Source organism: Euprymna scolopes, chromosome 24 (assembly GCF_053919585.1).
Source record: "Euprymna scolopes isolate OS-2025 chromosome 24, ASM5391958v1, whole genome shotgun sequence".
NCBI lineage: Eukaryota > Metazoa > Mollusca > Cephalopoda > Sepiida > Sepiolidae > Euprymna > Euprymna scolopes.
Window position 1 is genome coordinate 39,182,509 of NC_136505.1, and position 144,179 is coordinate 39,326,687.

The window sequence follows — 144,179 nt, forward strand, 5'->3', positions numbered from 1 at the left end:
TACATGTTGTAGTGGGTCGGTGTGTGTCGGGGTATCGATGAGACCAGTTCTGTAACATGATGAACAAAGTTTGTGTGGGTACCGCATGCGGAAATAAGTGAGAGTTTGAAGGTCACCATGTTGGCTTGTTATATTCACGTTAGCCTAGAGCTAAAGGCCGAGGCGAATATCTGCTACCATCGAAAGTCAGGGAGAAAGAGAGTGAAGAATTGCCGATTTTGCTTTTTATGTCACATGATTGGTCACATGATTGGTCACATGATTGAGAGCTGGCTTGTGATTGGACAAGCCATGGAGAAAATGAATTTTAAATCTCGAACCGTGAGAATTAACTCCTGCTACTGTGCTTGTTGCAAGTTTGTCTGCTACACCTCTTTCTCTCTTTGATTTTTATTTATTCCTACAAGCACACACAAAAAAAATAGATTCTTATTCTATGTTCACTGTTGACACTTTGGGAGCAAAGGGTAAAATTTGACAAATAAAATACAACCAATTTTTATTTAATTTTCCAAATTTCAATATGAATGAAAAAATATATTCAAGAAATACTGTTCATAGAACAGTGTTCGCTGTTCTGCTAAGTATATTTGGGTTATTTAAGGCTTGTGCTAAATCTTTTTTTTTTCTTTAATTAGTAGGGTATTTTTTTGTTGCGATGGTAAAATATTGAATTTTTAGAAAAAAATTTAATCTTTGCATAAGACCCAATACCCAAATCAAGATGTGATGCAGGATACTCCCTCTTAATCAAACTCTTTTAAACAAGAGACTTCATTGATTCAGCCATGCTGCATGTCACAACCAAAGAGAGTTCATCTGCAAAACAATAGCTCCATAACCGCACAAAGATTGGTGAAAATGCCTAGGAGGTCAGCTAAAGAAGTAGTTACCCACCATCAAACCTAATGTCGAACTTTGCTCCGGTCCACAGGTCTATGGTATTTGCCACCTGTACCAGAACTGGTTGCCCATCACTTTTTGACCACTACAGACCGTTGTGTGTGATTTGCATTTGTTAGGGACCCTTTGTGTTCAACGGAAGTAGCTTGTTCAACCACTCCTGAATAAATGTCACATTAAGTTAAGTGTTTACATAGAAAAATAAGTACACATCAACACTCTGAAAAAAATTTTTTGAAAAATTTTTTTTAGACATTTCCAGAGTGTTGACATGTAATAAGAAAGGTAATTACATTCGCATAATTACTTTTCCATCCATAATCTTACACAAAGGTTAAAAATTTTCTTAAAATATTTAAAATAAAATGATCATCTAATTCTTGGCCACATTGCGTATAACACAACGAGTAACTATTTTTTCCTATTAAAAAGATAGTCGTCATTTATAAATTAATTTGGGTTTTACAGCAGCCTTTTAGTTCCCTTATTTTCTCCTTTATAGTACTCACATTCCATGAACGATGTTTCTGACAAAGGGGGAAGAATTGCCATTTCTGGTTTGGAATCTATCTAAAACTTATTGTTGGATACTTTTTGGTCTTGAAGTAGTATTATTTTTTAGGCCCTTACTTTAAGCGGCTTCATGCCTTGACTGGAATGATTTCCATCAACTAATATATTTTAAATATTTTTTTCTCATATTATTATTATTTGTTCTACTTTCACCACCAACATTAAACTACATTGGATACACTTTAGCAGGATGTTCACCTCTATCATTTCTTCATATAGTTTATTTAACCCTATATTTATCCTTTTTTTTCTACCTTACTTATGTGGTCAAAACGTCACTCATGTCGAATAGAACATTTATTCTACTTTTCGAAAATTGAAATTAATACCGACTGAACCTTTGACTCTTCCGAAACTTTTTTTTTTTTTTAAATCATTTATTACACTGTTTAAATCTTATTTCTTTCTCCTTTTTTCAATTTTATTATTACTATTATGATTATTAATTAATTAATTAACACGTTCTTTCTTTTATTAATCATTCTTTCAATAGACCCCACAAGCAAAGATTCCACCTCACCATTCTGCGAAAAAAAAAAAAAAATACATGTCAAAGAACAAGAAAATTCTGCCAATACCGTTTGACAACACATCAATTACATAAAAATAATAAATTAAAAAATACAAAAATATCCTATAAGCAATCACAAAGTCCCATCTCACTAACAACAAAATTTTGTCCACGTCAGCAACTAGGTCGGCTGCATAGTGCATCATCTTTTACCATTCCACAGAATTCAAAATTAAAAAAAAATCACAGTCGTTTACAAAAAAAATACCTAGACATTTACAATTAAAATACAGTCGTTTCTAAAATAAAATAAAACGACTCACTTATAAAGTCTCAGACAATCCTTGAGGGGTACCAAATTGAGCTTTCGTTACATTTGAATATGTTATATAGAGTTCTTCATTTAGGGGCACTTTTTAAATCATTGAGGGGCACTTTTTACGTTTGAATGTATACACTGTATAACATCAAAGATTTCGTGTGATTGTCTCTAATATAAATGGTTGTGTGTTTGATTATCATAAAGGGAATCGTGTGTGTGACATGTAATTTCTGAACCTACCTCTGCTTTTTCTCGCTGTTGAACCATCTGGATATTTCTCATTCTGGAGGGAGACTTGATACCTGTTTGACGAAGATTTATCACTCCAAGACGATGAAATGGTTTTATAGTTTTTTATTTCACTTTCCCCAGAGGTTCTGCAGAAGTGGAAGTGAAATCGCTTGTGTGGGCTCTTCTTCACACACGTCAGCGTTAGTCTCCCCCCTCCCCAGTTAAGAGGGGGAGACCATGGAAAAACGTCCGTCTTCTTCAAAGCTCAAATCAAATCTCACAGATCTAGCCAACCACGTCACACATACGTAATTTGGTCAGCTGACCTTTGGTTCTGGTAAACGTGTCTACCTCCACGTTTACTCACCTCTCTCTCTCTCTCTCTCTCTCTCTCTCTCCTTCTCTATTCTCTTATAGAGACACAGAGAGAGAAAACAGAAAGAGTAAGAAAGCCAGAGAGAGGGGGGAGAGATGCTCGTTAACATTATCCCACCACTAAGGAACCCATCTTTCCCATCCCTTTCTATCTTTTTCTATCTACCCTATTTCACAACTCCATAAACTACTCAAGCCTCTTACCCCCACCAAACCGTCTCATAAAACTTGGTTCAAATGGCTTTGCAAGCCAAGAATTAGTACCAATTCTGTAATTGCACCAACCGACAGATTAAATCCAGAAATTCAAATTGCTAATCCAGATTAGAGTTAGTGTTGGGGTTAATCATAGAAACATTTGTTTTGTTTTTTTTACATGGGAGTCACCACTTTTCAAGGGCCGGAGGCCACTCGAGGATAAGGATTATTGAGTGTACAGCAATCAATGGGATAATATCGTAGTAATCATTAGTAATGGAAATTTGGTAGATTGGATTACTTAAGGGGGCAGTTCATCAAGAATTTGTTTATGTTGGACTTGAAGACAACCAAGTTGTAGTCAGGTGAGAAACAGATAAATGAAAGAGAGTTCCACTGGCGTGCAGTTCTAAGAAAGAAGCTTTGTTCATGGAATCTGTTTGGACCTAGGCACAGTCAAAGAGTGGGAAAAATTATTGACAGTGTGTTCAGCTGGATGGGTGTTTTTCGTGAAAGATTGGCGAGAGGAGACCAGAGATTGGAGTTCAGACGAGCACTTGTCAAATGCAGAAGTGCTCCAAGGGTCGATCCTTGGACCTTTTTTATTCCTGATATTCATAAACACACTCCCTAATAAAATTGTGTCTGAGATGGGTATATTTGCTGACGATATAACACTTTATAATTGGCATAAGTGAAAAACGTTTGAATGGTAAGCCCTCATTTTCACAGCTTTCGCCAATCAATGACTTCTTTGTGTGTGTGTGTGTTTTTTTTTTAGGGGAGTTAGGATAGTTCATCTGCCAGTAGTATTTCCTTGCCTTATTTGATGATCATATCATATTCCTGGAGACTTAATAGCATTTATTGAAGTTGTGGAGGTGCTGTGGTTAGATTCTTAAGGTAGATTATTCCCAATAGTTTGTGATCACTTTCAAACTCGAATGAGCAGCTGTAAATGTATGTTTATCATTTGCATCTGAATAAGAGCTCTCACTTGATATTGGCGTAGCATTGTTCTGCTTGGGTTAGGGATTTTGAAACAAAGGCTACGGGTTTGCCATCTTGCATTAAAGCTACTTCCAAGCCTTTAGATGATGCATTGATTTGTATTATGGATTTTTAGATGGATCATAATAACAGAATAGCATTTGCTTGTATACCAAATCCTTTATTCTTTGCAGTGACTTCTGGTAACTATGTTGTGTGTCAATAACACAGTTAATGCATGACTAGCTTGAACCAACTTGCTTGTGTTCAAGTTAAGTGCAGAGGGGTCGAAAGGTTTAAAATGACAGGCTTCAAATTCGTTGACTTCATTTGACCTGTTGCACCTGCATGCTAGCAGGGATCATAAGGCAGGTAGGTTCATGTTGAGTGCAAGCTGTGTTGACTAAATTTGCCACCCAACACCACACCTCAAAATAACAGGAAGAGACACATGTGAGTTTTTAGTTAGACTAGAATCAGAGCCAGTCAGAACGAGAGAGTCTTGCAGTCAAGATGACGAAACGGAAAAGAAGAAAGAGATCTGAATTGATTCAGCGATGCATAGGCCCTCCCAGAAATGAGCAAGATCCTGAATAAAGGCTGTCTACAAATAATAATATACAAGTCGTGTTTTAGGAGCATGCATGATTTGATTTCCAGATTGAAGGCAACCGTCGTGAGGGGCACCGACCGAAGAAAGGAGAAAAGATACATGTCTTAAGATTTCCTTATAGTCTGTATGTATGTCACACACACACACACACACACACACACACACACACACACACACATGACTATATACACACACAAAGACAGTCGATCAATGGCCATGTTATAGTTATAGACACACCATACCAATTATATAGACCGGTACGTAACAACTATTACTCTAATAGTCAGCCTCCTTCTTCAGGAACTCCCTGAGGTTTGCCATGAGGTCTGAAAGCCTAGGTATAAAAGTTGCCATGTAGGTAATGATTCCTAGTACCTTTTGTAGCTCTGTTACATATCAGGTGATTATTTGATCGAAGAACGATTTGATATTCTCCTGTGAAGTTATTAAACCAATCAAATTGATCTTGAGATATGCTTCCATTAAGTCTTTTATGGAGTTAATTGGGGTATTGATTTAAAGAGCAACTGGAGCACCCACTGCATAATTGACTGGGGCACACTTTGTTCTTTGGATAAAGCAGTGTAGAGTAACTAGCTTCCAGTCCTGAGAACTTAATGTACTTCCATTCGTGCTTGTATGTGCATTGAATTCGTACGGATCCATGTTGTGGATCTATGTTGTGGATCCATGTTGTGGGATATTGGATCTGTTGTACATCATGAGAACTGCAGTTTCTTTCTGCCACACTTCTGGAGATTGTTGTCCATTTTGGTCTACACATCCTGAAAACATTTGTTAGAATGTGGGGAAGGGGAGTGTATTTCCTTCCACAAATGTGTCCACCTTTATTTTCAATTCATGCACCTCTTCCCTGTTTGGTAGTATTACATCCAATGCTAAATAAAAGGACATTTTCTCAAAGTCGTCGTTTATCTTGTCCTGAACATTAATAGATTCTTTCTTCTTAATAGACCTGTTCATCTATGGCTGACTGCCAGGGTTCCTTTTCACTTTTTTACTGTGGCACAATTTGGCCCAGTGATTCTTTCGACCAGAGGATGAACAAGTGCTGCCTTGAGTCCGAGAGGTTCAGTTTTGATGGATATGTCCACATTTACCACATTATGATTTGTGCTTTATTGCATTTATTTGGCTGTTACGTTTCCCTTGTAGTTTGCCCATCTGTCTCATATAATTCATTAAGGCCTCGAAACTCCTACATAAATTGAGAACTTCTGGTATAAACATTGCCTTGATTTTGCTAAATAGCTGCTTTTGTAATTCTGGTTATTTTGTTCCAGAAATGATCTGCTCGATTATTTGGTCTTTCATCTTACGCTTGTCTCTGGACGTGTATTTTTGTGCCTGCAGCTTGCATCTACAGGGTGGTCAAAAAGTCAGGTGACATTTTAAAGAAAAACGATATTAGCAATACACGTATATTTAAGTACCATACATTGAAATATAAAATGAAACAAACATGAAATATGTTTATTTTGTTAATTGTCGTCCATTTATCTCTATCAATCGCTGGAAGCGATTAACCACTGATTGTGTAACACGTGTAATAATGTCAGCTGATATCCGCGCAATCTCCTCTTCAATAAATAACTTTAAAGACGCTATTGTATCAGGCTTCTTGCCATAAACGCTATCCTTTACATAGCCCCAAAGCCAAATATTTAAACAAATAATATTAAACGAATAGAGATTATAATGGATCATATTGTTTTTTCTACCTTTAACATGTTACCTGACTTTTTGACCACCCTGTAGTTAAAAAATCATCAATGTTCTTGGTTTCTTTCTGTGCATAATTTTGCAAGTAGAAGCGTGCAATTCGAAAGTTCATTTGGAAGTCTATTTGTTCTTGAAACTTCTCCAAAATTGTCGCTGGATTGCACCTATCAACTTGCCTTAAACCCCCTTTTCCGAATAATAGAAGGATATGGTCGACTTGCCTGTCTTCAGGGATGTGTTTCACGGAAAGGTACAATTCACACTGTTATTAGAAAAATTCAAGGGATTTCACCAAATTTGTCATTTCCCAGTACATGAGTGATTCACTTGTGTAGTTCGACATCGTCGTTATTATTGTTTTGGACAATACAAAGTTTTGAAAAGAAAGAATAGGTTACTTACGGTTTTATTCACTGAGTTTTTAATATGATGTCCTTTATTTTTATAAATGCACATGGGCTTCACGCTTTGCAATGGCCAGTAACAAAAATACCGCTAGAGTTCAAAGCAACTTCACTGTTATCTGTTCATATCTACTGTGTAGGGGACTAGGATATATAAATCCTAATCCCGTTACACAAGAAATAATGAAACGAATGAAATGAAGGAAACAAAGACTCAATTGATGGATAAGATAAACGTGTCGTTTATTTACTGTTGAAAGAATGAATGTTTTAGATATAACATGTGTTCAAGTCCGTGCGGGTGTAACCATCGTTTGTTGCGGGACTGGTGTTGTAGAAAGAAAAGGAAATCTGTGTTCATCTCACTATCGTTTGTTCACGTGTGAGAAGAGAAGTGAGTAGTAGAAATGAGAATGATAGTCCAGCGTGTAGACAAAGACAAAGAATAGAAGGTTGACATCTGTAGGGGACTAGGATATATAAATACCCCAATTCCGTTACAAAAGAATAATGGAACGAATGGGAATTGAAGGAAACAAAGACTCAATTAATGGAGAAGGTAAACGTCATTTATTTGCTGTTGAAAGAAATGAACGTTTTAGTTATAACATGTCCGCGCGTATATAACCAATGTTCGTTGCAGGACTGGTGTTGTAGCAAGAAAAAGAAATGTGTTTTCATCTCAAGTTCGGGTCACTATTGTTTGTTCGTGCGTGGGAAGAGAAATAAATGTTGTAGGAAAATTGAGAATGGTAGTCCAGCGTGTGTATGCATTGATAAGGAATGAACTTTTGTAGGTTTGTATAATTAAACAAAGAGTGAATGCTCGTAAGCGTACTTATCTTTTCAGACGACAGGGATGGTAAGTGGGTGGCCAGTCGTGCTACTTCGGTGATATGTGTCCAGGCTTTTAACTTGAAAGCGGCGACTACTTTCATCAACGACTAGCAGCGCGGCGTCTTCGCCTCCTGTGTTTTTCTCCTTTTTCTTCTTTGGTTTGTGTGAAATAGGCATTGTTAGAATTGAAGGCGTCTTGGCCCATAACGTGAGAGCGGAGTTGGCTTCAGTTCACTGGTGCCTTATTTCTTCTTCTTCTTCCTCTTCCTCTTCATCTCTTTAGGTCGGGTGGGAGAATCTCCCCGTGCGTTCACTGACGCAGCTGGGCGAATCTCTTTTTTCTTTTCTTTTTCTTCTTCATTTCTTTAGGTCGGGTGGAAGAATGTCTGTGTGTTCACTGATGCAGCTGGGCGAATCTCTCTTTTCTTTTCTTTCTGGTCCCCTCATTTTATAGTCGTAAACCGGCTCCCAGTGGCTGTGATATTTTAGGCCTTTATTTTCGGCGCGGAGCTCTGCCATTGGTTGATAATTCTTTTATGGTTATCTTATTTTTCTTTTTCCAAACGGAAGCGATGCGTGGAGCCATGTGCAAATGACGATTTTTCATTTTGTCTCTTATGCTGGAGACGTTAGCATTCGGTTGGCATGTTCCCACATATCAGTTAAACTGTGCGCCATGTTAGCTGTCAGCTACGCGGTGGTGTTCTCTGGCACAAGTAGTAGATAGAGAGAGAAAGAGTGAGAGTCAACCCAGTTTGGAGATAGAAAGCGTATAAAGTGTATGTACGGTCTGTTAGCATTTTGTCCCACATAGTAGCAAGTGGTGTGAGGCATGCGATCGGTCCGAAAGCTGATCCTAAAAAGGAAAGGTTGGAAACAGCTTGTCTCTTCCTTTTATAGGTGTTTCCGGTGTGTCTTTTGCGCATGTGTGGATTTCCTTTGAAAGGGGAAGTGACGTTGTCCATGCGTGCATGTATGTGAGTACATGTGTGTATGTTAGCGTGTGTGTATATACACGTGAATGTGAGTGTATGTACGCGAACGTGAATATATGTATGTGTGTGGACGTGGGGGCGTATGTTTGTGTGCGCGTATGTATATGACAAGTAATATAGCTTGAAATGTGAACGTGTGTTTTTGTGTGAGACTAGAAAAGGCTCGCACAACTGTAACGTTACAGGTTCATTTTTTATTATTATTATTTTAATGCTGCCACAATGTTAAAGTCTGGGTTAGTAATGTACTGAGAGACAACACAAAGGCATCCGAAAAACATGCAAACGCGCTTTATTCTAGGGTAAATAACTCCTGTCCAAGGAATGGTAATTCATCTTATGGCACCCGCGCTGACGTACACACCTCAGACAAACCCGCTAAGCAATAAAATCCCACTCCCTTTCCTTTAGAGGTCCGTAGATGCTGAAAAGTGTTCTTCTCAATAGCTTCTTTCCTCGGATTGCTAGACTTTGGAATTCCCTCTTTGCTCCTTGCTCCTTGCTTCCCTGACTGTACTGACATGCAGAAGTTTAAATGTAATATAACCGAAATCTTGCTCATTTCCTTACATAGTCCGCTATAAACATGATACAAACATAGTAGTCACGTATGTCCAAGTGGCAATATGCCTTGTTTGGGGTGATCAAAAGTTTAAAAAATAGGAAAATAGAAAAACATTCTTGTTTTGATCTTTACTGCAAAATATAAGAAAGGTGAGGCGGTCTACTAACACCGCTTTTTTATTTATTTATTTATTTTTTTAACGTTTGAATATCTGTTATCAAATTTTTAAAGAAGTAATAAAAATGATAGAAAATAATTTAAGGATATATATTTTAAATTATATAAAAAAAAAAAAAAAAAAAAAAAAAAAGAAGGGTTTTGAACGCGTCAATTGGTTGGTCATCTTAATCGACCAATCAGAATCGTCCATTGCGAAGCGCGCATCTGCTTTCTTTTTTCTTCTTCAGTCAAGAGATTTTTTTTTTTTTTTTTCATGTCCACGCGCTCACGTAGCAATTTTACTGACCATCATGTCCAGGAGAAGACCACGAAGTGATTCGTTTAGTGACGATGAAGACAGTAAGCACAGTTTTCTAATATCACAATCGTTAGGACAAAAGACCAGCCATTAAAAATTTTTATTTAAATACATCTTATTTATACAGCATGTTTTTAAATTGTGATCTTTACCCTTTTTGCTCGCCCTTTTACCGGTTAAAAGCCTATAATGCAATTTCTCTATTGTTTCTTTTTTGATAATTAATTTTTATTTATAAGCAAGGAAGAAAAAAAAAAGCACTAATATTATTTTATTTTTTATTATTTACATCTTATAATATATTTTTTATCTATTGTGTTTTAAATAAATCACGACTACTATTACGATAAACGTGTGCGAATTTCATATTTAACTTCTTGCTACATTTTTTTTTCAAATGAATTATTCTGAAAGTTTTAATTATTGTTTTCATTTCTTAGTTCTATTGTTATACTCTGTTTCGATTAAATAAAGCCATTAATTTAAATCAAAAGTTTTTTTTTTGTTTAAAAATATTGCTAATGTAGAGAATTAATTGCTTGCCGTATTAAAAACAAAATAATTTATGAATCGTTTTAAAGTCGAATATTAAAAACAAAAGATACGTATGCAGAAAGCGTGCTATTTTATTTTAGGTTTTCGAGTTAAATTTAATTTTTACGGTATCTTTTGTTTATTAAATAGTTAAATGAAAATGCAGAATAGTTACAAAACGCCCTTCCCTCATGTTAAGAATGGATTTCTAAATAATAACGTAATTATTTCAGCACGATCCGTATTTTGCATAAAGTACTAAAACAAATTTTCGCTTTGCTTCTAATATTTATTATAAATTAACTATTTTAACATGAGTTCGATAATATCGACCCTTGTTTTTTAAATTTAGAAACAAGGGAAAACTTTGGAAGGAATATTGAACATGTTTTTAGTGCCATATTGCTGTACATTCTACTTTCACTTCATTGCAACGGCCACATTTTCGATTATAAAATGTTTATTGGTTTACATGAGATTATTGGTTCCGTAATTGCGTCGACATTATATGGACAATAGGGTACAAGTTTTATTGTTTGCAGAAAGATGCAAACATGGTTCACGTTGTTTTTGTCTTCAATTACTGAACAGCCAGTAAATTCATAATTTAAGTCTCGTAATAAAATCATTAAAAATTTTTTTTTTAAAAAAATGACCATTTGAAAGAGTAACATTAATTTCTCAATGAATTATAATTGAAGCCATTTTGTGGAAGTATTGTTGCAATATTTCATTTATTTACTTATTTATTTTGCGTATTATTGTAAAGCTAACACCGCCAGCTTCTCTCTCTCTCTCTCTCTCACACTCACAAAGGGATTCTTTTTTTTTTTTTTTTTTTTTAAATATTACACGTGAATAGTAACACATAAAAAACTTGGTGAAAAAAAATTTTTTTTTTGGGAAATTCCAATGAAGGATCAGTTTCGTAGACATAAAATGATCTCCCATTTTCGTGAGGTTCCAGCATTTTAGAGCAGTTAACCATTGGTTAACTACTCAAGAACGTTAATAACCAATGTTCTTTCTCTTTTATCTATGGAGATAAATTCTGTGCGTTATGTTTTGGAAGTGGGGGCGATTACATGTGGTTTTACGACCTTGCCAGTCGAACTTAGGGTTAGTGTAAAAAAAATGCCTTAAAGTTAGAATGGCTAGTAGATAAGGAATCTTTTATTTATTTAGTTTTTTTTTTTTACACGGTATATTTATGTACTAAACTGATCCCTCACTATTTTTTCCACAAAGTTTTTCAAGTTTACAAGTAATCGCTAGGTGTATCAGAATTTTTGGGGAATATTTGACACCCCTAACAGAAAACTGCGAATAAAATATAGAAAACTCGTAATTTCTCTTTCTAAAGTGAGTTATTTATTTTCTTTATAGAATATACTTCCAAAATAAACTATTTAAGTTGTTTAAAAAATAATAGAAATATTATTTTTCATTTTTTAAAAAACGGTGTGTTAAAAAAATTAGCGATCAATTTGTGTGTGTGTGTATATATATATATATATATATATATTAGTTCGATGTAATAATTAATGTTTTATTCATTGCTTTCAAATAATTAAATAATGTTTAAAACAAGATCCCTTCCCTACTCCATGAGGCAGGTTTGTTTAATTGTGGGCTTTGTTATTGTTGGAGTCTCGGTTACCAAAATTGATCAATTTCGTCTTTCTCCACGTGTCTCCTTATGTAGTTGGAGAGGTAATGTTTTTTTAGGGTCTGTGTTTTACATTTTATTTCTAAAAATCCATGAATACAACGAATGATAGAGAAACCTAAGAATAATACAATTTCTTTAAAGTGGCTTTTACTCCCAAGGGGCGCAATTGTATTATTGAAACGGAAGTAACTCTTCCTATGAAGAAAAACAATTTCAGTTTAAGTCGCCATGTTATTCTTGTTTATTTTTTAATTATTTAAAATATATATCCGCACTTGAAATTCCGCCTTTTTTTTTTTTTTTTAATTTATTTTTTTTATTCCTAGTGTTATTTTCAGTATTAACTTTGAGAGTTTAGTAACGACCTCCATTTTATATATATATAAAAAAATAAAACAAGAATAATTATTTTAGTCACTTAAATTATTTCGAATGAAGTAGATTTCGGTATTCCCTAACAATTATTTTTCATATATACCGCGGTTTAGCAGAAAAAAAAATGCGTCGACTGTGAATTATAATTAACAATAAAAGGCGGTGAAAAATAATAGAACAAATAACTATTACCAAATTCTAGAAAATTTACTCTTTTTATTTATAATTTCACGTGTGTTTACTGAGTGTAAGATTTATGCATGTTATTGTTAATGTTATTATTGTCACCTAGTCAGCGTGCTTTCCACCATGGCCAAGAAGTTTGCCGGGTCTTGGTTGCGAATTAAGATATTAAAAAAAGAAAAAGGGTTAGCCTAATTTGGAGGGTGGTTGCCGTTTTTTTTTTTTTTTTTTTTTTTTAACAAAGGAGTCACCACTTATCAAAGTCCGGAGGCCACTCGAGGATAAGGATTAATGAGTTGTTATGGGACTAGTGGATATTATTATATATATCCCCCCAGTCGTACAAAATAGGAAAAATGGGAAAAATGAATTGTCTTGAGGAAGAAACAAACAACGTGTTAAATTGATTTAAATGAACTAGGATTTATTTTGTGAAGAAACAAATGAAAGAAAAGGGTACAGCACGTGTTTAGTTTGGCGTGCGTCTCTCGCTGTTAACTGGTGAGAGGGAAAGTCTATTGTTGTAGAGAGAGAAAGAAAGTCAATCCAGTTTGGCGTGCGTCTCTTGCTGTTAGCTGGTGAGAGGGAAAGTCTATTGTTGTAGGGAAAGAGAAAAATGTCAATCCAGTTCCTGGAGATAGAAAGCGTGTAAGGTGTACATACTGTCTGTTGACTCTTGGCCCCACACATAGTAACAGGTGATGTGAGGCGCGCCCGCCCCGTAAAGGAAGCCGTTTGGTCCGTCAACCGCTTAAGTCGGAAGCCGACTCGAAAAAGGGAGAAACGGGTCAGCTCTTTTGCTTTTATAGGTGTTTCCGGTGGTCTTTTGCGCATGTGTGGATTTCCTTTAAAGGGAAAGTGACGTTGCCCATCTGTGCGTACATGTGTGTACGTTAGCGTGTATGTATGCACTTGAATGTGAGTGTATGTACGTGAACGTGAATATATGTACTTGAATGTGAGTGTATGTACGTGAACGTGAATATATGTACGTGTGTGTACATGCACGCGTATGTTTGTGTGCGCATATGTGTATGACAAGAAAAATGGCTTGAGATGTGAACGCGTGTTTTTGTGCGGGACTAGAAAGGCTCGTACAGTGTACAGTAATCAAAGGGAACATTTAGTCATCGTTAGGAGAGGAAATTTGGTAAATTGGATTACTTAAGGGGATGACTCAAGAATTTGTTCACATTGGACTTGAAGACATCAGTCAGTTGGTAAGCAGGATAACGGAACAGTTCTACAGGCGTGCCGTTCTAAGAAAGAAGCTTTGTTCATGGAATTTAGGTTTAGGCACAGATAAAGAGTGGTGGAAATTATTGATAGTGGTTTCAGCTAGACAAATACTTTTAGTGAAAGTCAGGGCAGGGTGGAGGCCATAGATTGGAGCTCACACAAGCGCTTGTCATGAAAATAACGATAAAGCAGAGATGGGTTCGCAACGCCTTTTTTGTGGGAAACAGGATGTAGGGAAGAGAAACAGGTATCCTCCACTAGGCTACGAAGTCTATTTTGAACTTTGTCAAGGCAGGATAAGCTGCTTCTAGCAGCTCCTGCCCAGATGTGGCAACAGTACTCCATCCTTGGACATAACTTGGCTCTTATACAGGTAGCGAATTGCATCAACTGTGAAATATCTATTGGAACAGAACGATTCCACCAGCTTTGGCAACAGATTTGATGTACATATTCCATCTCAGATCAGGAGTAAAGGTCAGACCTAGAAGTTTGTCAAAACATGGAGCTTCCCGAAGACGAGAGCTATTCATTTTGATTGATGCTAGATGGGGATCAGAGCATTGATGATAGAAAGATAGAAGCTTGGGTTTAGATGCATTTAAATTAACCAGCCACCTCTTTCCCCATTGCACAATATGATCAAGATCAGAGGAGAGAGAATCAGAACTTGGTTGTTTACAGCCTTTGAAGTGTTGCCACAGATGGTTGTGTCATCAGCATAAATGTCTACAAATGATCTTAGAATGTGATTTGGGAGATCATTTATATAGATCAGAAAGAGTTGGGCTCATGATAGACCCTTGAGAGACTCCAGCATTAATACTGTGAGTTTCTGATTTCTGCCCATCAATCACTATTATAATTCTATCAGAGAAATGATTTAATAGTTGGGAAAACATTTTCAGCTGTACCGTACCTAGATATTTTGTGGAGTAGACCTTTATGCCATACCCTATTAAAGGCCTTTGATATATTGAGCAATTGTTCTAAAAAGGAAGCTTCCATTGAGAGATTTATAAGTTTTTTTTTCTTTTTGTTTTGTTTTTTTTGTTTTTTTTTTTAGCCTGAAATTCACAACCAGCAAAATTGTTGGCTATGATGTAAAGTATGCTGGCTCATCCAAGCAAAAGTGTTGATAAATGGATAAGTTTGACAATCACTAATAACACATGAAAATTATATAAATAGAAAATTAATTTTCTTGTGTTTTAAGAATTTTTTTTTTTGGGGGGGGGTGTATACTCTTTTCTTAGCTGTACTGCCCAGTCGTCAGAAATAACATTAAAAACAGTACGTTATATAAAAATAGCTACATTCAAAATGAATGGTCGATCCCTCCCCTTCATTTAAAAATTCACCAAAATTCAGGAAATCAATCAATTTTAATGAAATTCAGTATTTATTAACAATCATAGAATATAATGAACCATTTTAAAAAATTGTTTTTTTAATTTTAGTGAAAATGTTATTTTTTGTAAAGAAAAAAAAATAACACCTTTATTAAAGTTTTAAGTACTAAAAAGACATGGATTTCTGTTTGCTTTTTTTTCTTCTTTTAATCAATATAAAGCATTGTAGATGTTAACAATTTAAAAAAAAATTTATATTTCAGGAAACTTATGAAAAAAAAAAACCCACTGAAGTCTGTGTTGATAAAATCATTGTAACTGTAAGAAAAATTAATTTGTCAAACTATCGATATTATCATTGAATAAGCATTGTTTATTCAATGTTTTCAACAAAAAATAAAAAAATATTTCATGTGATTTTAATAACAATTCTCACAAAAATTTTAAATGTAATATATAAGGTTGACAAGAAGGTTCTTGTGGAATTTTTAATTTTAATTTCAAATGACATATTTTCAAATAAGTTTTGTTATGATACCTTTACTTTTATATATCATTTTAAAGAGCGGTTTTTGCTCTATCTAATCGTTTAAATTACAATCGTTTTCAAGTCATTGTCTTTTCAGAATGTTGAATACAAGATGGAAAAAATCTTGTATTCAACATTCTGAAAAGACATAATTACTTGAAAACAGATTCACACAATTTTCTTATCTCAATTCAAGCTAGGCCGAAAAGACGCTGAAACAGCTCGCGATATCAACAAAGAGTCTGGCCCAGAAACCATTACTGAACAGACAGCACAATTATGGTTGAAGAAATTTAGTGGCGGCAGAGAGTCTTGAAGATTATAAACATAGTGGTCGGTCATCGGATGTTGGCAACGATCAATGAGGAACATTTGTCGAAGTCAATCCATGCAAAACTGCTCAAGAACTTGCTTCTGAATTAGACGATTTGTAACCACTTAAGAGATTGGAAAGACAAAAAAAATTTGATAAATGATTGCCTTATAAATTGAACGATAACTGAAAGAAACGCTGTTATGAAGTGTCACCTTCCCTTTTATGCAACAAGAACGACCCGTTTCTTAACCGGGTTGTGACTTGTGATGAAAAGTGGGCACTTTACAACAACCGGCGATGCTCAGTTTAGTGGTTAGATGTCAACGAAGCTTCATGACATTTCCTGAAGCCAGAGTTGCACCAAAAGGCCATGCGGACTGTTTGGTGGTCTGCGACTGGTCTCATCCATTGCAGTTTTTTGAAATCAGGTGAAACCATTATAGCGGAGAAGTACTGTCAGCAAATAAATGAAATACATCAGAAACTTCGACAACATCTTGCATTAGTCAATAGAAAAGGCCAAATTCTCCTCTATGACAATCCCTGACCACATATTGCTAAACCGATCCTGCAGCTATGAAACTCTGCCTTATCCGCGATACTCTCCAGACCTCTCACTTACTGATTACCACTTTTTCAAACATCTCGATGACTTTCTACATGAGAAATGCTTCAAGAACCTAATATTTTTGAAGGTCATATCCTCTCCTTTCGATTGTCTTGCCTTAATTGAAACCTACGTCACTTCCATTTTGGTGGTGGTCATAACGACAAAGATGTCAGGTTGTTTCCCATTCTTTTCCTCCTTTGGGGTGCGGGTTTGAGCCTGCCTTCCTATTACAAATTTTTTTTTTTTTTGCTCAACACACACATCCAAATACCCAGGTAATGCCTGGCTGAAATGCTAGTTATTAATAAATTAGTTTGCTTAATTTTTTAAGGAATAAATTGTCAGTGTAATCAATTTTAATTGACTTTTTTCACACTTAAAACGCGCTTTTATTTAAATTAATCTTTTCTTAATTAATCATTACATGTTTGAGAATAAATTGAGTCATCCTGTCAAAAGAAACTAAATATTCTAATTAAACAATCACTTTGTTTTTATTACAACACATAGGATTACCTAAATTAATAAATACTTTTTATAATCTTCAAAAATATAGAAATTAAGATATAAGGTTTCAAGTCTTCTATAAATAATAATGCTAAAAAAAAATGGACTTTCTGACATTTTGGGTCTCTGTAGAACTTGTGCTCAATGCTTTGTTTTGATTGTGCGAAGCTGGGTCTGTTACTAAGGTTTCACGTTTGGGAGCTAATTAAACTATTTTTTGTACAATGATTTTTTTTTAAATTTAATTCAATATCTTAAGACTTTAATTATCTTTGAAATAGTCCCAGAAAACTAATATTTATCTTGCAAGGGATTTTTACAATGAATTTATTTAACTTCCAAATTTAGCTGAACTTGTGGGTTTCTGCCGACGCTGTGAAAATCTTTTTCATTATAACTTTTTTTTTCATATGTAAAAATATTTTTCTTTCCCTTTTTAGCGTTTAGGCTCTATTCTTTCAAATACAATCAAAAAGTAATCAGAAACCTACAAACGAATTATTAACTGGCTTTGAAAACCATGTCCTCCATATCGGTTTTTGCCATTAAATTGCACTTGCCTATATAAAGTTTTATCATACATGTGAAAGACCGAAGTGAAAAGTTTCCAGGGGGAAATGTGCTTATTCAAATTTGCACTTATGGCAGCGATTAAAACTAAAAAAAAAAAGGCACCTCATATGACTATAAAAAGCAATTTTGGCTCCTTTTTATGTTTATCTTTTTTTTATTCTTACTGCTAGTGAAATGGTTCAGATTGTAAGTAGTAAGAAACTATTTTCTTCAGTTGGTTCGAAAATAATGCTAAAAAATGTCTGAAGATTTCTTTCTAGTGTTACGTTCACATACTTTTTAAGACACCAGGACATCACTTTGGTTTTGGTCACATTCACGCTCAGACCTTTATTTTCCATAGCATTTCTCCAAGTCCTCTATAACAAATAGTTTTTCCATTGTTTCACAGGCAAGTATTAAATCATCAGCATACTGCGTCTCTTCCGGATAACCCTAACCCGAACTCCCTGAACAATGAACTTTGTACATGATTTTGTAAAAGAAAGCGTGTGTGTGTGTGTGTGTGTGTATATATATATATATATATATATATATATATATATATATGAATGATGAAAATAATGGAAATAGTATTCCGACAAAATAGAGAAATAAAAAGGAACACGGTCTGTTCCTTCTCTCTCTCTCTCTCTCTCTCTCTCTCTCTCTCTCTCTCTCTCTCTCTCTATATATATATATATATATATATATATATATATATATATATATATATACACACACACACACTAACTGGGCAGCTTATCAGCGCTTGTCTATTAGGCTGTTAAGAACTTTAAAAAAAAATTTTTTTCATGTTTTTGTTTGAGTTGATGAGCTACTCAGTTTGTAAAATTATAATTAATGAATCATTATGTGCCTGTATACCAACTGTGGGCTTAAACAATTGTACAACAAATATTGCTAATAAAACCTAACATTTTAAAATGAACAAAAAATATCAGTGTCCATTCCTTGTGAAACAGTGAATTATAAAAAAATATTTATAGCTCTAGTATTACTATTGAGCTATCTGAAAATAATTTTCTGTTATTTGTTTATATTTTTAAATACTATTCAAAATAATTAAAAATATATATATATATATATATATATACACACACACACACACGCAATCGTAGTTAAATATTTTCCGCGTAGCGGTATCGCATAATTTTTTTTTATTTATCAATTGTTTTGAAAGATATTTGAATATGTGGCCTCTAATTACCTGTTTTTTTTTTTTTGTTTTTTTTAAATTTATTTTAGCGCGCACGCGGAAAAGGCGACGTACTAGTGACAATCTTGATATTGAAGTACGACTTGAATCCTTGATTACAAGAGTTGGGGAAAGGGTAAGCTTAAATTATTTTCTAAGTTAAAGTTTATTCACGTTTTAGACTTTTTGTATTTTTTGCAATCACAAATGTAATTTTCGTGATTACAACTTGGCCATAACAATATTGACTTTGAACATTTTAAAATAATGAATAAAATGTAGTAAGCAAAACTAATTTATTTTAATTATTAACTGATGCTTTTATTAAAAAATATTAGAATGCGGACCCCACGGTAGCAAATTATAATATGTCAGGGGTGTGAGTTCCGTTATAGAAGCATTGATTTAATTTTATTTCATTCAAATTAAATCAACACTTCTATAATGGAACTCACACCCCTGGTGTTAATCTTGCATAGCCAATGTGCTGTTCCGGAATTTCAAACTACAACTGCTAAGAGACAACATACAAATCTTTAATAACTTTTCTTTCTCCAACTTTTTTTTTTTTTTTTTTTTTTTGATATCGGGACTTTTTAATATATAAGAATCGATAGAAAATTGACCCTATAATAATATATATGAAATCTGCATAAATGAAAATATCATATTTAAGCGTATTTTACGACTAGGCTATGCCGGGTGTCCTTGATAGCTTAGATAAATACTTTTGCAGTTTTAACAAAAGAGCTACAATAACACTGAACATTCACAGAATGCCAACATCAATATATTACATATGAAAGAGTCCGCTGTGGAATTTCCACAGGTCCTGCTAGTTTTTCCTGAACACTTTTGCATTTTCCATAAGAGCTCTGTAGGCAGAATTAAAGACTGGTGGGCCAGGTTTGGTCATTGAGCCATAGTTTGGAGACTCTTGTTCTAGACAGTGTTCTTGCTTATTTCAACTGGTTCGCCAATCATGATTTGTTTTATAGCAGATGAACTTTTTTAGCCTAATTAACTCCATTTTCTTCATCTTGTACAAAAAAACAAAAAACTTTTGTTCAAATATAACTTCTGGCAATTTGGAGCTCTATATTGTCCTCCTCACATGAACAACTTCCATAATTGAGTGATATTTCACTAATCACTATTTAGTTTATGCAAACTTTTTTTTTGAGGATGGGCATAATTCTCACATCTTTGAAAAGTATTTTATATCCATTTTGTCTTTATTCACTAGAGTACGTCTTCATTAGAAAGTAACTTGGAAGGACTTGCAAGTGTTTTGGAAGCTGATTTACCGAATTATAAACACAAAATACTGAAGATTTTATGCGATTGGTAAGTATTTGACATTACTGCTTTGAATAAATTTGTACTTTTAACTGCTTGCTTCACTTATTTTATCTTTTAGTTCCTACATTTTATGAATGATGTTTCTGACAAAGGGAGAAGAACTGCTGTTTCCTGGATTTGAATCTATTCATCTAACACATATCGTTGGGTAGTTTCTGACCTTTTTTTTTTTTTTAAGTTCCTTACATCAAGTGACTTCATGTCTTGTTTGGCTGGAATGATTTCCATTAAAACAAAAGCATGAAACATGTTGCATAGTCTTAATGTTACATAGTAATGAGAGTGTTTGCTAGTATAGGGCATTTTTTTTTTTTTTTTTAAAGATGGTGAACTTCAAATTGACAACTCTGTTTTTAATTGAAGATTTGGCAACTATCTTTTATTTTGAGTTCAACTTAGTTTAGCAATTCATGTGGTTTCAGCAAGATAAAGCCACATGCTACACAGCACACGATATGATCAGTTTATTGGGAGAAACCTTTGATGAACGAATAATTTCATGAAATGGACGCGTAAACTGGCCACCTCGTTCATGTAATTTAACCCCATTTGATTATGGGGGGGGTACATAGTTATGTCTATACTGATAAACCAGACACATTAGATCACTTAGAAGACAACATTCAATTCGTTATTGCCAAAACACAGCCTAATTTAATAATACGTGAAATTATAAAAATTAGACCTACATTATGCCATATATGTACAAACAGTGGCGGGGCTATATGCCCCAAAATGTGTTTAAATTATGAATGCCGAAAATTAGTCTTTGGAATAAACCACATAATTGTATAATATATTTTTCCGATTTATTTTGAAGTTTGCTGGCTCTTAAAAAAAGTACCATTTACATATCTAATGATTTAAGACAATGTAAGCATGTAAAGAGGAAATTGGATTTGAAGAGTCAACTTTTGCATTAAAATGTCACCTCAACTTGCCGTGTGCTGAAAACAGAGGTGGCGTCAAATGACTCAAAGAAAGTGAGAAGAGAAGTAGGCAGTTTGATTGAAATCTTTGAGGTACTAACATGTGCCTTTAGGATATGATTAGTCAGTAATTATCAACCTCTGTCTCTCTTAATTGGAATTCATTTTTGAGATGAGCATTATATATATTAATTTATTTTTATTTCGGACTATTATTCTCATCTTTATTAGTTGTTTTTCATCTTTTTTTTTATTAAAAAAAAAAAAAATTGTTTTTAATTTTTTTTTTTTTTTATATAAAAAAAAATGAAAAACAACAACTAATAAAGATGAGAATAATAGTCCGAAATAAAAATAAATTAATATACTCTGTCTCTCTGTTAGTCAGTGATTTAGAACAAATGATCCAGGCGAATAACCCTCTTTAACTGTTTCTCTTTTTTGAGTTATTAACAAACTTATTTGCAACAGATGTTTCCTTAGTCTGGCAAGATCACTGTAAAGAATCCATGCAGGGATAAATATCTAACAAAGTATGTTTATGAACTAGGCTAGACATGAATAATTTTAACATTGTATATCATCATCATCATATTTAGTTTAACCTCTGTTTTACACGCTGGCATGTGTCAAGCAACTTTTGGAAATTTGACATCGAAACTTATTTTTGTCTACGTTTTATTTATTCCTATTTCTTTCATGTTCATTTTCATCACTTCCATGTCGTAATAGTAATGTTATAAACAACCTCACCTCAAAGAAGCAAAAGGTGTGCTCTCTCTGTTATTAGTATGGAGAAACCAGAAGAATATATATATATAGGAAGAACGGTGATCAAGGGGGGAAAAATCCATTTTGCAAAGACTTTAGGTGCTGTGAGCCATAATTCTCAAATCTACAAAACACATTTTTCTTGGTCTTTCTTGGTGATCTGAAAGTGATACCTTAACATTTACTAACTCAAGAACTCTCCTCAATTCTTTCGATATGACTATACCATCAAAGTTTTCTGTTCTGTACACATCTTTCTATACTGTCCAGATTTAATTTTCTTTTAAAGTCATTTAAACCAAGCCTGTCTTTAAGACTCCTATTACACATCTGTGATCTGACAATTTAGTAAATACCATTGGTTTCATTTGAAATTCAATATTTCAATTTTCGAATTTTGCTAAAACAATGAAGAACTTATACTTGTGTACCATAAAAAAATTGAGTTGCTCCTGACTCCCATTTTACAAAATAGGCCGGGGAAACTGCATCTTGTATATAATTTGTATAAAGTCCTCCAAATTTTGCTATTCATTTAATTCTTGCTTTTTTTTTTTTATGAAAATAAACCTCAAAGTCTTTTAATTAAAAGAAGAAAACTTAAAATAAAAAAGAATCTAACCTTTATTTCATTCAAATTAAAAGAATAAAAAAAAATTAACCCATTTTTTTATTAAAAAAATGGAATTTATTCAGTTTCTGTTATTATTGATGAAACTATTTAATTTATTTTTTTACAAGATTTCCATTTATCTTAAATTGTAAAGTTTTATAATTTTATTTTTATTTTTTAGTGTTATTAGACTTCCCGAAAAACAAACCGTTTATACAACTCTTGTTGGCTTGCTGAATGCAAAGAATTACAATTGTGGAGGAGAGGTAAATTCATCTTGATATACTTTTTGTAACTCTTAAGAATCTATTTGGGTTTTATCCCTTTTGTTTTTCTTTACTTTATAGAAATTTTAATGTTCCTATTTACATTTAATAGCATATTGTAGCCATTACAAGACTGATTTTAAAATCAGTAGTTTGAATCGAGTTTGTCCCTTTATTAAATATGGTAGATCAAAACGTCTTGAAGTTTGATTTCCTTAAATTGATCAAGTAGTTTTTATTTTTTATGCAAATTTTGGAATATGACATTTTTGTTCTGTGACTAGTATGTATATCAAAGATTTATTTGTATGTTTTTTGTTTTTTAATTCGCTTAAATTCTGAATTTACATGTTTTTTTGTTTTGTTTTTATTAAATAAAAAAATTCCATTATAATGTATGAAATAAATTGGGATGCAGTCTGACTTTAAAAAAAAAAAATTTTTGAGGTATAACATCAGTTATTTATGCACTAGAAAATAAATTTTTAAAATGTATTTTCCTTTTCGTTACAAATTTATATCATTTTAAATTAAAATATTAAGAGTAAAAAATAAGATTGTTCAAGAAATTTAACAAACTAGCAAGGGTACCCAGAGTTCTTGATAAGAAAATAAGTAAAAAATATTTTTCTTTTTAAAATTTCCCTACACATTCTCAAATAAATAACCTTTTTAATGCCACTCCACTCTCTAGCAACTAGTTTGATATAATGTAAAGAAAAAGTAAGAACGCTATTAGCGTCTGATTGTCGGACCTACTTTCAATGTTTTTGGAAGAACCACTAGTGTGACCTTTAGACGTGTGACCTTACACGCCCTTGACCCCTTGATCGCAGCCCAGTTATGATCTGCACCCTGGTCGGTACAGTTATGATATGTCGACTGGGCAACCAGGTCTGCCAACCGTTAGTACGTCGCGTCACCCAGTGAGTTCTTCGTTAAGGCGTTGGGGATTCTTCTCGGATGCTTGGTCCTCAAGGCCTGTTCTCCGTGGATCGTCTAGTTATCCTGGGTGTTCGTTGACGGATACGGTGTCACAAATGGCAAATAAAGAATGTACATATATACGGATCAACGCACATCAGCAACAAAACTCCGGAGGTTAGTTAATATAATATATATTTCGGAAATTCATAAAAGAAGTATTTACAGCATATACATAGAGTTGACAATTAATTCAAGCAAGCAGTTAGTTCTACAACTGAGCTTCTGTTGTTGAAATACCTGGTCGGTATTGCGGACTTTGCGTAATTCTCATTAAGTAATCTACACGTTATAAGCGTTGAGTTATCAGGCAACAAGCGAGGGGGAGAGAGAGAGAGAGAGGTGATTCTGCCGAGACTTATCTCTCTTTTCTTCTGTTCTGTTCTCTTCCGTTCTTCACTCTTACTACTGACTTAATCTCTAATTTTTCATTTCTTTTATAATACAATTATGGAATGATGACGACACCCATGTTCGTCATCGACCAATCAAATTGCTTGATTATAATTCGACGGGGCCTTTTCTCATTGGTTGATTATACTTCGACAGGGCCCTTTTTCATTGGTCCATTTTCAAAATTGGTTTGACTCCTCCCTTAATTAACGCCCAACTTACACGTTGTATTAATTAACTCCTCCCTGGCTTACTAATGGAATTTTTCATATACAGGAAAATTATTTTTCCTTTGACTTAAAGCAAATCACGCGATTTTATTTGTTTTAAAATTATCTATTGATCTCACCTTTCGCTTTGATAATTCAAAGGGATTTTAGTTTATCTTTGAATTAAGTTCTGGTTGTCGGCCATTTTATTATATCAGACATTTTGTTTACGTCAAAAGACCAAGAATGCATTTATCGCTTTGAACTTATCGGCAACACATTTTCCCATCCGAGCAAAAATATTTCATAAATTCCCTTTTTTCGTTCGACCTGATTCACCAAATGACAATTCTCGATACGTTATCTTATTGTTTTGAAATTTCGGACAATTCATTTTTTTTCCTCTTCTTTGTTCTAAACATAATGCCGAGTCACTGCGTGTGTTTCTCTTAGATCAAAAACAACCCGACTTTTCAACTTGTCAAATTCACAGGTCAACTTTGGCTCAGTTTTGCCAATTGCGGGTGTGAAATCCCCACCCCTCCGGCTACTGTACACTATGATTTCGGCCATTGGAGATCAAACGCCTGTGTATTTTGGCTAACATATTTTATGCATTCTTTTTCGCTTTTGATGTCTAGAATGTGATTCAACTTTTCGCTACAAAGGCACTCTTGCCGCCGCTATTTCAACAACAGACTTAGCTCAGAATTTATTCACAAATAAAAATTAATAATAATTTTTATTCCTTCAACCCGATTATCGTCCGGGAACAAAAAATTACTTTCAACCAAAAGAAACGTCACATCAATCCTACCGGTCTGATGTGGCCTCTCTTTAGTGTTACACTAGTAGGAATAAAAGAATTTTTTTTCTAAATTTTTTCTTGGTAAAATGTGCTAATTTGACCCCTCTAGCAAATAACTATTAAAGCATTAGTTTTTTATTTAAAAAATTTTTTTGTAATTATTTATTTCATTTTTTCTTTTTTCTTTTCTTTTTTTTAACAATAATCAAATTGGGGAGGGGGGGGTCACACAAAATCCAATGATGTAAGTTTTGTAAGTGTATCTTTAGTAGTTTTTAAATTTTAGTCAAACATAACATATCCAAAGGCAAAAATATGGCTTTCCATTATATAATAAACAATGATTTCCATCAATCGGGTTTGGCAATTGATGTTCCACTTTCATCGTAGTAAACAAATATACAGTAACTGAATTAATTATTTAAATATCTATAAAATGTACTAGCAATGCTCTCTCTGGTCACATAGTTTTGTGAAGGATAATATAACAAATGAACATACACTGCTTCTACCTCCCAAAATGGATGTGGTAATGCCCGAAAGGATGTTATGATAACAAGACAGGTGCCTCCCTTTTTGAATTGAACATTGAAAGATCATACGATAAGCAAAGTAATAAATACAGTTTGGTAAATTTTCAGATTAGGTCCACCTCAACAATTTTCTTTTAAATGATGACTTTTATAGGTTTTAGACTATGCTGAATACGAAAATCGCATTGAAAGTTTTCAGAAATAAGTAGTTATCGAGATATAAAAAGTTGTATTATGCATTGTATTCTTTGGCGGCCATTTTTACGCGCGTGCGTCATAAACAAATCTACTCATCTATGACTGACATTGCATGAGCATGCGCATAAAAAGATGGCCGCCAAAAAATACAATGTATAATACAACTTTTTATATCTCGATAACTAATTATTTCTGCAAAATTTAAATGCAATTTTCGTAGTCAGCATTGTCGAAAACCTATAAAAGTTGTCATTTAAAAGAAAATTGTGGAGGTGGACCTAATCTGAAAAAAATACCTACAGTTTTAGCTTCAGTCAAATACCAAAACCTTTGTTATTCTATGAAATGTATTAAAAAGAAAAGAGATTTATGAAGTAATGCGTAAGTATTAAACTTCTGCCAATACAAATAATGATCTACTTTCTTGTAATATGACATTTTACTGTAGGTACACTTAATTGGAAATAAAAAATTAAAAAAAATCAGAACTTTTTGGGGCATTGTAAATCGGTAGAGGGAAAATTTGCGTCTATTTTACGATGCTAAAAATGGTTTTAAAAGTTCTATGTTTAAAACTTAATTTTCCATTGGTACAAATAATAAATATTGATTTTTACACCACCAATAAAACTAAAATGTATAGATCGCCCCCTCACATACATACAAGTGTATTTTTACATTTGCACATATTATATAAGCTTTTATAGTAAAAAGAAAAAAACAGCCTTATTTAGATGTTATAAAAAAAATTAAGGTTTGTATTACAATCCACAGAAAAAGTGGTCAAAAATTAAAAAATATAACAAATAAATGTTATCAAAGGTAAGATGAGTTCCTTTTCTACCTAACTGGAAACGTTTTTAGTAGTTTTACTCACTTTAAAACGTTTAAGCGGTTCAAAAATTATAGTGTTTATAGATAGATGCAAACAAGAAAAATGGAGGTGAAGCTTACCTGTAAATATGTGAAGTTTGGAAAATGTGTTAAAACTAAAAAAATATACAAAATACTGTTAAAAACTCACTGAATATGTCATGGTAACATATATTGTGTGGGTTTCTAACAGTATTTTGTATAATTTTTTAGTTTTAACTCCTGTTCCAAACTTCACATATTTAATGGTCAGCTTGCTGCCATTTTTCTTTGCACTATCGATAAACACTGTATGATTTCAAACCAATTAAACATTTTAAAGCGAGTAAAACAACTAAAAACTTTTCCAGATAGGTAGATTAACTTATCTTGCCTTTGATAACATTTGTTATATTTTTAAAAATTTTTACCACTTTTTTTTACCTGGGGATACAAACCCAAAACTTGGAATCAGGAATTTAGAACAGAATCAATAATTGTATTGGAATCATCCTATTACCAATAACCTTATTTACAAATATGTTAAGCATTTGAATTTTGTCATTTTTTTTTTTCTTATTTTTTTTTCTTTAGTTCGTGGAGTTACTTGTTCGTAATTTGAAGGAGGTCCTAAAAATTGGAGCATTTGATTATGTTCGTTCTATGGTAAGTATTGAATCTTTAAAATTTGAATTATAGCTGGAGTTCAATTTACATCTTTTGGCTTATTTGGACTACAAAAAAACTGTGCTTCTATAGTATTAGTCACAATTGGAAATCACATTTTAACTAAAAACACTTTGATGTACTTGCGTGTCATGCTAAAATGCGTTTTCTTATCAAAAATTTTAAAAAATGATAGAGCAAAAGATTGCATGGAACTTATTTTCTCAATCTACCATTGATAAGAGCAGAACCTTTTGTAAAGTCAGTTTTATTTGAATAAGTAAAAATGAACAATTTAATACAATAAAATTGATTTTTTACTTGTAATTAATCTCCTAATTGATCTTTTTTTTTTTTTTTTTTTCTAATTTTTGGTTATTTTACTTATTTCAGCATGACATCGAATTACATGAAAATGTTTTTGCTTGAAATACGATTTTCAGTTGTGACTAATTCTATAGAAGTATCAAAAATTCGATAGTAAGCTTACAGCAAATGACTGCATGCCTTGTCTGGGGTGATTTCCATAAATATAATCAAGATGAGAATTATAGTCCAAATAATCCAAATCATCAATTATCATCTTAAAAATCTGAAAATGGTAACATCTTTTGTATGTATCCCCTCAATGAGGTGTGAGGGGTATCATCCACATTTCTCATGGACGGAAGATGATTTTTAAGATCTCATTCTTGTTATGTTTAATGTCCTTTAATGAAGCAATATTTTGTTTTAATAAGATGATGATCAGTTCAATGTTAACAATATTTTACTTGGTTTCCTACTGAAGCTCCTTTCCTTAGTTGCTTGTTGGTTTCAGCACCACTAAGTATCCAGATTTTATATGAAATTTTTATTCACTTAAATCCACTAAGCAACTAAAATTCAACTTCTAATCCTTCTTATCTGATCAATCGATTCTTGAAAAGCAATTTTAAAAATACTATCAGTGATTTAAAAAAAAGATAAAAAAAAGTGGTGGGGTAGTAAAGATTGTCATGGAATTGTGAAGACTTCTGTCTCTCCTGGTCATGATAATACATAAAGAAATGTATGCAAAAGTAAGATAATTTTGACATCATCATCTTCTGCTTTATTTGATGCATCTCAAAAAGGAAATAAGTTTATTTGGGCACAAAAGTATAGGAAATAGGGTTAGTGGAAAGACAATAGATTGGAAGTTGTTCACCAAGAAAGACAAAAGGAAGCTGAGGTGGATTGTTGGTCAAGGTGTGACGTGTATTTTAAAACGAGACTGAATGGTGGCAATCAATATATTTTAGAGGCAGATTGTGCATTTTGTGACAATCTGCGATGATTTGGAAGAGCTTAAGACGGTCTTGGGTGGAACAGTTGCGAATTTGATTCAGTCAAAGGTAGACTGTGGCTTGGACCAGATCGTGAGAGCTTTTGGAGATCAAGTTGACCTGACACCAACTGATGAACTCTGTATCGACAGAAAAATTTAGAAATGGACGTTCACGCTTAGAAACTAATTTCCCACGATTGTATCACACATACACACACACACCCAGAGTAACTAATATTTACAGAAAGTGTCGGAGTCTGAGTTTATTTTTACGTTATTTTATTTTATACTCGTGAGCCAATGTCCCCCAATGTGTGAGAGATGACTACACAGCCAGAATGAAAAAATGAAAGAAAAGAAATCCACAGCACATAACATTTGAGTTAGCAATCTTTGTCAAGAGGGGGGAGTCATGTGGGTTTCACAATGGCGACAGTGATTTTCTCCCTGAAACTATCATTTATATTGGTTTCAATGTGACATTGCTTGATCACTTTTGCCTATGTCATTCCAAGTTTTCCTTACTTATAATCAATTTGGATGTTTGTATGTCTGTTTATGCAACCAGAGTTTTGTTCAACATGTTTCTAATGTTATCAGATTTAGGCTATCTAAAGATATTGCCTTCCTGATTTAATTGCACCAAACATAGATAGTTTTTTGTTTGTTTTTTTTTGCAAAACTCAATCATGTTCTGCAAAGCCAAAAAAAAATTTCTCTACAAAACAACCGAACTAAGCACCATGAATAAATATTTGAAAATATATAGAACTGGAAGCATAAGAACTCTTGCCTAAATGATTGAACCCCAACAGGGTTGATATGCCACAAAACGAGACAACCTAACTCCATAAATATTTGAAGATAAAAACAGCTTGAAGCATAAAATTTTTTTCAAAAATTACTGGATTTGGCATTAAATAACCCCCAAAAAGGGTTAATATGCTATAAAACAAAACTATCAAACCATACCACTGTAGGTGGTTGTAACGATAAGCTAATTGCAGTCTGGCCACTTTCAATCCCAATATCATGGAATCTGTTGCTAAACTAGCAATAAGAATAATTCATGTAAAAGTCTTTTGTGTTTTCAGTTTTGAAAGTTCTTAAAGTTACCCATTCTGGGAAAACTGTCCACCTACAGGAAAGAAAAACAATATCTATAGCAACTTTCTCTTCCTCCTCCTGGTTCTAATAGATCAGACTGTCTAAACCAACATTGATGTTATTGTTTTCTTCTTTTGCCTTTGCAAAAGTTAATCATGTTCTGCAAAGTCAAAAACAATTTTCCTCTACAAAACAACCAAACCAAACGCCATAAATAAATATTTAACGATAAAGATGAAGAAGCATAAAAAATATGTTACCAAAATTACTGGATTTGGCATCAAATAACTCTAAAAGGGTTAATATGTCGTAAAACACAAGTAGCAACCAATTGACTAACCCTTCCTCCTTTGATTTAGCAAAAAATATAAATTGGATTTTGTAATGAATAAACTTGTTTCTTACTTAATAATCTTTGGGGTTTATTTTTAGGTTCGTTTTCTGAGTGATCTTGTCAATTGCCATGTGATTGTAGCTGGCTCCTTGCTGTCGATGTTTGATAACTTTGTTGAAGTGACATTGGAAGAAAATATACCACAGGTAAGTCCTTTAGTATAGAGCCGCTCTTGTAATAGAAAAATGATGACCCAAAAATGGATGGTAAATGAAATAAGTATTATAGAGAAAAGGAAATTTATCCAATTGCAAATATTAAATGTAATTGCTCCAAGAAAAATTGGCAGCACCAATCCAATCAAAGAAGCTTTGAATTGTAAAGAATTCCAGGTAAAAAATCATAGTATTAATCCAGTCAGTTAACAGTGGTCCTCTTCTCATGTCAAGATGAAAAACTATGATTAAAAAAATTCAGTATATTTGATACAGCAATTTCGGTACATGATTGGTTTGTTCTTATCACCTTTGGCTATAAATATAATTGTTCAAATCTTTGTGATCATTCCCAGTAAATCATGCCAAAAATATCGCAATAACAAAATATTTCTTTTGTTTTACAGTTCAATCATTATTTTATTATTTAAAACAACCATCAATTTATTGAAAATTCAAATACATTCGGCAGATGATCAGGAAGATTGTTTTCCTTTGTATATTCTTGGGATCCTCAGTTTTGTGACCTGCTGTGTTCTTGTTTAAACATGTCCAACCTCCTGTTGCTTACTCCTTCTATTCAGGGCACAACCAGTTTCAAGTATCAGTGTATTATATTAAATGGCCTTGGGATGATCTAAAGTCAAATCAAAGAATACATTACCATAGGAGATTAAAGATGGTTGTAGGTACAGAGGTAACTGGCAAATATGTCTTCAGTGATGAAAACTTTAAGTATAAACTTAAGTTGAAGTTCTTAGAAATCAAGGAACCTCTTAACACTTGAACCAATTAACACTTGATCTCTCTGAGATATATAGATATTCGTGTGTTCCATTAAATTCTCCTTTCCAACTTCAGTCGGTAAAGAACATTAATTTTACTTTCACTAATTGACTAGTTAACTATGTTATATCTTTCTGAGACTTACTGGGTCCCCGGACCAAAATTCATCTAGTCTGGTAGAGTATCCACCTTAATGTTGCTACTGTAGGCAACATCACTTGGAGAAAGTGCACCATTCCTCATATAAGTCATTGTGAGGTAGCCATGCTGTGGGGTATCTTATTTGTCATGTGAATACAATGTTATTTTGAATATTTAGTCAAGGTTTACTTGTAGGAGGAAGTATCTCCATGCCAGGTTGTTTTGAAAAATACTCTGTACAGAGAGACCTTAAATACTAAAGAAAAATGTCTATTAGGCATTAAGTTCTCTCTAAACTCCATAATGTGGACCACTACAAGCATAAGAAAATAAATTTTATGCAAGTTGGCTGTTGACAAGGGAAATAAGTGAACAACCTTGAGATAAGAGACGGAAATGTATTGAGGAAATACACCAACAGTTTCTACTTTTAAATTTTGTCTGTTGAACCTTTCGCATAATCTTCCAACTTGTCTAATAAACAACAATCTAATTTTGTTATCAAGTTTGTTGGTCCCCCCGATTTTTTTCAGTGGCGTCCATTAGTCCGGACGATTGCCAGATAACCGTCCATGAGTTTCTCCTGAAATTTTGCCACAAATTGTATTTCATTAAATAGATATCTATTTAATGAAATACAATTTGTGGCAAAATGTCAACCCTAGGCAGGTTGAACTAGGTAAAAAAAGATTTTTTTGTGAAAATTCCTGTTGCGTCCCCAGGGGCACAAAAGAGGTCAAAAATGCCCTAAAATGACACATTTTGCCCCATAACTTTTGATCCATCTATTAGATTTTTCTGAAACTTAGCCAAAATGTGGAGCCCATAATATAAATCCAGTATGGGTGACCCTGGCAAAATTCTGGTTTGCATCCCTCTGGACTTTTAGGGCTAAAAAAAAATGCCTTTTTTTGGAGCTCTTTTTTCATATTACTCAAAAACTTGATATGTATGTCGATATAGTGGTTTTCCATGGTGCTGAATTCAAATATACATGTCTTAAGGTGTGAAACTTCACCGTTTGTCCATTTTCACTGGGATTCGGCGTTTCCAGGAGCTCAAAAGGGGTCACAAATGCCCTAAAATTGAAAAAAAAATGCTTTTTACCCCATAACTTTTGTCCCATCCATTAGATTTTTCTGAAATTTCACAAAAATGTAAAGGCAACGTTGGCCCTTCACACTTCTCACATTCATAATTTCTTCACTATTTTTTGTGGCGTCATCTCACATGCAGCACCAGAGGGGGACCATGCACGCGTGGCTTGTTGAATATATTCTTTCTTATCTATGGGCAGTCTAACTAATGCAACAAATGTAGCTAACTCTAGAAGCCCATAGAAACAAATAGTAAGATAATTGTCCTTTATGGTTCCCAATGCCTGACCTTCAAATCTTATAAGGTAGTGCCAGTCAATTCACTGTTTCTTTAACATTAATCATCACATTCAGTTTAATGACCATCTTATATTCTAGCTTTTTTAATACACGGTTAATACTCGCTTTTGTTTCGCAAGTCAGTTATATAAATTTTTTTTTTTTTTTTTAAGAACACCATCTCCAATCTATTTTGATATTTAATTCTGTTCACTGTTTTATTTTTATTTATCATATTTAAAGAAGTTTTTGCTTTCAAAAGCATATATTCTTCAGTCAGTCATTAAAAACAGGATTTTATTTAATGAGACATTTTGTAGACACCAATGTTAGATGAGTTTTTATTGGTTAATTATTTTTTATATGGACTCAAAAAATGGTTTGAAGAAATTGTTATATTTTATTTTTTATGAATATAATTTAGAAGTCTCGAAAAAGTGTATGTAGTAAGTATAACCTGAATATCTTTCAGTGTTGGGACGATTAATCAGAATCGGAAAAATAGGGACATTTTTAAGTATTGGAATCGCTATCGGAAAAATTTGTGTCAATTTTCTGATACCCAAAACGATTCTTTCAATTTTTTTTTTTTTTTTTTTGTCTTTGATTTATTTTTCCATGACTAATGATAAAATAATTATGTATTTTTAATTATCAGTAAAACTGGAATCAATAGTTCCCTACTATGCACAAGTGTATTTTTACATTTCCAAAAAATATATGCATATATTACACGGGGTATTTACAGTAATCCACCCCACCCCCACCCCCACCCTCTAAAAATTATAGCTAAATGTTGAAGTATTTTAAAATAATCTGAATCAGAAATTTTAAACAGAATTGCTAATTGTATCGGAATGGGGGGGGGGAGATTGGAATCATCTCACTAATATCTAATATAGAAAACAGGCTTAGTTATAAGGCTAAGATTTTTTTTTTTACTGATGTGAGGTTATTTGGGGAGCTGTGAGGAATGTAGAGTTGCCCCCTTAGTTACCATTGCTCCCAGGTCCACTTTGGCCCAAAGTGGTAATACCTGGTAGGGCATCTGGTGCTACCAGATCAGGCTGTCTGAAAATACTAGATTCCTGACTGAAACTCCACCAAACATTGATGTTATTGTTTTTTTTTCTCCCAGGTGCACTTTAACTAAGTGGTAATACCGGTTATGACATCTGGTGCTACTAGATCAGGCTGTCTGAAGATACGGGCTTCCTGACCAAACATTACAGGTGACCGGGGATTGCCTGTGAATTTAATATTCCCTTGATACTTCCTCCTTTGGAGAAAGCTGGTTCAACCTGCTTAGAGTTGAATGCTGTACAACAAAAATAATGGCTACAGTGATGGATTATGGAATCACCTATTCTGTGTTCAAATCCGATTAAAATTTTTGTGTTCAGTTATGAATTCATTATCTTTTAGTAAGGCTAATAATTTTCGATTAACAAGATGTGCCAGTGTATGCATGACGTGCATTGTAAATGGATCCCAACACATGCCAGCATCACACTTGCTTCAGTCCTGCTTATTGAGTTACTAATTTGTTTTGTTAAAAAAAAATCCTTTTTTCAATGTTTTTCAAATGAAATAAGATGTAATCTCTTTTTTCTTTTAGGTGCGGTCAGATTTCTATGTACATGTTGTCTTGTCAGCTCTTCCTTGGGTAAGTTACAAAATGTTTACTTTTTGTGTATATGTTATCTACTTTGCTGATTTAAACTAATCATTCTTATATCACCTTTAAGTTGTTTCATTAAAAAATGAAGACTTAATTGATGCATTTATTTAAATAAAAAAAAATGACTTTGTAAAGAAAAAAAGGGATGACTTTGGAAAAAAAAATTGTTTCCACCTTATCACAAAGGCTGATGAACACCATCTCTTTCATGAATATGAACCCTTCTGGCTAATGGCTGAATTTAAAAAAAAAAATTAAAAAAAAAAAAAAAGCTTTGTTGTCCATGTCAGGTCCCTAATATTTTGGGAAGATACCAGACTATGATTGTTGACCAGAGCACTAGAAAACTATCTCCCTTTTTTTATTTGATATGTGCCCTCTCCCCTTTATAAAGTTCATCCTCTTGAGTTCATTGGATGATGCTCGACTGCCTGATAACATAAGTGAGATGATCAAAAGTTGCTGTGGCCAAATGTGACTACAAAATGACTTGTCTGCGAATGTAGAGAATAGGAGTATATGTTGCAGCTTAAACGATTTCGCAGAAGCCAATGATAATGCAAAAGGCTGTATAAAGAAGTAAGATGCCATATGCTTTGAAGATGTTTTGTTTCTGCATTTACCTTGGAGCGGTTGGGCTGCCTCTGTTCAGAGAATTTACCACGTCTTGAACAAACACGGTAGTTCACAGCAGAAGGTACAAGTGTTAGCCAATTTTATTTCCAGCGGCGAACTCCATGAAGGTGAGGACTCAGGATCAGCTCTGCATCCTGTTTTACTGTCCTGAACCATATTTTCAGCTGACCTCTGCATGTTTTTTTTTTTCCAACCTTGAGAAAGGGTTTGATCAATGGCTTTGTAGATGACGAGGAAGAATCTGATCGAAGCAACAAAGATGTCTTGTGTGGAGAGCTTGTTGTAGATAGGATATGTTGTAGCAAGAATGAATAGCAGCATTTGAGGTGAACTGTTGCCAACGAACATGAAGAATGCAACATAAACAGCTTTCATAGGTCGCTTGCTCTCATCAGTCAGATTTCACAGCTGTACGGTAGAATGGTGCGGACGAGAGCGTGATTGCTGCAAATTTTAGCACCAAGTTTGAGCATCGATCTTCATGCTGATCTTTGGCGCATAAAATTGCATCTCGTCTATCACAGCATTGCAATATCGTCTGACAGTCAGTTTGACACTTGGAAATCACAGCCCACAGTGACACTGGGAAAGTTTGCCAAGGCTCTGAGAGTAATCCAATTGATAGCATAGTTGAACAGAATTAGTCATAAGACACATCCCTGACAGATACCAAACTGAATGTTGAAAAATTGTGATTCATGATTATATCATAAATTCATATATGAAAATATAATTTTATGCATAAGCCTGACGAGTTCTCACAAGAATGAAATGCGAAATATTCTGTGTAACTTAATTGCCATATATATTTTTATAACTTATATATATATATATATAAATTAGATTTAGTATTTTTTATTTGAGAAAATATATTTTAATAGTCAACATTCCCAAAATATTGAGTTGCATATAAAAAGAAATCTGCTCCAGTAGTTTTGCTAATTTCATGTATATATTTTCTTTTGTAGGTTGGCAGAGAACTGTATGAAAAAAAAGAAACAGAACTTGATAAGCTATTAGCTGCAATTGAAAGCTATCTCAAGTAAGTATTCACATTTTGTCTTGTTTATTGTAAAGTAGAGCAGACCATTGTAATGCAAGAGGTTAGTGCATTTAGGGATTTTTATTTTTTTCATGCTTTAAGTTTTGTTTTTAAAAAAAATACAAAAAAAAAAAAGAGGAAGGATTCATACTTAAAAATTGTGTACTTGGACTTTGGTAGGGGCAGATGAACAAATGATATTTATGGTCAGAAATGGGAGGAGGAGGATAGTAGTGGGGTTGTTACAAAATTTATATATGCAGGTTGTGAATTCTCTTTGTGTTTATTTTATTACAGTAAAGACCAAACTGTTGGATCCAACAAGAAAGAAAATTGTTCTTTTTATTGATACTTGTTGCTATCACACCCTCTTAGGGTAGATTGCTTAAAGAGGATTCTTTTTTTTTTTTTTGCAACTCCGACTATTGCCTGTTATTTCTTGGTTATAGCCTCTAAACAAATTTTTATTTATTTTTTTAGAGTTCATCATTTTAAGTTAGTGGTGAGTTTTACCAATATATATTAGAATGCAATTTTCATATGGGATATATACTGGTAAAACTTAGCACAATCTCAAAAAAGACAGGATGAACATTTAAACATAAAATTTAGTCATTCCCTAAATGCACTATTCTCTCATATATTAGAATATAACCATTCTTTTCTCATTAGATTCATTCTAAATAAACTTTGCCAAAGGTTTTTTGAATCAGCATTATACACTCTAACAATTGTTTATCTCCTTTAATTAGCAAAATCATACCAATTAAATAAAACCTAACTTTATATCCAGGCTACTTACTACAATAACGCTATTTTAAATTTGATAAGGTAATTTGTTAAAAAAATAAAAGAATAATCAAATTGATAAATTTTATTGTTTTTTAATCTTGTATGTAAATTTTCAGTATTAAAACAAAAAAAAACTTAATGGATTATCACAATTTAAGTTTATTACAATTTCTATCATAAAATAATCTATTTGGTTGTTTCCAATAGAAATAAGTGATTAAAATTAATGTCCTTTTTTTTTTTTTTTTTTTTTTCTTTTTTTTTCAGTAAGCGTTCAAAACACCACGTACCAGCTTTAAAAGTATGGACAAAAGATTCTCCGCATCTTCAGGAGGAGGTAAGTTGCTTGTATTTTGGCATTTGTTAATATTGGTGTATTTTGTAATTTTCAAAATTTAACAATTTTTTTTTCTTTGTTTTGACTTCTATCAAGTAAATATTAATTTAAAAAATAATACTAATATAAGGTGTGGCATAAAAAGCTTGCATTTTGAAATACCTTTCTTCTAAAAAAGAAAAAAACAAAAAGAAACGTTTTACCATAAGATTTTTTTTTTATTTTTCATTTCAGTACTTAGATTGTTTGTGGGCCCAGATCAAAAACTTACGAAACAACAAATGGATAGAAAAGCAAATTTTACGAACATACCTCGCCTTTGACAATGTTCTTTGTGAAGCCTTGCAGCACACCTTGCCTCAGATAACACCCCCACCTCATCATGAAGATACTGTCTACCCTCTGCCCAACGTGGTTTTCAGATTATTTGATTATACAGATGTGCCCGAGGTAAATCAATATTTTTAGTTGACTTTTTTTTCTTTTTCCCATCATCCTTTTTAAGAAAAAAGGATTTTTAAAGCTTTCTCCAGTGAATTTCTTAGCTGACTAATCACCTTTGATAATTTTTAAAGGTTTATTTGAAAATCTGGGGGGGAAAAAAGTTGAACTTAAGATTACCCCCCCCCCTTTTTTTTTTGTGATCATCTGTAAGTCAATGAGATATATATATATATATCTCAATCATCGCACTGGGAATTTCTTGGCAAGAAAGATTTCAATAACTAAATCTATTGCACGATTAGATTATTTTTTTTTCTTAGAATCTCTTTTTTGAACATTACTTATTTGGTTAAAAGCATCGGTTTTCTGAATAAACCGGATAGATTCAGAAATTTTGGTAAAAAGATGAATTTTCAAAGACTTTTTAGTGGGTATCTTATGCAATTATATATAATTATATTTCTTATACCTAGTTGTACCTACTCTGTATTGCCCAAAAAATCAGTTTTTGATTTACAGTTGCCAACTCTTATATTTTTCAGTATGAATTGAATTCTTTTTATTTTTAGTTTATTATTTAAAACTTTCATGTTAGCATTCATCTTGACCAAACTAAATTTTAAAAATATTTAGATAAAAACGCTATTATATTGCCAATAACATAGTATAACAATAACAAATGAAAATTGCTTGGTTAGAAGTAAAGTTTGTTTTGTCAGTTTAAATGCTTTTTGGGTCTGACTTTACAAATCCAAGTTAATGATTTTTTTTTTTTTTTTATTTCTTTTTATTTAAATGTAAATAGCCAGATTCGTAATAAATATGAATAGCATATACACTTAGATAATGTTTTTGCATGCATAGTGTCTATCCCAGCATATACTGGTATTAGACCTCGCTCTAATATTGCGATCTTTTGGCAAAACTTTTGCATGATTTAAAATAATTATTTTGTACTTCAATTTCTTTAACTCTTTATGACCTAGTTAAACTAATTCATTCAGTCGTAAATAAATGAATATAACAGCATAAATAAAGTCGGAATGGATTCAAACACGCCTTGTATGCATTAGTTAAGTATCTGGGTAGATTCCAGATACCTCCAGATTGCAACTGCCCATTGCTTACATTCAGTATACGGCCATCTAAAATTAACAATAAATGTTTTTTTTTTTTTTTTAATCATCTACATCATAATTCAGGTCATAAGGAGTTAATATTCCAAGATTGTTTCATACTTTGTACATAATCTTCCTTGGTAAATGTTACTATTGATGTCATCAACTTTCATTAACTATTTTAATGTTTTCATGTCTTCTAGGGTCCAGTATTACCAGGCAGCCATTCAATTGAACGGTTTTTAATTGAAGATCAGTTACATAATATCATCCACACAAATCATTTTGAAAGGAAAGACTGGTTCGTCAGATTTCGTTTTTTTTTTTTTTTTTTTTTTTTTTTTTGTATAGCTTAGTTAGATAAATTTATTAAATATACCAAGTTTCCAATATTTTTTTTAATATCAGAAAGTTGGGTATTGGTATGGTGTGTACCAAATTTTTTAATTGCTTCACAAACAATACATACATTGGTATGATTAGAACAAGTATTTCTCACTATCTTAGATGCCACCTATCCCCCCCCTCACAACTCCATTTACCAACATCTAATAGCACAATACACCAAAAAAAATTTCAGAATTTTTTTTTGTTCTTTCATAGGAGTCCCCACTTATCAAGGCCCAGGGGCCACTCAAGGATAAGGGTTAATAAATGTACAGTAGTCCATGGGGCAATATCGTAGTAATCGTTAATAGTGAAAATTTGGTAAATTGGATTACTTAAAGGAACAACTCATCGAGAACTTATTTACAGACTTGAAGATGACCAAATTGTAGTAGCTAGAAAACAGGCAAACGGAAGAGAGTTCTACACGTGTGCAGTTCTAAGAAAGAAGCTTTGTTCATGGAATCACGTTTAGGTATAATGCTATGGACTGCATCGCTGGGAGCAAAGTTGGGCTGCACCTTAAAGGTAACCCCCACTCCTGACGACTCGAGGTTACATTTTTAAAAATAAAATAAAACTTTTCAAATAAATTCAATAACTTTTCATCTTGGCCTTTCAAGCCTCCAAAGGTCCTTAATCTTGAAAACTTTTCAAAAGCTTCTGAGAGCCTTTAAATTGTCAAAATCTTCGGGAAATAAGCTTTTAAACTGGCGAAGATTTCATAACTTCATCTCGTAATTTGATCATCTCGTGGCTATCTATAGATTTTTTCTGTGTTTTCTTTTTGTCTTTGCTTTTTCTCGACTTCCTCTGAACTTCGTCTAGTTTTTATCTTTGTCTTCATCTTTTCTTCGCCGAAGGGTTAGGACCCTAATATCTATGCCAGACTGGTTGCTGGAACTCATTGTTTTTATACATGAACTCGCAACTCCTGCATAACCCTAAGTTCATGTGGCAGTTCTGCTCTCATGATGGCTGGTCGGTAACCCTACTACAAGGGTTATGCGGCTGGCTGCCTGTTGTTGGATGTTAGAGGTGCGTCGCTCTCCTTGGCTGCAGCTTGAACATCAATCTGGGGAAGAATTCATTTCACAACTGCAGAAAAACAACAAAAAATCACAAAGGCAGTATTTTTCGTAACATAATTATTCAGAAGTTATTCAAAGTTGTTACAGGTATAGTCTCATAAGAATATGAACTCTGGGCATTTCTAAACTTGGGGATCAAATTGGCTTCTTGGTGTGTGATTATAATGGTTGCAAAAGGCTGCCGAATGCAAACACATCCAACGGCCGAGATCTCAAATTCTCAACTATCAAAGTCGCACTCCCCAACGAACTGTCTCAAACTGGCCAAGAAGACACTTTTTATTATCTCTGAAACTTCTAATTTGGGGCTTTTTCTTTCTTCCTCTCTCTCTCTTTATTAGTCCTTTCCTTCTCTCTCTCTCTTTCCTCTATTTGTTTATCCAAATAATCTGGTCGACGGGGAAGAAGCGGTCAATGACTCCCTTGGGTTGCCATATGAAGCCAAAGACAATAACCCCCCCCCCTTTTCTTCTTATCAATCTCTTTGACCTGTCATTTACATTTACTGACACCATCTTTGCACTCTCCAGGAAAGCCATTAATTACGATCACCCAATTCTCTCAAAAGATAAAATCCCCATTTTTTTTTTTCCAGCAATGTGAAATCTCCTCTACTCATGTCAAAAGTGAGGGGGGGGGGACCATAGATTGGAGTTGAGATGAGCACTTGCCATGAAAATAACGATAAAGCAGAGACAGGCTCGCAACACCTCTTCTGTGGAAAAGAGGTTACAGGGAAGAGAAAAAGGCATCCCTTCACTATGCTACGAAGTCTATTTTTAACTTTGTCAAGAGGCAGAATAAGGTCTTTCTAGCAGCTCCTAGATATATTAATTAAAAAAAAAACAAAAAAAACACTGTCATCCTTACTGTCTCAACTATCAACCTGCGCCTTTCCATCATCACGGTGTTACTCATTTGAGCAAACAAACCCACCCTCGACCAAGTGCAATACAAAGGGCAAGAGAGTATACTTAAATGGTTTTAAGTGATTTTCTTAAGTTTACCCATTTTAATTTTGTAACTAATCATATGACGGACGAAAATCGAAAACGTTTGCAGATATAAGGATTGTCACTGTTTAATCGAACATATATATATTTTTTTATGTGTGTGCACAAATTTTGTTGAATACCAGAGTTCATGCTTTTTAAATTTCTTCGTAATGTTCTCAACATGGCAAATTTTCTGGTGGTAGTTAGTATAATGGTCTTTGTGTGTGTATATAAAGTAATTGTTGAAACGTTTCTCATGATAAGTCATCTTTCTAATAATAATGTTTTTCTTCTCTTTTCAGTGCTGCTTTATTACTCAGCTTTCACACAAAGAATAAAATTCCTTTGAATTATATGATTGTTGAGGTGGGTATTATTGATTGATACATCAGATTAGTGAATTAAAATATAAATCCCCTTCTGGTCTAGGTTCTATGAAAAGACAACTTTAATTTAAAAAAAAAAAAAAGAAAAAAAAAGTGGCATATTTATTCAAATGGCGCAAATGTTTTTTGTTTTCTTTCTTCTTTTTCTGTTAGGCACCATAAGAATGCTTTAATAAACAGATAAAAAAAAGAAATGATATATAAGCGCATGCAAAAGTTCATGTTCACTAATAATAAATTTCCCATGATGCATTTTTTCTCTAAATCTTTGCCATGTATTTTTATGAATATATATATATTTTTTTATGTGTGTGTGTGTGTGTGTGTATATATATATATATATATATATATATATATATATATATAAATGACAAAAAGTCTACATTCCAAATTTCAAGATGTTGTCCATCTTACCGTTTATTTCTTTCAGCATTTTAAAATGTTCAATACTTGACAGCACCTGTTTCGTAGCGCAGAATCATTCATATAATTATGTCAATTTTTTAAGCTATTCTGCCCTGACTCCTCAGAAGAAAAGGAACTTACCAATTTTAAGATAAAAGAAATATGGACATAATTACAAAAATCCGAAAAAATCGAAAGACTAGTTGCAATTGTTTTGTTTTAGTTACACCATCTTAGATTCTAATGTAAAATCACCAAGGTCATCCTAATATATTAATACAATTTGGTCATATATTGTTATAATTAACGCAAAATATATTTTATGTAATACTTTATTAATTTATTATTTATAAATAGTTTATATTTATTTTCTTAATGGTAAGATGGGCAACATCTTAAAATTTGTAATATAGATTTTTGTCATTTATTTGTATATGCTCTGTACTTACATCAAGTTTCATAAATTAAATGATTGGTATAAATAAAAGGTGAAATATTATTGAATAAGCCTATTTTTCCCCAATGGTGGGTTTGTTTGCTCAATTATTATATAAAAATTTCTATTCTATTTTAGGTAATGTTTGCTCAGTTATTCATGCTACCTCGACCGCCATACCTCGAGATTTTCTATGGATCCACCTTGATTGAGCTCTGCAAACTCCAACCTGGTTCCATGCCTCAAGTGGTATCCTTTCTGTAACGCTACATGGATGGCAATGATTGCAAACAGTCATGCTTAAACTTTTTTCTAACAATTTGTTTTAAATGTATTTTTATTTTTAGCAGATCCTCTCGACAGTGGTCTGTTACATGTTGCATTTTGTTGCTTACATGTCGCAGATAGGCAGTTCAATCAGTTGTGATGTTTATCTGTAATAGTAGTGACCGTAGCATTCTCCTCTCTTCATCTTTTGTAGTTGTTGGCAACAAGGTTGATTCTTTCTCTGTTCTATTCTCGTTAACAGCTGTAGTAGCAATTTAAAAAAGTTGGGGGGGGGGCATGATTTTTTATCTTGCAACATTCATGTGTTTTGTGCAAAATTTATTTCCTTTTTAAAAATAGTCATACTGCACACAGTGTATTGCAGAAAGTTACAATTAATAAGATTTGAAGATTTTCATTATTGCCATATTTGGTTTTACATTGAATTCCAAAGTAACTCTGCCAAGCATTTTCTCTTAGCACTAAAGCCAGAAGAGTTTAGGCCATTTTTGAAATGGCTTTTTCCTTGTTAAATGAGGTATGTTTCTGTGCAGTTCTAGGAGGTCCACCTTTCCCGGTTTTGCCTTCTCTCTTTGAGAAGGGATTAGTTTATTGCTAATCACTTGATGTGTCCCTACCTGGATATGCTGAGTGGGCTGCCCAAGCATTTTTTGCAGGCCAGAGTGCTCCTCCTCTAGAGTGTTGGCTCTTTCCAACCTTTGTCACATTTTCACATCACCAGAAGGAGATAGTTTACACTCTGAACTTTCAAAGTGGATCACTTCTGGCTAGATCTTTATTTATCCTGCTTTCCCCAAGATCCATTTTATAACTTTCTCCCATGCTTTTCTTGGCTTTCTACTATGAACTGGAACTGCTACCTCAACTGCTCTACATTTATTAATCCAAGAACTCTTATCCATTCTTTCTTCTGCACACGTCTCCCTATACTATCCACATTTAATCTTCTGATGTCATCAGAACTAAGCCTTTCTTTTTTAAGACTAACATTACACATCCATCATATCATTATCATATCATTTCTCTCCATGCAACACATATCCTCATCCCTTAGCCAGATTTCACTTTCAGACATCATCAAACTACACATGTCTGATAGACTCTTTCCTTGGTTGACAGTGGTAACGCTTTACTGGTTAGTAATGACAGAAGTTCCCTGAATATTATCAATTCCTAATTATTGCAAATAGGTTGATATGCCGTAAAACCAATCAATCAATCAATAATTATTGCAATCACACTAGCACCTGCTCCAATGATATCATCACAACAAAACTTCTACAACCTCAATAACTTTGGGTCCTGGATATGACCTTAAACTATATTTGATGGTGAGGCTCCAGCTTGCGGGCTTTGGGAAGTGTGGAGCAACCCTTTTACAATTGCTCCCAGGTCCACTCTGACCCGGAGTGGTAGTACCTGTTAGGGTCCCAACTATGGGTTAAATAGAAACCAACTTGAAAACAACAAATATATTCTATTAAAAATTTTTTCTTCAAAATCACTGTATTCGGCATTAAATAACCTGAAAAGGGTTGATATGTTGTAAAACAACCAATCAATAACTTCGCCGTCCAGATATACTTTCTCTACCATCTCCATTGTCTTGCATTTCTTATACAGAAATTGAGCATCCTCTCTCAAACTAGCAGTAATTCTGCTGCACTTTTTTTTTTTTTTGTACAAAGGAGTCACCACTTATCAAGGCCTGGAGGCTACTTGAGAATAAGGGTCAATGATGGATATCAGGCAAATGGAAGAGAGTTCCATAGGCATGCAGTTCTAAGAAAGGAGCTTTGTTCATGGAATCTACGTTTTAGGTTTAGGCACAGATAAAGAGTGAGGGGAAACTATTGATGGTGGTTTCAGCAAGATGAGTGTTTTTCATGAAAGTTTGGAAAGGGGAAGGAGTGCATAGATTGGAGCTTTTAGGTACCACAAAATTAATCTTATTAATAAATAAAGTGAAAATATTTTATTTATTTTAGATACATTGAGAAATTATTTTTTGAGACAGATACTAAATCTCTACTTCATCAATTTAATCAATGAAATTTTCTTGGTGACAAGCTTCTAAATATTGAGTATTATTTGATTTGAAACAATTAAAAAAAAAAATGTCTAAAATCAAATAATATTCTTAATTAAATTGGATACGTCTTAATGGCTTTTCAAATGGTTTTCCGTATTTCTTTATTGTATGTTTGTGCCCTCTTTTTCCTTAACAATGTTATAGCTTGCTCAAGCTACCGAAATGTTGTTTGAACGGATTGACACAATGAAAGCTTCTTGTATTGTAAGGTAAGGCCAAATCTATTTCATTTTATAAAATTTTTGTTGAAAACATTGTTTAATAATTATAAAATAATTTACAATTTAACTAATTTTAATCATAATGTTAAAATATTAATAACTAGCCATATTTACACCGGAGAGTAAAGAAAAAAATCGCTCCAAATCTAGTTTTGTATTTTTTTTTTTTAATGGAATTTTAAAAAATTTAAAAAAAAAAAAAAAAAAAAAAGGTGCTAATGCACTTACTGATCCGCGCTATTTTTTTAATCGTATTTCCAATTTAATTAAAGTTTTATGTTTTTTTTTTTTAATAAATTGTAAGGTTAAAATACAGAATAGGTACAAAACACCCCCCTCCCCATGTTAAGAATGGCTTTTTAAATAACGTTATTTCAGCACAGATCAATAAGTGAACTAATACCAAAAAACATTTTAGTTTTCACTTATTTTTTATTTTAATAAACACTGGATTAATAGTAATAAAAAAATCCATTCAATATGTATTTATCAAAGTTTGTACAGACGAGAGAAACACAAGATTTTGTTTGATCATGCACCTGTGTGTATGTAGTGTAATATATTAGTGATGGGATGATTTCAAGATGTTTTCCCGATTCTGATACAATTACTGATTCCGATTCTTTATAAATCTCTAAATATTTAACTATAGAGTTGTTATTTATTCCCGATTACTGTAAAAACATGGGTTAAATGTGCAGATATTTTCTGAAACATAAAAATACATTTGTGGGGGGACAAGGGTGTGATCTATAGATTTTAGTGTTAATTTAAACTTAATATTTTTTATTATTACTACCAGCAGTGGAAGATTTTATTTTAAACAAAATCAAATAAAGACAACGGAATCATTTTTGGTATCAGAAAATAGACACAAATTTTTCTAATACCTCCAAAAGTTCTGATTTTTATGATTCCCGATTTCGATTAATCGTCCCAACATTAATATATATTATTAAACAATATGTACATGAGGTTTAAATTATTCAAATTAATACTTACAAATTTTTTTTTTTTATCAAAAACAAAGAATATAAGATAGATTCCATGGAGTTTCAAAAATTTGGCTTTTTTCCTTCAGAGGAAAATAATTAGCAAAATATTTTTGTAGACTTGCTATAACATGATTGGTTAGTGTAAAAATTGAAAATTATAAAGTTCAAAAGAGTAATGTTAGAAAAAGTATACTTTTACACTTTTTCTCACATATTTTACTCAGTACCCATATTATGCCCACAAAACTCTTTTAAAATACTTCAAAGAAACTGAAATTTAAAGAATAATTATCGATGTCTAATGCCTATAGCTAAAATTTTACAGAAGTCGAAAATATCTGAATTTTCCACAAGGAATTTCACTCTCATTATTTCTCGTTTGCATAAAATTAAATATAACCCACATTTAGGCCATTTATATCTAGCAGCTGTTTCAAAAGTCCTTAGTTTAGGAGTGAATCATATGCATAACTTTATATAAATAGATATACAAACAACCAATATTATAAAAAGGCCCTTTTTTTTCTGTTGTAAATCCTATATACATTGTTAATTTTCGTTGAATTTTTTTTTTCAGATTTGCTAATTGGTTTGCATATCACTTGAGTAACTTTCAGTTCCGTTGGAGCTGGGAAGATTGGTCATCGTGCGTGGCTATAGATATTGAAAAACCAAAGGCAAAGTTCATCAGAGAAACCCTATTAAAAGCTTTACGGTAAAGAACATTTACTTTTATTGATTTCTAACGCCCTATTCTATTCGCTTCTTACATCATTAGACATTTCATTTTATTGGTGCATTGTTTATGCTCGTACTACCATGAATATTTATTTTTTTTTAGTCAAATAAAGCCATAAATAATCTCTTAAAGTTTGGTGCACTTCAATAACAACTAAGTAGTTTAACTATTCAGATTTTTTTTAGAAGCAAGGATAATTTATACAGATTTTTTTTTTTTTTTGTAGAAAGAATTGTCATTCCTGCTTGAGATAGCATAAAAATAGAAAATGACTCGTTAGATTTTCTTTTTTTATCAAATAAATCTGCATCTTCAACTTTCTTTTACTCATATTTGTCAGCTTTTACTTGGGGGAAAAAAAACATTACTTGACTTGATGTAGCTTTGACAGTTTAGTCGAATGAAAACTTTTTTCTTATTAGAAAAGGCTCTTTTATTTTGACCTTGTGTTTATGATTCAGCCAATTTCTGACCTTCAAGTGCAATTTTTAAAACTTGAGAATCTTTATTGTAGTCTAGAATGTAAATGGAATTTCAAAGTGTACCATTTATTTCAGACATCTCAGAGGAACAACACAAATACAATTAAATTCAATATAAGAATCAATAATTATAGATTAGCATATATAGATACACACACATACATTATAAATAATTAAATTATAAAAGAATTTAGTTAATCTAATTTAATTAAAATATTAATAAAATAGAATTCTAAATGGATATAAAATTTATGTCAAATCAACTAATAAAAATTCAATATATTTTGTAATTAGTTTCGTATAAAAATTAAATAAATATACAGATATGTTATAGATATTATTATAATTAATATTATCTAAGTAAGCATATATAGATTACATATAAATAATAAATTAATAAAATATTTTTAGTGTATATCAAAATAAGTACAATTTATTAATAGTAAAATTTAAATTTTACTGACTTTACTTGAAAATTTTAAATGGTGTAATAAAAGAAAAAAAATAAAAGGTAATTGCAACTTCTCTCCCAATTTTCAGATTTTGTAATCATGCCCAGATGCTAATTTATTTATTGTGGACTATTATTCTCATCTTTTTTAGTTGTTGTTTCACGTCGTTTCAGCCAACTATTCCTCTGGCCTTCAGGTGGTAACCGCGGCGGATAGAAACTTCGAATCTTCTAACTTCATTCTCAACAATCACTGCCATCCGTAGTTGTTGTCGTCTCACCACGTTTTTGTCCAAGTAAGCCTCTGGCTGGCTTTGGGTAGGATTAAAACCACTATCTTCAGACAATTCTCATCTGGAACCGTAGCCAAAAACGTGGGGAGACGACGACAACTACAGATGGCAGTGATTGCTGAGAATGCAGTTAGTTCCTATCTGTCGCGGTTACCACCTGACGAAGACCAAAGGAATAGTTGGCCGAAACATTGTGAAACAACTAATAAAGATGAGAATAATAGTCCGCAATAAATTAATATAAATAATACTCATCTCAATAATGAATTCCAATTAAAATAATATATATGCCCAGATGCATTTTATTTTATTTTTTTATTTAATGATAGGTGCTATTTCTTCTGATGAGTTAAGGGCAGAATAGATTCATTGATTAATATCAAAATTAAATGAATGATTTTGTGCTACAAAACAAGTGCTGTCAAGAATTGTGAATGTCAATGTACTTTAAGGAATAAATTGTAAGATGGTCGCAACATCATGAAATTTGGAATATAGATTTTTGTCATTTGTATGTTATTTCTACTATTGTATAAAAGTCACTTTGTGTGAGTTGCTTCCTCTTAGGTTCCAAAACTCTTTTGCAAATTTCACACAAATTTAATTAATATTTCTGGCAGTGTTCTTAGATATGTTTTTTACCGAAATTTATCCGATAAGTATCAAAAAGAAAAACGATCTTGAAAATATTTCTTCTCTTATAGATAAAAAGAATTTTTACAGGAGAATAAATACCAGTGTAACCTTGACCGGTGTAACATAAAATATTCCCTGTAAAAAAATTTTTTTTTTTTTTTTTTTATCTATAAGAGAAGAAAGACTAGTTTTAAGATCGTTATGCCCAAAAATCAGCTGAGGGGATATGACAAACACGGACAGAATTTGATGAACGACATTATCAATATTATTATTATTTTCTTTTTTTTTTTTTCGAATTCGTCCACTAGGCAAATTATTCCTCATAATATATAATATTCAACAGAGGATGTATGCAATCTGCATAAAATAAAATATTATAGTTAAGTGTATTGTACGACCGGACAACACTGGGCATCTAGCTAGTGTGTGTGTGTATCTATATATATATATATATATATATATATATATATATATATATATATATATATAGAGAGAGAGAGAGAAAGAGAGCAAATAGTTAATAAAACATGTTAAAAAAAACACTTTGAAAAAGAGTTAAAAACATTTAATCTGAAAAGGAAATGCTTAATAAATGGATAGTCCTTAATCCGCAGAGTTTCGAAGAAATACTTTCCTTCTCATCAGAGGGTAGGAATTAGCAAAATGCTGGATCGGATTTTGTATACAAAAGTATTTGATGAAACTGCAAGTAAGTTAAAGATCTTACTTGATAACAAAAAGTGAAGCAGAGGAAATATGGTGAAGAAAAAGGTGATTTCACGTGAATGGATAGTCTGGTGAAAGGTAAAGTATCCAATGACAGTAAAATCCAAAAATGTAAATCCAAGCTGTTTGCATTAGTATATAGTGCCACAATTGCTTTATAGGTACTTGTACAGTTTAATCAAGACATAAAAAAATTAAAATATCGAAAAGTTTAAATTGTACGTATCTGTTATGGAACAAAGTTCTCTGAAAAAAAAATTTTACTTAATTTCATCAAGGGTTTTTTTTTTTTTTTGCTTTTTTTACAGCGAAAAAAAAAACAATTTGTTATGATATCAAGCAAAAGGTTCAATTTTTAGGAATAAAAGCTAGTATTAAAGATGGGGAGGGAGTGTCGGCGCGTTAACTGGAGTTATCTCCCCGTGGCAAGTTCAATCAATTCCATAATGGCTGACTTCAACGCGCTTTCATGTTTTTCCACTGTAAAAACAAAAAAACTACTCGATCAAATTAAGTGAAATTTTTTTCCGGAGATCTTTAGTCCAAAACAGATACGTACGATATAACCTATTTTCGATATTTTCATTTTTTAATGTCTTGATTAAACTGTACAAGTACCACTTCATATAATTATTTACAAAAGATTACAATTTAAGTTCCAAATTGATTCAATTTAGGTTTTAATTGTTTTTTTATTTCTATCTGTTCATATAACAAAGTACATTTGTATGGATCAGCATTGTAAAACTGTTTTGATCTGCTTGATATTCTATTGATTGCATTGATTTCTTTATTCTTTATAGAATTGGGTATTTATAGGACAGATTAAGATGAAGACTGTCAACGTAAATGAAAATGGTGTTATGGAACAAACTGAATTCAAATTTAGCATATTCAGGTTGTCAGTCCACATTATACATTTTGCTACCTTTTTCTTTAATTGTACTGTGGTATGCACACCCTGGATGGGTTTAGTAAGTTACTTTCTTGATCTATACATCCTTGGTTCAAGTAATCTATCCACGGGCTCTGCTGAGATGGCAAACAAGTCCAAATTTTATCTATGAAAATGAGCGACTTGCAGGCTGGAAATTTGGATTCAGATCCTCCTTGATGGAAGTTGCCCAAGTTTTCAGCTGCCAACCAATGCATTTGCACCAATTGAATAGTGAAGACATCATCTCTGATCGGTTCTCTTACTTGACCACAAATGGCATAGCAAAACCACCAAAGATGCGTTTGCACACTACCTCTTGTCCATATTAATGATTTAAAATTATTTGTCTGATTATTTTTATTCGTATTATTTGGATTATTCGAACTACTGTTGTCATCTTGAGTGTTATTTTTAATTTTTGATTTTAATTAATATTGTTAATGTAATCTCAAACTTTCTTCAAGTGTATCTTGTCGAACTCCGCAATCTGCACAGACTTTCAAACTCATCCTTTAATTTAATTCACGGGAGTAGCATGTTTTTGTTCCATCAGTCATGATTGGGTAGAAGTCCTAAGTAATTTGTAACTGTATTTTAAGTGTTGCCCGCATTGAGGATTGAACCTTCAACCTTCACTAAACTTCAACTCCACTTGAACTTCAATTTCACTATTGAATTTTATAGAGTACTATGCCATGTGGTCGAAAGAATACAATCAATCCTCATCTCCAAATTTCAGAAACATTTATTTTGTTTGATATTTTGATTTTTATAAAAATTCTTTTCTTTTTCTAGTTTGTCCTATCATCAAAGAATTCAAGACTTCATCCCAGCAGATTTCTCCAAATTGCTACCCGAAAAACCAACTGTCAACTATAAATATGACAAAGAAGGAGCAGGTATTTCATTTTGTATCATTTCTTAACATGAATTACAAGATATGCACAAACATAAAACGCTAATAAGTTTGTTTTTGTTTTAATAAAAAGATTAAGAAATCTAGCGTTGCCTGGGATAAATAACATGAAAGTTTGTCATTTGTTTTAACTAAAATTTTATTAATTACATATTCAATTTTTTTATTTGGTGCTTGTCCAGACTCCAATTTGAAAAAAAAAATAAAGAAAAGTCCATATCATGTATGTACTTGGGTCAAAAAGAAAATATTGCCCACCAAAAATCATGTAAATTGATCAAATAACTTTATTTTTAAATATGAAAATCAAATTTTATGGCTAAATGACGAAATGCCATTTTGCAATGCCATTGTGAAAAGGCTAAAGGAACAAAGAAAATAACTACAAATAATTCAAACATTTGCAATATTATAAAAAGTTATAAAAGGTAAAATTCGTTCGCTTAAAAATTATTTTCTTTATAAAAATAAAACCACATAAATTTATATGATTTTTGGTATAAGATATTTTCTTCTAGTCATAGGGGGCCCTGGATATGACCTTAAACTATATTTGATGGTGAGGCCCCAACTTGCGGGCTTTGGGGAGTGTGGAGCCACCCTTTAATTGCTATTGCTCCCAGGTTCACTCTGACCCAGAATGGTAGTACCTGTTAGGGTCCCAACTATGGGTTAAATAGAAACCGACTTGAAAACAACAAATATATTCTATTAAAAAAATTTTCTTCAAAATCTTTGAAGTCGGCATTAAATAACCTGAAAAGGGTTGATATGCCGTAAAACAAAAACAACCAACCAATCCAGTCATAGGTACATACATTGTACAGATTTTTTTTTTTATTTGAGAATGAATTTATTTCCAAATCAACACTTCAAAATTGTTAGAAAAAAGTTTCGATGTCTCATAGACCAAGCCTTTTTAATTTTGTTTTACTTTGTTACTTAAATAAAAAAAAAAATTCTTTAAGTGGGAGAAAAAATGTATGTAACCTACTTCGCTCACTCCTCAATTTGTATTTTAAGTAAAATATTTATTTTTCACATAAAATATAATTTAAGAAAATGTTTTTCTTTTGTAGGATCCCTTCCTGGAACCATTGTAGCCCATCAACTTCAAGAGTCTTTGAAGAAAAAATGTAGCCCCCAAGAAGCTTTAGATATTCTGAAAGATTTGCCTAATCCGCTACAAGATGATGAAAGTAAGTTTTAATAATTAAAAAAAAAAAAGATTTTTTTTTTTTTTAAAGAATTAAAGATTTTGCATTCTAAACTATTTCTGTATTATATGTACACATATTTGTGCGTGCATATGTGTTTATATTTATGGAGATCTATATCAAGTTTACTCTTGATTATTATTTAAAAAAAATTTTTTTTGTTATAACGGTATGAATTTTAAAAGGGTTAAAAAAAAATCTCAAAGCCTATTAGAATTTTTTGTTGTTGTTCATAAATAAAATAAAAACAAAATTGTTTGTCATCCTATTAAATTTAATAAAATTTAGATATTTGATATCAGTATGATGCTCTTTTAATTTGGAGATAAAAAAAGATTAAATAAAAAATTTATTTTCAGATAAATTTTTAGAAGGCTAAAATAATGTGAGAATATACTGGGTTTTGAAAGAAAGTTGCAAAAGAGTTTTTTCTTTTTCTTTTTTTTTCTTTTCTTTTTTTTTCTTTTCTTTTTTTTTCTTTTCTTTTTCTTTTCTTTTTTTTCTTTTTTTTCTTTTCTTTTTTTTCTTTTCTTTTTTTTTCTTTTCTTTTTTTTTCTTTTCTTTTTTTTTTCTTTTCTTTTTTTTTCTTTTTTTTTCTTTTTTTTCTTTTCTTTTTTCTTTTCTTTTTTTCTTTTCTTTTTTTCTTCTTTTCTTTTTTTTTCTTTTCTTTTTTTTTTCTTTTCTTTTTTCTTTTCTTTTTTTCTTTTCTTTTTTTCTTCTTTTTTTTTTCTTTTCTTTATTTTTTTCTTTTCTTTTTTCTTTCTTTTCTTTTTTTTTCTTTTCTTTTTTTTTCTTTTTTTTTCTTTTTTTTTTTAAATCTTATGTTTAATTTTTCTCAATCACTAGTATCTTATGGAGGTTTGAAACTTTACGAAATTTTGGATTTATCCCTCTGTCAAATGTTAGTATTTTTTTTTTTTTTTTTAATCTCTTACTCTCTGGTTTATTGGTTTACTGTTTGCATCAACTGTAAGATTTGTTGATGTTGCGTCTGCAGATAACCAAAGTCCAAATGTTGTATAATTAGAAATATTTCTAATATGTTATGTGCATTTTTTAATTATGTTTATTTTTTTACATTTTTTCTTGTTCTTGTGGTTTGATCATGCATGTTCACAATTAATATAGGAAGAAGATGATTGTAGGAAATTGTTCGATAAGGGTTCTCTCCGTTAAAGTTCAGATATCAGTTAGATATATGTGAAATCGATTGTCTGGGTTTGAAATAATGCCTTGATAGCTGAACACTCAAATATTAAATCTCATACTAAAAATGTAAAGTTCTATACAAATATTATGTACATCAGTGTTAAAAAATGTTAAAGTTGCGTTGCCCTCTTATTTTCAGATGAACCAAACCACAACCCTTTAAAAATTGATGTCTTTGTTTCAACCATTTTATTCTTGGGTTCAAAATCCTTCAGTCATTCTTTCTCGGCTGTTGCAAAGTAAGTATATAAGTATTTATTTCATGAATCTCTCCAATTTAAAACACCAGAAACATTCCAGGATCCGTGGTGTAGTGGATTAAGTACTTTTTCTTTTGGAGGAAGTTGTAGGTTCAATTCTCAATGTGGGTGACACTGAAAATACAATTACAAATTACCTGAGATTTTTACCAAGTTATGGCTGATAGAACTAGAGAATGTTACTCCCGTTGATTAAATAAGATTCTGTTCAGATTCCAAAGTTTGACAAGAAAGTTGGAAGTTACTTCGGCTGAAACGTTGTAAAATTGACACAAGATGAGAACACTTATACAATTAATCCTCATCTCTAAAATTAAGAAGCATAACTTGGTTCTAATTAAACTAAATGCTACCCCCCCCATGTCTTCGTCTATGTAAATCCTAAAAACAAAATTTGGAGGATAAAAAAAATAAAATGAATCTACAGAATATTGGATAATTTTAATGCAAATTTAATAAAACATAAGTTAATTTAAGATGTTTTTACTTTGTAAAATATGAAACTGAAATTCCAGTCACATATTTTAATTATACTTCATATAAGTTTACTTTTACGAATGAAACTTTTTTTTTTTTTTTAATACTACAGATTAAAAAAAAAAAAATCTGCTTTATCTATAAAATATGACTATTGGTCTGTGCTAACAAAATTTTTATTTATAATCGATTTCATTGAATTTCATATTTAATCCAATCAACAGTTCTTATTAAAATGATAAAATAAGTCAGATGACTCCTGCACAGTCTTACATCCTAATACTAATTCAAATTACTAGGTGCTAGAATAATTTCTTCAATCTTCAAACCGGTGAAAATGAGGGTACTTTTTTTTTTTTTAGTTGCCTTTGGTAACTTTAAAGAGGAACAAGAAATAAAGAAAAATAAGACAGCCTGGTTTATGTATTTAATAAGATCCATTTTGTACCTGCTGCTATTGGTCAATCAGTTAGTTTTCTGTGCTTAGACACAGTTTGTGAGTTCAAACCTCACCTAAGACATAATTTTATTTTTTGCTCTTAATTTTATGCTAAAATAAAATTAGACATTTAAAATTACAATGCTAAGCAGATTGTTTAGTTTTACTTTTATTTTTTTGAAGGCTTCTTAATTTATGGAATTTAGGATCTTGGGTGAAACCAAGTAGCCCTGCTAGTTTAAAATAAAACTGTTTTACTTTCAAAAATGATACTTTAATTTAATTCTTACATTATAAAAAAAAATTCTGTTTTAGATTAATTTCATTCTCTTCCTTATTTTTATACTAAATTCTAAATTCTTTAAAACACAGCCGTCATACAAATATTAACAATAACGGTATTTTAAATGTTTATCATGTAATATGTACAGATTAGTGATTGGACGATGCCAATATTTTTTCTGATTTTCATTCAATTTTAAACTTCTCGTTCCAATTCTAAAATAGAATTTCAGTTGGGTGTGAGGGTAGGGACCTCATCCACTTAAATATGTTTGACAAACTTTTTTTTGTTTTCTCTTTATGTATTGTATCTAAGATTTTGATACCCATTCTGAGGTTTCCATTTATATTTTATCAATTGTGCCAAGTTTCCTCTTCATCTAATTTACCATTTTCACCCTTGGTATGGTTCAATAACATTTTTAACCTAAATTTGATATTATGATCTTGATTTTAGTTTTACTGATAGTTTCAGTTTTTTTTTTTATTATTTTGTCGTGGATACCAGTAATAGAAAATTAAGTTTTAAAATTTTAATTTAAAAAAACATTTTTGTTATCTGAAATTAGGCTAAAAAAATTTTCCAATTTGAATACAATTCCATTACCGCCAAAAAAAGTTTTGACTTTGATTAATCATCCTAACACTGGTACAAATACATTTTTATTTCCATATTGTGGTTTTGGCTTAGATATATTTCTTTTTGCATTCCTTTTTGTTCAAACATACACTAATGTTAGTTTCTTTTCTTATCTTTAAGCTAATAGGGTTTTTGTTACTTGCAATTGACTTGCTTGAAAACTAGTTAATTGGCAGCAATAATCAAACTCTGAAAAATGTTGTAAAATGTGGTATTTTGTAAAAAAAAAAAAAAAAAAAAAAAAAAAATGCACATAAATGATGATATTTAAATGTTCATTGACTAAATCCTCTTTTTAGGTTTCATTATATATTTAAAACGTTGGTAGACACAGAAGAAGGACAAATTTGCTTATTGAAAACTCTGTATGACTTATGGAAGACACATCAGCAAGTAAGTTCTTTTCAATGTTCAAATACAAAATAGATTTATTGGCACAAAGTGTATTTAGTTTTGGGTGCTTATGCAGAATACTGACCATATTGTTGGTATATAAACCACAGAAAGGTGCTGAAACGCTTAGCCAATGAAGAAACCACAGTATCTGACAGTTTCCTGTTAGACATCATAAATAGTAGCTCCTTATGTCTAGGTCCTGGATATGACCTAAAACTATATCCGATGGTGAGGCCCCACCTTGCGGGCCTTAGGGAGTGTGGAGCCACCCTTTAATTGCTATTGCTCCCGGAGTGGTAGTACCTGTTAGGGTCCCAACTATGGGTTAAATAAAATCTGACTTTAAAAAAAAAAGAAAAAAACTATATATATACTCCATTAAAAATCGTTCCTCAAAATAACTAGATTCGGCATTAAATAACCTGAAAAAGGTTGATATGCCGTAAAACAAAAACAACCAACCAACCTTATGTCCAAGTGGTAATATACCTTGTTTGGAGGTGAAAAAGAGTTGATAAAAAAAAATTGCAAACTGTTATTTGTTTATTAAATTGTTAGATGAAAATACAGAATATTTTTTTTTCTTTTAATAAGCCCCTCCCCCCCTCTCTGCTTCCCTGTTAACAATATTATTGCAGCATAGTCTATAAACTGCAAATACCATTTTTTAAGCATAACGTTTATGGTTCAAACATTGATCAATATTTTTTGGAAAAGTTTTTGTTGAGCACTTTCTAGTGGATTTATGTAATCTGTCCAGAAATGTTGATAATGCTGTTTGTATTCTGCATAAGAACCAGTTTTAGATAATGTGTGTGAGAATGCATGGCAGCTCTGTTAAATGGCAAAATAATGGTGATTATTGAGAATTATATACATATAAGGCGGCAACTTGGAAACGTGAAGTGAGATATTTGTTGTAAGTAATAGAACCCATTACCCAGCAAAAATAACAGAACACCAGAAACTCCTGCTCCAACTCTGAAACTTTTATTATTACCCCCTCCCCTCCCCATTCTTATATTGTATCAATACTAGGTCAAACAATACTTCATAGGCCAGGTAAAAAAATTTTTTTTTTTCTGCTGTATTTGCATGGATTCAGAAAGGGTTGTGAATTTTTATTTTATTTTTTAAAAGTTCCTTGTGTTATTCTAAGTTATTAATGGAAAAAATACCAACCATTTTTTAATATTATCAATTTATAACTAAAGTGAAATAAAGTTTTAAAATTGTTGCTTTTTTTTTTTTTTTTTTTTTTTTTTTTTAATGTCTGGAAACTCTCTTTACTTATTTAGATGTTGGTTGTATTGATTGACAAATTATTGAAGACACAAGTGATTGAATGTTCAGCTGTTGCAAATTGGCTTTTTTCACCAGAGATGAGTCATGAATTTACAAGGTAAGACAATTTTACAAAATATGAATGACATGTTTTCTTTTTAGAATAAAAACATAATTATTTCATTTATATATATATATATAATCTTAAAGACGAACGAGGTGTGTGTTGTACCCTCGAGGATGCAATGAAAATACACGGGTTCATATGAGTAGCAGAAAAACCTCACCCCTTCAATTTAGAGTGTTAGACGCTGGAAAATTTACCACAATTAAGCAATCGTTAAAAGAAAAAAGGGTCCTTGTCCAGAATTCCACCTATATTGAAAAACAAAAATAAAAATCTGTCTGATGTACGTACTCGTGATGAAACGAAAATAGCATATTCCAAAAATCACATAAATTGATCAAGTAGTCTTATTTTTAAATAAGAAAATCAATTTTTATGAGTATCCTGAGAAGCGACTCTGCCATCTTGAAAAATATCACTAGAAACAAAGGGAGATTACTCAGCAATTCATACTAAATTTATTTTGTAATGCTTACTAATTCCCATTAATCGCTTAATGATTTTTTTTTTTTTTTTTAATAAAAACTAAAATAATTGATATGATTTTGGGAATATTTTCGTTTGTCATGCAGATTTTTTGGTGCATCTGTTATCACAGCGAAATTCGCAATCTTGAATTTCAAGTAAAACCAATGATGTCTACTTAATTGTCATGTTGCAGTAATGAACACTTCCAAAAATTTCATAACCAATTAGGTAGGAAAATTAGTTATTAATGAAAACAATTTTCGAAGACAATTAGTGAAACTTGAGTTTTGCTTAAAAAAGGAACTGGAGAGATTGAATTGTAATGATTTTCTGAAAACTTCAACCAATTTAGCAAAAATCAAATTTCGTTTATTTTCTTCAAAAACTGTTTTCAGTAATAATTTTCCATCTTATCATTTTTCATAATTTTTGGATATGTTCATTACTGCGACATAATTACGTAGATACCATTGGTTTCACTTGAAACTCAATATTTCAAATTTTTGAACTTTACTCTAATAACAAAGAAGCACTGATTCTTTATCTTTTTATGTAGGGATAATTCTGGACAAATCCAAATGTAATTGAATGAAGGCAAACAACTCCAAAAGTCTCCACTGCCGCTGAAGAAATTTGTTCAAATTTGGTATTTATTTGCTTCCCCACAAGAGCAAATTAGGCATGAGGCCGTTTTTTAATGTGGAGAGGGGGGGGGCAGCTCTCCAAGAGAGGGGAGGGAAGCTAGTAGTGCGAACCTCTCATGGTAATATAGGGTTGCCCCTACACGGACCAGAAGCTCCTTGTCACAAGGACAATAGTTTTTGATTGCAGTATCTGCCGGATCAGATACTACACTTTGATCTTGGCCAAAAGGCCAAGCCCGTCAAAAAGATGGGAAACTTTTATTCCAAACTCAATGAAATATTTTCTTTACATGATTCTGTAATCGTATGACATTTTATTCCAAAAAAAAAAATCTGTATTTCTTTCTTGGTTTCTTTGATATTTTTCTGACTGTAATTTTGTCATATATTACATTGCACTAATGATCATACGATATTTTTTTTTTATCTCTCGATGCATTGGTGAGGGGAAATTTAACTTCACTTGGACTGGAAATAATGTTAAATTTTAGTGTAAAACTGCAGCTCTTCATACATTTTTATCTTTTTTTATCTCTCCTCTTTTTCTTTACAAAATTTTGAGTGAAAGCTTTTGATATTTGTATAAAGATCTGCTTTCAATTGAATTCTTGGAAAGAAAGATAAACACTATATAGTTTAAAGTTTTGATACATTTCAAGTGTTTCCTTTTTAGCCTTTACAAAACATTATTGGAAAAAAATGATTAAAATATGTAAACCTTTCAGTGCAAACTTTCCAATTTTATTTACAAATTTGGTTTAATCAAGACATTAAAAAATGAAAATATCGAAAAAATAAAGGTCATATGGTACATATCCGTTTTGAACTGGAGAGCTCCGAAAAAAATTTCACTTAATTTGATCAAGTAGTTTTTTTGGTTTGTTTTTGCAGCAGCACATTGAAGGTAACCATCTTTTGATTTTTTTAAAAAAATTTTGTTTGGATTTTTAAAAACGCCACGGAGAGATAACTCAATTTAAAGCACTGACACTCTCTCCCTATCTTTAATGCTAGCTTTTATTCCTAAAAATCGAACCTTTTGCTCGGTATCATAAATTGTTTTTCGCTGTAAAAAAAAAAAAAACAACACTACTTGATTAAGTTAAGTGAAATTTTTTTCGGAGAACTTCATTCCATAATGAATACATACAATTCAAATTTTTCGATATTTTCATTTTTTTAATGTCTTGATTAAACTGTACAAGTACCACAAATTTTTATAATTTTGTTCACAACTTATCAATTGATTTTATTTTTATATGCAGCTTTCACGTTTGGGAAATTATGCACAGCACCATTAAAAAAATGTGTAAACATGTGAGTAAACTGCAGAAAGAAGTGGATGAAGCCCGAGAAAAATTTGAAGCTGCTCAGCATAAGGTAAGTTTAGTATACATTTTTTTTTTTTTTTTCTAATGTTAGTATTATTAGTACAAGATGTATCCCTATTTTGATGTTTGTATGTCTATCATTTCTAAGCAAGCTTGCAAATTGGTGAGTGGCAAAGAGATAGGCAAGATATATTTTTTTTCTTCTCCTACAGGAGTGGGTTGGGTGAATTGTTTATTCTTGAAGTCACAAAAAATCTTGAATGTGATTTGAAGAATATGTTGATTGAAATTAAAATCCCTGTTCTTTTAATGCTTTATTTTTATTTTTTTTTCAAACATGTAACATTTATCTCTGCCATACGACAGGAACTTTACTCAAATTTTAATATAATATAAATGTATTTAATTTTAATTGGCAAAGAATTTCATTTCACACTGATGCTAATTTTTTTCTCAATATTAAGTTAAATAATTTTATACTATTCTTCGGGTTCATGTAATGAAATTATCGCATATTCATATTTTGGTTCCCGATGGTCATCAGAAATGATTGATATTTGGTTTCTCTTTGTTTGCTTTCTAAATTTCTCAAAATATCTGTTGTAGTTTTTCATGAAATTTTACATACAGTTGTGACCATGAATGCTGAAAATTGACTTCAGCCAGGAAAGACCCTGCTTTATCTTCGAAGGGTTAAAAAAATTTTTTTTTTTTTTTTTTTTTTTACCCCCAAATATAAAACTTTTCCTTCATTAGCTTTTGCTCAAAATCCATCATATATGGCATACTCATGTTGGCGCATGTTAAGCAATGTTGAGCTTGGATGGTACCAGATGAATGATGATTTGGGGATATCAGGCGCTGTATATTTAAGAATGATGATGCCTCCCTACATACAAATTAACTTTATTAATATTAGATTGTGGCTGACAACTGCAAATATATTTGAAATTTTTATTTTCAATGTGAGAAACTAGTGCACAATGTATATGTATAGAAGAAAAAAATTTTACTAAAAGTTAATGTGTATGTTTTTTTTGTTTGTTTTTTTTTTTACCATGAAATATTTGTGATTCCCAGTATAAGACCACCCAGGTAATCCAAGTTTGAATCCTGGTCACAGCACCATTTGTGATACCATGTATTTTCTCTCAACGATTATAGATCCCCAACATTTATGTGCCATAGTTGTCTGTTAGTTTTCTTCCATTTTGGCCATGTTGTCTATAACACTGATGACTGCTGAAGACAAAAGTACTATTTTACAAATATACAAAAACAAAACAACGCAGACTCATGATCGAAAAAAAAATTTCGATCTATTATGTATAAGTCTTTTGCGTTCTGGGTGTGTGTATGAGACTGCTGTTGAAGAACCCCCAAACTCTCCATAGTCTCCCACCAGGAAAAATAAAAAATTTCAGTCATCTAAAATTAAATATTTAAGTTTTCCCTTAAAATCCCACAAATGTTTAGTTGTTTGCATGATTCAAAGAATAATGATTGCAGAGGGAGATAACTTGTGCTTTATTTATTTATTTTTTTAATTTGAAATAAAAAAAAAATCTTTTTGCTTCATTATAATTGAATAAAAACCCAAATTTTCTTATTTAAAACTTGTTTGTGACAAAGGCTGCTGATGACATTGAAACTGAAAAGGATGATGATATCCCAACTGCCGAGATGATCGAAAGAATGGTTGAAAAATTAGAAGGTGCTCAAAGTCAACAGAAGAATTTATTCCTTATTATCTTCCAGGTAAGGTTTTCGTTCATTTTGATATTTTGTAAAATGAAAACCTGAAATTCCAAAGATGGAACCGTTTTCTAAAATGATGCCCAAGAAATTGATTGGATTTAACCATTTAGCAGGGAAAGAAAAGAATTTTTAAATAGTCTCTCTGTTTATCTGAGCATTGCTTCAGTTCTCTTAGATTTCTTTTTGTCACGAGATAATAATGCAATTAGCAATTGTAACACTTGCTTTACTATAAATCTTAATTTCAGAAGCTTCTTTTTTTAGAGGATATCCAATGATGAAACTCCAATTTAAAAACTTCACTTGTGGAGTTACCTATTCGTGGCCATTACTCTGACCTAGAATGCTAGAACCTATTAAGATCCCATCTATGGGTTAAATATAAATTATCATTTCAAGAAACTTTCTCGACCACTGATTGTGATGTGTTGGGCACGTCTTAAATATTAGCATAAGTATTGCCTGGAAATGTACAATATTGATTGGCCTGGTGCTACCAGATCAGGCTGCCCTGTGGCTTCCTGAGACGAAATGCATCTACATTGACGTTTTTTGTTTTCTGATCTTTTTTGTAAAACTTAATTATGTTCTGCAAAACCAAAAACAAAAACAACAGCCTTTCTCCCTCCCCTTTTTATTTTATTTTTTCCTACCTTACTCCTGGTTCTGGATATGACTTTAAACTACATCCGATGGTGAGGTCCGGCTTACGGGCTTTGGGGAGTGTGGAGCCACCTCTTAATTGCCATTGCTCCCAGGTCCACCCTGACCCAGAGTGGTAGTACCTGTTAGGGTCCCAACTATGGGTTAAATAGAAACAGATTTTAAAAAGGAAAAGAAACAACAAAAAAAAAAGAAAAACGAAACAAATATATTCTATTAATTTTTTTTTTTTTTTAAATTTTTTTTTCTGTCGGTAGGGCATGAGAACAAACCGACTGCCCCCCTGCAGAGGGTAAAAAATCCCTCAATGGGGCAACCAGTTAGCCATGGGTTGCTATCCGTAATGTCTTAGGGCGTGATCCTGGTGATTGAGTGAACCTAGACCAGGATACATAGAAGTTTAGGCACCGCAACACATTACTTTGGCCCTTACTTCGACTAGATGGGCGGTCGGAGAGGCCCGATTCGGCCAGTCACGCCAAGCCCCACCATATATTGCCCATTCCAAAAACTCACTACTAACACAACACATCCCCCCCTCTCCCACAAATAACCCTACTCCCTAATATATGATGAAAAGCGGTGGCTGAGGGTCAATCGATTAGGTGTGAATATCGATGACGAGGCTGTAAACCCCTCAGGATTGCTACAGATCCCATAGCAATATCAAGAGAGAACAGATAATCATTATGATACCACCAAAGTCGGTTATATCATCATTGTATCCCAGTGGAGGCTGGGCGAATGGGTTTCCCCCCAGGCTCTTCCCAAATAGGACTCCGAGGTGGGTGGGGAACAAAGATGACGAAAAAAAAACAAAATATATGGCTTATTCCTCCCCAAAACCACCCAACCACCCAAAGAGAACCCACTCTGATGTCTCTGACATCAGTAGCTCTGAGGAAGAAACGATAAAACCAAGGAAGTCAACATTCGTAGTAATAGAATCAATAGAGGAAATTCCTTTGAGCAAACTATCACATTTTAAAATTGAAAGAAATCTTAAAACTTTAAAACCAAAGTCTATTAAAAAACAATTTAACGGCAGCCTACTAATAGAAACCCATAACGAAGAACAAACTAAAGAAATATTGAAACTAAAATTATTTGAAAACATCAAAGTCAAATGCTACAGACATCCAACCCTAAATACCTGCAAAGGAGTTGTGAAAAGCCACGAACTTGCACTTTGTCCCTTGGAGGAAATCAAGACAAACTTACAGAAACAGAATGTGTTAGATGTTCGTAGAGTCCAAATAAAAAAAAAAACAGTGAGAAAATCGATACCAGCACATATATACTAACTTTTGATTCCCTCACCAAAGCCAACGAAGTGAAAGTTGGAGAAATTTATATTCCAAATCCCCTCCAATGCTTCAAGTGCCAGAAGTTTGAACACCATCAAGATCGGTGCACACGATTACCAGTGTGTGGAAGATGTGGAGAAAGCGGCCCACACATTGACTGCAGAAAAGATTTCAAGTGTGCCAACTGCCTTGGAAATCATGGCGCTGGCTCTAGATATTGTGAAATATGGAAAAGAGAAAAAGAAGTGACCAAACTAAAACATACAAAGAATATATCCTACCCAGAGGCCAGGAAAATCATTGAAACTAAAACATATGCAGATGCAACTAAAAAAACTACTCCAATCAACAATCAAAATGGTCATATACATGTAACGGATACAACTGACAAGAAAATTAATGTCTTAAGCAAACTAATAAAGGAAATGAAAGAACTATTAGAAGAAATGAGGAAAATGAATAGTGCAATGTCTACAACCAATCCAAGGATAATATTAAGTAAAGACACTACTGAACCACAAAAAGAAACAAAACCACAAACCATTTCTACAAAAACAACCGAACAACCATCAAACACATCACAAGCCAGAAAAGAATCAAAAATCCCCCCAGACAAAAAACAAAAAACAAACAAAAACAGGAAAAGAAAGATCCCGATCTATATCCTGAACAGGGACTCCGACAGAAAATAGATTTGAGGGATTGGAGACGATGGAAGTTGAACACAATTCTGAATGATGAACAAAATATTACAATGGAATATCAGAGGGATAAAAGCAAACCAAAATGAATTCACATTATTAATAACAAATATGAGCCCAGCACTTGTCTGTCTGCAGGAGACCTTTCTGAAAGGAAATAATACCATCAACATAAAACACTACACATCTTACAACTACATAAAGAAAGATACGGACAGTGCTTCTGGAGGCACATCAATACTCGTGAAGAATGAAGTCCCTCAAAGACAAATAAATATAAACACAAACTTGCAAGCAATTGCAGTTTCAGTGACTCTACATAGAACTATAACACTTTGCTCAATCTACATCCCTCCAAAAGATACAATCAACGAAACTGAGATAACTCAATTAATAAAACAACTCCCTAAACCCTTTTTTCTACTAGGAGATCTCAACAGTCACAATGTAATATGGGGAAGTAAAGAAACAAATAAAAAAGGAAAAGAAATAGAAAACATAATAAATAAAAATAATCTATGCCTCCTTAATAATCAAAACTACACCTATATGTACCCAGCAACAGGTACTTTCACCGCCATTGACCTTACCTTATGTGATCCTTCCATATATATGGACTATGATTGGAAAGTACACAATGACACCTGTGGGAGTGATCATTTCCCAATCATCCTGGAAAGTCTAAGTACTAGTACTGAACAAAAAACACCCAAATGGAACCTACATAAAGCGGATTGGGAAGACTTCCAGGAACAGTGCAAAAACCAATTAATTATCGAAAAGAAAGATGAAGATGACCATTTGAACTACTTCATTAAAACACTCACAAACATAGCAAATAATACCAAACCGAAAACAACCAAAACCAACAATCACAACAAACCTTGCTTCACAAAAGAATGCAGAAAAGCCATCAGAGCTCGACGAGCTGCCTTGAGAAAATTCAAAAAGTACCCAACAAGCGAAAATCTGGATTTCTTCAAAAACAACAGAGCAAAAGCCAGACAAATCATAAAGGAATCCAAAAGAACAACATGGAGAAATTATGTATCCAAACTTAATGTGAATACCAAGGCAAAAACAGTTTGGAACATGAGGAAAATAGAAGGAAAGTGTAGTAGTACACCAATATCCCACATCTCTAAAGACAACAAAGTATACACCAATCAAAAAGACATTTCCAATAACCTGGCAGATAATTTATCAAAAATTTCATCATGTGACAGACAGAGAAATTCAAAAAGATTAGAGAAAAGGAAGAGAAGAAGAAAATTCTATTTAAATCACAAAATACCGAAAAATACAACCAACCTCTTACCTTGCCTGAATTAAAAGAATCGATAACCAAATCCTATGACACTGCTACAGGGCCCGATGAAATTCCATATGAAATCCTCAAAAAACTTCCAGAAACCTCAATGAAATACCTACTTGAAATTTTCAATATTATATGGTCCAGTGGAAACGTACCTGAGACCTGGAAAGAGGCCACAATAATACCAATCCCCAAATCTGAAAACTCAAACCTCCAATCCCAATCAAGTAACGTCTCAGATCCATTGAATTTCAGGCCAAAAGCTCTAATAAGTTGCATCTGTAAGACCATGGAAAGGATTATAAACAAAAGACTAATCTGGTTCCTCGAAACAGAGAATCTTATTACAGAATTTCAAACAGGATTCAGGAAAAACCGAAGTTCAATAGACCACATAGTCAGACTTGAAACCTTCATCAGAGAAGCCTTTGTAAGGAAGGAATATTTAACAGCGGTGTTTTTTGACATGGAAAAAGCCTACGATACTGTGTGGAAGTACGGTGTTACAAGGGATCTGAAGGCACTTGGACTAAAAGGCAGAATGCCAATTTTTATTGAAAATTTTTTTAAAAATAGACGGTTCAGAATAAAGGTTGGCACAACTCTTTCAGACTTGAAGGAACAAGAGAATGGAGTACCTCAAGGGAGTATACTGTCAGTGACCCTGTTCAGTATCTGAATTAACAACATTGTAAAAAAACCTTAACCCTGAGGTAGATTGCTCCCTATATGTGGATGACTTCCTAATATGCTGTAGATCTAGATATATATCTATAATAGAAAGGAAGCTTCAATTGTGCTTAAACAAAATAATGAGATGGACAGAAGAGAATGGATTTAGATTCTCCAAAAGAAAAATGAAATGCATGCATTTCTGCAAATTAAAGAACATGCATAATGATCCTGTCCTAACCATGGAAGGAACGCCCATACCCGTTACTGACCAGTACAAATTCTTAGGGATTTTATTTGACAAAAAGTTAACATTCATCCCACACATAAACTATCTGAAAAAAAATGTAACAAAGCTGTAAATCTTTTGAGAATGGTAGCACATACCGATTGGGGTGCAGACAGGGAAACACTCCTTAAACTTTACAGAGCACTAGTTCGCTCAAAGCTAGACTACGGTTGTTTCATATATGGATCAACCCGAACATCATATATAAAAAGCCTAGACCCTATTCACCATACTGGCCTAAGATTGGCCCTAGGAGCATACAGAACCTCCCCCGTGAACAGTCTATACACGGAAGCACATGAACCCCCATTAGATCTAAGGCGAGAAAAGTTAGCCCTTCAATATTTACTCAAACTGAAGTCTTGCCCAAACAACCCTGCATACCAATGTACCTTCTATCCTAAATATGAAGAACTCTTCAACATGAGAGGAAAAACTATCAAAACTTTCGGGCTCCGAATAAAGGAAAGCATTGAAAAATCGAAAATTCCAATCTCCAGCATTCACAACTTCATACTACCTAAAACACCCCCATGGACCATGAAACAAGTAGAAATAAAACTGAACCTAAACAAAAAGTCCAAATCTACCACAAACCCTATTGAATACCACGACAAACTTCAACATTTAAAATTACGATATTCAGACTACACCTTTATCTACACAGACGGGTCTAAAAGCAACAATCACACTGGATGTGCAGCAACGTACCATAAAACCACAATGAAGAGAAATCTTCAAAATGAAGCATCTATATTCACTGCAGAGACTATAGCTATCGATCTAGCACTCAACATAATTTCAGAGGAAACCACCAAAAACTTCATCATTCTCACAGATTCTCTATCAGTCCTATTATCTATACAAAATCAAAAACAAGAAAATCCATTAACAACAAAATTAATAGAAAAAAATCAATATCCTTTCAATCACTAAAAACATTATTCTTGTCTGGATCCCCAGCCATGTGGGGATCAAAGGCAATGACAGGGCAGATACAGCTGCAAAAAAATCTTCTCACCTTCCAACTGACAATTTAAGATTCCATGTACTGATCTTAGACCCCAGATAAAAGCATACATACAGGAAAAATGGCAACTGCGGTGGAGTCAGCAAGAGGGCAGCAAATTATACTCAATCAAACCTAAACTTAAGGTACGATGTCCGGTCATCAAGAGATCACGCCGAGAAGATGTGATACTGACTCGGCTGCGCATAGGACACACCAACTTTACTCATTCTTATATACTAAATGGAGAATCGGCGCCAGAGTGCATCCCATGCCAGGAGACACTCACAGTAAAACATATCCTAGTTGGGGGTGATGACCTCGCCCCAACTAGAAAATTATATTATACAGAAAGCAATATGGAGGACCTTTTTGAAAAGGTCAACTCAACAAATATTCTAGCATACCTAAGGAAAGTAAATTTATATAAGAAAATTTAAGGAAATTTAAAGTCACCCAAATATACACATCCATGTATAAATACAACATTTAATTTCTTAGTTCGATTTTATAAAAAAAGGGAGGAAAGGCTGAAAAAGTCCCCCCCCCCTCCCCAATAAAAAATAGTTTTTAAAAAAAAAAAAAGGACTCCGGCATTAAATGACCACATAGGTTGATATGCCGTAAAACCAATCAATCAATCAATCAATATTGATTGGGTATGATCTTTGAAATTAGCTTTCATCCTATACAGAAAGTGGATAGTTTAATGAGGTGATGTGTGGAAAGATTTGAAGTTGGATTTCAGTTGCTACAAAAATGGGCAATTTTAACAATAGCAAGCAAAACAAAAACAGATTGCAGAAGAAAAAGATAGTCGACAAATCAATTTTTTGAATATGTTTGTCGTTTTAAGCAAAAACATTACATACTTAATTGTCATGCTGAAAAGAGTAATATATCCAAAAATTATGAAAATTTATTAAATAGAAAGTTATTTAGTTAAAAGTAAATTTTACGGAAAATTGGGTAAAATTGCATCTTTCTTGGACGTTATAAAGTAGACAATAAGAGTCTACACACACCTGGAATGAATATTTTAGATTACTTGTTTATGGCTGCAATATTTATTGATGCATTTAAAAAATCGATTTGTCAACTGTATCTTAACAAGGACCATAAAAATATACAACAAATGTTACCAAAGGCAAGATAAGTTACTCTTCTACCTACCCAAATAAGTTTTTGTTTTTAACTTACTTTTACTCCCCCCCCCAATAGTTTTCACTCATTTCAGTTAGAATGGGGGGGGGGTAGCCATAATGATGGCCCTTGATAATTGCTCAAAAATCAAAAATAATATTGTCTGAAACACCTCCAATGTTACCAATCATGCAAGTATGTAATGTTAAAATCTTAGTGGCGAAATATTGTAAAATTCTGATTAATAAGTGCATACCCATTAGTTGAATAAAATATGGTTTAAATCATTGTTTCTTTATGCATGTTTTGTACCAGTTATCCATGATGAAGATTTTCCAGAGAACATCTCTCATTGAGTTTTATGATGGACTAGTCCAAATGAATAAATGCAGAAGTTTATTTTCCATCTATCCTGACTATATTAACATTAAAACAGGTTATACTTGTTTAATCCTGATGCATTAGATTTTGTAACATTATATACATAGTAATCTGCAAATACTCCGTTTTAGGTATTCCTAATTAGAATGTTTTTAAACAGTTCCTAATAAGTTAATATTTTATAATTTCCCAGCTATCACCTCCATTTCAAAGCGGTATGATAGTATCTGTGTATGGCACAATCACGTTGACACACTGGTCTTGCCAGATCACCAAAGTTAAGCAACATTGAGCCTGGCTAGTACCAGATGGGTGACCATTTGGGAAAGTTAGGCGCTGTATGTACTTTCTGGGAAACTTGGGTGTGGAGCCAGCATCCTCACCCCCCAAAAAAAGAATTCCTCACTACCAAAGCATCTACAAAGTCGTGGATGGCCTATGCCCCTCCAGACGCTCAAGGCTATGGATGGATGGTAGTATCTCTTGGCATGATACCATCCTATCAGGCACCTCTTCCTTTATAGGAAGTGTAGTATATGTTCATTCTTCATGATATCATATTTCTTTTTATCATTACCATTTCCTTTTTAGAAGGAAAGGAAGAATCCTTCTAGGCTTTATTTCTTCTTTTGAAGGGATAGTGTAGTATATTTTCATTTATCATGATAAACTCCTCCTAGGCATTACCTCTTTAGGAGGTGGGGGCAGTCTAGTATGTTTCTTATGATACCATTCACCCACGATTCCTTTTTCTTAAAGGGGGTATATATTATTCTGTTATATCCTCCCAGGCATTGCTCCCAGGTCCACTTTGACCCGGAGTGGTAGTACCTGTTAGGGTCCCAACTATGGGTTAAATAGAATCTGACTTCAAAAAACAAATATACTCCATTAAAAATCGTTCCTCAAAATAACTAGATTCGGCATTAAATAACCTGAAAAAGGTTGATATGCCGTAAAACAAAAACAACCAACCAACCAGCTCCTCCTTTGAGAGGGCAGGTAATGTTCGTTTGTTGTCATATCATCCTCTCAATCATTAGCTTTGTATTGGGAGGGAGGGGGGGGTCAGTGTATAAATTTGTTCACGATTATATCATTTGTGTTCAAGTCTAAAGTAAATAAGTTCTTGATGAGCCGTTCCATATAAGTTATTAAATTTACCAAATTTTCATTACTAATGATTACTATATTGACCAATTTCTACTGTACACTCTTTAACCCTTATCCTTGAGTGGCCTCTGGGCCTTGATAATGTGGTGATGCCTTTGTAAAAAAAAAAAAAAAAAAATTCTCCCAACCTAGCAAAGTATGCGACTGAAAAGTATATATTTGTGAGTTAAGAATATAATTGTTTTTTACGTAAAACAAAAAAAATATTTAAACAATTGACAAAAAAACATTTTTTTTATTTCTCCAGCGCTTTATCATCATGTTAACCGAACATTTTGGTCGATGTGAGACTGAAGGTATTGAATGGAATACCACTCGTTATAAGTGGGTCATCGATCGGCTTCAAGAAGTATTTTTGATGGTGAGTTAACATCTTGGTGTTCTTGCACAACTAGTTTTTGTTTTACAAGTTGATAGATAGCTTTGCATTTTATTATATATATATATATATATATATATATATATATATATATAAAATAAAATAAGTACTCATACTTACAACAAATATGGCAATTAAATCGGCCAGTTCCTGCCCAAAGTGAAGACAGTTATTCGGAAGTTGGAAAGGATTAAAAACAGATGACTTTACTTGTCTAGTAATTCTGTTTAATTAAATGTGCTTAAGAGAAAAAATGCTGCCTACACACACACACACACACACACATGCATACACATATAAAATATATATATATATATATATATATATATATATATATATATATATATATATATATATATATACACTAGCATGGGTGCCCGGGTGTTTGGAGGTGTATGCTGAGCAAAAAAGAACAAAAAAAAATGGTCAATTTTTTAACTATGACCCCTTAACATTTATTGTTTTGGGCTCAAATCAAGTTATTAAGTTAGACCCATGTCCAAGAAACCTGTATCTAAAATTTCAAGTGTTTAAACCCAAAATTGTCGGAGGAGTTTGGTAGAGTTCTCAAAGGTCAAATGGTGGAACTTTTACCCCTTAACAGCCAAATTTCTGACCGAAAACCGATCATAGATTTTCCCAAATCTCAGTACCCTGTATATAAAATTTCGAGTCTATAGACTAAAAATTGACAGAGTTATTGCGTAGGGAAATGTACACAGACACACACACACAGACACTTTCACTTATATATATATATAAGAAATAAAAATTACAATAAGTTTACCAAGGTAATCAAAGTGGTAAACTTAAAATATATTATAAATATTAAAGAGTTAATATTTACAAGTAAAGTAATCTCAACCAGATGTAAAAGCTCAATAAAACCGAAAAGGAAATAGAGCTTATAATATGAACAAATGATTAATAAAACATGTTAAAAGACATCTTGAAAAAGAGTTAAAAACATATTTAATTTTAAAAAGGAAGCGCAAGATAAGTGGATAGTCCTTAATCCGCGGAGTTTCGAAGAAATACTCTCCTTCTCATCAGAGGGCAGGAATTAGCAAAATGCGGGATCGGATTTTGCATGTAAAAGTATTTAGTGAAACTACAAGTCACAGATCTTACTTGGTTAAAAAAAAGGGCGAGGTAAGGGGAGTAGGAGGTAAAAGAAAAATGATAAAAAGATTTCACATGAATGGATAGTCCGGTGAAGGGTAAAAAATCCAAGAATGGTAAAATCCAAACACGGTAGAATTAAAAATTTCCAATCCAACAGGTAAGTTCCAAATGGTCCAAAATGATCCAAAAGGCAGAATTCCTTGGAAAAAAATCACAAATCGAATGAGTTCCAAATCATTAAAAGAAAAGTTTAAATGTGCACAGACCATTTACATGACATGTTTTTTTCATACATCAAAGTAAAATTCCAATGTTTAAACTATGCAATAAAAAAAAGTATAAAAAAAAAAAATTTATTCACAAAAAGATGTTTTTTTTTTTAAATGGTAAAGTAACTGCTGTGTATGTATGTATGTATATATATATTTTTTCAATGTAAGATTATGTATCATTATTTCCATAAACATTGTAACTTACACAAATCGTATTTGTGACTTTAATTGTTTGTATGAACTATGACATTGATTGTGGGAATGCTGCTAAAGCACTATATAACTTATCTTTTCCCTGTGCATACTGAACGACATTGTTTTGCGATATCATCCATTTTAAACAGATAGGGCATGGGGGGTGACTTTCTACAGTTGATAACATGAAATGTTAAAAAAAAGACGAGAATAACCATTCAATGTATGATGTCAACCATTAAACTAGAGAAACAGAAAAGGGGGAAAAGATCTTTCATGACATTTCATCTAGACGAACAGTCATCCAAACTTTTGTAGTTTTGCATGACTTATCTAGTCAGTCGTTGCAAATTTAATTTCTTCACTAATTATTTAGTGAAGATATTTTATGTGTAGTACATTAACTATAGCATCAGTCATGTACAAAGTCAAGATTCAGAACTGTTCATGTTAAGATAAATTCAACTATTAATTCAACACATTCACAGGAAAAGGGGGATTTGCTTTATATAAAACAGGACCTTTTTCTGGGTGAGGCCTGGCCATTGGCTAATGAAAATATTAACCTGCAGGTAGGAATAAAAATTAATCTGATTAGTTAAATAGCTAAACTAAACGCTACATATATATATATATATATATATATATATATATATATATATATATATATATATATATATATAAATAAAACACAAGTTAACAGATTCCATGCATTTAAGCTTGACTTTTCCCTACAGAGACGAAATGTAGAAGATTCTGTATTGCTTAATTGCTATATATTTTCAAACTATATATGCACACACATATCAACTGCAGCTTCAAACTGATGTGCCTGGGCAACGTCTATATGAGATGTAGAGAATTCAATTGGAGGAGCTGATTCAACTGACTGATACAGCAATAACTAACACACACACACATTTTCTTACTGTAAATATTTTAGTTTTGGGCTTTTAACCACACACATAGAAATGAATGCCCTTTATATATAAACTAGCAGGATTACCTGTTTTTCTATCGCTTTGAATCTTCCCCCCCCCTCTCTTTCTTTTACCCTCCTCCCCCTCTCTCTCTAACCCTTCCTCACTTTGTATCTGTTTAACCCCCTCCTCTTTTTTCACCCTTTCTTTCACCCTCCCCCACAGCCAGTTTCCTCTCTAACTGGACACACACACAGTAATGTGTTGGTAATGTCTTTCCAAATACAGTAGAACCCTGAGATATGGTGGTCTCAGGATAGTTTTTTCAGGTTACGATGTGGAATACAATAATTTTTTTTCCCCCACCTTACGGTGGTTTTTATAATATTTGATTATATACACGTGTCTTATATACTGTACTGTATTTTGTTACTAATTTTTAATGCTGTATCCCGGGGTTCTACTGGATGTACATAATGATTGAAAAATTGATTAATGTAACCTAGCTTAGTTGATTAAAAATGTTTTCTAAATTTTAGATATATTAATGGATCGTTATTTAGTAGTTTTTGATGTTTAACTGGACATACAAACAATTGCCCTTTAGATATAGACTAGCCTGGGTACCCATACGAAAACCACAAGCAAACAGGCGTGAAGGCAGAATAGTGGGAATTTTTAGCGTGTAAAAGTCATTCAAAGTATTTACGACCTCCTTTCGTAAATCATACATTTTATAATCTAGGGAGTATATAAAAGGTTCTAAAAATGAGTACCCCCCCCCCTCCCGGAAGCCTTTGGCGGGCATATGAAAAAAAATGCACACACACAAACCCATTTTCATATATAATAGATTACTTAATATTTTGCTAGTTTTAAAAAAAAATAACAACTTTTCATTGCTGTATTTATGTTGTTTTTTTTTTTTTTATTTTATTTTCCAGCATCATGAACTGGTATTCAAATACATCAGCACTCTGGAGACATTAGTATTTACGAGTGACATCGATGTCCACATCTTGGAAGTTTTCCAACAATTCTGCGCCTTGCGAGCTTGAAGAAAGAAACATTTCATCCTTTTATCATTTTTTAATTTCTCTGTTGAGATTGTACAATATTTGGAGAAAAAAAAAAAAAAAAAGAATTCAGCATTGTATATTTGTTTGCCATTAAAACAAACACCCATTCTCTATTCCTACCAGCATTGTCTCAACAATTACATCCTATACAGATATTTCAATCTTTTTATTCTTGGAGGCAGCATGGAAAATGCTAACCTGTTACCAGTCCTCTTTTTATTTTTAACAGTTATAAGAATTCTGTAAAGTGTTTTATATTCAAAGAAACAATATATTAATATATATATATATATATATATATATATAAGTATATTATATATTGATGATATATTTTAATTTTAACCAAATTAGATTTGAGTGAAATTCTTTAGAAAAAAGAAATTCTATAAATTTTTATTAAACTGTATAGCATGCAATGGTAAAAATGTCATGTTTGCCATATTAGGATGTTATATAATCAAAAGCCCTGTTCATGAAACTGGGGCTTCTTTAATGTAAGTTTTTAAAGATGTGCATTTGTTTTGCATATTCATTGGTTATTTTTTTTTTAAGAATTAAGACAAATTAAATTGTTTCTATTTCTATGTTTTGACTGATATGATGCTTTCTTCAGGTGCATTCTTAATTTGTTTTTATTTTTGTATTTAAGTATTCGAAAAATATTCTGAAAAATCTTTTTTTTTTTTCTTTTTTTTTTTTAATTAATAAATGCTTCTGACATAAGCGGTAGTCTGCAGTGTGGCATAAATATTCTTAAAAACTGAGTAAAAATATATAAGTAATTGGTTCTTGTTCAGAATTCCCTGTTCTCATAAAAAAAAACTTCACTTAATTTGATTAAGTTTTTTAAAAATTTTTATTTATTTTAAGAGAAAAATCAAATGTTAATTAGATTGATCATTTCCCGCCATCTTGCCTATTTCACGGAGGAGGCAGGAGATGCCAAAGGAGATGACTCCAATCACCACTTAAAGTTTGTCAAAAGGTGACAATTTTTTAATTTTTTTTTTACATGGGAGTCACCACTTATCAAGGCCCGGAAGCCACTTGGGAATAAGGGTTATTGCGTGTACAGTAGTCAATGGGATAATATTGTAGTAATCGTTATTTTGCAACATGGATAGAAAAAATACCTAGATGAATATTTTAGTTTTTTTTTTTTTTTTTTTTTTTTCACTTATTTTACAGAGTTTCTGTGTCCTTATTTAATTCCTTTTTCATTTTGCCCTTTGTTACTTCCATTTTTGTTTTAAAGACACACCCTTGTCAATGAAATAAGCAAGATGGCAGGATACAATCAATTTCATTACAATTTTCTTTTCTTTTGTAAAAAACAAAACAAAAAAAGACTCCTTGATCAAATTAAGTGAAATTTTTTTATGAGAACTTAATTCCATAACAGGTACATATAATATGAATGTTTTTTAATATTTTCATTTTTTTTTAATATCTTGATTAAACTAAACCAGTATCTTATTTTCTTATTTAAAAATAAAAATTCTTGATCAATGTATGTAATTTTCGGAATATGATATTTTTGTTTTGTCACCCGTACGTACATCATACTGATTTTATTTTTGTTTTTTAATATAGAGGGAATTATAGACAAGAACCAAATAATTTGCAAGGAAAAGCACCTAAAATGAATCGGACACCTGAACAAGATTGGAAGGCACTTTGATGGAAATGTAGAAATAAAAAATAATTTAAAATGAAACAGTAATTGATTTTTGACAAAATTCTTTGAAGAACTATCCTCCCTTCTACCCAATGAAATATTTTGACAAATAGAACAAAATTACTTAAACTTACGTAAAACAGGTTGATTCTTTTGCAGTATAATTAAAAAAAATATACATTTTAGGTAAAAATGCTCTTACATACTTGCATGTCATGTCGAAATTAGTAAAAATTCCAAAACTAACAAAAAATGACCAACGGGTAAGATCTGCTAGAACTAATTTTTATGAAATGAATAGAACTATTGAAAATCTGCCATTTTCTATTTTTGAAATAACAAATTTTAAAGAAGTAGAATTTTGTCAAACATCTAGGAGACAGTTACCTCCCTTGGATTTTTAGGTTTCAATATTAATATGATAAAACTGTATAATTCGTTAAATTTTATTTTTACTCTATCATTTTTTAATTTTTACTAACATGTATGGTAGCATTTTTTTTTTTTTTTTTTTTTTTTCAATCTAAAATGCTTTTATTTAAAATCAAATTATATTGCACAAGCGGCAACATGTTATTGGATATAAACCAATCATTTAAGTATACTGTAATTTCATTTTTAGTAGATAATTTTAAATAAACCTAAATTATACAAGATGTATAATTTAGGTTTATTTAAAAAGTTATTTTTTAATCTTTCCAACTACAGAAATGAACTGAACTTGATGTTAATTAAAAGCCTATACCAAATAATTTTCTTAAATGAAATGTATTAACTCTGCCTGCAATCAAGAAGTTCTCACATTTAATATTTTCTGAAATTATGATGGCACTGTGAATTTATTTGGTTGACATAAACAATGTTGAAAAAAGAAATTGTATCTTATCAACCAAAAATTATTTGAAGTTAATGTCTGGTTAATTTTTCTATACACAACAGACTAACACACAGAAATTTATGCTCAACTTATATCTAGTTCTTTTGAGAAAATGTATACATCTTATTGGAAAGATGCATCTGGAGAAAGTCTGAGGTTATATCAACTGAAACTTTGAATAATACAACCAAGATGGGAACAATAGTCCAAATAATATAAATTATCAATCTTCCAGAATTTGTTTGCATGAGGATTAATAATTTAATTTGGATTATTTAAAGATGAGAACAATAGTTTGAATAGACGTTATTCTCATGACATGTCATCTCCCAACCTTTAGTTACAGCTTATTGAACTAATTTTGAACAAAATCCTTTATTCAATTCATATAGTAGTAATATTAAACATCTAAAACAAAAACAGGTTTAAGGCTCCTAAAATCCATACTAGAATTGTCTGAGAGGACCTATGGTACAATGGATAAAGATGCTAAGTACAATGTATTCTAAGTCATAGCCTTCTGGAGGTTGAATGTTCAATCCTCAGTACGGCCGATACTAGTAATACAATTACAAATTATTCAGAACTTCAACGTGTCGTGGCTGAAAGAAAACAAGTTACTTTGGTGTATTAAAGGATTTCGTTTGAAATTCTGGACAGATTCGCGAGTTCAACAAGACTTGCTTGAAGATGATCGAAGATTACATGTGTGAAATGTGAGAAATAACATTCAGAATGAGAACAATAGTTTGAATAAGCACAAACAATACAAATTATCCATTCTCATCTAAGAAAAAAAAAAAAGATCATTGGTTGTCTAGAATTCCCTCTATATTAAAAAAAAAAAAAATACAGAAAAATCTTTGAAATACGTACCGATCACAGAACAAACAACATCATATTCGAAAACTCACATAAATTAATCAGGTTGTCTTTTTTTATACATAGACAATAATATTTTATGATTTTAAGTGATTAATGTCAAATTGTAGGCATTAAAAGGCTGAAAACAAACAATTTGAACTGCAAAGATTTTTTTTTTTTTTTTAAATTATTTTTTTTAGATGTTTTCCTTTGTTATTCAAGATGGTTGAGAGACAATTAGTCTTTGCTTCCTCGTAAAATTTGATTTTCTTAGATTAAATCTTCCTTTTTCTTGAGATTAATTTCAAGATAGCAAGCGATATAGTCACTTCTCTCTTACTAGTTAAAATAAAATTACTTGATCAATTAGTGATTTTTGGAATATGATGCTTTTGTTCTGTTAGATACATATATCATAATTTTTTTTTTTATATGGGACGATGGGATTTGAACAAGAACTTTTTGAAAAACATTTATTCTGCAATTGTACAAAATGCATGTTAATTTCTATCCGCATGTTGTCACAAACAAATTTCTTGTATACTGTAATAAATACATGAATGATAATTGAAATTCTGTACCCCCGCATGTAAGACACTGAGATGGACCGTGCAGTTATCAGAAATGCTATGTTTCAGTGTCCTGCATAAAAGTTTAGACAAGCTTCCATTTTGCTTGTGCAAACATTCTCCCACGTCATGAATCACACACATTTGGGGAAGAGGATGCATCTAAGTATTAAAAAAAAAAATAAGGTACCATTTTGCTGTAAAATATTTGGTATAGACAAATATTTCCTTGTAGTAATTTGTCACTTTCTTGATTAGACAATGTTTCATCATATGTCGGACATTTTAGTTGCAGTGGAAGAAAAACATGTGACCAAAAAAAAAAATGGTTTGTGGAAGAAAAACAAACTTCATATTCTGAAATGCTCGAAAACATAAATAAAACTTTCTTTTTTTTTTCTCTACAGTTTTTGTCATTTTTGATATTTCTCCTCCATTCGAAAATTACTGTCAAGCCACATTTCAAAAGCTAAATCTGATAACCAATTGGTATTGTTAAGAGTTATACATAATTAGTTTTTTTTTTTTTCTTTAACCATTAAAAACAAGCAAAAGTTTTAACCCATTGAGTTAGAATAAGTGTTTTATGCCAAATTTTTTCATTAACACATACCATAATACTTCGTTCGCTGAATCTTATAACAAAAGTTCATCCAAAATTTGAGTTTCAGTAGTTTCAGAGAATAAGTGGAACGGACAGGCAGACATACAAAGAGAAATGTAATGTAGATTCATTAAAACCGCTCCACCTGAACAAAAATCGTAATTTACTTCCGCATTTTCAGTTTTTTTTTTTATTTTAATTTTCTTATCACTTTGTTTTTGTTTTTGCTGGGGCTGGGGCATTCTACCAAATGCCAAACATTCTCCTGTTAGTTTAGGATTCTAACCTTCCCTTTAACTGCAATTGTTTGTATTTCTCTTGCACTTGGTTCATCTGGTATATTCACTAGATAGTTTTTTTAAATACTTTTTCATTAGCCCGGTTGCTCCTATAATGACTGGTATGATTGATACCTTTTTTAGATTCCAGTTTCTTTTCATGTCGTTTTCAGCTTTGTGTGTGCATGTGTGTGTGACTAACATATCCACCTTTTGCTACTGTGTGGACACATTTTCACCATTAGATTATTCAATATTTCTTTGAAACTATTGGGCCGATCTGGTTGGGCCTTTGTGCAGGTGCAGTGAATTAAGTTATCCATTTGATGCACAGGATTAATGGGATTAGTATTTAATGCAAAAATTAATATATATTTAACCATATTCAGTCATCAATTTGGCATAAAGCACTCGTTCTATGTCAACGGTCTATAACTTTTGCCCATTTTTAACACTCTCTCTCTCTCTCTCTCTCTCATATATATATATATATATATATATATATATATATATATATATATATAATGAGCAAATATCAAGCTTTTACATCTGGTTAAGATTACTTTATAAATATTAATTCTTTAATATTTATAATATACTTTAGTTTTACTATCTTGGATCATTTTGGTAAATTTAATTGTAATTTTATATATATATATATATATAGTGAAAATGTTTTTGTGTGTGTGTACATTTCCCTATACAATAACTATCAGTTTTCGGTCTACAGACTCCAGATTTGACATAAGGGGTATTGAGATTTGAGAACATTTTTTTGATCGGTTTTCAGCCAGAAATTTGGCTGTCAAGGGGTTAAAGTTCAACGATTTGACCTTTGAGAACTCTACCAAACTCCTCCGCCAATTTTGGATCTAAACACTTGAAATTATAGATATAGGTTCTTTGGACATGGAACAAAGTTTATAATTTTATTTGAGTTCAAAACAATAAATGCTAAGGGATCAAAATTGGGTAAAAAAAAATTTTTTTTTTTTTTTTTTTTTAATTTGACCTCTGCAGTCTCTACCAAATTACTCAGCCAATTTTTGGTCTAAATATTTGAAATTTTACATGAAGTGTATTCAGACATAAGGTAAGCTTTTTAATCGGCTTTTGGACAAAAATTTGGCTGCCAAGAGGGTCAAAGTTCAAAAGATTTTACCTTTGCGGTCTCTAGCAAACTATTCAGCCAATTTTGTGTCTAAACATTTGAAATTTTACATAAAGGGTATTCAGACATGCAGCAAGCTTTCTAATCAGTTTTTGGGCGAAAGTATCGCTGCCAAGAAGTCATGGTTGATATAGTTGACCTTTGCAGACTCTACCAAACTCCTCTGCCAATTTTGGGTTTAAACACTTGAAATTTTAGATGTAGGTTACCTGGACGTGGGTTTAACATTTTAATTTGATTTGAGCACAAAACAAATGTTAAGGAGTCAAAATTGGAGTTAAAGTTTAAAAAAAATTTACCCCTGCAGTCTCTACTAACTTTTCTCTATAGTAGTTAAAGAAGTCTATTATATAGAAAGGCATTACCGTACATATGCCTACTTTTTAATATATACATATGCGCATGAAGTTATGAACAATACATAGGGCCCCAGCAAAGCCAGGTTGAATTGCTAGTATATCTATTAAAGTGAAATTGTCTGTGTGTGTACATTTCTCTACCAAATGACTGTCAATATTTAGTCTACACACTTGAGATTTGGGAAAATCTTTTCAATTGGTTTTCGGACAGAAATTTGGCTGTCAAAGGGTTAATGTTCAACGATTTGACCACTACTAAACTCCTCCACCAATTTTGGATCTAAATACTGGAAATTTTACATGTAGGATACATGGACATGGGTCAAACTTTGTTTTAGTCTCAAATCAAATTAAAATCTTAAGTGGTCAAAGTTTTAAAAATTTCTCTACCAAATTACTCGGACAATTTAGGGTATTCAGACATAGGGCAAGCTTTTTAGCCGGTTTGGGTAAAAAATTTGAGCTGTTAAGAGATTGAAGTTCAAAAGATTTTACCTTTGCAGTCTCTAGCAAACTACTTAGCCAATTTTTAGTCTAAACATTTGAAATTTTACATAACAGGTATTTAGACATGCGGCAAGCATTTTAATGAGTTTTTGGGCGAAAATTTGGCTGCCAAAAGGTCAAAGTTGAAAGAGTTGACCTTTGTAGATTCCACCAATCTCATCCGCCAATTTTGGGTCTAAACACTTTAAATTTTAGATGTAGGTAACTTGGATATGGGTCAAATTTTTTATTTTGATTTAAGACCAAAACAAATGTTAAAAAATCAAAATTAAAAATTTACCTCTGCGGTCTCTACCAAATTACTGGGACAATTTCTGGTCTAAGCATTTGAAATTTTACATAGGGCAAGTTATGAACAGTACATAGGGCCCGAGCAAAGCCTGGCTGAACTGCTAGTAGATATATGCATATATATGAGAGAAATTGAAATGAATTTGAAAAAAAAACTCCATTCTCAATAAATTCAGTGTTTTTTTTTTTTTTATTTTAGATCATCAGAAATGATAATTAAGTATGAAAAATTAAATTACTAGCGTAATTTTGTTTTATATAAATATTTGCATGAACACTGGTAAAGCATAAGTTTTTTTTTTTTTTTTTTTAAGGGGTGTTGATACTTGGCCAAAAAACTCATTCTATCATTTTTCTGGACATGTTTTTGTTGATATCGTGGAGAAAAATTAATTTTTTAACAAAGTAGAATAGACATTTGGGCGACACAGTATCTGGTTTAAAATAAACAAAAATATTGGCAGTATGCCATCTGTCTTATGTCAGTGAGGGACTCACTTGACAGGATGGTTTGATATAAGAAATAACTTGGATGACCAGGGGAGTGAGAGAGAGAGAGAGACTGTGGGAATTGATTTAACCAGAGTTTCTTTGTTTAGAAAAATAAAGACAAGAGAGGGAAAGAAAATTAAAGACTGATATGGATTAAAAAAAGAAAGAAAAACAGTGAGAAATGCCTATCTCTAAACGGTAAGAGGAAACCGTTTCCATTTTTTTTTTTTTTTTTTTTTAGCAGATAAAGATTTGTTTGCTAACCGTCGAAGAGTGCACCTCAGCTTTGTACTCTCGCCCTGGGCTGGAGATCCCTGAGCAAGAAACAATCTGAAAGAATTGAAGTTGAAAAATTCTGCATCTTGAAACAGGTTCAGTCCAAAAAGAACCCAATAACTTAACTTTTCCATTGCACAATTGTATCTGAAATTATTTCATGCAATAATTATTTTCGTTTATAAGAAAATGATCTCCACAGTTATTTAATTGGTTTGATTTGGCAATACAGATATTTACAGTGTCAACACCACAACCAAAGTCAGACTGCATGGAGAAAAGTAATATACCAGGAACACCAGAGTATCTACGAGAACTCAACCACAGCATCTGACAATGAACGGCCAACTGATGAGTTGAAGGTGTTGCCACACAGACTAAAGGTCATTCGTATAATTTGGATTCTTCGGACTTGTTCTTATCTTGGGTGTCATTTTCACAACGCTTCAGCCAATGTAACCTCCGACTTTCTTTGGGTGTATCTTGTAAAACTCAGGAATTATTCCATACAAACTCCCGAGTTCGACAGAAACATTCCCAAGTTTGACAGCTGAAGAAAGTTGATGGTTACATTGACCGAAACATTTCAAAAATGACACTCAAGATGAGGACAGTAGTCCGAACAATCCAAATAATACGAATGACCCATTCTCATCTCAAAACTTCAGAAACATAGACTAAGGATTGTGCATGTTTTGTGTGCTCTGAGTATCAGAACAGTAATTCCAGTAAGTATCTGGTTACGTTTCGAAGGCTTCATCATTAGATGAAGATAAAACAGATGAATAGTAAACAGAGTTGTGTGATATGGAGGACAGGCTGTTGTCCACATAGCATGTCTCTTCCTCTCTATGTCTGCAGTCCAATTTCGACAATCTTGGGCTAGATTGCAGGAAATGGCTAACCACTCTCGGTTCCAATGTCAGAGACCAACTACTTGTGGGCCTTATAGTACTGGCAGTTCGTCCTTAATTGTTGTCATGCAGGTCTTCAGCTGCCCATCGACACTTTTATGCTATCCAGGTACAGAAGGGAGAAAGAGGATTTTGTGAATGAGCCTACCTTCTGGTCAATGAGACGCATGTCCAAACCAACGGAGATGTTAAAGTATAGCTGATCTCATTCAAAAAGAGTGCGGGAAAGAGATTGCAGGTAAATAATCTGGGCCCTATTACAGTAAACCTTTACATTTCAGTAATAATATGCCTTGTTTGGAGGTAAACAAACCAAAAATAAATAATAGATTACCACAAATAAATATAAGATTACTTCAATATCATTTATTCACTTCTTCAATGCAAGATTCAATTTGAATCGCAATAGTCAACATAATAAAAATGATTTTACATTCTTGCAAGGACTTATCTGAATGATGTGTTCGTTTAACAGTTTTATATTTCTTGTGTTATTTTGGCTGAGTTGAAGAAATAAAATCTTGATTTCTGTGTTCCTGTTGCTGATTTGAATCCTTACATGTGTTGGTGTTTAGATCACAAAAAGAACAGATGGAGGACGTATTGAGACAAACTTTGTGCAAATCTTCTGCATCTTCAGTTCCTTGTGAATAATTGTGTGTATAGTTCCCACACTGACATCAAACTGTGCACTTACTATCTCTATAGGCACACAACGGTATTTATTTAAATTTTTTTTTTTTTTTACAAGGTCACCACTTATCAACGCCCGGAAGCCACTCAGGGATAAGGGTTATTGCATGTACAGTACGTTGTACGTTAGTGTTGAGATTTCATAAAGTGTCTACTTAAGGGGGCAGCCCATCAGGAACTTGTTTACGTTGGATTTGAAGACATCCAAGTTGTAGTCAGGTGAGAAACAGGCAGACGGAACAGAGTTCCATGGGTGTGCTGGTCTAAGAAAGAAGCTGTGTTAATGGAATCTACGTTTTGATTTAGGCACAGATAGAGAGTGGGGAAAATTTTTGACAGTGGCTTCAGCTAGAAGGGTGTTTTTTGTAAAAGATTGGCGAGGGGGGACCAGAGATTGGAGCTCAGACGAGCACTTGCCATGGAAATAACAGTAAAACAAAGACAGGCTCGCAACGTCTCTTCTGTGGGAGAGAGGTTGTGGGGTAGAGAAAAGGGCATCCCCCACTAAACCACGAAGTCTATTTTGTACTCTGTCAAGGCAGGATAGGCTATTTTTAGCAGCTCCTGCCCAGATATGGCAACAGTATTCCATCCTTGGACGTACTTGGCTTTTATATAGATAGAGAATTGCATCAGTAGTGAGATATCTTCTGGAGCGGTAGAAGGAACCCACCTACTTTCCAGCGACCCTGGCATCAGACTTGATGTACGTTTTCCATTTCATATCAGGAGTAAAGGTCAATCCCAGAAGCTTGTCAAATCATTGAGCTTCACCTAGACGAGAGCCATCCATTACAATTGATTCCAGATGGGGATCAGAGCGTTGATGGTGTAAAGATAGGAGAAATTCTGTATTTGGCCAATGAACTCTGTTATTTTGACTTCTTTATTCCTCCTACACCTCACAGACTCCCTGCCTTCCTTGAATCTCTTATGCCACTAAAAAACTGATGCTTGATTCATGCAAGATGGTCCAAAAATAGTTTAAAGCATTCCATACATTTCTGTAGCATTTTTTCCAAGTTTAAAATAGCATTTTATTGCATATCGTTCTTCTAATGTGTCCTCATGTCCAGATTGCATTTTTGAAATTCTTCAACTGTGACAAATAGGCTTTAGTAGCATGTATTCCAATTCCTGCTGTTGATTTGAACCTGAAATCATAAAAATTGATCAGTCATCGTATAAGATGTATAGCAATAATATAGAACCTAGAACCCCATCCACCAACGTAGACCCCTACTACCAGGTCTCCTTCTCCAACATCAGGGGTCTACGTTCCAACCTTCCAGAGGTTGAAACACAATTACAGGAGACGAAACCGGACATATTCTTTCTAAGTGAAACTGGCACAGGGCCAACCACTTCTCTAGACGAATTCATAATTAAAGGATACTCCAACTTAACATCTAAGTCTGACCCCCAATATCGCCATGGGCATGGAATATGTGCCTACATCAAAAATGGCTTCCCATGTGGTAGGGATATCTCCAGAGAAGACCCTAATTTACCTTATATGTGCTTTCGAGTTGCACTAGCTTACTCCACTGCATTTATATTTGCCCTCTATCGCCCCCACAACAGTGGGGTTACTATCTTTAAGAGTATGACCACATCCTGTCTGCTCATCCTTCGGCTAACATTCACATTTGCGGTGACTTCAATGTCCATAATGTGGAATGGCTGACCCACTCAAATAAAACCGATGACGAGGGGAGGTTTTGTCATGATTTTGCCATTGCCTATGACCTCACTCAGATTGTTCACGAACCCACCCGTGTGCCCGATACACCCGGTCAATATGCAAGCCTTCTAGACCTTTTCCTCACAACTTCCCCTGAGCTGTGTTCATGTTCCGTTCTATCTCCTCTGGGATCCTCTGACCACTCTGTTGTAGCAGTTAAGATAAAAATGAAATGTAATAAGTCTTCAGATGTACCTCTCCACCGTACTGTATATTGATACTCTATGGCTGACTGGAATAGCTTCCGTGCATTCATATCTGACCTACCTCTGCATTCCATGTTTAAAAAGGATGTGTCCTCTATAGTATCAGACCTGACCGAATGGTTAATTGTAGGCATAGACCGATTCATACTATCCAAAAAATTCCAACAAAAACCTAACAGCCAGCCATGGTTCTCCCCTGAATGTGCTGCTGCCATCGCACATAGAAATCACTTTTTCCATAGCTACCAACGTAGTAGATGTACTGAGACTAAAACTGCTTTCAGGACTGCTAGCAACCACTGTAAAAGAGTAATGAAAAAGGCAAGAGAGCTATATGCTCAGTCTGTTAAAATCCAAAGTAGCTGAGCAGCGGCTTGGTTCCCACCAGTTCTGGCAAATAGCAAATAGGATCTTGAACAGAAGCGTGCGTTCTATCCCAACTATCATCAATGGACCTGAGGTCATCTCGTCAGCATCAGACAAGGCCAAACTATTTGCCAAGAAATTTGCAGCTAATTCTACCCTATGCGACAATGACCATCAACTCCCTGTATTTTGTCCTATAACAGACAACACACTAGGTAACATACAAATATCTGTGCATGAGGTCGCCAAGCTAATCAAGAACCTTGATTCCAGTAAAGCAACTGGCCCTGATGGTATTCCAGTTATAGTGCTGAAAAAGCTCCAACCAGAACTTGCCCCCATACTTACAAAACTGTTTAAACGTTGCCTTAAGGAGAAGTGCTTTCCAACACCCTGGAAAACCTCATCAGTATGCCCTGTATTTAAGAATTCAGGTGAAAAGTCATCTCCCTCTCAGTACAGACCAATAAGTCTCCTGTGTGTCATGAGTAAGTTGTTGGAATCCATATTAAATAAAGAAGTAGTCAACTACCTCAAAGAAATAACCTTCTTAGTGACATGCAATATGGTTTCCGCTCTGCAAGATCTACAGCAGATGTGCTAACAGTTATATCACATAGGATTAGTGAATCTCTTCACAAAGGTTTCCTTTCTAGGACAATTGCTCTTGACATATCAAAGGCCTTCGATAAGGTATGGCATAAGGGCCTACTTCACAAGATTTCCAGCTACAGTATTACTGGAAATGATTTCTCAATCATTAAATCATTTCTCTCTGATAGGTTCATAAGAGTAGTGGTTGATGGGTAGAAATCAGAGGCCCACAGTATTAATGCTGGAGTCCTCCAGGGGTCCATCCTAGGCCCAACTCTCTTCCTGATCTACATCAATGATCTCCCAAAACACATACTTAAATCATTCGTTGACATCTATGCTGATGACATGACCATCTATGGCAACACATCAAAGGCCGTAAATAACAAAGTTCTCTCTAATTCTCACTCCTCTGATCTTGAGCACGTGGTACAATGGGGGAATAGGTGGTTTGTCACTTTTAATGCATCCAAGACCAAGCTTCTATCTTTACATCATCAACGCTCTGATCCCCATCTGGCATCAACTGAAATGGATGGCTCTCGTCTTGGGGAGGCTCCATGTTTTGACAAGTTTCTGTGATTGACCTTTACTCCTGATCTGAAATCGAACACGTACATCAAGTCTGTTGCCAGAGACGCTGGGAAAATGGTGGGATCCTTCTATCCTCCAGAAGATATCTCACTACTGATGCAATTCTCTACCTGTATAAAAGCCAAGTACGTCCAGGGATGGAGTACTGCTGCCACATCTGGGCAGGAGCTGCTAAAAACAGCCTATCCTGCCTTGACAGAGTACAAAATAGACTTCGTGGTTTAGTGGGGGATGCCCTTTTCTCTTCCCCACAACCTCTCTCCCACAGAAGAGACGTTGCGAGCCTGTCATTGTTTTATCGTTATTTCCATGGCAGGTGCTCGTCTGAGCTCCAATCTCTCGTCCCTCCTCGCCAATCTTTCACGAGAAACACCCATCTGGCTGAAACTACTGTCAATAATTTTCCTCATTCTTTATCTGTGCCTAAATTAAAACGTAGATTCCATAAGCAAAGCTTCTTTCTTAGAACTACACGCCCGTGGAACTCTGTTCCGTCTGCCTGTTTCTCACCTGACTACAACTTGGACGTCTTCAAGTCCAATATAAACAAACTCCTGACACACCGCCCCCTTAAGTAAGACACTCTATCAAAACCCCCAATACTAATGATTACTACAATACTATCTCATTGATTACTGTACACGTAATAACCCTTATCCCTGAGTAGCCTTCGGGCCTTGATAAGTGGTGACCCCCATGTAAAAAAAAAAAATAAAATATATATACTGAATTTTCAAAAGTCTATGCTAATTTTAAAAATACCTATACAAAAATGTCTGGACTCTCATTGAAGGCACTTAGTAACTCTTAACCTTATAAAAGCAAAGTGACGTTGTGAACCTGTTTCTGCTCTATCATTATTTTCATGGCAAGTACTCGCCTGAGCTTTAATCTCCCTTACCGAAATTTCACCAAAAAACAAACAAAAAAAAAAGAACACTTGTCTAGCTACAACGAGCATCAACAATTTCCTCCACTTTCTATCTGTCTCTAAATTTAAACGCAAATTCCATGAACGGAGCTTCTTTCCTAGAATTGCCTGTCTGTAGAACTCTGTTCCGCTGCCCTGCTTTCTGACTGACTACAATATGGTCATCTTCAAGTCCAATGTAAACAAGTTCTTATTGAACCGCCCTCCCCTAAATAATCTATTTCTACCCCATTTCCATCATTAACTATTAATACACTTGTCTCAGTGACTACTGTACACTCATTAACCCTTATCCTCTAGTGACTTTGGGCCTTGATAATTAGTGACTACCATTGGGGAAAAAAAAAAAAAATCAAATGGTCCAGACTTGAACTCCTTGTCCAGGATGTATCCTTGACTTGAAAATATAAACTGAAAAACATCACCATGGATAAAGTCAAGTCTTTTGTGGCTACTTATAATGAATGGCAATACCTACAGAGTTAGTTCCGAGCCAGTTCTGGAAATGGTTAAAGTAGTTTACATTTTGAAGGCTACAAAAAGCATACAACACTAAAAATGGTGAGGGTTAGGTTAGGGTTTAAAAAAAAAGAAAAGTGAGCACTAAAAAGAAAGTTGCATTATGGTTAACAACACAAAAATGTATGAAAACAAAAACAAATAACTGTTACCAAATGCAATAAAATTTAATTTTCTACTCTCTTGTATAATTTTCACGTATGCTTACTCCATTTTTAAGATTTACTATCTCTGCATTTGCTGTCGTTACTTTTACTTAGCCAAACATGTGTGCTTTCCATCATGGTCGCCAATTTTGAAGGGAGTTTGTTGTAAAATGCAGGTTTAAAACATAGTAAAAAAGGGTGAAGGGTAGTGGATCCTTAAGCCTAAGTTTTTTCTTCTTTTTCCTTCTGACGTGAATACTTTATTCTTTTACAGCATTTTTGTTCACCTTTACATTTTACCACACTTGAAGAATTATTGAGTAATTTTTATGAAACTTGTAAAAAATTCAAATTCAAATAAAACAAGTGAAGCACACATGGTCTGCCGTGAGGGCACAGTGAACGAGGCATGAAAAAAAGAATGACTAAGTTCCGCACCTCCCTCCTCATTTAGCCCCCAAAGTCCCCAGGGATGTCAAATCCTGGTGAAAATGAACAAACGGTGCAGTTTTAGGCCTTAACATATGTAAATTTGAGTTCTGCACCATGCAAAAAAAGAAATGACTAAGTCCATCATTTGCACCCCCCCCCAAAAAAAAAAGTCCCCAAGGCCTTAACATATTTAAATTTGAGTTTAGCACCATGCAAAACTGCTAAAAAAATATACACAGAAATTTTGAACAAATATGGTAAAATAGTCCCAAAAATGGAGTGTTTATATTAGCCCTAAAAGAGCCTCTGGGACACACCCAAGAGTTATCGTGAAGTATAGACAAACAAAATTATATAGAAATCAGTTAGTTACAACTTTTCAGAAAGTTTTATAAAAATCCAAGTCATCAATTGTTTATAAGTACAAAAGTGTCAATTTTAGCCATTTTAACCCGAAAGACATCCCTAGGGAGGCAACCGGAGTTTTCCCGGAAAATCCATTCTGTTATTTTTTTACTCATACGTTTAATGTTTGTGCAAAATTTCCAAAAATTCCAAGGCGTAGTCGTAGTTATTGAGAAAAGTGCGGACAGACGAACGGATAAGGGTGAATTTACAGGTCCACCCTGCTTTTGTCGAAGGACTAAAAAAAAACATTCATTGTAAGATAACTTGGAGTACTTTGCTTGAAGCATTGTTTAATGTCTATATAGGCTATAGCATATATTGCACAAAGGGCTGCTAATGAAAATTAAATCATATGGTATAACTGGACGTATACTAAATATAATTAGATCTTTCTTAAACAATAGAATCATCCAGATTGTCATTGATGGATGTACATCCAAGCAGCATAACATTAATGCGGGAGTGTCTCAAAGGTCGATCCTTGGACCACTATTATTCTTAATATTCATTAATGGCCTCCCAGATAATATACGGGTATATTTGCTGGTGAATACAATGATCTATAACATGCATGAGGGAAGAACGGATGCACACAAATCTAAGACAATGGTAGAATCGTTAGAAAATGACCTCCAGGTCGTAGTGGAATGGGCCTGTAAATAGATGGTAACATTAATGCTAGTAAGACTAAGCTACTCTCCAAAACCGATATCTATAACAAATAACACCCTACTTGAGAATTCTTCCTTCAAACTCCTCAGCCTAACATTCACAGGCAACATGAACTGGAACAAATACATTGAGGACATTGCAAAAGCTGCTGCAAAGAAGGTGGGCTCCATCTATCATGCTAGAAGACTACTCACACCTGAGAGTATCCTGTACAAGGCCACCATTCGCTTATGTATGGAGTATTGTTGCCACATCTAGGCAACTACCACTAGTCTCTCCCTCTTGGAGAGGGTTCAAAAAAGAGTCTTCAATCTAATAGGTCCCACTTTGTCAACTAACTCCAAGCCCTGCCCCATCACCACAGTATTGCATCTCTGTGCCTGTTTTACAAATATTTTAATAAAATATGCTCTGATGAACTTGCTGCACTTGTGCCCCATCAACGTACATATGCCAGACAAACCCGCTTAGCGACAAAATCACACCCCTCCACTGTTGAGGTACCTAAATGCCAAACAGCTTTCTATTCTAATAGTTTCTTTCCTCGAACAGCTAGACTTTGGAATTCCCTTCCTGTTACCTGCTTCCCTCTCTGCAAAAGTTTAAATGTAATGTAAACCAACATCTTGTTAATCTTTCCTAGGCATGATCCCAAATAGTAGGCACTTATGTCGAAGTGATGACATTCCTTGTTAGGGTGAATGTAAGTTTAAAAAAAAAAAAAGAAGAAATTAAAGTTTATAGAAAGCAGAACAATGCAAAGGTGTGACAGATAGACTTGACTGGTGCAACTTAAGATGCACATTTGAAACTCGAACACATGTCTGACAAAAGGAGGACATCCTGATATGTAGCATCAGAATATTAGACACAAGGCAAAGGAAGGTAACAGCAAAGACAAAGAAGAAATGACAAACACGTTCGATTAAAAAGGACGATAGGAACTGTCTCTTATTTAAAACAAAAGATCATATTGAAAAATAATCCAAGATCCAGTGTCAAGATTGGAAGCTGGACGTTGGTGGGCACTGAAAGTTATGCGCCAGCAAGCTACTGAGCTGAATGTCAGTGGGCACTGAAAGTTATGCGCTAGCAGGCTACTCTACTGGAAGGTGGGCGTCAGCAGGCTGTTGAGCTGGACGTCAGTGGGTTGTTGGAGGGAGTGGCTGGAGGCGTCAGTTGAGTGCCGTTGTAGGGATTAGCTGGAGACTGCAGAAGATGCTGGAAGCAACTGGAGGATCGACTTTCATACTCACCTTAGCCTAAAACCTAATAAAGTTTTTTTCCACTCGAAGTGGTTACAACAAATAACCTAACGCTAAGTAAATATTTTGATCGGGGCTGGGTTCCTGAAAACCTTAGCACTGCCTAACCAATACACTAAGGCAGAAAAACAAACTCAAACCTAGAGCCTGGTCAGATGTAAAAGCTAGTGTTGTGCACCCATCTATCAAAGTCCATGCGATGTAATCTTTTCCAATCACATCTGATCTTTACTTTAAGCTGATGTTTAAAGTGACTAGATTGTCAAAACAGATCCAAACCCATGAACTATGTCTAGACATGTAACCCACGTCACTAATCTAGCTACTGCTAGAATGCGAGAAACACCAACCATTTCTCCCTAGTAAATAGCGGGTCCATGTTGTTGACGACATACGCCAAATCAAGTGTCACTAACCGCTTGAGGTCGATGCAAGCCATTACTTCATCGACATACCCCCAGAGACTCCAAAGTCTACTGCAAAGAAAGAACACATGATCTGTAGTTTTGTCTTTGTTTTCATTGCAGTGTGGACATAAGGGAAACTCATCAGCTCTTCCTCTGTTGTAGAGTGGCAGTGCATCCCAGACAAGCCTCCTTGTGATTGAAAATTCTGAGTTATTCAGATAACCTCTAGCTGGCGCCCAATTCCATCATGAGAATCCCTTCGACATGCATAGCCACTCAACAAGTGGATCTTTTGCGGTATCCACAACTAAATTCTGATATAGCCTCTTACTAGACTGGGCAAGGTCATTGGACCCTGGCAATGCCTTAAGGGTGGGTTGGCATTCGGCAAAGAAAAGCATTTCCCCACCCGGTCTTCAATGACCTTCCGTGGAGTGGTCAGGTATGAGTTGAGGAAAGGAGCATTCGACTGCAGGTACCCATGGAGAATCTTCAAGAAGAGTGGGACTCAGGAAAACCAACACTTCAGATTGGGCATCCCCAAGCCTCCATCACTGAGACTTTGCATACAGATCTGTCTACGGACAAATGGCTTGCCCCTATTCCAAAGAAGTGAGAAGAGGAGTCGCTGAAAAGCCTTGAGGCGGTTCACAGGCAGAGGAAGTACAAACATATGTTAAAGGATCAACGGAAACACAAAAGCGACGCACGCTTCTGCACGACCCTTCAAGGACAATTTCCTCCGAATCCAAGCCCCCACAGATGATTCGACCTTAGCATGTACCTCCGACCAATTCTTATCCAACTGTAGGCCTGGTCCGAATCATATGCAGAGAATTCAAACTGGGTCGTCGGTCCAACTGAAATTGCCTGGAAGTGTTTAGACTCCCGACCAGGCTCCCAACTGCAGGCCAACGGACTTGCTATGGTTGACAATCGCCCCTGTAATATTTTTAGTCACCGCTTTTATGTTTTCACATCAGGAGATGCATACAGTGATGTCATTGGCGTACACAGACACCCTGGCACGTCTTCCACCAGGTAGAGCAATGCCACACAGGACTGGTCTCGCTGCCTCATCCCTTAACTTGTGCAGGAAGGGCTCCAACGTCAGGACATAAAGCAGAGGCGACAGGGGACAACCCTGACGCACCGACCAAGAGCCTCCAAACAACTCCGAGAACCTACCGTTTATTTGCACCGCTACCGCAGGATTACAATACAGAACGGAGATCCACTTATGGAAGTCTGGACCAAAACCGGCGGCTTTTATAACAGATTCGAAGAAACCATGGTCGGCCTTATCAAAAGCTTTGGACTGATCCAAATTGATCAGCGAGGCTTCTGCTTCGTCTTCTAACCCCTCTCAGATCGTGTGCACCAAGGGTAAGTTGTTTTGAATCGATCGACCCTTTACAGTGTAATTCTGATCCGGTTTGATCAAGTCGCCAATAATAACCTGCAGTTGGTTTGCAATAATACAAGATAAAATCTTCAACTGTTTAGCAGAGTTATGAGCCTATAATCATCTAAGTCCTCCCCACCATGCCGATCTCTTTTCTTCAGTAATGTGACCACTCCTTTGGTAACCTGCCCAGGGATGGATCCCTGAACAAACCAGTAGTTAAACACATTCTTCAGAAGAGGAACAAACATGGGCAACAGCCTCAAATACAGTTCGTAGGCAGACCATCGAACCCTGGAGATTTGTTATAGCTGACCTGCTTCAATGCAGTGATGACCTCACGCTCCGTAACCATCCCATCACAGCTAGCCGTTCGGTTTGCAGTAAGGCGGGGTGAGCCAGCTAAATAGCTGCCAAACTCCTGGGTACGAAGTCTGGGTAGTTGGGCGAAGCGTTCCTCCAAATACTCACGAAACCCCTTGCATGAAACCCCTTTAAGGCCAAATTCGGCCTTTTTACGCTCTTTAATTAAAAAAAAAGAAAAAAAAAAAAATGATGGCCAAAAACGGTTCCATGAAAAAGTTTAAGAAGGCCAATCTGTCAGCCCTTAGAAAGGCCAAATTTTAAAAGCAATATGGCGGTCTCGCATGTCGTACATGTAGTCTAATAAAAAATTATGAAAAAATAATAAAAATGAATTTTTTTCCGATTTTATTTCAGCCTTTGGGGCTAATAATGTGTTTTATATAAAAATAAATAGCATTTTATAATGTTTTGTTTGTCTAATAATTTACGCCGCTAGCCTACACATTTACCTAGATTTTCGTTCTAATAATGAAGAAACACCAATGTTTAAGTTAAGGGTTAAGGCGATCATCATTTCGGCACCTTCCGGCGTTTTCTGTAAACTCCCAGACGATTCCTACGATAGCACGGACTTTATACTGCATGAGATCCCGCCGGAATGAGATTAATTTACTAGGCATCTTCAAATCTAATGTGAATGAATTCCTACTGAGTCGTCTATTTAAATAATTTAATCCTACTCAAGTTCTACCGTGACGGATCTTACTATCTACTTAACACTTAACCCCCCTTGGGTGACTTCCGGGCCTTGATAAGTAATGCTCCTCCACATGTAAAGAAACAGAAAAAAGTTTAATTTAGAAAAGTACGAGGTGAAAACAAAAAAAATTTAACTCTCTTTGAAAAGAGTTAGCGGCGATCTCTACTCCGTAGTTTCGTAAATCTATTTCAGCTTTGTTCACGCTTTTTTTTTTTTTTTTTTTTAAATATTATTTGCTGGTTTCAATGTAAATTTCAAGAACTATAAGATACATACAAATTTAAATCAACGCACAAAACGATTCAAAATAAATTCAATGTAAGGCTAATTGTTGGTTGCTAGCTCTAATAGATAAAAACAAGCACAAAACATTAAAGGGTAAGTTTCTAATTTAATTTTGTTATAACCCAGAATTGGTACACTAATACAATAAATATTTACTTTTTTTCTTCGGTCACACGTGATAATTTACATAAAACTTTATTTGAAAAGAAAAACCTAAATTATTTACACAAGTCGTTTGTTTCTGTCGACGAAGAAACAAGTTTATAAACACTAAAACATATATCTTATATTTCAGTATTTCTAGTCAGCACGTTGTCGTGTTTTGCTTTTCTATAAACAAAAAGTTTAAATCACATAAACAAGGAATTATTTCTATTAAAATCCAGCAGTGTTCCTGATAATTTATGCTTATTTCCTGAAAAAGACACCGGTTACTATATTAGGGTTTGTTTTACTATACACAGAAAAGTTGTCAAAAAACAAATATTTAACAAATAAATGTTATCAAAGGCAAGATAAGTTACTCTTCTACCGATCTGGAAAAGTTTTTGTAGTTTTACTCACTTTAAAACGTGTAATCGGTTTGAAAATCATACAGTGTTTATCGATTTATTTGAAAAAGACAAATGGTGGCGAACTCTTAGTTGAACACGGTAAGTTTGGGAAAATGAGCTCAAACTAAAAAATTATATAAACTACAGTTTGAAACTCACTCAATATATGTTAAAGTGACATAGGCAGACATATATTCAGTAGGTTTCTAACAGTATTTTGTATAGTTTTTTTGTTTGAACTCATTTTCCTAAACTTACCGTGTTCAAGTAAGTGTTCGCCGCCATTTGTCTTTTTCACATATATCAGCAAACACTATGATTTTCAAACCGATTACGTTTTAAAGTGAGTAAAACCATTAAAATTTTTAGCAGTTTGACGCGACTCATTTAATCTTTCCCTTCCTTGAGTTTTCAAATCTCGACGTGATTTGTTTATTAATCTTTCACTTTCAAATTTTGATGTGATTCGTTTAATTCTTCCTTTGACAAAGCTTTCAAATTTCATCTCGGTTGCAGCAACTTTATTTATCAGGTCGAAATAGCTTATAATCAAAAAAAAAAAAAAAAAAAAAAAAAAGAAAAGAAATGGATTCTAGTCAGCATTCGAACATTCTCAGTTCCGACTTCTCTTCGCTGCAACCCCTATCTCACAGAAGAGATGTTGCGAGTTTGTCTCTGCTTTATCATTATTTTCATGGAAAGTGTTCGACTGAGCTTCAATCTATGGTCCCCCTCACCAAACTTTCACAAGAAACACTCGTCTAGTTGAAAACACTATCAATAATCCCCCCCACTCTTTATCTGTGCCTAAACCTAAACGTAGATTCCATGAACAAAGTTTCTTTCTTAGAACTGCACGCCTGTGGAATTGTCTTCGTTTTCCTGCTTTCCAGCTGACTACAATATTGTTGTCTTTAAGTCCAACGTAAACAAGTTCTTGATGAACCGTTCGCCGTTCCACTTAAGTTAACAAATTTACCGAATTTCCATTACTAACGATTACTATATTGTCCAATTGACTACTGTACACTCTTAACCCTTATCCTCGAGTGGTCTCTGGGCCTTGATAATGGGTTATGCTTATTTAAAAAAAAAAAAAAAAATCAGTCCACTTCTCCCTAACTCGACCCCCACTATCTTGACTGGCGGCCTTATATTCCCTCATCCTATTGATATGCAAATTACATCAAACTACAATAACATAATTTAATATTCCATGTTTTTCTGGAGTAGTTTTACATAGAAGGTTGCGTGTTCAAATCACGTCGGGGTCACCATCGTTTGTTGCGGGCCAGGATATAATAATCCTAACCCCGTTACAAAAGAAAATAATGAAACGAATGGAAAGAAGGAAACAAAACTCAATTGCTGGATAAAATAAACGTGTCATTTATTTTATGTTGAAAAATGAATGTTTTAGGTGTAACATGTGTTCATGTCCGCGCGTGGGAAGAGGTGTGAGTAAAGTAGTGGAAATGGGAATGATAGTCCAGCGTGTAGACAAAGACAAAGATAGAGGGTTGAAATCAGTAAAGCTGCGCGCACACAGGCGGTACTCGTCCACGTGGAAATGTCTTCAGGCCACTAGCTGTGGACGCGAACTTGTCTCGTTGGCGAACCCAGACAAAAGGGAAGAAAGAGTGAGAAAGTGAATCCAGTTCATGGAGAGAGAAAACGTATAAAGTGTACGTACTGTCTGTTGACTCTTGCCCCCACGCATAGTTACAGGTGACGTGAGGCGCACAGCTGTGCGTGCCCCGGGGAGGGCCGGTTGGTCCGTCGACCTCTCAAGTCAGAAGCCGAATTGAAAAAGGAGGAAGCAGCTTATTGCTCTTGCTTTTATAGTTTTTTCCGGTGGTCTTTTGCACATGTGTGGATTTCCTTCAAAGGGAAAGTGACGTTGCCCATGTATGTGTGTATGCACGTGAATGTGGGTGTATGTACGTGAATGTGAATATATCTACGTGTGTGTACATGTGTGTGTGTGCGTATGTATATGACAAGAAATATGGCTTGAGATGTGAACGCATGTTTTTGTGTGAGACTAGAAAGGGCTCGCACAAGCTTTAGCAGCTAAGAGAAACTGCAGGTTGTGTGCATGTGCAAGCAAACGGAAAGAAAAATAAAGAAAACTTTCTGACTACGGAAAGGAGCAGAAAAAGAATGGGGTGGGAAGTTGGGGGTGTTTATTCTGAAAGCCGTTCTTAACATGGGGAGGTTGGGTGTAATATCCCTAAAAAGCAACTCTTTGCCAGTAAGTCTTCTTTATTTGAAAAAAAAAAAAAAATTTAAGAGCAAGCTGGTTAAATTCTTCTTTTTTAGGGCGACTTTCTTCAATTATATGTATTCAGTAAAAGTAGTATTGCAAAACTCAAACAGCGTTTGCACATGCTCCATGAACAACTTCCTTTTCATTAACGAACATGGCGGACAATTCAAAATACTAGAAGATAACATTGCAGACTAAATGCATTATAACTAAAAAAAACTACTTGTCGACGATAAATTTAAAGGTGATATTCGTTTGTAAAGGTCATTGACCAAATAAAATTTTGGAAAATTGAAAACCAAACCGAGTTTATTTGTTTTTGAAAATGAGGAGATGTTGATATTTATTCAAAAGAGACCTGAATATTCGTAAAAATAAACTTTTTAATTGTAAGCCTTCATTTGGTCTTCCAGTCCAAAAATACCTAAAAACGAATTTCAATTTCATTTGGTTTTGTTTTTATTATTTTAATTTATTTTTAAGAAAAAAAAATCAATTTCATTTGTTTTAATCTTTTTTTAAATTTAAGAACTAAAACATTCTTTTTTTAAAATTCATAAATTTATTGGGTAATGTTTATTAACATAATATACAGATATAGAAATAAAATAATACGTTGTTACCATTTAAGTGAAAAAAAAAAATGAAACTAATTAGGGTTTGTATTACACCATCGTGACGTCATCTGAATTAAACATAAATAATTAGTGGGTTTGTATTACTGTACATAGATTCGAAAAAGTTGTTAAAAAACAATTATATAACAAATAAATGTTATCAAAGGAAAGATAAGTTACTTCTGCCTAACTGGATAATTTTTTAGTGTTTTTATTTAATGTAACATGTTTATTCAGCTCGAAAAACATACAGTGTTTACCTACGTATTAGAAAATACAAAATGGTGCTCGACTCTCTCTCTCTCTCTGGCACAGTAAGTTTGGAAAAAGGGGTTAAAAATAAAAAAAACTAGACAAGATACTGTTGGAAACTTTCTCAATACATGTTACTGTGATATAGGCTGACATATATTCAGTGGGTTTTAAACATTATTTTGTATATTTTTTATTAACTTTTTCCCAAACTTACCGTGTCAAAGAGAGAGTTGGGCGCCATTTTGTATTTTCCAATACATCGGTAAACACTGTTTTTTGAGCTGAATAAACATGTTACATTAAATAAAAACACTAAAAAATCATCCAGTTAGGCAGAAAAGTAACTTATCTTGCCTTTGATAACATTTATTTGTTATATAATTGTTTTTTAACAACTTTTTCGAATCTGTGTACAGTAATACAAACCCACTAATTATTTATGTTTAATTCAGATGACGTCACGATGGTGTAATTTGCAACCTGTCCCTTTTCATCATGCAAGGGTAAGAGGCTGTGTTTAAAACCTAAACTGCATACCTGCCAAACAAATTACCAGTATGATTAGTGGACATGTTTTACTATAGACAACAAACCGAAAAAGTAGTGAAGAAATAAATATATAATAAATAAATGTCACCAAAGGCAAGTTACTCTTCTACCTACTGGGATAAGTTTTTAAAGCGTTTATTTAGATCACTATTTAGTCAAGTATTTTTGTTATATAGTACATCATTTGTTTCCAATTTTTTAGCAATTGTAATAGTAAATTCTAGCCATTTTGATTCTGATCTCAGTAATTCGAATTGAGTTGTCTCTTATTTATTTGTCTCATGACAGTTAGAAACACAATGACTAGCTTTGTCATAAAATTTGATTTTCTTAGCTTAAAAAAAAATACTTGATCACTTTACATGAATTTTGGAAGATGACATTTTCATTCCATAACAGGTGCATATCTCATAAATATTTTTCTGTATTTTTGTTTTTTAATTAGATTGAATTTTGAGCTTGCATCGGTGCATCTATAGATGCACATTCGTATAATTTCAAAATTGCGTATGATGGTATTTAAAATTTTTTTTTTTTTTGTTTAAAATTTTTTCAGAGTTTATACCAACATTTAAAGAAGACTTTTCATAATGTCTCGTACTTCTTCCTCATCGGATGAAAATTCAAGTTCAGACGATTCAAGACAAAGAAAAAAGGTTAAAGGAAGAAAAGAAAGTTCTGCAGATTCTTCATCTTCCAGTTCCGATTCCTCCTCGGAATCAAGTTCTAGTTATTCCGATTCTAAAAATGTTTCGAAGTCATCAAAAAGCACAAAAGAGAAACGGCCATGCCGAGCCAGGTCAAATTCTCAAAGTCGATCTAAAGCTGGCCGTTCTTTAGAAAGTAAAGATGGTCGTCACGAAACTAGACGTAAAGAGTCTCCGTTATCTCGCTCAAGATCTAGATCTCCTACAGCAAAATACTCGCATAGTTCTAACTCATCAAGGTCGTTTTCAACAAGATCAAAATCTCCAAGAAGATTTAATTCACAATTTAATAAATCTGGCAACCAGAGAAGGTCACGGTCACCTTTCAGAAGAAAATCTCGATCAAGGTCACATGATCGTAGGAAATCAAGGTCTCCAGATCAGAGGCAGTCACAATCTCTCGGAAAAAGTTTCTCTGAAAGGAGAAAGAGGATATCTCCATCACCATCCAGAAGGAGGTCTCCATCTCCAGTAAAACGAAGGTCCCCATCATTAACAAAACGAAGGTCTTTATCGCCAGCAAGGAGATCTCGATCACCAGCAAGAAGAAGGTCTCCATTGCGAAACAAGAAACGATCAAGATCACCTAGAAAACAGAGGTCACAGTCACCAGCAAGAAGGTCTCCAGCACGAAACAGGCGAAGGTCAAGATCACCTGATAAAACAAGGTCAAGGTCACCAGTAACAAAGCGAAATCATAAATCGCCTCCAAATAGGAGCAGAAGTTCTAACTCTCCAACATCTCGGAAAATAAAGCCGCACATTAATTACGAAAAACTATCCCGTAAGTTTGAAAACAGCAAATCGACTTCGTTGTTGCCAGGAAAGACAAAAGACAGAGAAACCACACGTCAAGATTGGAATCCTTCTTTACCCAGTTCTACACATACGGTTAATCAGCATCCTTCTTCTGAAGGAATGTTTAAAGTGCCCACTGATGCTAATCATACCTTGACATCTGACAGTCGGAATCAGGATTTTTCAAGAAATGGCGTTTCGACGCAGCCAGTAACAAAAAGGTTAGTTTATAAATTAATCCTTTAATTTTGTTTGATGATATTTCATTGGCTCATGAATTCTCGCCTGAGCATGAATAACATTTGTTTTACGTTGTTTTTTTTGTATAAAATTATGAAAAAAGAGAAATTGATATCTTCAGTACCTTGCCACCAGATAATGCCTGAGAGAATACTGTTACAACAGACGACGTACTACTCTATATCCTTGAATTGAGCATTGAAAGATAGTAATATTATAGCTTCAGACAGTTACCAAATCTCCATTAGTGATAGAGAAGTGATAGTATTGGGGGCTTCTACAGAATTGGAACAAGATTTTGTAGTCAATAAATGGAGTTTTCAGATAAAAAAGCAATTTTTTTTGTCAATTCTAATAAGTTACAATAGTAGCTTCCAAATTTTGCAGTCAAAATTACCTGAATATTACCGAATTATTAAACAAAACTGTAATCGTGTTAGCAGGTGAAACATTGCGACCGTCTTGTTTTTTTCTAAACAGAAAATTAGCTCCCTTTTGAACTCTCCTGTGTCTTACATCAAATTCCAATTTTATTTTCTTTAATAAATAATTTTCTACCTTATCGATTTTCGTAATTTTTAGATATAATCATCTTAAAAATACGAGGAATACATAGATGCCATTGTTTTCATGTGAAATTCAGTTTTACGATTTCTGAAATTTCGTCCTAATAGTGTAGAAGCGCTTAGTATTGCTTTGGTTGGTACTTGTACAGTTTAATCAAGACATTAAAAAATGAAAATATTGCAAAAAAAATTTATATTGTATGTATCCGTTATGGAATGAAGTTCTCCGAAAAAAAATTTCACTTAATTTCATCATCATCATTTTTTTTTTTTTTTTTTTTTTTTTTTTTTTTTACAGCGAAAAAAACAATTTTTATGATACCGAGTAAAAGGTTTGATTTTAGGAAGAAAAGCTAGTATTAAAGATGGGGAGGGAGTGTTGGCGCTTAAAATCGAGTTATCTCCCCATGATGTGTTCAAAAAATTCAAAGTGCTGTCATAAAAAACATATTTTTCCACTGTAAAAAAAACAAAACTACTCAATCAAATTAAGTTAAATGTTTTTTGGGGGAGATCTTCAGTCTCCATTTTTTTTTTTTTTTTGAGATCTTCAATCCAAAACGAATACGTACAATATAACCTATTCATTGGATATTTTCATTTTTTAAATCTCTTGATTAAACTGTATAAGTACCTTTTGGTTTCAAACAGACAGACACTAAATATCTATTATTAATAAGCAAATGATAGTGTTTTTTAGCTTCAAACAAACAGATACCAAATCTCCATTATTTCCAGAGAGATAATGATATTGTTTTGGATTTCCAACAGACACCAAGTATCTATTATTAATAGACAAATCATAGTATTTTTGGCTTCAAACAGATCAAATCGCCATTGCTAAAAGAGAAGTGATATTATAATTAGCATTGGAGAAATGTTAAGTTTTTATATTATTGCTAAATAATCCATATATTTAATAGATTGACGACAGAAAAAATATCAACTTAAAAACACTAAAAACAGTGTAAGTTTTACTATTTATATGTAAAAAATTAAGGTACAGCCACAGGCTCCTGCTGATTATCTATTTGTGCGATTTAGGTACGTCTCTCGAGCAACCTGTGATGCCGGACAATCGTATTTACAGTTAGGGTTAGATATTCTTAATATTAAGAACAATAAGAAGCAACCAATTTTGATTTAAACGGATTTTTTTTATACCTGCTTTTATTCTTTTTGTTTTTTTATACCTGCTTTTATTCTTTTTTTATACCTGCTTTTATCCTTTTTTTTATATACCTGCTTTTATTCTTTTTTTATACCTGCTTTTATTCTTTTTGTTTTTTTATACCTGCGTTTATTCTTTTTTTTATACCTGCGTTTATTCTTTTTTTTATACCTGCTTTTATTCTTTTTTTTATACCTGCTTTTATTCTTTTTTTTATACCTGCTTTTATTCTTTTTGTTTTTTTATACCTGATTTTATTCTTTTTTTTATACCTGCTTTTATTCTTTTTGTTTTTTTATACCTGCTTTTATTCTTTTTTTATACCTGCTTTTATTCTTTTTTTATACCTGCTTTTATTCTTTTTTTTATATCTGCTTTTATTCTTTTTTTTATACCTGCTTTTATTCTTTGTTTTTTTATACCTGATTTTATTCTTTTTGTTTTTTTATACCTGATTTTATTCTTTTTGTTTTTTTTATACTTGCTTTTATTCTTTTTGTTTTTTTTATACTTGCTTTTATTATTTTTGTTTTTTTATACCTGCTTTTATTCTTTTTGTTTTTTTATACCTGCTTTTATTCTTTTTTTATACCTGCTTTTATTCTTTTTTATACCTGCTTTTATTCTTTTTTTTATACCTGCTTTTATTCTTTTTTTATACCTGCTTTTATTCTTTTTTATACCTGCGTTTATTCTTTTTTTTATACCTGCTTTTATTCTTTTTGTTTTTTATACCTGCTTTTATTCTTTTTGTTTTTTTATACCTGCTTTTATTCTTTTTGTTTTTTTTATACCTGCTTTTATTCTTTTTGTGTTTTTACCTGCTTTTATTCTTTTCTTTTTCATACCTGCTTTCATTTTTTTTCATACCTGCTTTTATTCTTTTTTTATACCTGCTTTTATTCTTTTTTTTATACCTGCTTTTATTCTTTTGTTTTTTTATACCTGCTTTTATTCTTTTGTTTTTTTATACTTGCTTTTATTCTTTTTGTTTTTTTTATATCTGCTTTTTACCCCTCATGCCTGTAATAGAGAGTGGTGTCATCGGCAAATATACGCATCTCCGAAACAATTTTATCTGGGAGGTCATTTATGAATATCATGAATAATAAAGATCCAAGGATAGACCTCTGAGGTACTCCCGCATTTATATCATATTGTTTAGATGTACGATCGTCGAGGACAGCTTGGATTTTTCTCTTAATTAAGAAGGATTTAATTACATTATGTATTCTTCCAGTGATACCGTATGATCTAATTTTCTTTAGAAGACCATCGTGTCATATCCTGTCAAAAGCCTTAGATCTATCAAGGGTTTCCGCTCTACCCTCACCTGTTCTGTCCAGTGAATGGTATATACATTTTAAAATTCATAATACTATAGCACTACATGAGGAAGTTTTAATTTTGTTTCTGAACTTTTGAGATTAGAGTTCACACAACGTTTTGTCCAATGTGACGTCTGACTACCTTCAAGTGTATCTTGCCTAACTCTGGAATCTTCCTATAGAACTTGGAAATCTGCACAGATTTCAAACGGAACCCTTTATTTAACCTATGGGAGATGGATGGTCTTGTTCCAGCAACCACGTCTGGGGAGAAGTTTAGAGTTATTTGCAATTGGATTCTGCATTTTGCCTGCACTGGGGATTGAACCTTGAACGTCCAGCTGAATTTTACCTAGTACTTTATCTGTTATGTCATGGATCCTTGTGGATTTTCGAGTTTGACAAAATATATCTGAAGAAAGTCAAAGGTTATATTGGCCGAAACATTGTGCGAATAACACCCAGGATGAGAGCAGGATCGCGATTAATTCAAATAATATGAGGTTTTGTCCTGAATTATAAAATTAATCAGGATATAAGTAAGACATCTTAGTCATTACAATTTAACTGTGCGTGAATGTGAGTATGGTGGCTACACAGGACTCTACGGACAAACTTATCTTTAGTTGACCTTTGACAACTAAATATTTTCATTTACTAGTCAAATAGAAAAGTTACTAGCCAAACCCACATGATTTTTAGAATATGAAATGTTAGTTCTGTGACGAGTATGTACATCATAGTTTTTTCTGTGTTTTTTCTTAATAAGTGTAATTCTTAATATACAACAAATTTTATATTGTTACTTGAAGGTATAAACATTCTAATTCAGATATTTTTTTAAACAACCTTTGTTAAAAAGAAAAGAATATATTCTATTAAACTTTTATTGTTTGAATAATTTAACTTTGTTCGTTTTATATAGAAAAACAACGTTGAAAAGATATTTTTCATTCAGTAGTGAGCTTTGGAAGATAGCCTGTGAAAGAAATACAATCGCCAAAAGATAAGCGTTTCATTATTTCTAGTCGCCACTTTGAAAAATCACTCGCGAGTGCGATTGTTTCACTCGCAATGTAGAGCCCTGCTACATGCAAATATTGAGCTGTGTCACGGTAAGGAAAAAGAAAAAGACAATCAAAAGGAGGGAGAGCATGTTAGAGAAGTGACAGCCGTAAGGAGAAGTCACACGTGGCGGGAGAATGAGGAATAAAGATCTTTGCTTTAAACCTGAAATAGGAATTGAAGTTTTTTTCCTCTTTTCTATTCTTTGTCTCTGTTGCGACTGAGTCTACAACGTGTCGGTCCCGGTTGTCTACATGTTAACGAGTGTGTATTATGTGATGATAATACTGGTGTGTTGATGTTGTATATTCGATAGGAAATACTTGATTTAATTTTTGTCTGTTTAAAACATTTTTTGTTTTCACTTGATAGTTTTCACAAATCATCCTGGGGAGGAGCTGAGTCTTCATTGGATAGAAATCGACCTTCACTGGCACCAGATTTTTTAGAAAGGTAACACCTGCTGATTTGTAAGCTTTTAAAAAAATTTTTTTTTCCCTGCAGTAATCTATCTTTTTGATTTCTTATGTTTTATACTTTCAATGTTCTTTACATTAAAAAATGTACATTGTTGAAATTTCTTTTTATGAAAATAACTAGCAGGGAGACCCGACATTGCTCAGGATTGAATGAGGATCAACAAATGTTTCATACTTCCAATACTTTTATTATCGGCAAAATCGGTGAAATGGCCCATTTTTCAATCAAATCTATCTAGTTGGAGAACCAACGCGGTGCACCAGGAGGAAGCTTCACAAATCTCCCTGCAGTGACTGAATTTACAATTATGTGATGATAAAACTTCTCAAATGCATTTGTGACGTTAAGCTGTATCAGAGTGTTAACTTTGGCCCAAATTGGACTGTTCCTTCTTTAATTGGATTTTTTTTGATTATTGATTTTTAGAAGCAGTCTGATACAAAACCTATCTCAGAACACTTTCAGACACATACAGTACATTTATGTGAAATTAAAAAAAAAAAAATTAGCTCAGCCGTTTTGGAATCCATAGGGAACTAATTCACACACAGACAAAGTGCCTTTTATATATAAGTAGAGATTATACCAACAAATAAGATTATTGCAATGGCAACAGTTTTAAATAATGATATAAAAGACTGAAAATATAACTGTTATGGTGACTTACCCATTCACTTGTAATGGACTTTTCTAATCATTGTAAAAACCCCTGAATCTAATACTCTTGTGGAGAATTATCGTAACCTAATGCAAGATGACAGACTAACAATCAGAGAAGGCTAACAAACTTTTCTTTGTATTCACTTTCTTCTATATAAATAAAACAGTAGATGTATGTATGTGTGTCTGTGTGTAAATATTTAACTGATAAATTCTCAAACTACTCCTCACATAACACTGAAATTGACAGCAAATAGTGATCATACACCAAGGATGGTTTGTAATGAGTAAAATCTTTGTTTGGATGGATGAATAATGCATACCAAAGTCGACAAGTTAAAATGTAAAATGTTCATTTCAACTTGCCGACATATTTCTATTATATTTTATTTATTTTTTTAAGGTTATATATATATATATATAGAGAGAGAGAGAGTGATAAATTTGTTTATAGTAATCAATAAAAATATATATGTATACCAAGTTAAAGATATTCAGGAGATAAAACTTATGAATTCAAATGAGGTTATTAAGAGTGCTCAATAAAAAAGAACAAAATATAATATTTTTATTTATATAGACAAATATTACATAGTTGCTACACTGACCATGCTAATGTTCCAAAAGTCACTCATCAGGTGACATAATAAAGTTTATTTGCCACCGAAGGCATCTGGTTCTCCTACGATGTCTTGAAAACCAGAGGAGAACCAGATGTCTTTGGTGGCAAATAAACTTTATTACGTCACCTGACGAGTGACTTTTGGTTTCTTGCAAACCAATTGTCCGAAACATTAGCATGGTCAGTGTAGCAACTATGTAATATGTGTCTATATAAATAAAAATATTATATATATATATATATATATATATATATATATATATATATACACACACAAATATTCAATAGAGAATTAGCTTTGTAATCATAAATATGAAATCTGCATGAATTAAAATATATGTAAGCATATTTTAAGACCGGCAAGGTCGCCCCTCCCCCCTTTCCCCACTAGTGTACCATATATTCATTTCTGCCTAAACTTTTTGTTCAAGTCTTGCTCTATGACCCCTTCCTAGGGCCACAATAGTAAGGGAGATAATTAATTTTTTAAAGGTAAAGATATATGAGTTATCTTATTTTTTGAGAATATATATATATATACACATATACACACATTTTAATAATCTAGGAACAGAGACTCATTTTTATGCTCATCTCAAAAAGAGGTTCAATTTTATTTACTATACAAGTGTGCAATTGTCCTGTCCCTTTACTGATATTTGTATATATATATATATATATATATATATATATATATATATGTAGAGAGAGAGAGAAATAAAAAGGAACAAACCGTGTTATGTGTTCATCAACGTTTCGTCTTAATCTCATTCATCCAGAGGAAGTCTCGAAATAAAAACGAAACGTTGATGAACACATAATACGGTTTGTTCCTTTTTATTTCTCTATTTTGTCGGAATACTATTTCCATTATTTTCATCATATATATATATATTTCATAATGTTTTTAGGGATACAAAATTTAAATATTGCAATTAGGAGGGGAACACATTTATGATTCATGATTTAAAGTAAATTTGTATATATATAAATATTGATATATATATATATATTTCTTTTATCTTCTCTCCAAAAAGGTGGGGAAAAGGGGAACAGGAGAAGAAAGAAAGAGAAATGGGGAGCCAGCTGACCGGTTTCTACCCTTGCTTCTCAAAGCTGTATCGAGGGAATTTTTAAAACAAAGAATGAAAAAGCAATTAAAATTACGTTTTATTTAATTTACGAGGAGAAGAAAAGAAAAAAAAAAGTGGGAAAACGATTAAAATAAAACAGCGTTATGGTCGAATACCCTAGAGATTAATCATGTTCAAACCCAGGAGGCATTCCCTTTGCTTGTGCTGTATAATTGATGGCTGGAACCATCCGATACATAACTGAAAAGAAAAACTTCTTTAAAAAAAAAGATAATAAAAGATTTGAAAGGTGGGCATCGAATAATCGATTGCCCACCAGTCGAAACGAAAAAGTGATTACGTCGTAAACAGAGAAATCGGACAACGATTTTTTTGTTTACAAAACGGGGAAACGTGACATTCCTTGTAAGTTTGGAATGTATATGAAGTTAGCATGAGAAATGGATTCACATGTATAAATAAAGTCAATAGTCGGTCAGCTGAAGAGAAATGGGTCGCGATGTCTCTAGGTCAAGATGCGGCGAAAGATTGTCAAAACGTGACCAGCAGACGCGTGCTCCCTTATCGATAGCAGTGTGATCGACAGGTAGCGTGGCATGGAAAAAACCAAGCAAAATACACATGCTAATATAAGAGGTGATTTTTGGAGTCCAACAGAGCAGAAGAGAGGAGAAACAGAAGAAGACGAGGTAGAGAAGGAGGGAGGTAGAGAAGAGAGAGACGCTGATAAGAGACGTGCGTTGTTGAGAGCATAACGTTTCACTCCCCCTCTCCATCACTGAAACGACAGTAAGCCCCACTGTTAAATTTTGAACTATTAAAAATCTTGATGTACAAGAACGAGAAAAATAATTTCAAAACAAAATATATTTTTATATAAAAAGCCAGCGTGTCTTACGTCTTAATTTGGTATGTTGGGTTATGTCTGATCTTTGTGTGCATGTTAATTCTCTTTCAGTCGGAATCATTATTATGACAAGCGAATGACAGCTGAAGAACCCCGAGAGAGAAAAATGCACAGTCAAGGGGGAAATAACTCTACTGTCTTGGCCGTTACCATAACAACCAGAAAACTAAACAAAATAGACGATCAATAAGAGACGGCTACTTGGTTTTGTTGCAGCGGGGAACTTGCTAACTACGACCGTTCCCAACCTAGGAGTCCTGGCGCTATATAACACTTGCAAAGGGAAGGTTTTCTAAGTCGAATGTGAATAGTCTCCAAGATCTTAAGGTGATATAATGAATGAGCACGACTCAGAATAGAAAAAGAGTCCCCCGTTTTCCCCTCTTTGGAGAGAAGATTAAAGGAATATATATATATATATATATATATATATATATACAAATTTACTTTTGATCATGAATCATAAAAGTCTTCCCTTCCTAATTGCAATAAATATATATATATATATATATATATATATATATATATATATATATATATATAAACATAAAATAACACAACTGCCAATCTCATGCTGTTTTCTGTGGTTTTCTATTCGTCTTCATGTCTTCCGGTTCTCATTCTGGCTGTTGGCTATTGCTGAGGGTGCGAACACTGGTTTACAAATATAAGAATAGAACAACATAAACTCACAAGAGAAAAAAACAGAAACGTTGTCTGTTGATAACTTTTTGTTTGTCAGTTGATCAGTTCATCTCCTCATTTGCTAAAACTCTTGCTCAACTTTGACTCCAATCTCTCCGATATCTCTAGAGGGACCTCTGAGCTGTCAACCATCATCAACTGTTTCAAACCGAAAATTGTCCATAAACTCTCTGGATTTGTTGACTCAAAATCGGAAATTCTATATCTGGTCTTTTGTCTAAGAGTGACTGATAAGCAGAAAGTGACTCACTCTCTCGGTCACTCCCAGCCAACCATCTATCCTATTTCTTTTGTATGTCTTATTGAATCATTTCTAACCATTGTTCTGGGTCATTTACTTCCAAGAACTTTTTCCTTAGTTTTATGCACTTTGTAACCCTCTCCAGTGTGGACGTCCATAGTATCACAGTTGGTTCATTTTTTTTTTTTTTTTTAGATTTATCAAATTTGAGTCAAGTTGTCTTCATAACTTTTCTGTCAACCAGGCCTGGGTCTCCCGGCTGGTAAGACAAGGTACCGAATTTTTCTAATACACATACAGCTTACCTGCAGCTAGCTGATAGGTTCAGGATATCACTACCTCGCTCATGGATGTAGCTTTCAGTGTTCAGCCTTCAGTGAGGAAGCGGGAAAGAATAATGTTACCTTAACTGTTGACAACGCTGTAGATCATGGCTGTTGCTGGAAATTTTCTTTGCATGACCTGAGCCACATCTTTGGATGAGACAGTCAGCCATCTGTTAGTCTTAGCAGGAGTTTTTCTGGTGCTTGTGCATTATAAGTGGATATCTAAAACTCTTTTTCTTTCTTTTACTCACGTTCACTCCCAAACAAAGCATATCGTCACTTAGATGTAAAGGGCTACTAATTGGGACCATACCTAAGAAAGATTAACAAGATGTTTGTTTATATTACATTTCAACTGCTGCATATCAGTACAATCAGGGAAGCAGGTAGCAGGAAAGGAATTCCAAAGTCTAGCTGTTCGAGAGAAGAAGCTATTAGAGTAGAAAGCTTTCTGGCATTTAGGGACCTCAACAGTGAAGAGGTGTGATTTTGTTGCTAGGTGGGTTTGTTGGGGATATGTACGTTGAAGGGACACAAGTGCAATGAGTTCAGCAGAGCACATTCAATTAAAATACTTGTAAAACAGGCGCAGGAATGCAATATTGCAGCAGTAGGACAAATGTTGAAGCCTAGTTAACAAAGTGGGACCTATTAGATTGGAGACTTTTGCACCCTATCCAAGAAGGAAAGACGAGTGGTAGATGCACCAGCTCAGATGTGGCAATGATACTCCATACCTGGGCGAATTGCATTTCAAGTAAAAGCAGCGTTACATAATTACATGTCATGTCGAAATTAGTAAAAATTCCAAAAATTATGAAAAATGATTGAATAGAAAAATAATTACAAGAAAAAAATAAAATTTATTCAACAATGAAGTTTTAGCCGTTTAGTATATTGCATATGACAAACTGACTTATCTCCCTTGTGTTCTTAACTTGTTTTTATTTCAAATTGGAAAATGGTTGATTGACAATAACAATTCTTTTTTATTAAAAATAGTTCTAGCAGATCTTTTATTTTTCATAATTTAAAATTTAAAAAAAAATTTCGATGTGACACATAAATACGTAATAGTGTTTTTACGTCAAATGCATTATTTTGATCTTTTTTTTCTTTTAGATATCCACTTGTAATGAAGAAACATCATTTTTCTTTATGGAGAAAAAATGCAAAATATCAAGCTCCAGTGGAGCATGTTTCAGTTGTTTTTCTTCCATCATCTTTGATAGAAATTCTCCTTTCTTCATCTTATATGGAACTAGCGGGAGTTCCCAGCCTTGCCTGGGTGTTTGTGGGTGTGTGAAAAAAAAAAAGTGTTAGTAGGTAGGCAGCTTGAACCCGTCATGCGAAGGCGGAAAAGAAAGTGAAAGAAAACCTGACATGTTACCGCTACACTATGATGTAATAGGAAGTGAAAAGCGTTCAAATTTAGCGATTTCAACCTTAACATCATAGTGGATAAGAATCACCCACTTAACTCTGACTGTAGGCTAGTTAAGTTTTCAGCTTCCTCACGATGTTAATCACGCAGTTAACTCTAGCTGTAGGCCAGTTGCTGTATTTGTTTCCTCACGATGTTGGGGAAAACCAGCTCCCCCCCCCCCCAAAAGGGGGAGCTCTGGCAGTGTCCAAATGAATAGCACATGTATGATATGAAGGATTTCCCCCACATTGATCATAGCTGATTGCCTTTCTGGACATCCTGGTCAGGTAGGCCAGGTGATTGACTTTACTTTGATTAGTTTTGCTTTATTTATATGAAAAAGACAAACAAACACTGGAAAGGACGGGATGGCGGGAATTTTTTAAAAGTCATCAAAATAAAGATAGAGATGACGTCCGTTTGCAAATCGGAGATATTACAATCTAGGGAGTATAAGGAAAGTTCTCCAAAATAGTAAAGTTGTTGAGAAGCCCGGCGAAAAAAAGCCGTTCTTGAACATACAAAAACACTCGTGGCCGTTTTGCCTTTTATATATATAGACTAGTGGGGGTGCCTGGTGTTGCCTGGGTGTTTGGAGGTGTGTGTGTTGGGGGAGGGTAAATCAAAACAAAAGGAAAACTAAAGAATAAGTGAAGTAATAACCCTGTTATATTATAAAATTAAAAAAACGATGTTAAACTTCTTAAAAAAATCGAAAAAATAAAAAAGAAACAGTGAACATGATGGAAAAAAAAACATGTAAGCAAAAATGTTAAAATTTAAGAAAATTGGAAAAACAAAAACAAAAAAAGTAGCAAACATGATAGATACAAAAAAAAGAACAAAAAATGGCATAAATTCAATATTAAAACTTTAGACATCGTGAGTATAGTTATGTTGAAAGAATGGATGAGAATTCTTGGGTTAGTAGATAAAGAACAGTCAAGGTAGTGGGGTCAGTTGGCAGAGGAACGCCAAGGAAAAGATGAGAGAATGTGATAAGGATCAAGTTTAGAGAAAGAGGGATAAATAAAGACTTGGGTAGAGATAGGTTAGTTTGGAAATCAATTTCTTAAAGCTGTCCAATACATGTCAGCATGTCAAACAGATGTTAAACTGACTATGATGATGATTTAATTTTGTTGATTCATAAAAAAAATCCTTTCACTTACATTTTGTCAACAAATTTATTATTGTAGACGGCGGTATGAAAGGGAGCGTATTGGTGAACTTGGAGCTCCTGAAGTTTGGAGTCAATCACCTCCCAAGCAGTTAAATAGGTATGTTTATTTTCTTTCTTTTTTTACCTTTTTTGAGATGTATCTAAGACTGCATTCTGTGTGGGCATTACTAATATATATATATATATATATATATAAACAATTTAATGCAATAAGCATGTATAAGACAATTAAAACAGCACCATATAAGAGAAAAAATAAACAGAAGGGAGAGGGTCAAAGTTCCCCAAAGAGATTTAATGCTTTTATCGATTCCTTCTGCCAGCACAAAAAAGGTTTTCGAATTGCAATAGAGACAAATTCCAAAATTTTAAAATGACTTTTGAAATCTGCTCTATGTAGTACCTCAATTTTTACTTATTGGCACAACAAGGATTCTCAATCAAATGCTGGTCAATAGCAAAGTCCAAAGCTGCAGAGGAAGGGAGACTCACAGATCCTACCTTTCCGTGTCTAATTTTGGATGGAATGTGCTGGCTTATATGAATCTGTAAATCCAAAGAAATCCTCCCCACATAACCAGCATCACACTGGCATTTAAATTGTTAAATAATATTACTGTTGTGGATGCAAGACAAACTATCCTTGCAAAAAGAAGAAAAGGCAAGTCTCATAATATACACCAAGCAGATTCAAAAAAAATTATTTAAAAATTTTGGAATCTGCCTCTATCGTGATTCAAAAACCTTCTTTGTGTTTGGCAGAAGGAATCAATGAAAGCGTTAAATCTTTTTTTGAAACTTTAACCCCGTCCCCCTTTTTTTTTTTTTTCCCACCATGTGATGCCATTTTAATCATCATATATATCCATATCTCTCTCTCTCTCTCTCTCTCTCTCTATCTATCTATCTATATATATATATATATATATATATATATATATATATATATATATATATATATATATATAATTATTTTTTATTCAGAAAGTTTATAGTTAAGTTTACTAAATGAGTAATTCTGTAAATTCAAAAGAAATATAAATATTAATACTAATATTTATAGGATACTCTTAACCAGATGAAAAAGCTCGATAAACCCAAAATGGAATAGAGCTTGATATAAGAATATCAATTAAAACTTTGTAAATTAAGATGTACAAGAATTTATTATTCGACAAGGAACACACAATGCTCATTTAGAAAATTCCTTATTCCGTCGAGTTTCAAAGAATGCTTTTTTTTTTTTTTCAGAGAAAAGATATTATCAAAATATTATTTATTGATAAACTATGATTTCGGTGTTTACACACATTTCATTAAAAATGTATTGATGCCACTGCCTTTTGTACAATAAGAAAATCATTTCTGTTTTCACTTATAAATTATGTTAGCTAATATATTTGAACTATTTCTTTATTTTGTTTTTCCATCAGAATACATGTTTTTGTTTATGAAGGCCCAAAAGTCCATTTCTTGAAAACTAACAATTCTAATCCAGTCTTGTTAATGGTAATAAATTTGTTAAAACTCTTCCGCTAATCACATTATGTTAAGAATGATAGAAGGTTGTTCTTCTGCAAGAATTCTATGAAAACCAAAACGTATTGTGAACTGTAATTATTACTAAAATATTTTCAGCTCTGATGAAGACGATGATGATTCAAATAAAAAAAGTCATGGCGTTGGGAGTAGCAGCAGCTCATCTAAAGGTGAGTTTGGTTGTGATATTCAATTTTCTGATTTCTTTTTGGTTAAGAAGTTTAGAATAATAAAAAAGAATTATAATGATGAAAAAATACTGAATTTCAAGTAAAACAAATGATACCGACATAATTCTCATGCCGCAAATAGTAACGTATTCAAAAATTATGGAAAACGATAAGGTAGAAAAATAATTGTTAATGAAAAACAGTTTTCGATAAAATTCACGTGAGGAATAAAATGCGTCCAACATTTTGAATTATGCTCATTACGTGACGTAAGCAACAGAACTTAATTATCTCCCCTGTAAACTTTGTACTTTTTTAGTAAGCGTAACAATGATTTCAAAAATTTATTTTTTCATTAATAATTGTTTTCCTACCTTATTGTTTTTCGTAATTTTTGGATGTGTTACTATTTGAAACCTGATAATAATGTGGGTACCATTTTTTTCCCGTGAAATACAATATTTTTTCGATATGATATAGAAGCACCAAAGAATTGATTATATAAACAGTTTACGGTTTTGTCCAGAATTCCCTTTATCTTAAAAAAAACAAAATTGAAAACTATTATGGCTTCCAAGTAGTCACAAAAAAGGTTACAAACGAAAAGTGTAGGTAATTCACTGGGCATGCGAGGGTCGCTCTGGAATTAGATTCCCGCCTGGGATCGCCATGAGTAAAGTTTATATGGACGATGGATTAGTCCATTTGAAGGGTGGTTCCCTCACACAAAAACAAATTTGTATGATGTATGTACCTGTAATGAAATGAGAATTATCATATTCTAAAAATCATATAAACTGATGAAGTAGTTTATTTTTAAATTAAATCAAATTTTATGAGTCATAAAAGAACGACTGTCTTGTCTGCCAAATTGAAAATAATCTAAAAAAAAAAAGAACAAAGGGAGTTAATTCAGTAATTCAAACTTGTGAAATTTATGATGTAATGCCTATGAATTTCCATTAACCATTTAAAAATGATTTTCTTTATAAAAACTCTTTATATATATATATATACTGTAAATATGCATGTTTTGCTTTTATTTTTTGATAATTTTAGTCTTCAATATGTTAGAATGTACATATATAAATACTACTAGCAGGCTAACTGGCATTGCCCAGTCATAAAATATATTTAAATATTATATTTTAATTCATGCAAATTTTGTATTTATTATTATAAAGCCATTTCTCTATTGATTATTAATTCGTACAAAATATATAGTCATGGTCATCGTGGCTGGTCTTGAAGTACACTTATATATAATATTTTAATTTATGCAGATTTCATATTTCTTATTATAGAGCCAATACTCTATTGATTATTATATTGTACCCAATTCAAAAGTTAAAAAAAAAATGACTTAGGTGCCATCAGCTAGAATCGAAATCAAAATATGTAGCTTTCCAATGTCATTTGTTACCATCTGAGATAGGTCCATATGCATATCAAGACTAAAAAAAATTAATGTAGTTAAATTTATAAATGTATATTTACGCATGTGTAGAAGGTACATGTTTAGTCGACTTATGCCTGTCAACTTCCAACTTTTCAATTTTAACTCTTTAGCAGTTATTTATACTGACTAAAAAAACAAATCAAATTTGTTCCACAGGTCTGAATCTCCTATATATCAAGTTTCAAGTCTGTAGACCAAAAATTGACAGAGTAGTTTGATAGAAACCGTTCCTTACATAGACAAAGGTCACATATCTTGAGAATGCTCAAGTCGTGATAATATCTACGAGAATCTGTTTCATTTGAAAAATTCAAATCATGGAATATATATATATATATGCTTAACTTATTTTGTTTTCAAGTAAGATCTTTGACTTACTTGTTGTTTCATCAAATACTTCTGCATGCAAAATCCGATCCCGCATTTTGCTAATTCCTACCCTCTGATGAGAAGGAGAGTATTTCTTCGAAACTCCGCGGATTAAGGACTATCCATTTATCTAGTGTTTCCTTTTCAGATTAAATATGTTTTTAACTCATTTCAAAGTGTTTTTTAACATATTTCATTAACTGTTTGCTCATATATATATATGTGTGTGTGTGTGTGTGTGTGTGTGTGTGTGTGTGTATGTATACTTATGTGGAGGCGAACAGGGTTCAACACAGAGTCCATAAAGTGATCATACTAACTGTGATATATGTGGAAAATTATGCCTATCTTTTGCTGGCCTCAAAAGCCATTTGTGTAAATGTGCAAAACCTCTCTTGCACCTCTAATAATGACACTGCAAGCAAGATTCGGTATACATGTTCTGTGGCAAAATCTGTTGCAGTTTGGCTGTCTTGAACAACCACTTGCGAACACATCCGATTAGAGTGGGGAAGGGAGAACGGAAAGCATGAAATAAAGAAGGTGATCACGCTCAAAACCAAGGGAACAGCCACCATATATACTAATACAACATTTTCCAAAGCATATTTCGTTAACACAGACAATACATGTCTACTCATTCTGGTTTAGATCTTTTCCAAACTTTAATTAATTTCCTTGCTGCAGACAAGAACTGGCTGATGAAGTTGACATAGTCATTGTAGGCCAAAGTACTTTTGAATCCACCTAGATTCATCATCAGGAATAATTATCTGAGCTGATTTGAGAATATTTATTAAAATGTTTTGTATTAGTTTGCTTTCATGTTATATATAATTTCTTAGTAATTCAGTTGTTATTAAATACATTAAATTATTCATATCACTATTACAGATATTTAGGGATGTTATTGCTGTTATTAAAATTTATTTATTTTTAAAAATTTTAATTAATAATGCTTCTAATATTTTGAGTTTATGATTATTAGTAGTATGTTTGAGAATAGATATGTTATCTACTAAAATGCAAGAAAAATTGTCTCCTAAAATGTAAGGAAAATTAATAGATGTGTTGTCTACTAAAATGCAAGAAAAATTAATAGATGTGTTGTCTGCTAAAATGTAAAAAAAAAATAATAGATGTGCTGTCTGCTAAAATGTAAGAAAAATTAATAGATGTGCTGTGTAATAAAATGTAAGAACAATTAATAGATGTATTATCTGCTAAAACACAACAAAATTAATCAAAAAGTTTGATCCAAAGATCCAAACCAGAATGTGTAGACATGAATGATTTGCGTTATTCAACAAAATACGTAAATATTTCATGTATTCACATAAAATGCTATAAGGAGTTATAAAATTTTAAGTATTGATTTTCAGTATTATAACAGATACTACACTTTAGATACTTTGTTACATACAGCATATATGCAGTGTATGAATGGTCCTGGATATGACCTTAAACTATATCCGATGGTGAGGCCCCAGCTTGTGGGCTTTGGGGAGTGTGGAACCACCCTTTAATTGCCATTGCTCCCAGGTCCATTCTGACCCGGAGTGGTAGTACCTGTTAGGGTCCCAACTGTGTGTTAAATAGAAACCAACTTGAAATTGTTCTTCAAAATCACTGGATTTGGCATTAAATAACCTGAAAAGGGTTGATATGCCATAAAACAACTAGCCAACAATGTATGAAAGTGTGTGGGTGTGTGCGCGCAGATGCATGGGTTTTGCACATACAATAAACATATGAGCATAAGATAGTTCTTGGTTTTGCACATACAATAAACATATGAGCATAAGATAGTTCTTTCAAGTGGGCTGCTAACTCCAGTCCACAAAGCATGTATAATTAAAAAAAAAAATAGTAAACGTTCAGGGCACAATTATTTAAAGAACAATAAACAGTCATACTTTTTTACAATTTCAAATGTAGCTTTATTTCAAATTCATTGACACTGTCATGATCAGAGTCACAATGCCAAGAGTTCCTTTCGCTTATATTACATCTTAAGTTATTATGCCCGTTTTTCTCCCTGGACATAAACAATTCTGTAGCTCAATCCAAAAACAGTATGGGTTACATGATTGGCATGCCCGTTGTTCACTCCCTGCAACTCTCTAATATGATTCCATTGTTAGCATATTTAAGCTGTTCTGAAACTCCAATTGTATCATCTTGGACGTCTGAAAATGAGGCCAATGTTCTTGTTTTACTATTATTTTATTATTATTGTTTGTTCATTGTTCTGATGAATTCTTGATCTGTAAACTATTTACTATTTGTTTTCAAATATTTGATATTTATGTGTTTCAAACTGTCTACCACAATTTACCAAGCTTTGCTGTGTATTGCATATTTAACCAGTTAACCTACTCACTAGCTATCATATGGCTCCAATCTCTTACAATTGCACTTTGTTTCTAATAAAAAAGCCAAGGAACAACAAATAATAGTTTGTTCCCATCTTCTTATATGTACAAGGTGCCTTCAATAAGTTTCCAGACTATTTTGTACAGGCATTTAAAATTGTCGTAGCCTCTTGAAAATTCAGTATGTTATTGCTATATATCTTATGAGATGACTAACCAATTTTTATGATTTAATTTTCAAATGGACAGCTGCAGCAGGAATTGGATTACATCCTACTACAGCCAAATTTTCACAGCAGGTGAATTTCAAAAATGCAATATAGACGCAAGGACAATTCAGAAGAACGATATGCAATAAAATTCTGTTTTTAATTTGGAAATTATGCCACAGAAACATATGGAATGCTTCAGACTGTTATTGGACCATCTTGCATGAATCAAACATCAATTTTTATGTGGCATAAGAAATTGTAGGAAGGCAGGGAATCTGTGAGGGATGATGAGAGGTGTGGGAGTGAAGAGTGAAGAAGTTAGGACACCAGAGTTGATTGGTCAAATAAAGAATTTCATGGATAAGGACCATTGTGTGTCTATAGAGACAATAAGTGCACAGTTTGGTGTCAGTGTAGGAACTGTACTCATAATTATTCGTGAGGAACTGAAGATGTGGAAGATTTACGCAAAGTTTGTCCCAAGGGTGCTCAGAGTAGATCAGAAAGAAAGATGTTGTCATGATCAAGGTGGGCATCAAGACAGTTTCTCACCCTCCCTATAATCCAGACCTTGATCCTCGTGACTTTAGGTTATTCCCTAAGCTCAAAGAAAACTTTAGAGGCTGTTGTGTTATGAGACAATTGAGGAGTTTAAAGAAGCTGTGACAAGGGTTATTCACATGCTCACACAAGAGGATTTCTATGGGGCCTTCCAGAAGTTGTCGGAACAGAAGAACAAGTGTATTGCAGCCGGAGGAGATTACTTCAAAGGGAACTAGAGTTTCATATGTCTACTATCAATAAAAATGCACATATGAAAAAAAGTCTGGAAACTTATTGAAGACACTGCATGCAACATTTCAGTAGATGTAACATCCAATCTTTTTCAGGTGCAACTTTCTGAATTTGGGAACCTAATAGTTGAACTGGTGAATTGTTATAAGATCTTTATAAAAATATTTGGATTGAAAGTCTCTACAAGTTCCAAATAAGGATACTCAAGTTTAAAAAAATGTAACTGTGGGAATTGAAATTCCCAGGCTAACTCGATTATCGCCCTTTAACTCTGGTAACCAGAAAGTGACACAGCCACGTCACTTCCTGTTTTGTATATTTCTATCTTTGTCTTGCTGAACTCTCAACAAGTCAAGATGTGGCAATAATGCGCTCTGGTTGGCATGACCAACCAACCAGCCTCTTATCATCTACGCAAGTAACGTTACTTAATCCTCTCTTCTCAATGGACTCTTATTCTGACTATCCCTATGTTTATTTTGTCACATGTATATCTATGTAAATAAATCTACATTCTTTCACTATCATATATCAGTATATTTTGTCTCTTCCTTATGCGACCCTTGCTTCTCAATCACTTACCATTCATTAACTACATGGAGGATGAGATCGTCTATAACATAAACCTAAACTGGAATACGCACATCAAATCTGCTGCCGAGGTCGCTGGAAAACTGATGGGATTCTTCTATCGATCCAGTAAATATCTACCTGCTGATGCAATTCTCGACCTATATAAGAGCTAGGTATGTCCAAGGATGGAGTATTGCTGTCACATCTAGGCTAGGAAGACCTTATCCTGCCTTGACAGAGTTCAGAATAGACTTCGTAGTCTAGTGGGGGATGCCTTTTCTCTTCCCTGCAACCTCTTTCTCACAAAAGAGATATTGTGAGTCTGTCTCTGTTTTATTGTTATTTTCATGGTAAGTGCTCGTATGAGCTCCAATCTATGGTCCCTCTTTGCCAAACGTTCATGAGAAACACTTGTTTGGCTGTAAACACTATCAATAATTTCCCCCATTCTTTATCTGTGCCTAAACCTAAACGTAGATTCCATGAACAAAGCTTCTTTCTAAGAACTGCACACCTTTGTAACTCTCTTCTGTTTGCTTGCTTTCCAGCTGACTACAATATGGTCGTCTCCAAGTCCAATGTAAACAAGTTCTTGATGAGCCGTTCCCCTTTAGTAATCCATTTTACCAAATTTACACTTCCAACGACTACTATGATATTGTCCTTTTGACCACTGTACACTCTTTAACCCTTATCCTCAAGTGACCTCTGGGCCTTGATAAGTGGTGATTCCTTTGTAAAAAAAAAAAAATGACCATCCTGTCCTCAACATGTTAAAGATTCGGTTTTACATCAGCTGAAATGTTATGAATATAACAACTACGATTATGGTCCAAATAATATAGAGATTATTACTGTCCAAAAATTTACAAAAAAAAAAAAAAAGGACAGATGGATTGAGTAAGGTCAGGTTAAAAAAGTTTCATCTGCATTTTTTTCCTTTCCTCAGATAAGAAGAAGAAGAAAAAAGAGAAGAAGAAAAAGAAGAAAAGTTCCACAAACAAGGACGGAGCAAAAAAGAAACCCAAAAAGAAGAAAAAGTGAGTCTTTTTTTCCTCATCTCATTTGTTGATGCTTGTTTACATTGGTGATCTTTTAAATCAACGCATTTCAGGTGAAAACATTATCACATACTTACGTGTCATAGCAAACTTGATGTAAATTTTAAAAAATTACGAGAAATGACCCAGTAGGTGTGCTGGATGTATTTTTAATAAAATGTCAGTCACAAGTATATTTTGAAATGAGTTGATTTGAAAATGGCAGACCCTTTAATTTGTCAATTAAAGTCAAGGGTTATCACCTTTTGTCATACTGACTTGGTTCCACAGTAAAACATACAATAAAACTCGATAATTTCTATTTTTACTTGTAATTATTTTTCTACTGAATTATTTTTTTTTGTAATTTTTTCAATTTATACTAATTTCGCCATAACACCTAAATACATAATAATGTTTTCACCTGAAATGTGTTGGTTTAAAAGATCATCAACATAAACAAGTACCAAAATTATTAACTAGTATGATGTCGATTGCATACTATTATATCATGTTATAATCAGTATATTAGAAAGCTATTATTCTTTTATTGTGAATATGGTTTAGTGTTTTACTCTCGCCATCAGTGCGATAAATAGACCAACATAAATAAACATATAAACAATAAAACATATTTTCAATAACAAAAGATCCTGGATATGACCTTAAACTATATCCTATGGTGAGGCCCCAGCTTGTGGGCTTTGGGGAGTGTGGAGCCACTCTTTAATTGCCATTGCTCCTAGGTCCACTCTGACCCGGAGTGGTAGTATCTGTTAGGGTCCCAACTATGGGTTAAACAGAAACCGACTTGAAAAAAAAAAATATATATTCTATTAAAAAAATTTTTCTTCAAAATAACTGGATTTGGCATTAAGTAACCTGAAAAGGAGTTGATATGCCATAAAACAAAAACAACCAACCAAACCAATAACAAAAAGTTCTTTATATATAGGTATTGATTTGTTTCTCATAGTGAGAAATGTGAGACAAGGGATTGACAACTCAGCACCCCTGAGGAAAAGCATTCTGACTTACAAAAAGTGCCTTGACAGCCTTGTCGGCATTCCCCAGTAGAGACACCTCAGGCGATTAGCAATAAACTAACCCCTTCTCAAAGAAAGAAAGCCTGGGAGAGTATCGTCTTTGTCTGTTGCTACCATTCCTTTTGGCCAAGATCAAAGTGTAGTATCTGTTCTTCAGATGCTGCACTTCCATTTCTTGTTCTCTTTCGGTGGAGGAGCAGTCCTTCATGACTGAGGCAATTTTTTATTTTTGTACCTTTTCTCCATATTAAAAAACAACCCTGGTATCTAATTCTGTCCCGTGGGGAGGCATAGTAAATAGGTACCGTTTCTCTTCATCGGGGTTTCATCTAGTAGTTGCCATCCGATAAGCTTCTTTTCATGCAGGAAAGACGCATAGACATTCGCTGCATTTTCTTGAAGGTTTTGTTTTTGGAGAGAATTGACTCACACTGGAGAGAGAGATCAAGTTCTGTTAGTTGATGAATTATTTATCCATTTTAATTGAAATGAGTAACATATAGACAGAGACATCGAGGTAACATTACCCATGTTTCTTGCAGCATTATCAATGGTGTGTCATGTACTTGCTCCCACAGACAGACTTCCATTATTGGTGATGTCTCTGTCGTGCGACTTCCACAGACAGGCTGATTTGACAACCTTTGCTTTCTCTCAGCTGAAAAAATGTGACGACACTCTGAGAGACGCTCAAGGGTACAAAAATAAGAATTGTCCCAGTCGTGAAGGATTTCTCCTCCACCGAAAGAGAACAAGAAATGGAAGTGCGGCATCCGAAGAACAGATGCTGCACTTTGATCCTGACCAAAAGGCCAAGAGTAGCGGTGAGCCCGAACAACGGGCGTGGAAAAAGAAAGGGAAAAAAGGCAGCTGTAAACGACGAAAGGAAGAGAAAGAAAGACAGAGAAAAAAGATAAGATCGTAGCTTATGGCGGGAGAACGTGATGACGATAAATTGGCCATGACAGCCCGTGGGTGGCGAGGATACCAATGAAATTCTGATGTACAAAGCGAACAGTGTCGACGAACAGCTGGGCGATAAGTGACCCTATTGAAAAGACACGTGGCCTTTGTGGAATCGGATTCAGCTGTTTTTATGTTCTCTCAAAAATAATTAAGTAAGACAATTCTGTTTTTACGACCTGTCAAGTTCCATTAGGCCGCATCGGTCGAAATTGAGAACGCCCGAATGCCAACAGAGGAAGAAAGACAGCTCCTTTTTTGGGTATAGGCCGCCTGGCGAAGATTTGACGGACAGCGATCCCTTAATTCTGATTGGCCAACGACCCGAAATGGGAAGAAACCCCATCCACGCCCCCACAATATAAGCAGCGAGCCTTGAGAGATTGACAGTTAGAGAGAGCTTTGCTTCCTTGGGTCCGACGAACGAAGATTCCCCCATCGATTGACCCTGTCACGTAGATAATTGAGTTTTCTGTCGGAGAGAGAAGAGAAAACCTTGCAGTTAACAAGTGGCCAGTCCCTAACTAAACAGCTAACTGCGATTGTACCTGATTGAAATACAAAGAAGTTTAAACAAAAGGAACCCCTCTTGACTTGGTCTTTTCAATTGTTTTGCATGACAAGTCTGTTTCAGGAAACCGGCCGTTGACATTCTCGCCGAGGAAACACCAGAACCGACAACCGGGGTCATTCCACCACTGGACGACGCGAGGGTGACGTAAGTGTCACAACTCATCATCTCGACATATCTCTGTTATGTCTATGTCGTTTGACCTGCTCACCCTTGTCTCAGCTTTTCGTCACTCATCTTTCATTCGACTCTGGGAATGATTCTGATTTGCAGATTGGGGTTGTCATGACATGTACTTAGTGTGACCCTTGTCAAAATCCATACTAGCTGATTAATTGCTATCAACATAGTTTTCTTCAAAGTTTTATTTTAAAGTTAATTGCCTCAGGAGAAAGAGGGACCGAGAGAGAGGAAGAGAGTTTTGTTTTGTTTTGTTTTTGTTTTGCTTTGTACATCTATAAATATTTGATTACAATCAGAATGTGGGAAACGTTACCAAGCCTTAACAAAAAACTATGAAACATAAGAAGTTATAATTAAGGCAACCCAAAAATTGCATCTACTAATCAGGTTGAGAAATTTGACAAAGTAATTATACAAAAAAAAAAAAATTCATAAATCAATTAAAATATTTAAATTTTATGTTATAAGAACATTGAATGAGCATTAATTACAATTTTTAGGTTACCCTAATAATAATAATAATAATAATAATAAACGAATGAAACGAAACGAAACTTTACTGACACAAAACGAAAGAAACATATTTCGTAAAATTTTTACCAAAGTTTGGACCTCCTCCTCACTGCTTGATACTTCCTGGCTATGCCCTTGGTCTTGCCATCCTTTCTTTCATGACAATTCTCGCTGAAAATTGAAAATGTGATTCATAATGGAGGTAGGGAAGTTATGACTTTTTCTCATTAAAGAATTATTTTTTGTCTTCTGCTACATGCATACTTAGTGCCTTTCTCGTAATTTTGCCTTTCTTAGTTGAAACTGATTGGAGTTTTTTTTAAGGAAAAAGTTAGTGGCTGTCCAGAATTCCTTCTATATTAGAAACAAGAATACAAAAAAAATCTTTATGATGTATGTACTAGTGATGGGACAATTCCAATATTTTTCCCGATTCCGATACAATTACCGATTCCGATTCTTTATAAATCTCTTCTTTAACTATAAGATTGTTATTTCCCCTGATTTTCGTAAAAACACATGTTAAACATACAGATATTTTCCTAAAAGTCAAAATACAATTGTAGAGAGTCATCTGTTGATTTTAACTTTATTTGTACTTGAAAATCAATATTTATTATTTTATCATTATTACCAGCAATGGAAGGTTTTGCTTGAAACAAAATCAAATAAAAAAAGGACAATTAAAAGAATCATTTTGGCATCGGAAAATAGGCATCAGTTTTTCCGATTTTGATACCGATTCCGATACCCCCAAATCTTCCGATTTTACTGATTCCCAATTTCAATTAATTGTCCCAACACTAGTATGTACCCATGACGGAACGGAAAGATCATATTCTAAAAATCATATAAATTGATTAAGTAGTTTTACTTTTATAAAGAAAATCATTTTTAAATAATTTTAAACGATTAAGTTTGAATTATTTTGGAGTTATCTACTCTTGTTTCTTCAATATGGCGATTCAAGACAGTCTCTTTTTGCTTACTCATAAAATTTGGCTTTCGTTCTGTCACAGGTACGTAAATCATATGGATTTATTTTTTGCTTTTTAATAAAGGGGAAATTTTGGACAAGACCCAAAAGGTTGTTTTTGCAAACGTCTCCACACAAAACTGGAGAAATTCCTCTCTTGATTTCTAGCTTTTCTTAACATTGGCTACTCACATCACTACCTTTTAATTCTTTGATTAAAAAAAAAATAATTAAAAAAAAAATAATTGTTGGGCCACCAACTTCGTTGGATTTAGACTTTAGAATTCACCCTTGTCTGTGTATCCATTCGTCTGTTCGTTCCCTAAATTCTCAATAACTACCCATTACATTTTTCTGAAATTTTACATGAGGTTACAACTATCCAAGGGAGAAAATGTTACATTCTCGGATTTTTGATAAAAATTCTGGTTGGGTTCCCGAGGGGGTCAAAATGGCCAAAAATAGCACTTTCAGGGACATAGAATCTTTTCCGACCATTAGATTTTGCTGAAAATTACCCAAAAACAAGACCACATGGTTATATATCTGGAAACCTAATATTTGACCCTGGGAAAATTCTTGGGTTTAGCGCTAGGATGTTTTAGGGATGAAAAACACCATTTTTGGGGTAATTTTTATTTTTCTCCCAAAATTCATACGTTTGTCTAAATAGAGGTTTTAAATGAATATAAAAAAATTAAGGAAGTGTCATTTGGCTGTTTTAGCCTAATGTTTTACATCAGGCCAGGGTTTTAAATGGGCAAAATAGATAACAGTTCTACGACTGATTTTGGTTAACAGTACAAGGAAAGTAATGGACAAAGGTGAATTCTGAGATCCAAATCCGACTACATATCATTTATTATCTTCTAAATATTTTTGTTATTTCTTTTCTAGGAACAAAGTAAAAAAGAAGTCGAAATCCGATATATCTGATAGCGATTCAGAAAGCAATGATGGAGTAGCAGTTTGGATTGAAAAAGATAGTAAGTTTTTCAAATATTCTAACAACTGGATATTCTCCACTCTATAATAAAGTCCAATGTGTATTTATTTGTATTTTTATATATAAATGAATATTTATTAGGATCGATTTTACTACTCTATAATAAAGACCAATGTGTACTTATTTGTATTTTCATAGATAGATTTTACCACTCTATAAAAAAGACCAATGTGTATTTGTTAGTATTTTTATATGTAATTAAATATATATTTAAATCAACTTTACTACTGTATAATAAAGACCAATGTGTATTTATTAGTATTTTTATATATAATTAAATATATTTTTAAATCAATTTTACTACTGTATAATAAAGACCAATGTGTATTTGTTAGTATTTTTATATGTAATTAAATATATATTTAAATCAATTTTACTACTGTATAATAAAGACCAATGTGTATTTATTAGTATTTTTATATGTAATTAAATATATTTTTAAATCAATTTTACTACTGTATAATAAAGACCAATGTGTATTTGTTAGTATTTTTATATATGAGTGAATATATATTGAAATCAGTTTTACTACTGTATAATAAAGACCAATGTGTATTTGTTAGTATTTTTATATGTAATTAAATATATATTTAAATCAATTTTACTACTGTATAATAAAGACCAATGTGTATTTGTTAGTATTTTTATATGTAATTACATATATATTTAAATCAATTTTACTACTGTATAATAAAGACCAATGTGTATTTGTTAGTATTTTTATATATGAGTGAATATATATTGAAATCAGTTTTACTACTGTATAATAAAGACCAATGTGTATTTATTAGTATTTTTATATGTAATTAAATATATATTTAAATCAATTTTACTACTGTATAATAAAGACCAATGTGTATTTGTTAGTATTTTTATATGTAATTAAATATATATTTAAATCAATTTTACTACTGTATAATAAAGACCAATGTGTATTTGTTAGTATTTTTTATATGTAATTAAATATATATTGAAATCAATTTTACTACTGTATAATAAAGACCAATGTGTATTTGTTAGTATTTTTATATATGAGTGAATATATATTGAAATCAGTTTTACTACTGTATAAAAAAGACCAATGTGTATTTGTTAGTATTTTTATATGTAATTAAATATATATTTAAATCAATTTTACTACTGTATAATAAAGACCAATGTGTATTTGTTAGTATTTTTATATATGAGTGAATATATATTGAAATCAGTTTTACTACTGTATAATAAAGACCAATGTGTATTTATTAGTATTTTTATATGTAATTAAATATATTTTTAAATCAATTTTACTACTGTATAATAAAGACCAATGTGTATTTTTTAGTATTTTTATATATGAGTGAATATATATTTAAATCAATTTTACTACTGTATAATAAAGACCAATGTGTATTTGTTAGTATTTTTATATATGAGTGAATATATATTGAAATCAATTTTACTACTGTATAATAAAGACCAATGTGTATTTGTTAGTATTTTTATATATGAGTGAATATATATTGAAATCAATTTTACTACTGTATAATAAAGACCAATGTGTATTTGTTAGTATTTTTATATATGAGTGAATATATATTGAAATCAATTTTACTACTGTACAATAAAGACCAATGTGTATTTGTTAGTATTTTTATATATGAGTGAATATATATTGAAATCAATTTTACTACTCTATAATCGACAATTATTATGTTTTCTAGATAAACGTGGCCTTGATGTCACTTTTCGGTTAAAAACAGCAAATTTTGTTTTTCGTAAATAAAATAACTACTTGATCAATTTTAGTGATTTTTGGAATATAAAATCTTAATTCTGTGACAAGTAGGTGCAATATAAAATTTTTTTTTTCATTTTTGTTTATCACTATAAGTGCCAATCTGAATAAGCACCTTAAGTTCTTTTCGGTACATAGATAATCAATCTTTCAGTTGTAAAATTGTTAATAAATCATTTTATATTGTTGATCTCCATAAAATCGTTTTCATCCATGATATTTCTTCATATTTGTGTCTTACGACTAGCAACCAACTTCACAACAAAATTTTTCAAACCGTTGCTTTATCCTTTCATATTTATTTTAGTGTTGGAAAAAGATGAAGAATTTGACGATGATCCGCTGGGCCCTTCACCTTTTGTACAACAGACAGAAATGCAAAGCAAAATCAAGTAAGTAATCTTAAGAATAATTTTGAAGATGGAAGGTAATCTTTAATATAAATCTTACCTAGCTGTTTAAATGTATGTATGTATGTTTGTATGTCTGCCTATGTCATGTGCTACTGGTACCATGTAACCCAGTACTACCTGCCTCATGGTCCGGTCACCGGCGACTAAACTGGTTCCCCCACCAGACTTGTTTGGTGAGGAGGGCGGCTAGTCTCCCTGAAGGATTAAAAACAAGACCTTCCAAAGGGAGAATGAACTCTTTTTCTGGGTCAGCGGCCAACTAGCACCGTGTATATTTGTGTGTGTATATGTGTATTGGGGTGGAGAGGGCTCCCGTAAGCCGTGGTGAAGGCAACCTTTCTAGGAGAAGCAAATCTCTGATTTAAAAAACCATAAAGCGGAAGACCATTACCCGCATTAAGCTGGTCTGCAGTTTAATTTGTTGCTGGCTATCTTGCTCTTGCTTGTTGCTGGATCTCAACATTTTGAACCGAGAGAGAGACTTAGCTGTCGTACAAAGCTAAGACTCTGTAACATCATATTTGTATAGATACTCCCTTAGGCATTTGGGCTTATGGATTTTAAATGTCTGAGGGAGTGGCACTCGTCTGACAAGACGTTGCAATCATCATGTCTGCCTAAAACTTTCGACAGAGGCGGTAGATTTCACGAGATCAGTATCATTTTGAAGCTTGACCCTTTGGACGACAAATATTGAAAAATTGGCTAAAAACATTAATTCCTTCACCCCTAACTGGGCACTTTTCTACAGGAAGGGGTGGCTTTTTTCACCGATATTTTCGAAAGTCATCCCGTCTTTTTGATTGCCTAACTTTAATTTAAACCTTCTCCACTTCTGGTTTGGTGATGGGGGCAACAGCAAAGACATCACATTTTTTTTTTTTCACGTTCTTTTCCTTCGTGGTACGGGTTCGAGCCTGTCTGCCTGCTACCATTTTTTTTTTTTTTTTTTTGCCCCACACACACCTCCAAACACCTGAGCAACACCAAGCACCCAGGCTAATGAAATATAACAATTAACACGATTGAAAATAATTTACTCCATGTAAGAATTATTTTCAACAACAAGCACCCATGTTTGCCCAGCTGGGCAAACTTGAGTCCTTGTACCGGAAAAATATCCAGTAAATAAAATGTTGTGTAGTAAATCGTTATTTTTTGCATTTCTTTTTTTTTTTTTGCATTTCCATACACCAAACATGGATATAAATATCACTAAAACATTCGCTGGGTCATAAACTTCATTTTGAACTGCCTGCCTGCCTCTCTCTCTCTCTCTCTCTCTCTCTCTCTTTATCTCTCTCTCTCTCTCACTCACACACACACAGTAAATCGAACTTACTAAGGGAGATAAAAACTTCCGGTGAATACCGGAAAAGTATCCAGTAAATCGTTATTTTTTTTTGCATTTCCATACACCAAACATGGATATAAATATCACTAAAACATTCGCTGGGTCATAAGCTTCATTTTGGTACCTTACTTGCCTGAGTGGATTGCCTGTAGGCTGAGACAAACCGTGTCACACACACACACACACACACACATACACACACACAGTACGAAAATTTATAATAGGATTTATTTTGTATGTCGAACAAAATTTATTGAACAAAGTTGACATCTTTTATCTCTCTGTTCCTGCTTTTCTTTTTTCTTTTACCCTTTCCTTTCTCTTTCCTATTTTTTCTTTTACTCTTATTCACCCCAAACAAGGCAAGTGACACTTGGATGTAAGGGGCTACTATTTGGAACTATGTAAGAAGTTGAGCAGCGAGGTCTCTGCATGTCAGTACAATCAGGGACATAGTAGTTTGAGGGAAGAAACTATTAGCTTAGAAAGCTTTCCGGTATCTAGTGCTCTCTCCAGTGAAGGGATGGAATTTTGCTATGTGTCAGGTTAGTCGAGGGCATTTATTTTGAGGGGGTAAAAGTACTATAAGTTCGTCAGAGCACCATTCTATTAAAATACTTGTAAAACAGGCTCAAGAATGCAACATTGCGGTGATTTGACAGAGATTAGAGTCTCTTCTTTTTCTTTTTTTTTTTTTTTTGACACTATCTAAGAGTGAGAGACTAGTTGATACACCAGCCCAGATGTAGCAACAATACTCCATACATGGGTGAATAATATTTTTGTAGAAATATAAGATACTCTCAGGTGTGAGTTATTTTCTAGCATGGTAGAGGGAAACCACCTTCTTTGCAGCAACTTTGGCATTGTCTTCAATATATTTGTTCCAATTCATGTTGCATGTGAATGTTAAGCTGAGAAGTTTGAACCAAGAGCTCTCCGGTAGTGATTCATGGTGATCAGTGGTTGAGAAGATTTCTTGTAATTGATAAAGGAAAGATGCTTAGTCTTGGCAACATTAAATGTGACCATCCAATTACATGTCAATTCCACTAAAGATTGGAGATCATTTTTTTAAGATTTCAGACATTGGCTTAGATAAGTGTTCACTCATTTCCCCCTCGTGTCTTATAAAATATAGTGTTATCAACAAATGTACTCATCTCAGGGACAATTTTATTAGAGAGATCATTTATGAATATCAGGAATAATAAAGGTCCAAGGATCAACCCCTGAGGCACACTTGTATGTATATATCATGTTGTTTGGACATACAACCATCAAGGACAACGTTGACATTTTTTTTCTTGTCTAAGAAGGATCTAATTACATTGTTACAGCAGCAACTGGAGTCAAAAATCAAAGGACACAAGTATAACTGATGAAGAATACAATTTTATTTTGGCACACGTGTTCTGCATAAAACAATTATACATACTTCAACGTGAAAAACTGAAACAAACACAAATGCACTCATAAATATTTTGAAATAGGAAAACACCATAAAGTAAAATATCAGATTATTTGAATCGGATGAATTTCGAAAACTCCTGTACTTACCTCTTTTTGCCTTGCTAGTGACCCATGAAGACGTCAGTCTCGCATGCCGGTTGATTTGAAAAAGGCCGAATCTGCGCCAGGCAGTGTTCATGACAAAAGTTCCTCTGACACCCTCAGACACTGGTGTTCACTCTAAAAACTATACTGGCTGAAACGCAAACACCTACATTCACATATATTAAGTCTTCGTTCAGTAGTACCGTATGATTTAATTTTCATGAGAAAATTTAAATATATCAATGGCTACTGCACTAGGTTCTCCTGCCTTATCCAGTACATTGTATACATGTTCAGAGATTACAGTTAGGATATCTGCAGTAGAACTAGTTTACCTAAATCCATACTATTGGTCTAAAAGAAGTTTTTCTTTCCTTTTTCCTACTCCTTCCCTATTCTTTTCCTACATATTACATTCTAAATTAAATAGGATCTATCGTTTACAGATAATTTATGTATAAAATATATGCCTATAAAAAAAATTAATCGAAAAATCATACGTATACAAAACGTGTTTCGCAAGAGTTATTATGTTGTACCCCCCCCAATAAATAATCCATTTTTTTTTTTTTTGACACCTTCTCTTTTCTTTCTTATCTCCTCTACTTCCTGGTGCTACCAGATCAGGCTGTCTGAAAATACTAGCTTCCTGACCTAAAGGTCCTGGATATGACCTAAAACTATATCCGATAGTGAGGCCCCACCTTGCAGGCTTTGGGGAGTGTGGAGCCACCCTTTAATTGTCATTGCTCCAGGACCTGGGAGCAATGACAATTAAAGGGTGGCTCCACACTCCCCGGAGTGGTAGTACCTGTTAGGTACCGACTTGCAAAAAACAAATATATTCTATTAAAAAAAATTTCTTCAAAATAACCGGATTCGGCATTAAATAACCAGGAAAGGGTTGATATGCCGTAAAACAAAAACAACCAACCAATCAACCAACCAATCCTGACCTAAAATGCATCAAACATTGAAGTTTTTCATTTCCCCTTTTGCAAAACTCAATCATGTTTTGCAAAGTAAAAAAATAAAAGCAGCAATTTTCCTCTACAAGACTAAATAAATATTTGAAAAACTTATTCTTTTCAGCATTAAATAACATGAAAAGGGTTGATATCCTGTAAAATAAAACAACTAAATCAAATCTCCTCTACTCTTATCTTTTTTTCCTTCACTCTTTCTTTTTTCTCTACTCTTTTTATTTTCCTTTCCTTCTTTTCTGTGTTTCTCTAGTAATAATCAGATGTGGATGTCTAAAAAAATAAAGTTAAAAACGGTATTTTCCATATAAGGGAATGGAGAGGAGAAAGTAGAAAATTCCATTAAAAGTTCATAAAAACTAGAGTTAAGGCAATATGTCACGATATTGAAGTTGCTACAGATGTGTAATGAATAAACTGATCAAATCTGTCTCTTTTTTTTCTAAACTATGGGGAAAAAAGTCAGTCTTTGTGACAACTGCTGGGATATTATTTATTTATATTTAAATTAGAGAAGAGTGAAACCCTCATATGATTTTTCTGAATTTTTTAGATGAGAATTGGTTACTCGTATTATTTCGATCCATCAGACTACTGTTCTCATCTTGAGTGTCATTTTCACAATGTTTTGGTCAAAGGTTACATCGACCGAAACGTGAAAATCACACTCAAGATGAGAACAGTAGTCCGATGAATTCAAATAATACCCATATGGTTTTTGATAACTTTATGTACTAGCAGGCCACCTGGCATTTCCCAGGAGTAAAATACGCTTAAATATGATATTTTAATTTATGCAGATTTTGTATTTACAGATTTATTCTCTATTTATTATTATATTGTACCCAATATATAGTAGTGATTTCAAAAGTTAAAAAATAAAAATATGACTTGAGTGCCATCAGCTAGAATCAAAACCAAAACATGTAGCTTTCCAGCTTTATTTGTTATCCTCTGAGCTAAGTCTACATGCATATAAAAACTTAAAAAATAACCTTGTTAAAGAGATAAATGTATATTTGTATGTGCGTAGAAATAACATGTTTAGTCGACTTATGCCTGCCAAGTTCAAATTTTTTTCAGTTTTGACACTTTAGCAGTTATTTTGACCAGTTAAAAAATAAATCGCATTTATTCCATAATTTCAAATGCTGTATTTATCAAATTCAAGTCTGTAGGCCAAAAATTGGTTGGTGGACTGTTCTGCACATAGAGAGAGACAGACAGACATGATCACTTTTATATATATATATATATATATATATTATAACCACTATTATTACTATTATTATAACAAGTATGCCTTCAGGCCAAGATCGCAGTGTAGTATCTGTTTTGGTGCTGCACCTCACTTTTTCTGTCCTCGGTCAGTGCAGAAGGAGTCCTTCATGACTGAGACAATTTTTATTTTTTTTTCTATCCAGAGTGCCCCTTTTTGGGGAGCTATATTTTGCTCACATTAAAAACTGACCATGTGTCTAACTCTGCCCTCGTGGAGAGGCAAGTAAATAAGAACAACTATTATTAAGAAGACAACAATAATGATAAAGGAGAGAGAATTAATTACTACTACATATCATAAAACCAAGACTTCAGCTGATTATGTGATGAGTCACTTGTCCTAAGATTCCTAAACTGTCACATGATTTGATCAACCAATCACAGCTTAACAAATCAAGTCACTTGTCCTAAGATTCCTAAACTGTCACATGATTCGATCAACCAATCACAGCTTAACAAATCAAATCCCCCCACCCCCACCCCCAAATACTAAAAATTATTGGTTTTATAGTTTTTCTTTATAGAAATAAAACTTATATTTTATTATGGAAAAAATATTGAGTAAGAAATTATTGCTGATTTATCTTTTCCAACTGCAGTTATGGTAAAGCTTTACTTCCCGGAGAAGGTGCTGCAATGGCTGCCTACATTGCTGAGGGAAAACGAATTCCTCGTCGAGGAGAAATTGGTTTGACCAGTGAAGAAATTCAATCTTTTGAAGAAGTTGGTTATGTAATGAGTGGAAGCAGGTATGTGATTTGACCATTTTACATCACTTTTAACCAATGAAAGCCTTTCATGTTTTTTATCTATATTTATTCATAAAAATATCTGATAAAATATTGTGTCAGTGTAAATGTATGATTTATAGAATAAAACAAAGAAAAAATCATTTAATATAGAAAATTATAAATGAAAATAAAGACTCCTGAGCAATACCAGATACATACAGCTATTACACACAATACACACACATACATATATAACATGTTTTTGTGCGTGTATATATATATATATATATATATATATATATATATATATTCAAGCAAATATTAAATGCAACGGAGACACTTTGCTTAATGATTCTTTTTTTTATAATTTTTTGATTTTCCGTATAATCTTTTTTATATCAAAATCAAAAATATTAATAAAAGTTCCATAGTTGTTGCTGTCACAAGTGCTTTCGATTCGTCTACGAATCATCTTCAGGTGTTAAAGTAAAAATGCGAAGGAGCGAAAATGAGAATAAAACGTGAAAACTAAAATATACAGTAAACGGCGTTAGGTCATGATAAGTTAAAATATGTAGAATCGATGAAAAGTTGATTAAAAATATTAGGTTGATTAAAAATTTGAGGATTAAAATCTGCAAGTTTGTGGACACTATTAACAAACTCTGTCCACTATGAACCATGCAAGATATTTTAGAACGTTACTGTCTTTCTTGAATGCAATATCATTTATAGTGGGTTGAAGGGTTCTAATATATGACGCTTCAAGAATTTTTAATTTTTTAATATGTTGCATGATTTTTATGTTGTCAACGAGGACCTTTCTAAGATTGGAGGGGGAACAGTTATGTTCTTTTATAAAATGTTTATATATAGAACTAGTATTATTTAAATGCATGGTTATTCGCTGGGACAACGTTGTCGTTGTATGCTTAAAAAAATGTCTAAAAAAAGATTATACAGAAAATCGAAAAATTAAAAAAAAAAGAAGAATCATAAAGCAAAGTTTCTCCGTTGCATTTAATGATATTTGCTTGAATGAAAAAATGCGGCCTAAATATACCAATTTCAAATTTATATATATATATATATATATATATATATATATATATATATATATATATATATATATATATATATTCATACAGGTACTGCTAGTATATATATATATATATATATATATATATATATATATATATATATATATATATATATACACACTAACTGTACCCGGTTATGCATTGCTGTGGCTCAGTTTAGTTTAAAAAAATTGGGAACGCCAGATACATACAACTATTACACACATACATATATAACGTGTGTGTGTGTATATATATATATATATATACTAGCTGTATCTGGCCATGCACAATTATCGCCCTTTAACTCTGGCAATATCATTCTTGGCCATAAGGGGACGATACAGCCACCTTCACTTCCGATTTCTATCATTCATTCTCTTTTCACTCAACCCCGCAACAAATGCAGATGTGACAAAATCACTTTCCGGTTTTGGCAGACAGCCAAACCGACAATCAACCTCTCATCAAAGACTCACGCAAGTAATGTTATTCATTAATCATCTTTTGCTATGAACTGTTAATTTGTAATTAGATGTAAATAAATTTACTTTAATTGTAATTATATATCGGCAGACTTTGTCTTCATTTCATGGTAAGGACACCATGCGATTTTTCCCTTAATTTCCGACTTAACAATAGAGGATGGGATTGCCAACTACACATTTAAAGGCAAACCCGTCCCCTACAATCCTTCAATTACCATAAGAAATCATATCATCGCTAATCTATTTTAAACCCATATTTTTGACAAAATGCAATAGGGGAGGTTTTAAGGAAAGAAAAATTTAATTTATAAAATAAACATGAAATATACAATGAAAAAATGGTGTTTGTAAAAAATACCCAAATACTAAACTATTTCAAATAAACAGATTTGTCAGTTGAAAGGCTGATGCGGGCTCAAATGTTTTATTAACTTTGTATCTCTTACGAAAATTTTAAAAGTTGGACTGTCATCTTTGACAAATCATGTGATCTGTCACCTGATTAGGGATGGAATGGGGAATTAAAAAACTAAAATTTGGATAAAAAAAAAAATGGGGAATGAGGATGGACAAACTAAAAATAAAACCTAAGCTAAGTTATGAACCTAAATAATGTGTTTGTTATGTACATATGTCATGTAATCCGTAGTATTTCATATTACCTGTAAACTTGGCCCTGTCGGTGGGGCATTAGAATACGCCGACTGCCCCCCTGCAGAGGGTAAAAGTCCCAGAGTGGTAGTACCTGTTAGGGTCCCAACTATGGGTTAAATAGAAACCGACGTGAAAACAACAAATATATTCTATTAAAAAGATTTTTCTTCAAAATCTTTAAATTCAGCATTAAATAACCCGAAAAGGGTTGATATGCCATAAAACAAAAACAACCAATTAACCAACCCTGTAAACTTCCTCTTTCGAAGGAACCTCGCACAGGGTTAATGCTACACTAGGTATTATCGGTTTGTTTATTTATTTTTTTTTTATCCCTGGCAACACTGATTATGTACAACTAGTAAGCCATATTATTCCCTCTTGCTGACACTTGGTTGTATTTTATTTTTAATTTCAGACATCGACGTATGGAGGCTGTTCGTTTGAGAAAAGAAAACCAAATTTATAGTGCAGATGAAAAGCGAGCTCTGGCCAAATTCAATCATGAAGAACGAGCAAAACGAGAAACAAAAATACTTTCCCAGTTCCGTGAAATGGTGCACAAGAAAATCCAGGAAAAACAATAGAAACTCGTCTTTCATTGAAACAATTCTATTGCACATCATCGGAATTTTTTACTTTTGTTCTTCATGTTTCTGTTATCCTGCTTCATCTCTTTTTTGTGAAATTTGTTAACGTCTATGGTTGGTTGGTTCCAGGTATGCAATGTTTGTGCGTGCCACATAGTTCTTCATAAATGGAATCTATAGAAGTAGGGCTACTTGTCCAGAATTCCCCTTCATTAGAAAAAAAACAAAAGTAAAGAAATACCTGTATGATGTATGTGCCCATGACGGAAAGAAAATATCATATTCCAAAAATCACGTTAATTGATCAAGTCATTTTATTTTTATAAAGAAAATCATTTTTAAGCGATTAATGGGAATTCATAGCCATTACAACAAAATTCTTGCAAGTTTGAATTATGATATCTTTTTTTGTGAGACTTTTTTTTTACAAGTGAATCATTGCTTATTAAGGTTTAGAGGCCACTCGAGGATAAGGTTAATGAGAGAATACCGGTAATGGTGGAAATTGAGTAGAAATTGATTACTAACAAGGACAATTCCACAAGAATTTGTTCATGTTGGACTTGACCATTTTTCAAAATTGTGTCGCAAGACAGTTGCTGCTCAGTTATTCAGAAAATTTTATTTTCTTAGTTGAAAATAAAGGTTCTTGTCTACATTTGGGCCTATAAAAAATTTTCTTTCCAGAAAAATCTTTATGATGTATGTACCTGTGAGTGCATGAAGATGTCATATTCCAAAAATCACGTGAATCGATCAAGTGGTTATTTTTATTCAAGAAAATCAAATTTTATGACACATTTTATCGAATGATTAGTGCGCCATCTTAATTACAAGTGATCGGGAATATAGAATCAACAAGGGCAGAAAAATCGATTTTGAAAAAAAAAAAAAAATCTTTCCACCTTCGAAAAATCATTTGAAATTACCACTTTTACAGGTTTTTGGAGGCGCTGAAAACAAAAATAATGTTTATGAACACAATTTAGCATAAAATGAGCCCCCCCCCTTCTGTGTTTACATGGGGGGGGGATGATTTTCTTAAATGAAAAAAAAAATACTTGATCAATTTTTGTGATTTTTGGAATTTGAAATCTTTGTGTGGTGACAGGTATGTACATCATATAGATTTTTTTAAAGATTTTTATTGAAAAAAATTTTTTTTTATATAGGCCCAAAGGTAGACAAGCACCAAAATAAAACTACTTGAATCAATCCATGCGATTTTTTAAAATGCAATATTTTCTTTCTTTCCATCGCAGATTTATCTTTATTGTTGTCTTTTATTAAATAATATGGGGGAAAATCTAGACAAGCACCGAAGTGAGTTCTTTGGTTGTTAGCTGATATGGTAAATTTGCATGATTGTTAGGTATAGTTTATAAGGAAAAGCGGATGTTTGTGTATTGGCTCGTGTGAGATAAAAAAAAGAATAATAACTTATCTGGCTTTGGTATGTGGCTGGTTAATAAGGTGTACCATGACTGTTCGCCAACACGTCTGTGTTGTTGTCGTGAGGTTGGTTGGTGATGCTGTTTTGTTTCCTTCTACTCAAGTAAGTTTTATGGCTTTTTGTTTTAATATCTTTTAATAGTCTCACAAAGAGGCAGTTTAAATTCAGGTGTCAGATTTTTATTGGTCAGGCATTCCAATCCTTTTCTTTGTTTATCCAATCAGAATTTTGAATTTTCCTTTTTAGATTTGGATTTATATCTGATCAGCAAGCCCATCTGGCATTGCTTGAGGCAAAAGTGTAACATAACTTCTATTTCTCTCTCTTGCCCCTCCTCCATTTTCCCTTTCACCTCTTTTTTTTTCTTTGCTCAGCCCATTCCTATCTCTGTACACACACACACACACACACACACACACACACACACACACACACACACACACACACACACACAAAAATTGAATTGGTAGAATGGGAAATAATCTATAATATAAATGTCACCTGTCTGTTTAAATGTATGAATGCATGTCTGCCTAAAAATTTTGACAGAGGCAACGGATTTTCATGAGATCAGTATCGTTTTGAAGCTCGACCCTTTGGACAGCAAATATTGAAAAATTGGCTAAAAACATTAATTCCTTCACCTTCAACTGTGCACTTTTCTGCAGGGAGCGGTGGCCTTTTTCGCCAATATTTTTGAAGGTCATCCCCTTTTTTTGATTGACTAGTCTTAATTTAAACCTTTGTCATTTCTGATTTGGTGATGGGGGCAACAGCAAAGATGTCACTTTTTTTTTTTTCACACTCTTTTTATCCTTCGCGGTATGGGTTCAAGCCTGCCTACCTACTACCACTTTTATTTATTTTTTTTGCTCAACACACATCTCCAAACACCCGGCAACCCCGGGCACTCAGGCTAGTTAAAAATAAATCAAAGTTATTTCCCTTTAGTGACTAAAAAAACAGGCTGTATCAGAAGACGCATGTATGCACACCTTGATAACATTAAATCATATAAATGGGCATTTGACCCCCAAATATTAAATCTTTCTTTCTGTTTTTTATATATATATTTTAGATATTATACATCTGGGATTATATAGATAAAATCAAAACGTGGATTCCATGAAAAAAGCTTCTTTCTTAGAACTGCACGCCTGTGGAACTCTGTTCCGTCTGCCTGCTTCCCACCTGACTACAACCTGGATGTCTTCAAGTCCAACGTTAACAAATTCCTAATGAACCGCCCCCTTAAGTAAACACTTCATCAAATCTCCACACTAACGTACTGTACTTGCAATAATCCTTATCCCTGAGTGGCTTCTGGGCCTTGATAAGTGGTGACCACCATGACCCCCCCCTCTCAAAAAAAAAAAAAAAACAAACAAAAAAAAAACAAGTTTTAGCTCAACATACAAACAGACTTTATATAATAGATTTATCACACAAGCCACAAAGATGATAGTTTTCAAAATTCATAAATTAATGGTTTTATTTTCGTGGGGGAGATAGTTTGTGATGGATTACTACAAGACTATCTTAACCACAGTTGGGATAGATGGTGTAAGTTCAGTTTTCCTTGTCATTATTGAAGGTTGAGAGTCTAGTCTATTTATAGGGGAGGAGAGGTGGATTTGAAATTTAGGACTTTTGCTTGGATTACTTCAAGAGTTACACAAAGATTCATGAATGAGCCAACAACCATTTGCATATTCAATGATAAGGATTACTTAGCTGCCACAACTATTTGCATCCAAGCGTTTTCAGGTTCATACCAACTTGGTTTTTCTTCAGAAAGCTACCATCTTTTTCACTGCAGGCAAAACAGACAAGGCAACATTTCACCAGATGAAAATGATTGTCTTGATCGAAGGTAGTGGAGAATTTGTTTCCCCTGTCAGTTTCACTAAAGGATTCATGCTTTTTTCCAAGTGTATTGGTGAACGATAGGAAGATCAAACAAACAGTCTGCACTGATATTCATTGATACCTCCACTTAATGTTTAAAACTCAAGTTTATTTTTGCAAATGAGTTTTAGAAAAGTGACCATCTTTCTTGCAAAGTATATTTGTTTTACTTTCTACCCCGTTCAACAATGCCACTGTTGCTGACGCTATTTCTATAGATTTCTTCTCTTTTGTTGTCTCTCGTGGTGGTGCACTAGCTCATAAGTATAAAAAAATAAAATAAAACCCAAAAACCCAAACTCTAACATATTCTGAAAATATCAGTTGCACTCTGAGTGTGACACCATCAATCCTCTACACGCTTAGGGTCACATCTTAGTAGTCATTTGCCGATGCTTCTTTGTCATTGATTAATAAATTCATTTCCCCATCTACTTCAAGCCATAACCTGCATTCTACTGTGTCCAATTTGCAATTCTCCTCCACTGTAATAGTCGTCAAATCACAAATCCAAGACTGTCTGCAACTTTCACAAAACTCAGTCACTTCCAAAACGAACTCTAAAATATATTAATCTCCATTGTTCAATCCTTTGGCCTAAAATAACTCCCACACCTTCCTGAACAATACTATTTCAACTACCTTTTCTGTGTATTGGTACACAACTTCCTATGTCTTTGTTCTGCTGATAAAACTATTTCCTCTATTTTTGTTATGTTGTTTTCCTCTTTTTTGCTTTCTAACATATGAGGGAGGGGAGACACACTGATTGTATCACATATGTATGAATCTGCTTCGTTGGAGTCACCCTCTTGAATGTCATTGTTCTTCGTTGAAGTCTTCTGTCTTCAGATATATTGATGATCACGAATGATATAGAATACTTAAAATATAAATTTATTAATTCAACTTCACAACAATTATTACATGTTCCTACGACTGTTCGTTCCATTTTTCATGTGACCGTGAAGAGAGCTTTGCATCTTACCAACCCACCTGACTTTACTACATTTCAACACCTCTCTCTCTAACTTAACATGCCATTTTATTTAACCAATCATAACTTTGTATTTCTCAGTATTCCCCCCTTCTTCCCACCCACCCCATTCCATCTAACATAAATATAATCATTACTGTCGGTTATGTTAATCATGTTTAATAAATGCCGATAATCTTGTTTGTAAATACTGCAAATAAATGAATATTTTTCTTCATTGTTGTTATGTTTTTTTTTGTTTTTTTTTTGTTATAAATTTTTTTCAGTTGCTGTAATAGGCAGAAATATCATTTTTACTCTTTTTTTCATCCCAAACAAGACATATTGACACTTGGAACGTAAGGGGCTACTACAGTAGAACCCCGGAATACGGTGAACCTAGGATACGTTTTTTTCAGGTTATGATATGGAATACAATGTTTTTCCGGACCCTGGTTACAGAATTTGCTCCGCCTTATAATGTTATTTGATTATATACATGAGTATTATATACTGCACTATATTTTGTTACTAATTTTTAATGCTGTATCACGGGGGTTCTACTGTATTTGGGATTGTGTCTAACAGGCTAATGTGGTGAGTTGAGCAATGAGATATCTGTTCACATTACATTTAAACTTCTGCATTTTAGTACAGCCAGGGTAGCAGGAAACAAGGAGGGCATTACAAATCCTAGCAGTACAAGTTACAAAACTATCAGGGTAGAAGGCTTTTCAGCATCTAGGGACCTCAAAAACAAAGGGGTGGAATTTTGCTGTTTGTCAAGTTAGTTGGGAGTATGTACATCAAGGGAGCAGAAATACTAAGAGTTCATCAGAGTACATTTCATTAAAGTACTGTTAAAACAGACACAGAGATGCAATATTGCAGCGATGGGACAGAGGTTGGAGCTTGACCGATAGTGTGGAACCTATTAGATTTGAGATTCTTTTTTTGGGGGGTCCTGTCAAAGATTTAGACTAATAATAATAGATGTATCTACCTAGATGTGGCAGCAATATTTCATGCATGGGTGAATTATGGCTTTGTAAAGATGTAAGATACTCTTTGGTGTGAGTAATTTTCTAGCATGGTAGAGGGAGCCTGTCTTCTTTGCAGAAGTTTTGGCAATGTCTTCAATGTATTTGTTCCAATTCATGTTAAGTTTAATAATATTTTATAGAAAAACGTTTTTAAATAAAAAAAAATTCTGTTAAAGCAATTATAGTCTGACAAAAAAAGGAATTTAAAATTTTTCTGATTTAAATCTTCTTTTAAATTATTAGATTATATTCTTTTTTTTTTTTTTTTTGCCTATTTGACAAAATGGTAAAAGTGTTTGCTAATGGGCCGGGAGACTGGGGTTCATTCCTCAATCGAGTCATATCAAATAGTTGAGAAATGGTACTTGATGCTCCCTTGCTAATCACTCGGCATTATGAGGGGAAGATCAAGGGTAAGTGGAGTAATCTTGGGAATGTAATGGCGTCCTCTTCTACACTTCAGCTTTATAGCTAATGAAAAAGGAGCTTTTGGGTTGCCCTCGACTATAGTCGGTCACTTAACTTTTTTAGGTTGTAATTGTTTTTATAGAATTTTTTATTTTATTAAAATCAAACAAAATATCTTTTTAATATCATTTTTTTTTCCACTCTTCATGAAAATGTAGAGTCAACTATATATTGGATATTACCAGGTAACCCCCAGGAAGAGAAACATTTGATTGGTTGCGCATACACACACACACACACATACACACACACACACACACACACACATGCAGATGGATTCCATGTGAGAAATGTGGGACTTTCCACTATTGTCTATTGGAGTTCATAATTTGACCCAGAAATATGTGAGAGGATATCGGTCAAAGGATTGAAACAATGGGCAATGGGAAATATTAAACATTCCAATGGTAAAAGAATGTTTATATAAATCGTCACAAAGAGAAAATGGGGCAGTCAGAGAGAAGCAAGATTGTCACATTTCTTCACTGCCAACATCCGACCCAACCACGTACCAACTTCACACACTTTCAGTAGTTTTCTGGAAAAGACCATGAACATCCCAGATGCACCCGTGACATGTTTGTTCTCACTAATTAGTACACAAATTATGAAGAGCACCATTTTTAAACTGTTTGGTAACTGACACAACATCTCCTTTCTTAATATCCCAGAGACTAAGATACAACATTTAACAATTACAAAATGCCTCTCCAACCACCGATATTAATGATAAATAACACCCTACTTGAGAATTCTTCCTTCAAACTGCTCGGCCTACAACAGGCAATATGAACAATACATTGAGGACATTGTAAAGGCTGCTGCAAAGAAGGTGGGTTCCATCTATCATGCTAGAAGACTACTCACACCTGAGAGTGTCCTGTACCGCTACAAGT

At 33.2% G+C, this 144,179-nt stretch overlaps 2 protein-coding genes across 2 annotated transcripts; both read left to right on the plus strand.

The window, feature by feature from the left end:
* Positions 1 to 9,615: 9,615 nt before the first annotated feature.
* LOC145246663 (nuclear cap-binding protein subunit 1-like) lies at positions 9,616 to 74,427 on the plus strand. The gene is made up of 24 exons (XM_080108374.1): positions 9,616 to 9,779; positions 18,877 to 18,962; positions 20,073 to 20,173; positions 22,683 to 22,767; positions 27,339 to 27,410; positions 30,259 to 30,366; positions 34,297 to 34,344; positions 35,964 to 36,037; positions 37,097 to 37,166; positions 37,401 to 37,616; positions 38,932 to 39,029; positions 41,504 to 41,567; positions 42,567 to 42,677; positions 44,953 to 45,017; positions 46,602 to 46,739; positions 51,087 to 51,190; positions 52,287 to 52,406; positions 53,773 to 53,872; positions 56,031 to 56,124; positions 57,426 to 57,529; positions 59,916 to 60,030; positions 61,614 to 61,739; positions 70,640 to 70,753; positions 74,228 to 74,427. Exons 1-24 carry the CDS (start codon positions 9,731 to 9,733, stop codon positions 74,339 to 74,341), a joined length of 2,376 nt encoding a protein of 791 aa, XP_079964500.1. The 5' UTR covers positions 9,616 to 9,730; the 3' UTR covers positions 74,342 to 74,427.
* Positions 74,428 to 94,958: 20,531 nt separating this feature from the next.
* On the plus strand, positions 94,959 to 138,331 carry LOC145246664 (uncharacterized). The gene is made up of 10 exons (XM_080108375.1): positions 94,959 to 95,068; positions 99,776 to 100,945; positions 105,467 to 105,547; positions 112,755 to 112,835; positions 114,377 to 114,447; positions 121,180 to 121,270; positions 126,420 to 126,508; positions 128,613 to 128,697; positions 134,493 to 134,642; positions 137,264 to 138,331. The coding sequence occupies exons 2-10, from the start codon at positions 99,810 to 99,812 to the stop codon at positions 137,430 to 137,432; spliced, it is 1,953 nt and encodes a 650-aa protein (XP_079964501.1). The 5' UTR covers positions 94,959 to 95,068; positions 99,776 to 99,809; the 3' UTR covers positions 137,433 to 138,331.
* Positions 138,332 to 144,179: the final 5,848 nt, after the last annotated feature.

Coding starts and splice junctions, on each gene's coding strand:
- LOC145246664 (XM_080108375.1), top strand. CDS start 99,810: ATGTCTCGTACTTCTTCCTCATCGGATGAAAATTCAAGTTCAGACGAT. Junction 121,271..126,419: donor AAACCCAAAAAGAAGAAAAA/GTGAGTCTTTTT, acceptor TTTCTTTTCTAG/GAACAAAGTAAAAAAGAAGT. Junction 134,643..137,263: donor TATGTAATGAGTGGAAGCAG/GTATGTGATTTG, acceptor TTTTAATTTCAG/ACATCGACGTATGGAGGCTG.
- LOC145246663 (XM_080108374.1), top strand. CDS start 9,731: ATGTCCAGGAGAAGACCACGAAGTGATTCGTTTAGTGACGATGAAGAC. Junction 51,191..52,286: donor ATATGACAAAGAAGGAGCAG/GTATTTCATTTT, acceptor TTTCTTTTGTAG/GATCCCTTCCTGGAACCATT. Junction 52,407..53,772: donor TCCGCTACAAGATGATGAAA/GTAAGTTTTAAT, acceptor TCTTATTTTCAG/ATGAACCAAACCACAACCCT.